Source organism: Manihot esculenta, chromosome 6 (genome assembly GCF_001659605.2).
Source record: "Manihot esculenta cultivar AM560-2 chromosome 6, M.esculenta_v8, whole genome shotgun sequence".
NCBI lineage: Eukaryota > Viridiplantae > Streptophyta > Magnoliopsida > Malpighiales > Euphorbiaceae > Manihot > Manihot esculenta.
In genome coordinates, this window is record NC_035166.2 from 23,288,905 (window position 1) to 23,427,209 (window position 138,305).

Sequence of the window (138,305 nt, forward strand, 5' to 3'; positions counted from 1 at the left end):
AGTTTTGGTCTAGGCATGTGGGGCAGGTCGGGTCATTTGTGAGTCGAGGTCCGATGAGAAGAAACCCAGCCCGGTGATGTGATGTGATGAAGGATAGCTGGCTCAGTCATCTTCAGCTCTGTCTGCATGTGCGTCGGGGGAATTAAATGGTCGCTTGGCGTTGAGAGGGGTTTTAACACTTCTGTATGTACGGACCTGCGTGATAGAGACAGATGACACTGTAGTAGAAAAGTCGTTAGACGTCACTAGCAGACAAAAGAAAAGGAATAAAAGGAGCGGAACACATTCCTCTCTATCTAAGTTTACACGCTGTAAAATTCTATTCTCTGGATCTTAGAACATCAATTGGTGCCGTCTGTGGGAAATGAAAAAGATTTTTTCGTCGTCGGAATTTCTTTCTTGTAAAACCCACTGAGATCTACAATGGCAAACCACAATGAAAACTATACTGTTAACACCTCAAATGATATGAGCTTTGCTTAAGAAGGGTAGCAGTTCTATTTTTCTAGTCCTACAACACCCACCAGCCAACCTCTAATGTTGTTTAACCCTTTGCCGAGCTCGGCAGGGAACATACCCAGAATCATAATTTCCAATCAAGAACTCCAAACCATGGCCCTCCAGCTGCAAAACACCGCCCACTTGCTGGGGCAAATAATGCAGCAAAGGGGTCTCAATACCCCATTGAATGTATTCCCTGTAGCCGAAGGGCTCTAACCACAGAACCTCAACCCACCTTTAACCACTCAATCCCTAAGCAAAGTAGCCATAGAACTGGAGAAGAGAGTAGAGGAACCGATAAGGAGGAGTCAGCAGTCAGGGCTTGTGGAAGAAGAGTGAGGGAACTCATTGAGAATGATGAGGTAGAAAGCTATTCTGCAGGAACGGCCAGGAGGACAGAAAGTGAAGAGTGGAAGGATGGGTACCGCCTAGAGAAGAGGCCTAGACAGGAGGAGGAAGACGTAGATAAAAAACTGCAGAAGATGAAGGAGCAGCTCCTGGCCGAGCTGGGGGCAAAGGACCATAGCTAGACCCTTTTGCCCACATCCTCACCTTTTTCAAGGTGGATCCAATAGGAGACCATCCCCAAGAAGTTCATGATGCCTCCCATGGCGACATATGATAGAATGGGGAACCCGAGGGAGCATATCCTTAACTACAAAACTTTCATAGAGCTGCAAACTCTGTCGGATGCCTTGATGTGCAAGGTATTCCCTGCAACACTCACCGGGCTAGTGAGGGCCTGGTTTAACAGTTTGGAGGCTGAAGCATCAGAAGCTTTGGTGGCCTCGCCAACATCTTCATTAGCTGGTTCATAGCAGGGGTCCCGGCTGAAAGAAAAACAGTTACCTGGAGACAGTTAGGCAGAGGAAGAACGAGTCCTTGAGGGAATATGTAGCCCGTTTCAACACGGAAGCCCTACAGATCCCGGAGCTGGATGAAAGCCGGGCTGTAGAGGCCATGCAGAAGGGGACCATCTCCCCTGAGTTCTTTGACTCGTTATGCAGAAAGCCACCCACCTCCCTGGTAGAACTAATGAAGAGAGCGGAGAAGTATATAGGGCAAGACGACGCCTTGATAACCAGTAGGTTTGCCAGGGAGGCTGCAGATAGAGGGAAAGCTCCAGAAGAGAGGAGGTCGGAGAGACCTGAGAGAAGGTAGAATAAAGGACCCGAGGCATACAGGCAGCCCTGCGACAGGAGGGAACAGAGGCCGTACCCACCTCGGGTCCCTGAAACAATAACACCCCTCAACGCTTCTAGAGCTGAAGTGCTCATGGCGGTTCAAGACAAGGTGTTCCTTTAGTGGCCCAAGCCCATGAAAGTAGATGCAAGTCGGAGGGACCCTGACAAGTACTGCCAATACCACCGCACCCACGACCATGACACCAATAACTGCTACCAGCTGATCAGTGAGATCGAAAGGCTGATAAAGAGGGGATACCTTCGGAACTTCGTGAAGAAATCTAAGGGAGAAAGACCCAACAGAACCCCACCGCAGAAAGGCCCCGTAGACAGGGGGTAGGGCCAGTGAATGACGGCTCCAGTGGGACCATTAACATGATTGTCGGAGGGACTGGAGGCCGGATGAGCAGGAGGGGAAGGAAACGAAGTTGGGATGGGGAGGGGAGCAGCAGCGAAGTCTTGCAGGTGGTAGAACACTCCCCAGGGGTCATCTCTTTCTCTCCTGAGGATGCCCATGACATTCAGATGCCCTTGTCATTGAAGCCGTCATCCACAACTACTAAGTCTGGAAGATCCTGGTCGATGATGGAAACAAAGTGAACTTATTGCCATACAGGGTCTTCTAGCAGATGGGGATACCAGAGGAGCAGCTGGTGCGGGATCAAGCCCCGGTGAAGGGGATCGGAGGAACCCCATTGGCCGTGGAGGGGAAGGTGAAGGTGGCCTTGACCCTGGGAGAGCCACCCCTATCTCGGACTCACTACACCGTGCTCTTGGTAGTGAAGCTCCCATTAAGCTACAACGCGATATTGGAAAGGCTTGTGCTGTATGACTTCGAGGTGGTAACCAGCATTAGGTACCTGACTATGAAATTCCCGATAGAGGCAGGGGTGGGAGTAGTCCGAGGGCGTTAGGAGGAAGCAAGGGCAGTATACATGGCCACGGTGGCAGAACCGAGTTTAGTATATGAGGGAATCAACTCAGAGGTCATGGAGGTCAGGGATGAGAAGAAAGATGCAAGGACAGAACCTGTGGGGGAGCTGGAAACCTTCCCACTATCATAGGAAGAGACAGATAAGGTTTTTAGCCTCAACGCCAGCCTGACCGAAGAGCAGAAAACTGCAGCAATGGCCTTAATCTGAAGCTATGCCTCTAGCTTCGCCTGGAAGCCATTCGACATGCCAGGAATAGACCTTGAGGTGATGACCCACAGGCTAAATGTTCTCCTCGGGGCAAAACCGATAAAGCAGAAGAAGAGGGTGGTGGGGAAGGAGAAGCAGCAGGCTATCAGGGAGGAAGTGCAAAAATTAGAAGAGGCAGGGTTCATTAGGGAAGTTATGTACTCACAGTGGTTAGCAAACCCTATGTTAATTAAAAAAGTTAATGAAAAGTATAGAATGTGTATAGATTTTACCGACCTAAACCAAGCCTGTCCCAAAGATTGTTACCCCTCTCTGGTCGATTCTACAGTCGGTTTTGATTATATCTCGTCTCTGGATGCAATATCTGGTTATCACCAAATTCCAATGGACAGGTCAGATGAGGAGAAGAACGCGTTCATAACTGAGGACGGGACTTACTGTTATAGGGCCATGCCCTTCGGGCTGAAAAACGCGGGGGCGACATATCAAAGACTGATGAACAAAATTTTCAAAGGGCAGATAGGAAGAAATGTGGAGGTGTATGTAGACGACATAGTGGTGAAGAGTCAGACCTTCCAGCACTTGGCAGATTTGAAAGAAGTATTTGGGTGGTGGAGCAGTGCAGAATGAGGCTGAATCCGGCGAAGTGTGCTTTCTTCATCAGGGGTAGAAAATTTATGGGCTACATGGTCAGTGGAAAGGGCATTGAGCCAAATTTAGAGAAAGTGGAAGCCATACTGAAGATGTCTGAGCCGACCTGCGTAAGAGATGTGCAGAGACTCACGGGGAGGGTGGTAGCACTTAACCGCTTCATGTCAAAGTTGTTAGAAAGGCTACTGATGACCGCCGAGCCTCACCATTCCTGGGCAAGACCAGACCCAAGAAAACAGCGTTGACCCAAAGCCCATGGAGTCTTCTTTAGTTGATCGGTCCGGTATCTTAAGCCTTGGCCCAGGTGCGCGGGGCAGACCGGGTCGTTCGTGAGCCCAAGTCCGATGAGAAGAAACCCAGCCCGGTGATGTGATGTGATGAAGAATAGCAGACCCAGTCACCTTGCAACCTTGCTCGCATTCGCCGGAGGAATTAAATGACCGCCTAGCGTGGAGAGGGACTCTGACACTTCCGTACGTACGGATTTGCGTGATAGAGACAGGTTGCACTATAGCAGAGAGACCATTAGACGTCGTTAACAGACAAAAGAAAATAAATAAAAGGAGGGAAACATCTTCCTCTCTATATAAACTCACCGTAAATTTTACATTTTCTCTCTCAAAATATTAAATAGTATTAAATGTTTTACTGCAGGTTACATTATTCTTCAATTCAAATATTTACAATCGAGTCGTGAATAATACTATTATTAATAAATTAGTTTTCACATTTATAAAAACTCATTAGAAGGTTATTATAGTTTTTAACTGGTGATTAAAATGGAAGGATCATTTTCTACTTTTTTTTTTTTTCTCCTTTGGCTGTTAGATAAATGGAAAAAAGACTATTACACCTCTGTATTTAGATAATAACGATGGAAAAAAACTTTTCCATTTTTCAAACCTTTTACAGACATCCCTAATACTCTCCGGTAAAAATCCCTGCAACCTGGACTGTGTCATCTGCCACAGCCTTCAACAAAACGTATCAAAGTCCTGAGTGGTTCAAAATTCTAGGTTCAATTAATCACCATACGAGCAATGAAAAATCCCACCAGTTAAGAATCATCAATTTGATTGCAACGGTGAAATCGAGAATGGAGTCATCATCGAGGGGAGGAGCAGTAAACTTAGAAAAAGAAGTGGTTGAAGGTCTGATCGGAGAGAAAACCTGGTCATAATTAAGGATCCAAAGGAGACTAAAAACAGAGAGAAGCAAACAAAAGAAATATAAGGAATGCAGAGCTTGCATAAAAAAGCATAGCAATCGAAGCTTCGTTCTCAGACATCATCTAGCCTTATTCTAAATTTTTTTCTCCTTAAGCTTTGCATCCTTAATTTTGTTGATGTTCTCATCATCGTAAGCTATATTCCAAGACCATCTTCAATTTTTACTTTTCAGTTATTATTTTTATATGCATAGTGAAACTTACTATCTTTTGTTATAAATTAATCATGAAATTTAGTTTTCTCGTCTTGAATCTGTCCAAATTCAGCTTAATTTTTTTTTAATAATAGATAAAATTAAAAGATTAAACTAAAATCTCATAAAATTCACTCTAATGCACTTGTGGGTCGTACCCCTGAGTGCCTTAACTTAGATTTAAAGTAATAAAAAAATATTAATCTTAACATGGTAATTAAAAACTATATTTTATTAAATATATTAGAGGTTGACAAAAATTAATTAAACATTATATATTAGCAATTAGTATACTTTAATTATAAAATTAAAATAATAAAATAATTTTTAATAATACTTAAAATGATTGTTTTATAAAAAAGTGTTTTATTAATTGTAAACTTCATTAACAATGTACATATAAGAAGTAACTGTTTATTTACCAAAAAAGAAAAAAACAATGTAATTATAAAATGGACGACTCGCGAGTGAACCAACGAGCACTAAGGGCGCGTAGTCCATTTATGGCAGACTTCTTCGCTCATAGTTCTCTTCAATAATGCACTAATTATTGGGAAATTCTTATCCTCTCTCTCTCTTGCTATTCTCTCTCTTTTCTCTAGTAATGGTGTTTCCTTCACTTTCTCTTCATTTTCTCCCCTAATGGTTTAACTGTTTAAAGAGTTCTCTTCCTTTTTCTCTTATTTTTCGGTAATAGTTTAACTATGTAATCTCAGCGCTCATAGCCCGCCTTGGCCTTGATCCAAAAATTAAATTCTTGGCTGGCTCTTCTTCCTCTTTATTTTCTATGCTCTGCTCTGTATGAATTGGAATTGGATTGAAAATGGTTTCCAATTCTCAGAAGAAAAATCTTCACTCTGTATTATCCTGCAACCTCAAAAAGCTCACAATAACGCCTCCCAACCCCACCTCTGACTTCGACTTCTCTGAAGTATTTGGCCCGCTGACCCCACACCCTAACCAATCACAATCTCCTTCAACATCCACCTCGTCTTCTTCCTCCTCGGCTTTTCTCGGGGACCCACTTGTTATCCACAACCGTTCCCACTCTTTCGTGGGTCCCTCCCCTCGCTACACCCTCTCCTCTTCTCTCCCTTTCCAAATCCCAGAAGAGGATCTTGAAAATGAAAATGAGGTTATTGTTGAGGAGGATGACAAGAAGGAGAGGAGTGAGCAAGTGGGTTGTAAGATTGGGCCTGGTGATTTTGAGATCCTGAGAGTTGTTGGGCAGGGAGCCTTTGGTAAGGTGTTTCAGGTGAGAAAGAAAGGGAGTGATTGTGGAGATGGGGATGGGATTTATGCAATGAAAGTGATGAGAAAAGATACTATTATAAAAAAGAATCATGTCGATTACATGAAGGCTGAGAGGGATATTCTTACCAAGGTCGTGCATCCCTTTGTTGTTCAGCTTCGATACTCTTTCCAGGTTCTTCTCTCTCCTCTTCTGTTTCCTTTGTTTGTGGATTTTGTATTCCGTTTCTTCTTCTTCCTATTTTCTCTCTTTCTATCTATTTTGTGGTGTAAAATTTGCCTTTCTCTAATCCAGCGATGTAGATATATTTCGGAATTAGATCCTCTTGTAGTTGAATTAACATAAAAGTTTGCTCTATTTAGAAGATCGCTTTTTAGGTGGCATTACTTTGATGAGCATTAATCTCATTACCAATAGCACGTTATGCTTGTTTAAAAGTTGTTTAGCCTTTCCAACAAAATTTTGTTTAAAATTGAGTTCTACTTGATATGCTTGTTAAATTTATTGCACTTCTTTATTTTGGCTTATGTCTCCTTTTGGGTTAAGGTTGCTTATAAGATGACTATAGTTCTCTTCTGTTTTTAAACATGGCTTTTTTATTGCTATAGAAATGATATTCTAGCTTACTTTTTGTATTGTTCAATTTAAGTAGCAATTTGAGTGGCCATATTATCCAACTGTAGTAGAAGCAGGATGAACGTTATCGCTGTAATCAAATTTCTAGTATGCATAAGCAAGTTAATGAAACAAAGGTTTATGGATGACTTTAGATAGTCCTTAGTTCTCACAGCCATCAACGCATATGGCCTAGACACTTTTTTATTATGTTACTGATTTGAGTATGTGTATACTGCATTGTTTATTTCCCTGTGGAATGGAAGTGATTTCAGCACGAATTGTTAAAATTAGATTGTCCTCTTACCTTTTCAGACGAAGGCTAAGCTTTATCTGATCCTGGATTTTATAAATGGAGGTCATCTCTTCTTTCATCTTTATCGGCAGGGGATCTTCAGGTACTACCTTATGTTTTAAATTTTAGACTTATTACAAGATGTATATTAACCTGTTTTACTTTTCGCTTTATATGTCTTGAGTAGTGAGGATCAGGCAAGGGTTTATACTGCCGAGATAGTATCTGCTGTTTCACATCTTCACAAGTGCGGGATTGTGCACCGGGATCTCAAACCTGAAAATATTCTCGTGGATTGTGATGGACATGTAATAGCCTTGCCATATATTTCATTTGTAGCGTTATTTATGAAACTCATTACATTTTGTCATGCAGGTTATGCTAACTGATTTTGGACTGGCAAAGGAAATTGATGAATCAAGTAGATCCAATTCAATGTGTGGGACCACAGAATACATGGCTCCAGAAATTTTACTGTCGAAAGGCCACAACAAAGACGCAGATTGGTGGAGTGTTGGAATACTCTTATATGAAATGCTAACTGGGCAGGTAAAACATTTCATTACTCTTAACTATTAAAGTCTGGTTAGAGGGAATTTGGTTTGCTTCAAGGAGTTCATGATGAGGGTTTTTCTTTGGCCAACTCCCTTCCCTTCCCTTCTCTTTTGTGCTTAGTGAGAACTGCTACTTTAGGTGCCAATATTTTGAAATTGGTTCTAAAAAGATCATATGTAAATATCTGCAGCCTCCATTTACACACAAAGATAGAAAGAAGCTTCAGGAGAGAATTATAAAAGAGAAAGTCAAGCTTCCACCATACCTGAGCTCTGAAGCTCACTCTTTGCTCAAAGGGGTAAGTATAAAATTCTGTTGACCCTTTCAAACATTTTACTTCTCTCCTTCCTTTTTAAAACAGTGACAAACAAGTGAAAATTCCTTCCATTGTTCAGTTGCTGCAGAAGGAACCATCAAGAAGGTTAGGAAGTGGTCCTGGTGGAGGGGATGAGATCAAAAGTCATAAATGGTTTCGGTCAATCAACTGGAAGAAGTTAGAGGCAAGGGAATTGCAGCCAAAGTTCAAGCCAGATGTGAGTGGAAAAGATTGTACAGCAAATTTTGATAAGTGTTGGACGACAATGCCTCCTGATGACTCACCAGCTGCCACACCAACAGCTGGTGAACATTTCCAAGGATACACGTACATTGCACCAAACCCTTGGCTTTCATCTGCATGAAATAAGGGTATTGTGTGAAGGCAGCCTGTCCATGTTTTGTAAGTTAATCTTTCATAAACTTTTTTCTCAAGAAAAAAGTAGAAAATGAAAAATAAATACATGCTGATATTTCACATGTCTTGTACGTTGTTCTTGAATAAAATATTAAAGCTGCTTGTTGATTACTTGGTTTAGCATTTTTTAGGTTAAATGGGAGGTGAAAGTTTTTCTCTTTTCATTTTACTGTGCAACTCAAAGAGCTTATAAATAGAGAAAACTGTTTGACTTCAAATAATATGGGATAAGCAGATATGACCTTGCCTCATGCCTCTTTTTTTTTTCTGGTTCAGTGCACTTCAATTGTTCTGTTGGCTATTGAATACCTTAGCGAACTTCAGAAGTTTCAGAACATCATATGAATGTATATTCAAAAATCAAAACTACAAATCATTGTTATGTAACTTTTATCAGCTGGAGGATCAAATTCTTGCAATTTGAGATACTTCTAAATCAGTTTTTACATTATTGAAATATTAATGTCTCTTATGGGGAAATGCTTGACGTCAATTAAGCATAATAAATGGTAGCAGCGCAGGAGGCTTCTTAAGCAAAATTGCAATTTTCTATATTAAACCAAAAACTCAGCTTCAAAACCTCCAGTGAAGATACATCTACACACAACCTCCCAAGAGTCAATGTCAACAAAACATAGTCTGCCTTTGTGTTAAAGCGTAAGGCAGAAAACTATGCCCCCTTAAACAGCAAAGCTGACACTTCCACCAACAGAGATAGATGACTGAAAAGAAGTGGGAACTTTGGTTTTGTCGGTATGTAAATAGAAATTTCCTTAACAACCAATCTTTTTTATTTAACGAAGTAAATGGTTAAGACTATATTCAAATCCCTGTTTACAAATATTGTCATCGGAGATTCCTTCTTATTTTGGCATGACAGAACTCAATATTGAGATCTATTTAGTTGGTCAGGTACAAGATTACTATGGTAACTCTTGTATGATTCCCTTATTTGCTGCATAGCTTTTGTATGGAACGTTAAGGAGTGGCAAATAAGAATCTTACACTTTTAATTGGCCAAATATATACTTGCACTCTTATACTATTTTGTATTAGTCCATTAAACACTTGAACTAAAATTATAACCTATTGAACGCTTAAATTTACAGAACTATAATAATTAGACACAAATTAACTATATTATTGATAATTTTAAAAAGAAGTCAGAAATAATTCGATTTATTACTTACAATACTCGAAATTTTGCTAATTGGACTCTAATTTTCATAAAATGTTAAAAATTATATTCGTCTAACTTTGTCAATTTATAAAAATTTATCATGCAATTTTTACTTTTTTTGGATAAATTATCAATAATATAACTAATTTATATTTAATTGTCATATTTTTTACACGTTTAGGTGTTAAATAGGTTACAATTTTAGTTTAGGTGTTTAATAAGTTAATATAAATTAGTATAGGGTGCAAGTATATATTCAACCTTTTTATTTTATTGTTCAACATGGTCTTGAATATGCAAAAAAAGGATTGTGCTTAGGGAGGCTCAGTCAATCCTATAAATCTAGTTAAGGAGAGGAAAAACAATGAGAATTCTTTTTTTCCTCGAAGGAAGAGAATTTGGAAGAACCATGCACTAAAAATATGCTCCTTATGCTTGAGAAGCAAAGAAGGCAAAGATTTTGTTTATTGATAGCCTCCAACAATGTTATTGTAGTGAATGGAAGTGACATTGAATTGGTGCCTCTTACTGCATGTCATTGAGCAAGACTTTTATGGGGTTTGAATGAATTAGTCATGAAGTTACTCTAATTGCAGTGGTCTAAATTAGATTAATGGTTCAGTGTTTAGTATGCGACTGTACGAACTGTGGACTAAGCAGCTGGGTTAAAGATGAATTTGGGATAAGCTTCTCACTTGTGACAGTTTGTTGTGAGTGAAAAGTGGAGAAAAGTGAAAGTTGATTTTTGATGATTGTAGTTCATAGCAGTATAAGTCTGAGTCTGACGTGGATACTTGACCCCTTCTCTGAAATGCATTGAGCTCATGATGCATTAGTGTTGCTGAACACACGGCAGGATCCTTGTTAGTTCTATGTGGCAGTTGACAAAAAAAAAATAATGTCTAGGATCTTTATCAATTCTATATGTCTAATCGGCAAACTAGGTTTAGTGCGTTAAGTATATTTAGTATATATACTCATCACTTTTTGTGTGTGTGAGATAGAGGTCCTAATCTGATAGGAAGTTTGTGTTTTCCTGTTCCTTACCTTTCATTTTTCCCTTAATTTTTACACAATCGTTGATGTGACTTGTGACACAGCAAAGTTGGATTTCTTGTGAGGGATGCACAGTGGTTCTTGCACCAGTTGCAGGGTGGTCTCTTGTATTCTGCGTATGCAAGTTAGAGAGAGTAAGAACTTGAGACGGTTTGCACTTTGCAGTGTAGTTGATAACTGAAAGCATCTCAGAATATCCAATCCAGAGCACTGAAGTACCTTTTACCTGTCTGTCTACAAATTATTGAGTAAGAAAAAGAGAGGGAGCTGAGATTCTGTGTAGAACTTCCTCGTGCGGGTAAGACAAAAGTGATGATGTATAGTAAAGAGAAGCTTTTCAGAAAGTACAAAGAGGAAAGCAATGTAAGAATCTTGTTCCTCACTTGACTTGGTTTCAGCAGAATATCTGAAAGCTAGCATCAACCAATCCTTTTTTAAAGCACATGTTGAATGGATTGGCATGAACTCATTACACAATAATAATAATTCTGCCTGCCTGTGTGGAAACCACATTAATCCATCCACATTGAAAATAAAACATTGCTGGGTCACTCATGGGAACTGATCAGTTGAATATTTCACTAGATGCACCCTTGTCATGCATAGGCTAGTAGGGAGTATTTGATTCTTTGGAGTTACACTGATTAATTTATCATCCTTTAAGAAAACAAATGATCTAAAGAATTGAGAAAGGAATCTCCACAAGCCAAAGGAACTCGATATTTATATGCCTAGCCATAACTGAGAGTATTACCTCATCTGTCTCCCTGGAGCTAGGTTTGTGTCTAGAACAGGATTGACGAGTCTCTTTTTTGGGTTAACTCTGCAGTCATCTTTTTTGTTCCTAGGAGAAGTTGAAACTAGAAACTCTTTAGAGCACCCATGAACAGTAAAGCCAAAAGCAATGGTTCTGTGTGTGAAAAGTCGATGAAGATGGTGGTTAACATCATTAAATTGTCTTCTTTTTCTATTTGCTAAGATGAGTCTTGGAGCCGCTGGGCCTGCAGTTGTTGCCAGAAACATTGCACATGCCATGGATGCTAATGAATCGCTACTGCCTCAAATCCATAGAAGCCAAAAGCCACAACAGTTGAGGGGCAGATCAAAGCCTTTCTCATTTGTGATGCAGCCTGATGAAGGGAAGAGTTCCTCTTCGTGTATGATTCATGGGGAGAAGAGTGTGATAGATGGAATGGCTTCTGCCTATATCAGGAAGTTCCATGAGAAGAATATCTATGATGCACATCTCCATTAGACATCAGATATTTCTCCATGGAGGCCACCTCCTCCATCACGTGATGTGAATTAGCCCATCTTCAACTGGTTCTGTATTTCAGTACATACCTCTATCTGCTATCGATCTAATAAGATTTTACAGTTTGCTTTGCTTGGGCTTGTTGCTTATTACTAATTTTTCTGGGTAATTTATACTCGTAATCTCTCTATTTTGAAATCTGTTGTACTTTAGTATCTCATTTTTAGTTTGTTATCATGAAATATCTTATCTTTAAAAAGTTTCGCATCTTCACAAACCTTTCGTAAAAATTGCTAAGATAATTTTGCGTAAAAATAAAAAATTAATGTGAAGAGAGAATAATAATAACATTATATATCGTATTTTTTATTTTATTTTATTTTTATACTATAACAATATCACAAAATAATAGTCTATTTTGAGAAAAAAGCGGCATAATGGTTAATTCTATTCTGATTCTGATAATGGTTTAGTTTAATTAATTTTTATTTTTTATTTTTTCAATAATTTGACACTCGTTCTTTGAAGATATAATTACATGGAGAGCATATCTTATCCTCAAAATTAAATAGTCACCTCATTAATCATCTGATTAACAAAAGTGCCATGAAAGCTAACTCTTTTATCTCTTATTCCTTGTTAAGGCTATAATTTCGATGGAATTAGCGGCTCCCAAAATCAATCTACACGTTGCTAATCAATAATCATCTCGAAATAGTGTCTTGTTGACATCTTAAGGAAACTTTAACATCTTTTTAAATATATATATTTTAAATTTTAATATGTATAAAAAATTAGTTTCGACTGAAATTTAATTTGAGATTTAATCATTCTAAATACAATTTTCGTATTAATAAATTAAATTCAACAAATTGAAAATATATATATATATATATATATATATTTAATAAGTTTTGTTTTATGTTTACGCGGTATATGGTGAGAAGCAATTCTTTATTTTTATTCTAAAATTTATACTGTCTACACTTTAATGTATACAGTTATCTAAATTTTGACAATGCACGCAATATGTATTATTTCATTTATAAATTGAGAATTTGAGTGCTTGAAAATAGCAGTGCGCCTAAATATAAGCAAAAGCTATAAACACAAATATAAGAATAGAGATGTTTTGTGACCTATGAAATCACTCTATAAAATTTATATTATAATCTCCCAATAGAAATGAAATGCTACCAACAATAAAGATATACATCACAGAAGGAAAACCAGCTCATTCCATTGCTTAAAAAGCCAGAATCATTAACTAATAAGTGGTTGCATGATGCGGTCATCTAGACTTTTTTTTTTAATAAAAAAATTAATTAATAAAATTTTCAAAACGTTGTAAGTATTTTAATTAATTTTTTAAAATTAAAAAACTAGCTATTTAATCGTATTAATATAAATTTTACAAACAATTAGCATACATTAATAGCATTCAATAGGTAAATCAGATAATGATAATATATGCTCACAAGCTTAATATGAAAGTAAATGCATTATAGTTGAACAGATAATATGAATCATACTTTAGATATTCATGAATATTATATTCTAAGATCCTCCTAACCACCATGCCCATTCCTTCTATAAAGTATTCATTTATCATCAACTCGGACAGCACCCTCAATCAAAAATCATGTGGCCCAGGCCCACCATTGTTGTTGTTTGTTCCTTCATATTTTTTTTCTTTCTATACTGAGATGAGATCCATAAGCATTCCTAATTACAACTACTATTTGGGAAATTCCCCTTTCTTACCATGTGGATTCTAGTGGGAGGAGGACTATAAGAAAAACAGCCAGTCATGACTGATAGCGTCCCCAGAATGATAATGCCCACTCGACAGGGGCAAACAAACTTACAAAATGAAGAGTAATTGTCTAATTTAACATATAATCAGTCTAATTATATGCCTACCTACCAAGCAAATGACTTCTCCCTTCAATATAAAATCACCATCACATAACAAGTGGTCCATATCATAACACCATTAAAATACCTAAGCAACCACCCTCATCCATATTCATGAATTGATGCCCACAATTAATCAAAAATCCCTGTGAATTTTTGTCCACTCATTAATGAAAAATGCCTCTGCCACAACAACCCATCTGATATTTTAAACCCATTTCAAGAAAGGACAAAATCCAGTACTGATGAACAGAATACTTGGGTCTTATTCTTCCACTCATAACAAACTACAAACAAAAGAACAAGAACCTAACTTAATACCATAAACCAACAATAAATGAGATGACAGTTCTTTTCTGGTCTGTACATCAAAGGATTACTTATCCAGTCATCTAATTTACTTTTTATCTTCTCTAATCCATACCGCCATCTAATTATGCACCCTCCACCTTTCAACCTTATTATCCTTCCTCAAGCAACACTGATCATGCTATCTCCGTTGTTCAAGCCAGACATCACCTGAAACACTGATTGCATTGATGATGATTCCCTCTCATCACATGGCAGAGAGAGCTTGAGTGACAACGATGATGGGTCCTCAGATGACTTCAAGTTTAAGTAAAGGTCAGATATTCCAGAAGCATGAGGGCTTGGGAGGGCAGGAATCGGTCGGATAAGATTTGCGGCCAAGTTAGTGGCTCCTTTACTTTGTCCCAGTGACAAGTTCTTCGTTGGACTCTCAATTGGGACAGGCAATACAACAGGACTGGTGGTCATAGGGAAAGCCGGCATCACATGGAAGTTGCCGATATTGTTGGTTTCAGGTAATGGAGGTGGCACTGGATGCGACTGAACCGTGATGTTCTTGTTGTCTTGGCAATGAGCTTGCTCTTCCTCCATTGGAAATGCCGAGACCTGATTAAGAACAAGGTCAACGCCAAATGCTCAACAACTTTCATGAATAGAAATAACAGAATACAAACAAAATATTTTAGTAGCTGCGAAATCCAGTATTCATCGTTTAAAATACAGAAAAGTAGATAGTGCCGTAAGCATACAACTAATCTTGATATGATTTTTGGCATGACCAAGTCAAAAAAATTTCACTGCCAAGAAATCAGAACTCTGTGATGTTGGCTTTCCTATTTATTTCAACAACCGAGAAAGAGGATCCTAAAACATGAAAAATCTCAATCTTAATCCATAAACGATATCAACAATCCAACTTTGAAACCTTTTAGAAGTTATAATTGTTTACAGCTGAATAAGAACAAATAATCAAGTAAGCCGATCCATATCAAACTATCACCAGTTTTCAATCAATTTCCTCACATTTAATAAATCAACAAACAACTGTTCACAAAAAAAAAAAAAAAAAAAAAAAACGATAAAGGGTCATAAAAGAAGATAAACAGACAGGAGATCAGATTTTAAGAAAAATGAAAAGAAGTATAAGCGATCAATACCGTATCAGTGGTAATATCAAAAAGGCTAGAACGGCGTCGGCGGCGATTGAGATTACTCCGGCGAAGAAAATACTTTTGGGCGTGGCTTGCTACCTGCGTTGGAGTTCGGGTCTTGACAAAATTACGAGAGATTCCCCTCCAATCTCCCTTCCCAACTTTCTGCAATCCTATAAGGAATAGCTTGTGCTCGTCCTCTGTCCACGGAACTCCTGTTCGCCATCCATGTCATCATCAGCCACAAATTTTTCACTCATATGTCATCTAATTGAAAAAACTTCCATACCAAAAACTTCAAAACTAAAAACTAGATTTTAAAAAAAAAACCCACGATTCGGTGCATGGAAAATAGCGATTTATAGATTTGATTAATCATACAAATATAACACATATTAAACAAATCGATGAGTTCCACAAAGCAAATTAGAGACGACAAAAAAATTCCTCCTTTTTGGATTGAATAATGGGAGATCGGAATCGCACCTCGCTTGCGCTCGCCGCGACTATTGGATGAATGAGGAACGGCGTCATCTGCAGATGCATAACCAGCAGCAGTAGCAGCAGCCACATCCTCCTTGCTATTATTATTGGTTCCATCCTTATGAATGTCAGATTTATTGCACTCTTGAGGCTGCTCATACTGCGACAAGTTGTTCAAACTGACGCTCTTCCTCATGGAATCAACCACCACTCTAACACCAAACAGCATGATCTCCCTGGCTCCTCCACCAGCACCACCTCCGCCGCCGCCAGTGGTGCACGTGCCAGCCATTTCTCAACGCTTAAGAGAGAAATCGCGATATCGATATACGGTCGTCGGTTTTTAAGATGGATATTTTTGGTTGAGGAATCTCCAATATAAGGCAGCCCAGCCCCAATTGTAAAAGAAATTAAAAAATAGAAAAAAAAATGGAGTTGGGAAATGATAATGAGGGAAGGAGTTATATATATAGTAGAAAAGATAAGCTATGATGCATCATGCCCATGTGGCTAAAAATATGCAGTGCTCTGTCTCTATTTCTGATACGTGGCATTTTCCTGTTCGTTTATCTCCTTTACTGTATCTCCTGAATGGCTCAGTTTTGTTCCGCTGCTTCTCACCTGTTGATCTGATGATCAGCATCATCATCATGTTGACCAAGATAATGATGCCTGAGCTTATGATTTGTTGTTAATATCAAAATAATAATTATTATAATTATTATTACTGTAATGACGAAAATAATCTGTAATTTTGAAAACGACATTTGAAATAAATAAGTTTTGTTTTTTTGCTTGTAATTAAAGATTAATGTAAACTAAAACTCAAAGCAAAAGATGGATTTCTCTTTTTTTTAAGAAATTATGTTGGAGATGATAATATTTTCTAATGAGTGTTAAAGCCCAAGTTCACGTGGATATCACTTGAGATAAGTAAAAATAATAATAATAGATAAATATAAAAAACTTTAAAAAAAAGAAATTGAGAGAGGGACAAGTGCACATGAAAGTGGGGGATGAAAATCGAGGCAACAATGTCCTATCCAAGCCCTTTAGCCTTTGTATCAAGTCGAGAAAAATGAATCTAGTCAATTTGCAATTTCATTTACCATTAATTATATATAAATTTTATTAAATATTTTTAGATTAAAAAGAGCCGAATTTAAATATAATAATTAAAATATATAAATAATTTCATGACATTTTTCACAATCTGTCAGAGATTCGAATTCTAAACACTGTGAAATCAATCGTGATTTCATTGATTGTGTATTTCAGTCGCTCCTTCTTTAATAAACTATTCCCTACTCCACATCACCATTACCAAGAACCCGATCTTGGACAGCCTTGCCCATGATTAATTTTCTAACTCAAAGGATTTCATCATCCACGTCATCCTGTTAAGAAAACTTTGAAATTATTTATAGTTATGATCAATTATTTCAAAGAGATTATGCCTTACAATAAATAATTAGAACAAATTGAAAAGGATTTGGTAAAGTTGCCATTTCTTTAATCCAAATCAGATCTTCATTATTTTGTGGGTATTTTTTTTATAACAATTTAACTATATTTAATTATTAGTAAAAATTATAATATTTCGAAAATTGGGTTTCAAACTATCAGATTGATTAACCAATAAATCTAACAAATAAATTTCTTAAATCTAGTTGGATCTAATTACTTGAAAATGACATTTCACTAAAATTGCTTAGAGAACCAATCGGATTGAAGGTGATAATTTTTTTTTGGTTAATTTGAAATATTAATTGGCATCCAATATTTTATGAAAGATGAGCATATTCTGCTATGAGCTATGGAGAAAGAAGAAGAAGAAAAGATAGTTTAGTTTAGTAATTAAGATGGGGGAAAGGGAAGGAGGTTCTCTTTGTATGCTCACCTTCCATGGTGGGCTATTTGTGGAGGATAAGGCAAGATAAGGTTTTGTGGGTCTCCACTATATGTCTGCCTCACCCATTTTGACACCAACAAAATAACCACATTGTCCCATTTGAATAAAGGGAAATGCATAATTTGACCCTTTAAACAAAAACTTAGTTGATATTATGATTTGTTTAATTAATTTTCTAACATTACTTTTAATTAAAAATATATATAATTATTACAACTCAAAATAAGTGTGACTCATGCCCGCGAATCAAGTAGTTATATTTTTATAAAAGATTGAATATGCTCCATTTATTTCAAAAATATTTTTAAAATTTATTTTAATAAAATTATTTATTTTTTATTGTTTAGTTACAATATTAAAAAATAAATAATATTAAAAGTTTATGTATGTGATAAATCTGATTTTCCTCTGACTCTATGATGGATATAATTTTTTTCTTGCTCAATCACATGGATTTATCATATGGGTCTTTCAATATTCTATTTGATGAAAGAACCTGCAAAATAAAGAAAAATGGTCAAAAATCCTTCGACGTTCAAGTCATGTTCATAAATTAATATAGTATAGATAAACAAGAGTTGCAAAGAAAAATAAAGTAAACAAAAATATGAAATCGAGGAAGAAGCCGGAAGAAGGAAAAGGAAATAGAAGACCTCCCTTTTTATCTGCCCCTCATGTTTCTACTATTGTGTTATCTGTCTATGTCACTCAGACCGTACGTACGGACGTGTCGGATATCTCCTTACGCCAGGCGGCCATTTAATTCTCTTTGTGCGCGTGTGGGCAGGGCTGCAAAGTGATTGGACCAGCTCCTCTCCCTCACATCACGTTACCGAACTGGACTTCTTCCTGCTGGGTCTGAGCTCATGGGTAACCTATCCGGCCCGGCGTGTCTGGATCGAGGCCTGAGAAGCTGAGTTGATCAGTATAAGGAGGGCTTATGGGCTTTGGACCATTATTTTCCTCTTAGGCCCGACCTCACCCAAAACAGAGGAAGTCTAGCGGTGAAATCATAAAAATGATTTCCATGGAATTAGCGGAGACGATATTTAATATCTTATAAATGTTCTTATTATTGCATATATCTTATGTCTTAGATACCCAATATCCATTTTTATAGAAGAATTGGAATACAATTCTTTTTTTGTGCGTGTGATTAAACTGCCAGAAAAGTAACTGTGGGACAAAGAAAGAATTTACTAAATAAATCTCATTGATCAATTTAATTAATACATTTCTTCTTCTTTTTTTTTTTTTCTTCTGATACCAACATGTTTAGACTTATCCAAAAGAGAAAAAAGTGAAAGATTCAGTTAAGTGTGTACTTCTTATGAACTGGGTGAATTCTTGGCATGGCTATTGGCTAGTAGCTCTTTTTTGCCTTTTTTTCACCCAATATTCTTAATTTCTCTCTTTGCAGCTTTGCATTTTGAGCATATATTATGCTATAATTGCTTTCTGCTATTTATGAATCAAAGCTGAATCTTTGTCCCCATAGGGTTTTCTTAGTACCAAAGGAAATTAATGTCCCTCAGCTCACCTTCCATGCAATAAGACAATTTCATTGGAGATTTGAAGATCTTACTTTAAAAGTTGTTTCAGAAGATGGACATTAATTTAAAAAGAATTACAGAGAAATAACCCAACTATTGATGAATTTTATTCTACTCGCAATGGATCTAAATTTAAATTTTACTTAAAATTATAATTTTTGATTACGAGACATATCTCGAGACTAATAATTTATTTAATTATTTTCATGGTATAAATATATTATCGGATAAACTTTATCACATAGAAACTAAGTTTTCTTATCACATGATTTTATAAATACTCTTTCAAATTTAAAAGATATCACTTTAAAGTACCCTTCATCAAAATAATTTAATGGAGCTCTTAACCTTAATCATTAAAATAAATAAATAGTAGTGATTGAGGTACAATAGAAATGGATAAAAATCAAGAACAATTACGGTGATAGCTTTCACATCACATGAGTAGAAAATATTTATAAAAAGAAATGGAGATGATTCCTCATTCCTCAAACAACAATCATCAAAATAATTTAATGGAGCTCTTAACCTTAATCATTAAAATAAATAAATAGTAGTGATTGAGGTACAATAGAAATGGATAAAAATCAAGAACAATTACGGTGATAGCTTTCACATCACATGAGTAGAAAATATTTATAAAAAGAAATGGAGATGATTCCTCATTCCTCAAACAACACTTCACCTTTCAAGATTGCTTTTTCTTCTTTCTCATCATGTTTTGTGAATAATGAGGATGAAACCTGAAAGGCTGTAAAGTGTGGCCAAAGCAACCTATGCTCATTTTATATATATACACACACAGAGCACATATTTTTCAAAGATTCTTCCGTATTGAACCCTTTATTTTTTCATTATAGCCTTTCAATAATTGTATCCGTTTGAGTAGGGCTAGAGCTCCACGATTATTCTATAGCTCGTACTGATAGGCACTCATACCTCTTTAAGTCTTGAATTGAGAAATACTTCTGTATGTAACTCCACTATGCGCATTTACTTTTCTTTTTTTTTTTCTTCTGTAGCAGGAATCCATTCCATCCACTATACTAATTCTATTTCTGTGATTGCCAAAATGGTTATTAATATATACCATCAAACTGGAGTTAAAAATGACTACTGAAGAGACTTGTCTTTTCGGAAATTGAGAACTCACCATCAATAAACAAGCGAGTCCTTCTTCCACCTTAGAAAGATTCTTTCATCACGTACCACTCTGAACCTGTACCTGACCAGACAAACAGCCATTTGACAGGACATCAATTTCTTGGAAGTGTTATAGCAGCATAGCTGTTGGATCAGAACTAAATTTACAGTATAATTTTATTTGGTGTCAACAAGAACATAATCCCGTTTAGAATGATTCATCAAAGAAGACTGCCTTTTCTGCTAGCAACCTGAAGAAAACTTCCTGTTAAGTTTGAATCAGTACCTGATTTCCATCAATTAGTTTTTACGCTGGTAAGGTGAATGGATTTTTCAAGTTTTTGCAAAACCTGAACTCTTTTTAACTTTTTTTCCCCAAATAATAGAATAACCAAAATCCATTTACATGTAAAGAATAATAAACTACTGCTAAAAATCCTTTTCATCAGCTGACCTCTTCTCACCGTTAAATCTAGACTTGCCTAGTGTATTTAAATCAAAGTGGTAAGCAACAGAGACTGCCTCGCGAACACTGATTCATTCTGCAATTTGGTGAACTACGGAGCTGATATCCACCTTTAGAAACGACCTTATCTTCCACCAGTGGAAACATCAGAAGATACAACAGTAGAAGATCATTTCTTGGTGTGCATCTTTTTAATTGAAATTGGGAGAAAGATTTTCCGAGCATGAAATGCGGATGGTTAATTTAGTATATAAAATTTAAACTCTGCTCGTCACAAGCTCCGTTCTTGTTTCAGAATTGGGATTCTCATGTTGACTATTGACATTGCTTGTTGATGTTCTTGTGCTAGGGAGAGAAAGAGGGGAGTTACTTAAAGCAATAAATTCATCTTTTCTGTTTTCATCTGAAGTTGAATCTGTGCCAGAAAGAATGCGCTTGAGATGGGACCGCTGGCAGGTAATGCGACCCTTATTCCATACAGGGAAAGAAAATAACGATGACACATTATCCTGAAGAAAGGAGTAAACTGCCTTCACAAGGGGAAATTCTTGTGAAACAGAGCTTTTCTCCATCCGCCCCCGTCTGCTCAGAAGGAAAGGAAATGTTGCCATTACTTAGAGAATAGAGGTTTAAACAATATAATTGACAATGCACAAAACACAAAATGAAAATCAAACCCAAATGACATAACACAGGTCAATCTCCCAACAACTTTTCCCTCTCTCACGCAGTTACAGTGTGCAGCTTGTACCTAAAGAATATCCTCTTCTAACAGTATTTTTAATACTCGTAACACCACCACTAATACCTCCAACATGCACAACAGCATTTTGACTAAATTGATCAATTCACATCACGTTAGCCATAAACAAATTCACTAGGGACTCAATCTCAAATTATTCTCGAGTCAGCCATTTTGTATCCACAGAGATACAAACTAATTATTACCAACCGAGTTCATTTATTAACCTTCTCCAATTTCCATAACACAAACATAGAGCAACGGATATTGATTCAAGTGGCTTCATAGCCCAACAGCCAAACATGCCGAAGCACATGAATGTGTATTAAGAGAGTTCTGTCATGAGAGACTAGGTCCCTAAATGCACCATTAAGGAGAATGATTTTATCAAAGTTCAAGGTGCTATAAGAAGAAGAGAAGGGTGATAAGAATCATAGGTTGACATTATTTGTTACTTACAGCATCAAACAAAATAGTTTAAACTAATAGGTAGACGTTTCTCTATGCCATATAAAACCATATTGAACCAAATGAACACAGCTACCCCACAGGGTCACTTGAGTTGGACACTCCGAGACAAAATTGACATACTTGAGAAAGAACAGCAACACACATTATAGTGTGGCTTTCTCTACTACCACTTAAAGGCACCCAACTCATAAGCTTAAAATAGCAGATGAAAGGCTATAACACCATGCAGGGCCATCCCACACTTTACAATTGACCAACATGGGAGCTGAAGAACTCAAGATACTCTATGATGATCCATATAAAGCTAAAAGGTAAGAAAAGTCACATAGCTGATAGTAATTTGGAATGAGAGCTTTAATGAGCTGACTTCAAATTGATGTCTTGCTATGCTAGTCAAGTCTTCCCATCTCTTAAAGAATTAGAAAATGAAATGTACTGAGGAGAATCGACTTACACTGCAACAACTGATGCTAGCTGAGGAAGATCTACCCCTGCCAAGAACATCTTGTACATATCATTGAGCCAAACAGATATTGCTGTGCATGCACCACCTTCCCACATCCTAAAAAAGTCATCCATAACATTACAAAGTTTGCGCAGAAAAATGTAAGGAAGAAGATAATTTGGAAAAGAGATCAATCTTATAATACCTGTGCACATCCACAGCCCATACAAGTTTGCTTTTACGAAAGAGTTCAGGGAAAAGACCTCGCCTGGTTGCTTCACTGAGCACTCTTGCAGCCCGTTTTTTCTGACCCAACCACCAAAGTGCTTCCAAAAGAGTGTTATAAAACCTCATCCCCAGACCACATCCTTCAGAGTTGAGTTTGTCAAAGACATACTCGACCATTTGCCAATTAGAGTCATCATCATAATCTCCTTTGATCATCTGCCCAATCACTTGATGAATGTTTGATACCCTATTTGTTGCCATCTCATCAAGCACCTCATAGGCATCACTCCATCTGTTAGGAGGTTACTGTGTTAGAATTAATTTTTTCATGAACTAATACCCACAGCTCACTGAAGTTTTTATTTTGGCATGCCACAACATCTGCATCAACGTTTCACTTATGAACAGCTACAAAATTGCACTTGCACAGGGGCTATGGATTATGCATATAAAACAAAAAGGAAAGATGCAAGAACCACCAAGGTTTTTTTTCCCCTTCCAATCCTCATGATCTAGCGACAAAATGCAGATACAGAAACATGTATCTCGCTCTGTTTGACATGAAAAAGGGATATAGCACCAATCTAAACTAATCCTGTGTATCTCTGATCTTCTTTTCTTCAAAGAAATTTCAAGGCCAGTAAGACAAATCTTTTATTTTATCACAGCAAATTTTTTCAGATTATTTTCTTCCTTCATGAAGTAACTGTACATGAATGGACATTTACACATCAATAGAGCTCATAACATTTGAAATCTGAACTAGGACAACTGATTTTCCAGCAGTCCCAAAGAGTGCACAGTTTGTTCAAGATATCTTTCCAAGCTTTGAATTAATAATAGCCTCGAAAGAAAATGTCAAGACAGCTTATGAAATGCAACTTTAGGGATTGAAGAAATGAAATATGAAGAGAATGATGGCACTGATTGGATAGGCATGGAAAATATAAAACAGAACAGATACTGGGATCACAGTTAAGATCACAGAAACCATCTCATGCATTTTCACCTCCATCATAAAGTTTTGGAATGCAAACTGGAAGCATAAATTATTCTAGACATCATTAAGCATATTCCTTGCACAATGTGTAAATATTAAAAAATATAGACTTAACTATAGTTTCCCTCATAAGGTGCCACTTTTACAGTCTAGCAACCTAGCTAAGATAGACTCTAACAACTTATGTTTTCTCTCAGTTTTGGTATATCCCTAATGCTAAGTTCACAGGTGACAATCAATATAAGACTAACATAGCCAGAACTTTAAACAAATTTCAATAAGAATAAAACAACTGCTAGAAGGATGAGTAACCCATACCTATTATTCTTAGCATAAACAGCCAGCATCATGCAGTAGCACATAACACTGGGCAATATTCCAGAAGCTCTAATTTCCCGGAATTGCTCCTCACTCTCATCAACAAGACCTGCAGTGCAGTAAACACTCAAACCGGCCTCAAGGGTCCGCTCATCAGGTTGAAATCTTGCTTTTTCCATATCAACATAAGCCTTGATAGCTTCTTCAAACTGGCCTCCTTGTCTATAACCTTCAATCGCACCATTGAAAGAATCCCTATCCTGTGCAAACCCAGATTCACCCATTTTCCACAACATAGCCTCAGATTCCTTGTAAAGTCCGCCACTTGCAAACATATAAATTAACGAATTATAAGTCTCAACAGTCGGCTTGCTTCCCATTTCATTCATTGTATTAAACATAACAAGAGCCTCGTCATACAATGCAGCCTGTCCATACGCTTCAATAACACCGGTGTATACCTTGGAGCTTGGCACTATTCCTTTCCCATCCATATGAAGTAAAATCTTCTTAGCATCTTCGTGTAGCCCTCCCTTACCACAAGCATATATCAACCCCTCATAAGTCCCCATATTTGGCTCCACATTCTCCTCCACCATATCATGAAACAATGTCACTACCTCCTTAAAATACCCGCCCTCACCAAACACCTCTATAAGTATATTATATGTTGCCACATCAGGTTCTGTGTTACTAACTTTCATCTCCAAGAAAAGCTCCCTAACATCATCGTATCTCCCATGTCTCCCATACAAATTTAACAGCATAGTATAGGTTACAGCATTTGGAACACAACCAGCCTCTTGCATCTGCCTAAACACCCCCATAGCATCCTTAATGTTCCCTTTGCTTGCATATGCCTCTAGCAACACATTATATGATGAAATTTCAGGTAAATTGCCACTGGATTCCATTTCCTTAAATAATTCACTAACCTTCTCTAACTTATTCAATTTGCCAAATGTTTCAACAAGATTACGATAAGTTGTTATATCAGGCACCATTCCTCCTTCATTCATTGTTCGAAAAACCATCTCAGCCTCATCCCCTAAACCCCTATTAGCACAAGCACTAAGCAAAGTATTATAAGTAACAATATCAGGCTGTACGCCTTCATGCCTCATTTCAGCAAATAAACTTAACAGACCCTCCCAATCTAACCCACCTCTAGCGCAAGAATTTATCACCGTATTATAAGTAAGTATACTGGGGGGAACCTTTTCTTTTTTCATTCTCTCTAGAAGCTCAAGTGAGACCTCGTACTGGCCGTGACGCCCGTAAGAGTTTATCAAAGCCGTGTAGGAGAAGACACTACGCGGTACGCCGTGTGTCGGCATTTCTTCGAAAATCTCGGCGCATTTTTCAAGGAGGCCTTCTCGGCCTAATAGACTAATCATGATTGTGTATATGTGCTCGTTGGGCTTGCACCAGATCTGGCGCTGCATATACTTGAAAAGGCGAAGCGATCTCTGCCAGTCCCCACGCTGGGCGAATTCCTTGAAGACCAAAGCAAAGTCGTTTAGGGAGAGCTTGTTCTTAAAGACTTCAAGGCAACGCGCGATGCTGCCACGCGGAGGGAGGCTGCTGAGCTTGTTGATTAGGGTTTCAACGTCGTAGCTGTACTTGCCTTTCTCAACGACGACTGACGGATTGCCGAGGACAAGTTCTTTAGTTTTGGCCCGAGCTTTTCCAGCGCCAGAATAGGTTCTCCGCTCGCCAGATACTGAAATGAGCCGTCGGTGGACCGGGAAACTAGAGAAAGAGAAGCAAGGAGGTTTAGACTTGGGTTTAACGAGTTCTGTGGAGATGGGCGAAGGATTCAGAATCCATAGATGGGACAAGATGGCCATTTTGGTAATTTGGATAGCATGAGACCGTCAGAGCCAATTGTGGATTGCTGGGGAGCTTGCTAAGGTAGGAAAGCAATTTTCTGAGGAAAACTAAGATTCTATAATAGAAATTTGAGCAGAATTTTCTCGGGAAATTGAGCTTATGAGCTCGGAGGAGGAGAGAAGTAAGAGCTTTCAAGTTTGAACTAGCTTGAAGAAAGACACGTAGAGCTTTTTGTGGATAAACAGGTAAGGGAGCCGGTTAGGCGGGTTAAGCATCGTCATGGACTTGACCCGAATGTTTAACAGATTATGAATGTAAGCGAGAACCTCTTTGGCGGTAAACAGAATTTAGAACTTCCGTTATAAAAAAAAAGCCCCATTTGTGCACCTGAAATATTACCTATTTAGAATTAATATAGTTATAAAAAAAATAATTATATTGACTTTTTATTAATTACCATATTTAAAATAAAAAATAATTAAAAATTAATATTTTTTATAAAAAAATATATAATAATTTAATTAAATTCTTTTATTACATATATACAATATTTGAAAAAAAATACATATATACAATATGTTGTACTGGAGTTTTAATTTTATCTCAATTACTGTAATAATTTTTTTTAAAAAATCCACTTTTAGTTTTTTTTATTATTTACAATCTAAAAGCAAGAATAATAATTTTATGCCATATACGATTTTCTAGTTTTATTTTTATGATAAATTATATTCCACTAAAAAGATTTATACTTGTTAAATTATTTTTCACCTATTAAAATTGAAACATCTTATATACTCAATCTTTGTAGAATATGAGTTGGAAAAATATTAGAAAAATGTAGAATTTATAATAGTTGATTTTATTGAAAATATTAGAAAAAGATAATGCCCATGAATATAGACTTATATAATTTAAAAAAAAAGCATAAAAATAAATAATTAATGAATTTTAACTCATGCAGTGAGTCTTATATTTACTGATATTGAAGTTAATGGAATTTGTTATTATAAGTATATAAACTCATGATTATTGCTATAATTAGCTTAAACATTTATTAATAAAAAACTTGAAAAATATATCATAAAATTAGCGATTCAAAAGCGAGAGAAAAAGTCAATATATATTTGTACACCAAATCAAACGGTCTACTTTCTAAATTTAAATATAATTTACAACACAATATATTGCAGGTTTTGAGAAGTTTTTAAGGTAAACTTAGAGTTAACTTACCTGTATTTTAAATCCATGAGAATTTAGATTGAGACAAATTTTTACCACAAATCTAAAACAGTGGCATGTTAAAAACCATATATCTTTCAGAAAATTTAGTTCTTACTTTTTTTTCAAAGGAGAAGGAGAAAAGTTTAATATAGAAAAAAATTTACATATATAATATCTGAAACTCAATTGGAGATTTGCAATTCACAGTTGTTGGTGATTTTAAATCTCTGCTTGAGATCACTTTGCCATTTATTTCTTGGATTATATAAATAATACTCATGGCAAAATCCTCATCAAGTGTAGAGATGAAAAATAAATTAGTTGCATATTTCATAGTGTGCGTTTTAGTTTTGCAGATGGCTCAATTGCAAGTAAATGCTGATGCTGACTGTTTCTTGGCCTGTTTAACCAGATGTCGAAAAGGGAGCCTTCCTCATCTATGTGATTTTACATGCTCAAATGAATGCCATATCTTTGTACACGACGGTACGTTCATATACATTGATTTTTAAGTTTTATTTAATTTAATTTAATAATTATTTATTGATATAAAAAAATTATATAATTTTAATAACAACGGCATATTATTAATATAAAAAAATATATATTTAACATTAAAATTACAAATTTTATATTAATGTTAAATAAATTTTGATTCTGGTTATTGATGTGCTTTTGATTTATTACAGAGAAACAAGAGGATATGACACAAATTGATGTTGACAATGATCTCAAATTCGACATGCAACCTTAATTTTTGGGTTGATTATAATTTCTAAGATAAGGAGCATAAAATAAGAAAGCAATTTCAATTTTTATAATCATTTACTTGTCAATTGCTCAATTGTGATTTCTTTCATTCTGATGTAAGAATTGATTAATTCTAAATTTGTATTTTGTATTCCAGGAAAAAAAAAAAAGCTACTATATTGAATTCATAATTAACAAATAAATTACATTAGATAAAATACATTAAGTAATTTCTGGTTAGTGAGCTATTTGAGCACTATACACAGGCATGGAGGGAAGGGGATAGTTGTTATAAATATTTTATTTGTAAATATTTTTACTATTTTATTAATAATTTTTTTTAAAAATAAGAAAATTTCATTAATTCAAAAAGAACAGATAAATTAATTCAAAGAGAATAGAGAAACAATATGAGTAGGAGGGACATCAACCCAAACTTCTTGACCCGATTCAGAATGAGCCGATATTGTTAGAATATGAGCGACATCATTTGCAGATCTATGAACAAAAACACACATTGTTTCCTCATAACTACATAGAAATAGTTTACAATCTTAAACCAAGAGGCCACAAAATGATAAATCATTCAACAAAACATAATATTTAAATAATTAGGTAACGTAAAATATTAAAATTTTTTATTTGTTATAGATTTAATAAGTTTTCTAATATTGATTTTTTAATTATACTTAATTTATGAGCAATGAGTATAATTAATTTTTAAAATTAATTTTATCTATGACATTAATCTTAAAAATTTATTACGAGACTATTTTTTTTTTTGGAAATGGAACGAGACTATTTATTTAGATAGTTAAATTAACTATATATTTATTTTTTATATTTTAATTATAAATAAAATTTGAAGTAAAAATTAATTTCAAAAATTAATAAATATAGGAAAATTGCAAAAAAATAAATTAAAAAACATAGAAATATTAAAAAATATAATATATTTTTAAGTAAGTTTTTATAATTTAATTTGTGAGATAAAATATTTTATAGTTTTATATAATTAATAAAATGAGACTTTTTCCTTTAACACTATTAATAAATATTGATATGATATTTAAAATTTAAGTGAAAATAATTTTTAATTTTATTTTTAATTTTTAAAATTTAATAAAATATATATTTTAGTTTCTATATTTTTTAATTCATTTATAAAATTTTTATTAATAAAATAATTACTTTAGTTATAATTTAATCTTATACTTTTATAAATTAATTTCTAAATATTATAAAAGACTAATTTTCTGTTTATTTATTAAAATTTACCTTATATTAAAAAAAGTAATAAAATAAAAATTAAATTAATAATTTTAACACAATATGCATCCACATCTAAGTCTAAATAATCATTTATTGCCTAATTTTTTCATGCTCAATTATTTTTTTATTTAATTATAAAAAATAATATCTTTTTTATTTAATTTAATTTTATTATTTTTTACATATAAAATATTAAAATTTAATAAACACTGAGATTATATAAATATATAGATTCAGTATTGTGATTATAATATTTAGCGATTAGGTTAAAAATATGTTGGAATTAATTTTAATTATAAAATATAAATTTTAAATTAGGAGGCATTTTATTCAGCAAACAAAATTTTAAAAATTAAATTTAAAAATATAGGAACTGTTCTAAAAGTTTAATAAGTATTAAGAATTAAATTATAATTTATTAATAATATTTCATAATAATAGAATGAAAAGTTTCTATTTGATCATAAATAATCTGTAAAAGCACGAATGAGGTAGTTAGTATCTTGTTGACTATCACTTTAATATTTTTTTTTCTTAATCAATTTTATAATTTTTTTTTATTTTTTAATTATGAATATTTTTTATTTGAGTTTCGAAAAGTAGTTATATATAAATATCAATTATTTTATTTTTTTCTTTTGTAGATTTAATATTTGATTAATCATTTATTTTTAGTTTGACATGAATTATTTTTAAAATAATAATAATTTAAATAAATTCTTATAAAATTATATAAAAATTCAATTTTTTTAAAAATAAGAAAATTTTAAATTAAAAAGTATTAAATTCTTTTATTTAAAATAAAAAATTTTAAAAAATTAAATTAAATTTTTATAAAATTTTTAATTCTAAACGAAGATTTAAAGAATTTTACTGACAACATCAGTTAAAAAGAAAATATTATCAACACATTTTTTCAGGAATGCCAAATAAAATTTAAGAATCAATTCTCATGTCAAAACAAAATATTAACAAATGAACAATTGACAAGTAAATTACTACAAAAATCGCTATACTCAACCGTACGTCTAATAGTATAGCGATATTGCACTGGCTTGAGCATGTAAAATCGTATAGGAAAGAAAGACTTTCTTTTCGGCATTTGGTTAAATAGGCAGAGTAACGATCAGCAGCAGCATGCATTTACTTGCAATTGAGCCATCTTAAACAAAACTAAAACGCACACCATCAAATATGCAACTGATTTGTTTTTCATCTCTCCGCTTGAGTCTCGAAGAAATAAATGGCAAAGTGATCTCAAGCAGAGATTTACAATTAGCAACAGCTGTGAATTGCAAATCTCCAATTGAGTTTCAGACTATATAGGCAAGTCTTTTCTGCATTAAGCTCTTCTCCAATTGAGTTTCAGACTATATAGGCAAGTCTTTTCTGCATTAAGCTCTTCTCTTTCTCCTTTTAACAAATAGTTGGCACGCAATCTGCGGGAAAACAGATGATCTTTAATATGCAACTATTTTAAATTTGTAATATATTTTGTTCCGGATTACATCTAAGTTTTGAAAAAAGAATGCTTTGCATGGTGTGCAATTACTTGACAATTTATTTTTTACTTTTTCTCTCGCCATTTTAGATTTTTTATCCTGAATTCTATGATAATTTAGCTTGGATTTTTTTTTAATTAATGCTTTGCATGATGAGCTGCTATGTTTTACTCTGTCAAAACTCTTATAATTGTTGTGAGATTATAACAGATTTCTTGAGATATATATCAGTTACAAATATTTTAGCAGTTGCATATACTAATTTTTCTAATAGCTCCTTTTTGCATCTAGGCTTCATTTTCACAAATTAAAGATACAATCATTTTCCTTATTCTCTCTTCATTTTCTCTTATCTATTGAGTTACATTAATTATTTTATTATTTTATTCTTAAATTTCTTAAAAAAATTATTTAATATTGTAGAATTATCAAATAAATTTTAAAAACAGTATGCATCGGTCAACTCCAACTTTATTTTTTATACATTAATTATTTGATAAAATGCAGAATAAAGAGTTATAATATTTGAATTTAAAAGTTATAATATTTATACTTACAGATTTAATTTGACAGTAATTATATCTGACTAAATTTGAAAAATCTCAATTCTACTCTCTCAATTTCCAAAACTATAATATATAAGGTCACAACATGTTTAAAACAAAAAACTCTTAAATGGGAGTAAAAAATAATCCATACAGTCTTAATTAAAGATAATTTTAATCATAATCGTGAGTTTAGCTTAACAGTAACTATATTAAAATTGAAATTGGAATTTTCTGAATTAAACTCTCTCAATTTCCTACTAAAAAAACTTAATATATTCTGATGGAAGGTCCGGAAAAACAACAGATATGTAGTATCCATTACGCATTAGTTTTGCCATCCTATATGCAAAACTATGATAGATTATTCATTTGTTTGGTTATTTTCAAGGCAAAAGGCTATAGTAGCCAAATGAAAACAAGCTTCCATTATCAATGATGGGTAAAATTTATATTTAAGTGTCAAATTATTTATTATTACAATATTTATGTATAAAAATTAAAAAAATATATTTAATAAGTTTAAATTCAATATAATTATATTTAATTAATATTAAATTTTTAGTAAAAATATAGTTCTAATTTATTAAATTTAAACTCATTAGATTTTTCTTTTATTTTTTGTTTTTAAGAATATGGAGGTTAAAAGTAAAATGCTATTAAAAACAACTAGACCACATCATATAAAGGAGAAATAAGACTATATTGTTTTCTCAATCAAGAGTCCTAATTTGATTAAAAATTTTGTGAGATGGAAAATTATGATGCATTAAAACTAGACTTACATAATTTTTTTTTATTATTTAGATAATAATTTTAATTTTTATTAGAGCTAATTTTATCTGATTATAAGTTATCTTTTTAATTTCCTCCTATATATTATAGATTATTGATTGTTTAACGCTTGATTGTACATCGCGTCGTTTTGTATTGTTCATCTGCTTTCCGTCGAGGCAAATGACGGAATGGCCCTTGAAATTTGTCTGCAATTATAAATTAATCCCTATAATTTGAAAGTCCATCAATTTAGCCATCCATGATCCAACTTTAATCATATCAACAGATTAATCCTTTCGTTTAAAGAGTCACACTTCCCTGCTTCACTGCTAACTGCCCCACCGTAGGCCCGCTATCAACACCGCAAAAACCACTGCACCCCCGCGCTTCCCAATTGCACACTTCCCCATCAAATCTCCACCAGACCACGACACGCGTTCAGCCACGTTTTGAAAAACAGGCGTACCCGGGACTACCCATCCACGTCATCACCGAGTAAAACTCTGTGGGCCCCGCCTTCCTGGCGCGCGCCCCCGTGAGGAAACGAGATCAATGCAATCAAAAAGCGGCACCGGAGCTACGGTTTTGTTGTTTGAGATGGTGGCAACATCGTAATTAAAAAAACTCCAGGGGCAATTGAGTAATAGCAAGATGTAGACAGGTCTTTCTGTTCCTAACAGACAGCAGCTTGCGAAATAACAACATAAAAAAAAAAGAAAGCCTCCCTCCGTTTTTCCCCCTTTAACAACTTTGTTCTTAACCAGAACTAACTAACACTTCTCTTCATTCTCGGTTCCCATGGCCGACTCCGAGGTAAAATTACCTCATTGCCCTCCCCATCTATCTCGCCCCCCAACTGTAACATCCTCCTCCCCACTTCCAACTGCTTTTTGCTTGAATTTGGAAGGGATCTCAATGGTTCCATGTTGAAATGGGGGTTGATACCGATTTTCTTTTTGCGTTTTCTTTTACTTATTTTTTACCGTTTCGTTTTTGTTTTGTTTTTGGGCAGAAATTGACGGCTTTGAAGAAGGCCTACGCCGATATAATACTGAATACGGCGAAAGAGGCGGCGGCGAGGATAATGGTGTCCGAGAGGAAAGCGCAGCGGTATCAGCGAGAGCTGTTTGCCGCAAAAGACGAGTCGCTTCGTATGCTTCTTAGGCTCAAACAGATGCTGGATTCTAAGGTAAAACCTTTTTCTTTTTCCCATTTTACCTTGTTGGTGGTGGTGGAGGGGGTGGTTTTAGTCTGGGTGATTGCTGGTGATTATGGTCTTGTGTGAATTACTGTTTGGTGGTTTGGGTTTGGACACTGATTTATTTTATTTAGTACTCTGTAATTACGATATCCGTGTGGATTGTTTGAGCACCTCTTGTGTTGATCACTCATTGTAATGTGAGAATCCTTCATATATTTATTGTCATTTCCTTTTCTCATATGGTTTCTTTGGTGTTAATGATTGATGTCTGGTGTACTCCTTCATATTACTCGTATTGGAATTGAAGGATTTTTTATTGATGAATCAAACAAACTAATACAATTAAGAACTAGGGTTGTAGTTGTGCTAAAATAAATGATTTGTGAACTCCACAATCTTTGTTATTGTTAATGGAGATATGCTTGTAAAGTTTCAGTGGTTTTGTTCTTTGAATTATTTATGATTGTTCCTTAATTTTCAATCACCGCATTGATACTTGTTGCTGTTAATTCAGATAAATGGTCTTGTGCCAGAATATTGTGTGTTGCGGCACTAAAAATGCTAGCCATTTTTTGAAGTACCAAGAGTTCTTATACTATGCAATGCCTATCTATGATTTTTATGATCTGTACTGATTTCCATGCTGTTGAATTTCAAAAGCATGGATTGTATTTTTCTTTTTCCTGAATGAGTCAAGATCATTGGACTTGATGTTTATGTAAGTAACTAAAGTTGTGATTTTCAAAATCAGTGCAAATGCGCAATGCTGGAAAATATGTGAAATCATTAAAATTTCTTCTTAATTATGTTTCTGAACTTTAATCTTATTGTTTATTTGATGGCATTTCACGAATGAAAGTTGGTTTTCTTTTCATTGCAAATGCTTAGTGGAGTTCATTTTTAGCTGTGTTCCAATTTTCCCTCAAGTGTTGTTCTTATTATTCACTCAAGTGCTAAAGAGTTGGGCAGGGTTAGGATTGAGATCCTAGCTTCCAGTCTCAACCTTGAAATTTCTTTTGTTTTGATTGGGTTCTATGTACTTGAACTCCTCCAACCAACTATGTTTATGATTTGATAGCTCTGGAAGAAATCATTATTGAAACGCAGGATCTTTTCTTGAGTCTTGATATCATATTGAGGTAGACATTCAGAATCAAACATAGAGAACAGCTAATATATGTAATTTAGAATTCACAGTGCTCAAAAAGCTTTAACCCTTTCAGATAGTTTGCAGTTTAATTTGTTGGCTTAGTTTTTAAATGTTGCTATTTTCACCTAAATATTAGTTATCTCACTAAAAATTGCTGGTGAACTTTGTTTAGCATCAGCTTAAAGTAGCTGGCATGAAGATTGGGATCAACTCTTATAGAGTTGGTTAAATATACCAAGTTTAGTTAGTTAAGTAAAGTAGGTCTTCTTTGATTTTTTCAACTTCAACCTGCTATGCTCACTCTACCTCAATCTACTTATTCTTTTGTTTATTTTATTTTTTGTGCAACTAGTTTAAAAAACTCCCTTATTAACCAGTTCTTTGTTTCTAGGTTAGTGAAGCAGAAATGACATCCTTGAGTCAACAGAGAAGGATTGAAGAGCTAGAGGCACAACTTGGGGAAGCTGAGGATATAGTAAAAGACCTTAGAGCAGAGTTGAGAGAACTACAGGATGAATTGGAAAAGGTGACAAACAGCCAGATGCAGCCTTTGGGTGAACAAAATTTAATGGGTGAAAACGGTACTCGGATAACTGCATTTGAGGATAATAGGCTTAGTACTTCTGGCTCGGCCATATCTGCTATACCTGCCTTACAATGTGATCCAGTCACAAGTATTGAGATGAAGAATTCAACTTTGAATGGGACATGTGATGAGAATAAGTGCTACAGTGAAAATGATTGTCATAAAGACAAGTGCTTTGTTTGCAATCCTGACTTTGCCTCTATAGTGATGAGAAGCAAAGTGCCTGAGCTGTACAGAAATGGATGCACACAGAGGATTCGAGCTTTTGAAAGGCACCTTTTAGGTGGGAATCTGCCACTCTCTGGGCAAGCTGATGATGTGAAGAATCAGATATTTATCAAGGCAGATGAAGAAGATAAGGATATGTGTAAACAACTCACAGCCAAGGTTGACAATATTTGTGATTTAGAAAAAGGTCCAGATGTAGCCAAGGATATTGAAGCGGGTAATAGGATTAGGAGAAGACGAAGAAAAAGAAATCTGTCTCGTTTTGGGCAAGCTGAAAATGTAAGGAATCAGATATTTATCAGGGAAGAAGATAATCATACATATAAAAACCTCACTGCCATGGCTAACATTGGTTGTGATGTAGAGAAAAGTCAAGATGTAGCCAAGGATGATGGAGGTGGTATTCCTAGAAGATTAAGAATAAAAAGATATAGGAAACGTAGAGATTATAAGATTTATCCTCATCAGGCTGTAGATGACATTGTTCAAACTAAGGAAGATTCTAAGCCAATCGATAATTTATCTCAGAAGGATCCTATGCCCCTTGTGGCCCCAAAATCACCTTCAAGTACAAATGAAATGCTCACACAGTCAGAATCTGTAGAAACCAAAAGTGAATCAGAGTTTGACAGGACTTGTTCATTCCAGACAACAAACAGCAATAAGTTGTCAACAGACGAACTGGAGTTGGCTGGACAAGATATTGGATCTGCAGAGAATTTAGAGTTTCCACCTAGCAAAACAGATTTTGATGTTCCCGGTGTATTGCTGTCAAACCCAATTCCAAAAGAGCCTGATGTGACTGAAGCTGTTCCTACACAATCATCGAATAATAAGTTTCTCAAATACACCTTCCAAAGGAAAAGGAAAAGGGAATTACCAAGCAGCCCAGATGGTGATTCCTCTCCCAACATTAGCAGTTTGAAGAAAAAGATGGGGGAGAAAACAAGTGGTTCTACAGAGTCACTCAAGTCAGGCATGATAGCTGAATCATCTAGAGATAATAGGAGGATGGCTCAGGTCGCTCGTCAGGTTGGTAATGTTTAAGTTTTCCTGTCCGAGTGTGTACAATTTCTATTGTTTCTTGCCTTTGCTTCTTTATTTACCATTTGCTTATTTTATAATTTTGTATGGACATTGTATCTAAAAGTAATGCAGTTTTAGCTTCAATTCAATAGATATCACTGCATCTTAGGGTTCAAGTGGAAACAATAACATAAAGCCCTGGTTTGAATGGGATAAGTATGCTTGTGCTGCAGCCCAGGATGATCTGTTATGTAGTTGCTTGCTTAGTCAATTAGTAGTGTCATATGTGTGTTCAACAGTTAACTAGTCATGGAAGACTTTTATACAGTCTCCACTATCCCCATAGCATGCTCCCCCCCCCCCCCCCTCTCTTTCCCTTTCTTCACTCAGAAGCAAGCTGGTAGTTGGGAGATTTCAGAGATCTTAGAAGATCTACAATTTTCTGAGAACAGGAGGCTTACACTATCAAATATCATAGAATCTCCACAATGTAGAATTTCTAATGTTTTATTCTTTAAATTTAGGTAGGTAAAAGCTATGCTTACAGGCATCATCATGGGTCCTTGCACTTCTGAAGGACTTTTACAAATACAGAATTAGTGAGAACTTGATTTAATTAGAGCACTACAATGCTTTTGCAACATACAACTGGAAATAGTTGGTTGCATATGATGTAAACCATATGAAACAAAAAATATCACAATAATGTAGATTGGATCTTTCCCATTAAATATTTATTCATATTGCTATAAATTAACTGTTGTTTTATAGAGTGCTGCTGATATTGTTAAGATTGATCTCTTTGTTTAAGACTCCTGCCATGACAAACATCAGGACATGTAAGCCCATCGTCTTTATGGGTTTGCACATGTTCCACCAACCTCCACACCTAGTACTGTCAAAATATTCTCCAAAAACCGTTTGCTTTAATATTTCAGTTGTAAAATATCCTTATGTCTTTATTGACAGAAGATTCTGTGGCGAGTATTTCTTTTATTCTTAGTCTTTTGTCACCCAATTATAATTAGAGTAATATGGCCGATAATTGTGGGTGTAATGGTAGATGCCTGGGACCATGACATTGCTCTAATAATATGTACCTTGTTAATCATTGTTTCTGCAATATTAAGGCTGAAATTTTAAGGTTTTTGTTGAAGTCTAAAGTGGGCAGAAGTTATGTTGAGAAGTTCAAATTTATAAGGGTATAGGTTTTTTGGGGTTTTTGAAGGGTGAAGGCGGAAGGGTTGGGTTTAGCACGGGAAGCAAGGTTTTAAGGCTGTGTTGCAGAAATGCAGTAGGCAAAATAAACAACTGAATTGTTTAGGCTTCTTAGATAAACATCTTTACAGATCATACCAAGAGCATTGTATCACACAACTCAAGAAGCAAAAATGCAGGACTCCTTATTGATAAAAAACTGAGCAAAAGCATTATAAACATGGGTATTTTTAGACTCAAAAGGTTTCCTTATCCTTTCAAGTTTGGACTCCAACCAGTAAACCTTAACCTGTAAGTAATTTAATAAGTAATCTGAAAAAGTGTTCTTAACCTTTCTTAAAAAAAAAAAAGGTATTCTTAACCAACAGGGACTCTAAATACTCCTATGTAAATCTACAGCTTCCATGGCATTCTGGAAAGTCAAAATCCTGCAAATTTCCAATGCATGGAACATTAAAACAAGACTATTCAAATTAGTTTGGCACGCCATTTGTACATACACTACCCTTACTCCATCATTTCTCCCCAGCTCAGAAAGGCTCACTCAACCTTGTCGAGTTAAAAGCAATCTTATGAAAAAGCAACCCAACTCACAGAGTGATGATTCAACTTCTTTTGAGAATTGATGCATTTGATAGCCTCATGGTCAGATACAAGATAATTTGCTGAGAAATCAAGTCGTAGCTCCAATGTCAAAGTGGTTGAATTACTACGTTGATTTCCTTGTTATAGTTGAGTATTTCTACCCAGCCTAATTTATTTTTTCACTAAAATAGGCTATACATGGTATTTGTGACTTAGAAGTCCACTAATACCTACATGGGATTCCTCAAAAACTACTTCATATACCTTAGAAAAATCTAGTAATTGTAAAGTATAAGCTTAAGTCATTCTTTTCTTAATTTCTTCAAAAGCTTTAGAAGTTGTTTTGGTCTAAATAAAATAACCCTTCTTTATGCAATTGGTGATAGGCACAACTATAGTGCTGAAATTTTTAATAGAACACTTGTGAAAACATTGAAGTTCGAACTGCATGCAAGATAATTGGAGTTGAGCAATTCTCAAGTAACTTTCACTTTCTCCAAATCAACTTCCACACCCTGAAAACCCAAAAACACTACACTTGAACTCATAAAAGAACATTTCTCAAATTAACAGAGCTTCTCTTGGTGGAGATCTGTTGTAAACAGGAGATATGTTCTTCTATGGTTTTACAATATATGAGAATATATCAAAGTACACAACAAGAGAATGACCAAAAAGGGTTGAAAAACATGATTCATAAACTGTGTAAAGGTGCCAACTGCTAAGAGCATTAGAAAGTCCAAATGGCATAACCAACCATTCATAAAGATGATCTTTGCTCTTGAAAGCAGTCTCAATCCCTTCATCTCTGGGTCTAATTTGTATCTGGTGGTATCCACTCTGCATATCTATATTTGAAAAGATAGTAGAACCAGCCATTCCATCTAACATATCATCAAGATGAGGAATAGGAAACCTGCACTAACTATCTTTCTTTGGTGTAATCAAACTGGGACAACATATGGACTTCATTTTCAGATATAATGCCTTTGGAAGTAGCTCATTTACTTGTCCCCTAAGCTCTGCATGCTCATTAAGATTCATGCGATAAGTTGGCAGTGATGTGCAATTGCGACCCCATTGTGAGATCAATTGCATGTTGTACAGTGCATAAAGGAGAGAGCTTAGGCAATTAATGGGGCAACATCAGAATAAGCTGGAAGATTTGGCAATTGATACTCTGGTATGAGATCAATTACATGTTATATGGTGTGTAAGGGAGGGAGCTAATTAGGCAATTCATCTGGAGAAATGTCGGAATTAGCTGGCAGATTTTGGCAATTGAGACCCTGGTATGAGATCAATTGCATCTTGTATGGTGTGTAAAGTAGGGAGCTCATTAGGCAATTCATATGGAGCAACATTTGAAAAATTACACAACAATTCTACTACTTGAGAAGGTGTTCTGGAGGCCAGTACAATCAACTGCCCTTCTTTTGCAATTATGAAAGTTTAACCTTTGATTTGCTACTTTCAGCTTGAAATTGCTTCTTTATCAAAATATGAAGACCTTTTCTCTAGTTTTCATCCACATTTTCAGCTTTAAGTGGCCTTCTGCTATTATGTTTTCTTATATCAAGCAAAATCACGGACTTTAAGACAAAAGTCTCCTTATCAATAAAAAATGCATGTGTTTTCTTTTTCATTATGCATCATAGCTTGATCTCATTGTGTGTCAGTTACTTGCATAGAAACAATATCACATAGTATAGATTATAGAATCACTATATGCTCAACATTTAAAACTAACTAGCATATGGTTAGTTATCAGAATAGTGGAGTTGCTGAACCAAGCCACCTTATATGGATGCAAATGTGGTTTGGATGGAAGTTTAAGGTGTTCAACTGTGGATATAAATACCACATTCATACAACTTCCTCCAGCAATGACTAAGTTTCTTTATTTGATCCCCACAAGGAACCAAATTCTATAATATTGAAGTATGGCACTAATGTTGTTCTTCTATTTAGTGGCTGCTAGATGTGTCTTGCAACAGAGAGAAGGTTATTATCAACACCTTCATCTATGAGATTGTCTTCAGCATAATGTCCACAGTCACTTGAATTTCCCTCAAAATTGTCTTACAAGGAGATTTCATCCCACTTGCTTACTCATAACGTTCAATTTTTCTTTTGGACAATGATATTTTGTATGTTCAACTTCTCTGCACTTGCATACAACACCCTTACCCTTGGAATCAGAACTACTGGATAAATTTAAGGTTTTGCATTGTTGAATGGCTAAATTGCCACGAAGCATCTGATTTGGAGCTACGAGTTGCATTAGAACATCTTTCTGAAGCTATCAACCTGGAGAGGACCCCAGATTTTTTTAGTAATTAGTTGCTTAAAACATTCCTCCACATCAAGGGCCACTTGAAGTGCATATTTTACACTATACACAGGTTGCCTAAACATTTCTTTCCTAATATCAGCTCTTATACCAGCCTTGAATCTAGCTAATACCTTTGCAACATCTTCCACAACTTACATTATAGAAATTCCAATCATCACACTGATGCATTTATTCAGCCACAAACATGCTTCCCTGTTTCAAAGTATAAACCCTTCTTCATGTATTCTTTCCTAGTAATTATATTGTATATACTTTTCTTGTAGTTTAGCTTTTATCTCTTGCCATGTATTTGACGGTGGTTGCTTCAATCTTCCATGTATTGCTCAACAGTCAAATGGTACCACTGTATTTTAGCTAACTCAACAAGCTTCATCTTGACAGACCTCATTATAGGATCTTCTCCCTTGCTATGCCAATCAAAATAAGATTCAATAGAATGGACCAATCACAAAACAACATTGGCTCAACCCACCTTCAAAATTTGAAACTTCCACTTTCACTTTCTTGGTGATATCTCCGTTTCTGTGTTGCCGTCCACTAGGCACACAGCTTGAAGATTTTGTTCCTCTTGAGTACTTTTTTTTAGGGACAGTTTGACTATATTGGATGCTGCAATTGTTTCTTCGCTTATAGTAATATAGGGCATCATCCTAAGCGACTCATCCACCCTGCTTCCATTGTGGTCAGTCTTAAGCTTTTTTCTTCATGTTCTTCACGAAAGGAATTGTATTCCTGTTGAAAAGAATCAAACTTTGAATTTAATTCAGCATTTGTCACTATAGCTGAAAAGAAAAGGCATAAACTCGAAGGACCTTGGCACTCTGATATGATGAAATGCACGTCAGGAAATGGTCCAAATTTTTTATTATCCAAAAAAAAAGATGCAGGACAGCCTAAGAGTTTAAGGCTGAAATTTGATGTTCTATTGGAGTCTAAAGCGGGCAGGAATTCAGTGCGCCCATGTGACTGTCGACCTGCTTCAAATGTTTTGCTGATCATGCTGAACACTACTAATGTGACACCACAATTCTGATGAAACTTGATTGTTTTTTGGGAGTAAGCTTTCTTCACATGACACAAGTTATTGGAGAGAAATAGAGGGTAGGGTTAGATTTTATGATTTTCGGGACCAAGTTGTGTCGTTGTCTCAAAGCATGCATGTGTGACTAGAGGGATCTTTTGTAATGAGATCAAAGACCATGCCACAAATATAGCAGTTAGCAGTTCTGTTGAAAAATCAAAAGGGAGTTCTGATAACATGTTCTTTTTAAAATAAAAAATAGATGTTTAAAATTAAAATTAGATATACAAAAGAAATATCTCAAACCAAATAGAAAGAATTCAGAAAAACAAAGCAATATGATTTTATATAAAAATACCAAATGTCCAGCAACAAAATAAAAAATCAAAAGCTGGAACTTCGACTTTAACAAACACATGACAAAAGATGAAAAGAAAATAAATCTCAAACTTTAATAAAGAAAAACAGAGTAATACAAAGAAAATTTTTCTTCATCATCTTTTCAGAATGCTTTTACAAAAAATTACACTCTCTTTCTTACTCTTTTACATCACAATATCTTCCTTTTTATAGGCAAAGGAGAAGCCTTACAAAGCTTAACAATCCATACTTAGGTATGATCGCATTACTTGCCTTACTCAAAAATTTGTTTTGTCTAAATTTTCATCGAATACATCCTCAAAAATTTGTTTTGTCTAAATTCTCATCGAACACCTCCAATCAAAGAAACTTGTAGCAAAATAGCTCAGTTGCCAACAAGTTTTATTATGTTATAAGTACCATCATAGTTAGCATATGGTGCTTGCAGCCTCATGGTAATGTTTTTGTAGTTAATTTCTTGTATATTTTCTCTTGTGCAGCTTATATCTTTGTCTGAACAGAAATGGGTATAGAGGTGCATTCAAGCCATGCTTATGTTAGACTTGGACTATGAATCCAAACCTTGTCATCTGCAATGTAGTTCCAAAGATGGCGTTTCATCAGGAACTCCGATGAAAATGGCGGCTACATTTTCTAGAAAGAGCAATGAATTCTCTAGCTTTATTAATATTTGGTCACTGTTGTAGTTCTATAATCTTTATATATTGAAGTTTCCAAGACTTGTTTAACCATTGGGATCTTTTTTCTTAAATAAACAAGTGAAATTTTTTACTGATTATGAAAGGATACCAATTATAAATTTATGATGCATCATTCTTTGGTAGGTGGTCTTAAATAAGACATCAAAGTATTTACGTTGAGCAGGTTGTTGTTATAAAGTACATGTAATAGGTATGATGAGATGCTCAAGTTACTGGGCAGTAACTTGAACTTGATCACTTCACTCCATTTGAAGCATTGATTACTTGGGAAGCCCTTACTAGGTTTGAACTTTGAAGGTGATGCAATGATTCATCCCTGTCCATTGTAAGAAGGTTGAGCTTTTCTTTGTTCTTCACACCTTTCTTTATTTAGTATCATCTTGGGCTGACGACTTTTTTCTAGGTGAAGTTATTCAAGAAATAGAAGGGAACTGTGAAATATTAACATAGAAATATTACATCATGTGATAATAATTAAAGTTATATTCTTTCAAAAAAATAAATAAATGTTGCCTATTAACTAGTGATAATTATAAAATAGGGGTAAAGTGGACAAATAAAAAAAATAATAGTGTTATATATGACTTCTAGCTAAATCGTTGGTGTTCCTTCTATCCTCAGAGTTTCAATGAGTTTTCCTATGGCTGTTGAATCGAGTCTACTGTAGGAGTTACGGTTTTTGCCGCTATGGCCACCGGTGGCTTGTTTGTTTTTTGTATCTGCATTGGCCTTGGGCCTTATTCTTATTGATCCATATTTACCTTCGAAAAAAAAAAAAAAAAAAGACGATATGGATAGAAATTTGGTAAGAGATGAGGAGATAATTGCTGATTATAATAGCGTAACATGATGAATAAATAGCACAAATGATCTGGCAACTTGCCTGTGATGAAAACATGGATAAAAGAATCGCTGAATTCATTGGGAACTCTATTCCCCTCGTGAACACTATAAAGATTTTAGAATAGGATATCTGATTTTTATATGTAATTCGAAAGTGCATCCCACGAATGATGATCTGTGTGAGCAAAGCATGCCCAGCAGCGGATGGACTCTTGGAGAAGCAAGAGGTGTCTTTAGACCTCAGCTTCTCGATTTTCATAATTCATTCTCATGATGGTCGCGGTAAATAGGAAGTGTTATGCTCCATAATAATATTTCCCTTCTATGTGAAGGATAGATTACATGCAGGTGTAGCACTGCCCTTAATGGGTCCGTGGATAGATCTTGCCATCTTCAACAGTGAATATTTATTTAAAAAAAAAATGTCAAAACTCTAGAAATCGACTGCTTGAGCAGCAACCATCTGCAGATCATAAAGGGAAATCTGTAGACGTGAGAGCTATTGTCAATTATTGCCCCACGGCTATGGTAGGAGGCTTTTGCTTCATAAGGGGTATGAATTTGGCAATTGCAAATCCAGTTACGAGATAAAAAGACCTAGCAGCCCAATGGCAGATATTCGGAGAAGTCGTGATGCCCTCAGGACCTAGGCCTTTGTAATACAATCTATTTGCAATTCCTTCCAGAAATTACTAATAGTTTTGCATTAAAACAAATTGCGATCGTCCATTGCCATCCCTTCCTTGATCATCAGATTCACATCTACCAAGAGATCTCAAAACCATGATAGATATAGCAGAATCACACCCTCTATTCTTATCTAATAATTTTGATTCATCGGAATATACACCGTCATTATCATTGAAAACCGGGCCAAAGAAAGATAGAAGGGGAAAAGAAAAACAGGTGACAAGTAGTACTCTATACAGATTCAATACTCTATACCCAGCTGGAGATACAGTTGTGCCAACTTCTCTTCCAGTCTTCAATACTCGCGAGGAAACAAATGAGCAAAAGAATTTGATATAAAATGAAGAATTACTGAATGAATTGGCTTCCCTTCATTGAATTTTACTGCTGCAAAAGAGCAAGATGTGCGATTACTTCTGCAGGCAGCCTATAAGGAATTGCATCCATCATATCATTTGCATTAGGCAAACTCTAAAATTTGGATTCGTTAGATGCATCCCATATGCTAATATTCTTCACCATCCCCAAATACCTATATCAGTTTGTAGTTTTTTGTAACAATTCATCAAACACTTGAAGAGGTCCAACTAAATTGTACCATTTATAAACCATACCTGCATAATCAGAGAAGATCACATCAGGTTCAACAATGGGATTGGGATAACAGAATTTAATCACTTGACTATCTTTTTTCCATGCTGGAAAAGGAATACACAAAATGCAAAGCAGATAAAAGGCAAATGCATTCTCCAATGATCATCATAGATTGATCACATGTTGTCCAATGCCCATGGCCTAGAATCTCTATTGATTTTTATCCGAGCGACACATATGACAATTCAGCACATTGGCAATTGAATCCTAGTCGGTTCTGTCAGAAGTTTGCATAATTCCCTTGCAAGAAACATCCTGAATGTGGTTAAGATGGTAAATCCGTAAATGGCATCCAAGTTGAACAAGCATACAGGACAGCACATAGAATTTTTGGCAGGGGAAGTTTTTTATCCTTGATGAAAGCTTCAAGGAAATATTTACTTATAGCTTCTAGAGTATTTTAGAGAACACCAATTTTTTTTTATTTTTACGCAAAGAACATGAAGATTAGATGGCTTATCCTACGTTCTACATTGCTTATCAGGGCGAGCATTTAAAATTAATCTAGGGAAGCGTGAACCTACTAATTCATGTTACAACACATACCTTTCCAGCCTACATAAGATAAAAAATTGAAGAATACTTGAAAGGCTAAAATGGAAATCCATTATCAAATACCTGCCAAGTCCTTGGCTATAGTTGTGCCCCCTCTGAGACCTCCCTTGATTCATGAATCTCAGCCAAGGGGTTCACTATCAACCCACCACCACCATGAAGCCGTAACCTGTAACTTTCCAAGTTACGTGTTCCCACATTGCCATTTTTATCAGCTCTATGGCGAATGGCTGCCAATGAAGGAGTGCCAGTGGAAGAGAACCTTGAGGTTGAATAGCGGCTTTCAGTTTTCCTCCAGAACTTTAAAAAATCAGCACCAGGTAGCATGCAACATGTGGTTCTTTGGGAGTTGGTCATCCTTCCACTTGATACAGCCAAGTCATGTGAGATCTCATCCAGTGCCAACTCTAAGCCATGAACACGGGTCTCAAGAGTGCACATTCCATTTTGCGAAGTCCCAATGAATCTCTAAATATAAGAAGCCAAGGATAGAAGATTGAGCAAAACCATATTCAAAATACACTAGAAAATTATAATTGAGTGCAATTCATGAGCAATGACTAAATTATTTGATGAACAATATTTTACAAAATTGGCTAAGAAATTTATTACTTTGTCACTTGCTGTACACATCCTGCACTGAATTTGCTAATAATATTTTGGTGAGAAAGATTATTGAAAATTAAAGTTGTGCAAAGTATGTTCAAAATTAAATGTCTTAAAATGCAAATCAACATATCCTGATGCATATTGATAGACGAACAAATTCATAGCCAAATCAGTAATCAGTATATTCATCCATATGCATTTTTAAACAAGAAGTTATGTTAGAATAGGATTAACTGGAATTGGCTCGAGCAAAACCTACGGAATAACACGTAGCAGGAAAAGACAACGCATTTCTCTCGAGCATGAGATTTATTCTAATTCCATATTGAGAGAAGTCCACAATGAACAGTTATGATTATTGAGGATGACAACCATCTTGGGGATAGTTTTACAGAAGAATCCCTATCTTATTATTTCACGAGGTAGAATAAACAATGAGATAAGTGGTTCACTAAGCATCATTCTACTAAAAGAGGAATGAAAAAGAGATGTAAAATAGAAAAAGAAAAAAAAAAACATTTTAAAGCAATTCAAACAAACCTGTAGGAGGTCTAGTAGGCTAGATTGCTGCCTTTCAATCTGAACAAGCTGGTTGCGGATCAAAGATAAATCTTCACACTCTTTGTGGTTAGTATGGTGATTCTCAATATTATTACTGGCTACAACAGTTGACACTGGACTCTCCTCTTGGCAAGGAACCACACGAGATCCAGACTTGCAACCACCAAATTTGAGAATCTTGTCATCAGAATTCTTACTCAAAAGGGTCCGTTTTGTTCCTGGCTTTGTCATCTTTGCTTCAGCATCATCATTACCACTGATCCCAGTTGAAGAATTGCTGTTAGGAATAGCAACTCCAACTTTCCAGTCCAAAGGCCTATTGCAGTCCGCTTTTCTGAACAAGGATGGACCCGTTTTCTTTTCAGCAATCTTTAAAGAATCTCTCCTTCTAGCCGTAGTCACTGCTGAATGATCAGGTAGAGTCGTCCTGCTCGAACTGGTCTTTTTCCTCATCTGAGGGGCTTCAGAACCAGCAGCACAAGAACTTGTGGAACAAGGTGGGTAGCGTCCATCGCTTGCATCCCCTGTATCCATAAAACCAAAAGTTAGAAATTGTACTTGTGAAACCTAGAAAAATACCATAAAGCTTATGACTTTTCAGTAATTAGACATACAAGGATCATAGTAATCCCTAGTAGATGATTAAATCTTAAGTGTAAACGTGAGTCTAAAACATTATAAATGATCTATAACGGGGTGGACCATTAAAAAATACAATAATTGTAAATAAACAATCCAAAAAAGTCAGAAATTCAGACAATAGCTTTCAATCAGCCGGAAATTTCCAATTCAAAAGCATCCTTTTACCATAACAAATCAAGCGGCATCCATTATCCAGAGATTATCGTATTAAACCCAAAAACAAAAAAGCAACACCAATTCCTTATACCTTTTGAAGAAACCTGAGATCGAGGAGGTGGCGATACATCCTCTGGAACATCTGGAACCTGCTTCCATGCTTCTATCATCTGATTCATCACTTCCCTTGCAGCCTTCACCTGCACAAGGCAATGATTCACATTAACGCTGCACAAGCACACCTAAAGTAGATCATGAGATAAACGAAAATTTAACCTTATCGAATTTCCGATTCTCAAAAACTTTCATGCACCCACTCTTGAACTCCGCCATGGCATCTCTCTCCACAACCGCCAACCTCCCGAGCGCCTCCGCTGCTGCCTTCCTCGTTGCCCAGTCCTCGCTGCTCAAAAACCCGACTAAAGACTTTACCAAACCGCCCATCCCCGCATATCCCCGTACTCCTCCCACACCAATTATACTTCCCATAACAACCAATGCGGCACTTTTAGCCTTATAACGGTCGCTTTTCAACAGCCTCTCCAGCTTTGGCAGGAGCGCCCTTCCCAACTTCCCCGGTTCTGGATCTGGCGCCGAATCGATCGCTGCGGCTAAACACAAAGCAGATCCAATTTGCGCATTCAATTCCTGTTCCGTGAAAAATAATTCACTCAATGGCTTCAAAAAGGAGGACGAAAACGGTTGTTTGTTAAATTTAGAAGCGAGCGAAGACACAGTGGCGACGCATTGCGAGCGGATGGAAGAGTCAGGGTCCCGGAGGCGACGCGCGATGTAGGAAAGGATTCTGGAGAGGAAAGGAGATAAAGAGTTGGGATGGAGAGCAGAGAGTATGGAGAGGAGATGAAGACACTGCTTGCGCACCAGAGGCTTGTCGGTGGAATCGGTGGAGAGTAAACATGAGATAAAAGTAGGAAGACTCGAATTATCCAGCGTTCCAGCAATGGACTCTAGCTCGGTGGCCGCAAGCTTGTAGGTGTCCCGGTCTGATAGTTTGGTGATCAAAGTTAGCACTTTCAGCTTGAAGCTTTGGGCCATAATCCTCCTTTTTGCGTAAGTGATGCGGTGAGTTTAACTGTGGCTGGACGGTGGCGCTCGCGGTGGCAGGTTTAGTGGCGACATTGCCGGTGATAATTTGGTTCGGTGGTGTCTGACTGTCAGTGCAGCATTTTAAAGGATGAAGATGAGTGTCGATTACATGAAACAAACGATGTCGTTTAAATGGGATTAGCACATCAGACGAGGACGTTCAAGGATAATTTTGATAAGAGTATGAAAAAGGAAAATGGAGGTTTCCGTAATTTTCCACTGCACTCAGAGGCCAAACAGGGGCTTACGAGGGAATAAACATAGCTGGAAGCTCCTAATCATGGACGTTAATCTAGTGCTTAACTAATTAAGAGCGGCGATTAGATGAGATGGAGTCCATCCATGCGAGGACGTGTGGGTTCCCTATTGGACCAACTAACAGTTGCAGCTTGACGAATTAATCTAAGCTAAAATATTTTGTAACCAGTGCAGCAAAAAAGTTCTCTTACTCGTAATTTGATGACTTTATGCACCGACAAACCAGAGGCTGAATGAAAAGCGGCAACGAAACTGGCGTTTTGTGGGCGTACGGTACACCCGAGTGGGAAAAATAAGATGGGGACAGGTCCACAGTGATCATGAAGATTGAAGGATGGGATTATGGGAGACAGTTATTGCTGGTAAAATTAGCGCCAAACTTAAGGAGGCGCGTGAGATTACCGTGCGTGGAATCAGGATGTTTGGTTATGCTTGTTCTGTAATCAAGTTTATTAAGGGGGGTGGTTGGACCCATGTTTGGTTAGTCAGTGGTTGAACGGTTCCTTTTGTTTGATTATTGTTTTCTTTTTATTTGGAAGTAAGAATGTAGAATGGATTTTAAAAAAATTAACATTTTAAAATCAAATTAAATAATTTGTATTAAAATAAAATAAAAATATTGAAAAATAATTCAAATTCTCCAATATCATTGATTTTTAGAGAAAATTAAGTAAAAATATGATATATAATTAATTATGATAAATGAAAAAGAGTCGTTGTGAATCATAAATCAAGGACATATATCAATTGGGCCATCCTTTACGGTAATGAAAAGTAAACAAAGCTTCCTTGTAAAGATGTCCAAATAGGATATCATATCATCTTCGGCCGCCAAAAGTATAATCTAGCAGCAACGGTGGAGGCCCCAATTTCCTACCTTGCATGCCCACAAAGCTTGATGGTAAATTAAAATTTTCAATTATTTCTGTAAATAGAATATTTGTAAACAGAAAAATAATCAAATGTAATTCAAAGTTAATCAAGGTTTATGTTGATTAATTAGTTGAAACCAACTTAATATAGATGCAGGTCTCAATCACAACCGACTTATTATGTATAATTTCACATCTATGCATATAGACTAGCTACGATTAAAGTTTTATTAAAATTATTCCTCAATAATCGGGATTACAAGCATCAGCCCATGTTCATTTTTCTTGTATTTATTGTGAGATATAACATGACTATATTGTGCAAAATAATTGTCCTAAGCGAAATACATGTTGCCGTGTGAATGCCTTTTGAAAGCATAATCCCCACACATATGTTTCTCTCCTTTTTGTTTTCGCTTCATGTTCACAACAATCTAGAGTAATTTATATTTCTTCATAAATGGTTAAAACGGTTAAATTTGTTTCTAAATAAAAAATATTAAGTTTTATTTCTCCTTTAAATTCACTCTTAGATTATTATTTTAAAAAAATTAAATAAAGTCACCATTTGTTATAATTTTAGTTTATTTTATTTAAAAAATTAGTAATTAATCCATATAATATGAAAAAATTCACTAATTAATCTATTAATTTTTAAAAAATATATTAAAATTCATATATTTAAAAAAAATTACTAATTATATTTTACGTTAATTATTTCGTTAATTTTTTACTATTTAATCTCTATAATTTTAAAAATTTATTTATTGATTCCTAAAACTTTTAAAAAATTTATTAACTAGTCCATTTGTATTATGAGCATTTTAAATTTTTTTATAATATTTAACGGTTAAAATTAATTGATAAACTAATTAGTATATCTTTTAAAACATCAAAAGCATTTTAATATATTTTTTAAAATTGATAGATTAACTAATTAATTTAATTATACTATAAGAATTAAATAATAAATTTATCTTTATTTTATTTAGATTTGGTTAACTTTTTAACAATAATTTAAAAATAAATTTAAATTAAAAAAATTAATAATTTTAATTATTATTATATAATTCAGGACAACTTTAATATCATTATCGAAATATTTTATATCTTGAAATGATATATTTTTTTAATAAAAAATTATTTTTTAGTCTAATTGACAATAATAAAATTAACTAATTAGTTTATATGCTTTTAAATATACACTAAATAATTTTTTATGATTTTAAAATTGGTTTCTGCCGGTAAATTTTGACACTATTATTATTAGTCTACACAATAAAAGTGAGAGATAAATAAATAGTAGTAGTGTAACATCAATGGTAACTAATATTATGAGATACAGAAAATAGGATTTACTTATATCCCTCCCCTTTTATCATTTTTCCCTTTTGTCTACTACTGACGCCTAACAGCTTATTTACTGCAGTACCGCATGTCTCTATTGGACAGATCCATACGTACGAATGGTGTCAGACGTCTTTTTATGTCAGACAGCCATTTAATTTTTCCAGCGCATATACAGACAAGGCTGTGAGATGACTGAGCCTGTTGTCCTCCTTCATGTCACGTCATTGGTTTGAACTCAAGGTTGGGGCACCTAGGCTTGTGAGTAACCCGACTTGCTTTATGAGGCTATGTCTAGGTCAAAGGGGCTAGTCTAACCCAACAAGGAGAATTCTTGGATCTTGGGTTAGGACAATCTTTGTGAGTTTGACCTCTTTTTGAACGCTCGAAACCCGACGGTCATCTGTGATATTGCTAAAACTTAATAGGAAGGGTCTTTTAGTTTAGTTTTCATAACTATAAGAACTATTTAGTATATGTCTTGAAAATAGGGAGACTAATTAGTTAATGGACTAAATAGTAATTTTTTAATTTTTTATTATATAAAAAATGAACATGAAGTAATAAACTATATAATAAACTGAGATAAATATGAAGTAACACTTCATAAACCCCACTTATCACAGTGATATATTCTTTTTTTTTTAATTTTTTATCATGTTATGTATATAAAACTTTACAAATATAATAGGCGGTTTAAATTTATATAAAAAAATACCCAATTTTGTAATCAAGATTAATTAAAATATTAAAATGGATTACATAATTTAATTTTAATTATAAATATTGAAATAATAAAACTTTTAAATTACTTTTCAAATAACATTTAAAATATTTTTAATAAAATAAAGTATTATCCAAAAATTCAATAACAAACTAACATCGATATTCATAACAATTTCGTTTTCTTTGTTCTCAATCCCTCTTTATCACTTCAGAATTTACTAGAAGAATAGTTAATTTAATATGTAAAACAATGTACATACTAAAACTCTCAAATAGATTAGGCTAAGAAAAAATATATACATTTAGGCTCTCATTGTAGTATTCAGGAAATTTAATTAATAAAAAATATTTTTTAATTAAAAAAAATCATTTTAACTTTTATTTTTTTAAAAAATAAATTTTCATTGATTAAATCTTTATATATAAATATTATTTTTTAAATTAAAATTAAACAATAAAAAATATTATTATTATTGAAATTTTTCAATATTAACAGATTCCAAAAAGGAAATATTGATTAATCTCTAAAAATTGATTAAATCAATTAATGGTCACTCAATTATAAAATTATAATTTTTCCATTGATAAATTATGATTATGAGTTAGAATAAAATATTTCATTTATTTTAAATTAATCTCAATTTTAATCTGAGGGTAATTCTAATTTCATTTATTTTTAATTCTATTTAAATTGAGAGAATCGAATTATTATAATTTGTTATTATTTTTACAAGTAAATCGGCGGGTCTAAGGCTCCTGGACCCAAGCCCAGAGATTAATACAAGTATTTCTAAAAGCAGATAAATTCTGAAACCCACATGTAAATGGGCCATAGTCATGATTTTTAAGAAAAATCGGTTATTTTTTATTCTATTTCATAATTTTCATTCACTTTATTTATTTATATATATTAAAAAATATTTTTTATTAATTTTTTTTAATTATAATTTCATTAATTATTAAAATATATTTTTTAAAAAATTTAAAAATAAAATAAAATAAATTAAAATTATAATAATCGATTTATATATTAGTATATTGTAAAAACATGAGAACAGTTTTAAAATAATTAAAAAAATTATAATAATTATAATTATAGAATTATTTGAGTTTAATCTCTCATGGAGTGATCTGGCAAGTGGGTGAGCAAACCAGCCAAGATTAATCTTCTTTCACTTTAGTTTTTTTTACAGTGATATCTATAGCCCAATTCCGCTACGTTTTTCTCAATTTTCCGTGGAGTTAAATTCTCATGTGACTGGTATAGTTCCCGACCTCTGATTTTCATATAAAGGATACGCCGAGATTCAATGTAGATTCAATTTTCTATTCACTCGTGAGATTCGGGTGATCCGAGAGACCACCGCGGCTCCGTCCTTCATTGGTTGTCCGCGGATTCCATTATCTGAAAATATCCATTTTTCGAAAGAGACAGATAAAATATTCTGACACAGTGATCGAATTTGTAACCTTCATTAGCAGATTTATTTTCTATGATATCTCATAATTTTTATTAATTTAAATTTGAGTGTTATTAAAATATCTATTCTTATCGATTTATATAATCATAATTTATAATTTATTATAAAATTTTAAAAAAATTCTAAGAGAAATAAGCTGAATAAAAATTTAAATTTTTCTAAAATGTAACTTAAAATTGAGGAATAATTGTGCAAAAATTATCATGATAAATGAAATTTAAATTTAATTAGGTCATAATAAATTATAAAGATGTTAATAATATTCAAATTGAATCGTATAATTTTATAATACAAATTAAAATTTAGAGATATTATTGAAACACCTATATGTATAGAAGGTATTTTTGATACGTATAAATTATTTTATATAAAATAAATTAAGCCGTAATTTCTATTTATTTCATATGTTTCAAAAAATTACTTTTTTTTATTATTTAATGGTAATATTTAAAAACAAATGGTGTTAATTAAATCCATATATAGAAATGTTATGATATTTTTTGAAGAAAAAATCTAATGGTATTGGAAAAAATGATTTACTATTTTTAAAATTAAAAAACAAAATTTTAAAATTTCTCTTAATTGTGAAAAATATTTTTATTAACTAATTTTATTTAATATCTTAAGTGCAAAGACAGAAACGGGACTAGGAGTAGCATTGGCCAAAATGAACTAAAACTTTATTTTTCGTTGATTGGTACCCTCAGATTTTCTGTTAGCCTCTAATAATTTATACTTTATATAATATGTTTTATTTTTAAAATTTAAAATTATTTGTAAGTTATTAGATAAATATAAAATTTAATCTAAAATTAATCATTCAAATATTCTACTTATAAATAAAATTATTTCTATTTTTATTATCTCTTTTTTTTCTCTGTGTAAATAAATTTAAAATCAGATTAATTAAGTAATTTTAGTTTATAAATCGGACTGAAATTTAAATAAGAGACCGATTATAATAGCCTTCTCATGAACCTAACTCAGAAATGAAATCCGTCGATTCAAACTAACAATTTGATTTAATTTCAATGTCAATTTTTTATTTTTAAAATAAATTATTTTATAAAATTCTATTCACTCAAATTTAATGCATGAATAAATTAAATTATTAAATTATTAAAAAAAATTATTATTTAATTTTTATAGTAGGTAAAAACTCATCAATTTTAATGTAGGAAAGCTTTTGTCCATTTTTTTTTTTAAGAAAAAAAGAAAGAAATAGAACTTTATGGATCGGAAAGCTTTTGTGCTTATCCAAATCAATATGTTGCAACCCTTATATGCCCGTTTCATAATGTCACCTTAATTAATGAAAACTGTAGTTTCTTTCCATATTTTATTTTTTTATAGTTTTTAATATAATATTAATTTTTAATAAAATAATCCATTTTTTTAAGAAAAATTTAATGGACCTTCAAGTAAAAATGTTCCATAACCATTATATCACTTTTTTTTTTTATTTTTTGAAATGAAAATCAAAAAATTTTTTAAAATAAAAATTAAAAATTAAGAAAGTATAATACCAGATATCTCAAATTTATTCAGATATATTTATTATCAGACTAAATCTATAAGTGTAACTATTATACGATTTAACAATAAATTAAGTATTTCAATTCAAAAATTTTAAGTTCATGTAAAAATTATATTTATTTGATGGAAATTTTCTAAATCTTGGTCAGGACAGAAATTGAGTTTTTTAAATGATTATTTTTATAAATACTTTCACAATGTTGTAGATATAGTAAAAAAAAATTATTAAAAATATTTTTTGCAGAAACATCTTTCATATAAATTATTTTTTTAAATATAATTTTTGGTAAATAAACAATAGTTAAACTAAGTAGGATTAATATTAATTGCAGATTGCAAATTTTGTATTAAATTTTAAGTTTAATATGGTAATATAGTAAATCATTACTGTATCAAACATTTTTTAATAATCAAATATTATTTTTATTATTTTAAATATTAAATATATTTTTTTAATTGAAACAATATTAAAACGAAAAAGAAAACTTAAGGAATAAAAAATAATTTTAATATTTAAAATTATAATAAACTTTTCTTATTAAAATAATGTTTTATTTAATCAGGATTTATCCAAATTTAAATATAAATTTTGTGAAATTATTTGATGAAAAGTATAAACTGAGTTCATTTAAACACATAAAAAATGAAGTAACTTATTTAAAATTTTTTCCAAAATAAGTTTGAACATAACAATGAATTGTATTAGGTGAAAAATAAAATAAAAATTTATATTAATAAATTTATAAGTATAACTTATAATAATTTTATATTTTCTAAATAATTAAATTTTTATTTAAATATTAAAAAATAGATTATAAAAAAATATTTATTTTAATTTTTAATTAACCACTACTAAAATAATTATTAGCTATTAAATATAATCTATAAGTATTATTTTATCATTTAAATAAATTAATCTTTTGAAAATATCATTTTTTGGTAGTATCATTTTAATGTAGGAAGACGTTATCTATATTTGTATCATTAATAAAAATATTTTAGGAAATTTTTGTTTTTTTTTCTTAAATAAAAAGAAGTTTTATTGCATGTTTGGCATGTTAATACTGATTTATGTCCTTTTGTAATTATTTGTAATTCTCAATATTTTTATATTATTAATAAATTTATATATTTTTTTTTACAAAAATAGACTTAATTTTAATTGAATATGATGTAATAAAAATATAATTAATATAAATTGAATATATAATTAGATTTGACAAAAATTTAAATTTAACTATTAATATTATAATGGTTGAGTTGGAATTTATATTTTATATATAAAATATAATTATTTAAATTTTATTTATATAAATAATTAATTTAATATAAAATATATAATTTATAACAATATTCATAAACATTTTATATGGCGTTATTTATTTTTTAAAATAAAACTATTGATTATATTAATAAAATTTTATCAAATAAAGATTGATATCATCTCAAACAAAGAGACAAAGTATGAGCCGTTATAATAGCATTACGACGAATCATCTAACAGAAATATCAGTTTTATAGTCTAACAAAAATTTACAATTATTTAAAATCAAATTTCTGCATAAAATAATTTAGCAAAAATTATTATTCAAGTGTCTGTTTAAACTCCTATATAAGATAATTTAGCAAAAATATTTCTCATTATTTTTCATCTCTCTAGTATAAATTATTAAAATCTCCTGAATAAAACTACGAAATAGAGCTTGTACGAAATAAATTTCGAATAAGGTTTCAAAATTGACGTCGTCGTTGCGATTCCAGAAACCAATAATAACTAACTAGTAAATCTCCATTCAACATTACCTTCTGAAACAACCGAATTAATAAAATTTGAAAAAAAGTCAATCACAGAAACAGACCCATGACTCTTCCACATTAACGAAAGGTCTCATCTCAATCATTGTCTATTGACTGAAAAACAACCATCAAAATATAAAAAACTACTAAAAAATTCCATATGAGAACTAAAAATTTTTATTTTCATGAAAAATAAAATGTTCGGCTTGTAATTAGAAACTAAATCCTTTAATACAATAACTGTCCGATGATTGCCGCCATAAATTTGTCAAAAAAGTTTACATATTTTGAAAATCGATTAGATTATATGTGAGAAATATATCCACTATACAGAAATTATAAGTGATGATCGAAATATCTCTACAATTTTTAATAGGGACAATAATATCGTATTTTTTATAAATAGTCAATTCACTTTAGTTTTTTTTACAGTGATATTGATAGCCCAATTCCGCTACGTATTGCTTAATTTCTCGTGGAGTCAAATTCTCATCAGTAGTACCAGTCAAAGAAATAGTTCCCGACCTCTGATTTTCATATAAAGGATACGCCGAGATTCAATGTAGATTCAACTTTTTATTCACTCATGAGATTCGGGTGATCCGAGAGACCACCGCGGCTCCGTCCTTCATTGGTTATCCGCGGATTCCATTATCTGGAGATATCCATTTTTCGGAAGAGACAGATAAAATATTCTGACACAGTGATCGAATTTGTAACCTTCATTAGCAGATTTATTTTCTGTGATATCTCATAATTTTTATTAATTTAAATTTGAGTGTTATTAAAATATCTATTCTTATCGATTTATATAATCATAATTTATAATTTATTATAAAATTTTAAAAAAATTCAAAGAGAAATAAGCTGAATAAAAATTTAAATTTTTCTAAAATGTAACTTAAAATTGAGGAATAATTGTGCAAAAATTATCATGATAAATGAAATTTAAATTTAATTAGATCATAATAAATTATAAAAATTTTAATAATATTCAAATTGAATCGTATAATTTTATAATACAAATTAAAATTTAGAGATATTATTGAAATACCTATCTGTATAGAAGGAATGTTTGACACGTATAAATTATTTTATATAAAATAAATTAAGTCATAATTCCCATTTGTTTCATATAAAAAAATTTATATGTGAAAAATATTTTTCAAAAAATTACTTATTTTTTATTATTTAATGGTAATATTTAAAAACAAATGGTGTTAATTAAATCCATATATAGAAATTTTATGATATTTTTTGAAGAAAAAATCTAATGGTATTAGTAAGAGGCTAAGACCGCTGAAGTCCGAAAGTGACTATGGTAAAAAAGTTAAAAAATGATTTACTATTTTTAAAATTAAAAAACAAAATTTTTAAATTTCTCTTAATTGTGAAAAATATTTTTATTAACTAATTTTATTTAATATCTTAAGCGCAAAGACATAAACGGGACTAGGAGTAGCATTGGCCAAAATGAACTGAAACTTTATTTTTCGTTGATTGGTACCCTCAGATTTTCTGTTAGCCTCTAATAATTTATACTTTATATAATATATTTTATTTTTAAAATTTAAAATTATTTGTAAGTTATTAGATAAATATAAAATTTAATCTAAAATTAATCATTCAAATATTCTACTTACAAATAAAATTATTTCTATTTTTATTATCTTTTTTTTTCTGTGTAAATAAATTTAAAATCAGATTAATTAAGTAATTTTAGTTTCTAAATCGGACTGAACTTTGAATAAGAGACCGATTATAATATCCTTCTTATGAACCTAACTCAGAAATGAAATCTTGATTTTTTATTTTTAAAATAAATTATTTTATAAAATTACATTCACTCAAATTTAATGCATGAATAAATTAAATTATTAAATTATTAAAAAAATTATTATTTAATTGTTATAGTCCGTAAAAACTCATCAATTTTAATGTAGGAAAGCTTTTGTCCATATTTTTTTTTAAGAAAAAAGAAAAAAATAGAACTTTATGGATCGGAAAGCTTTTGTCCTTATCCAAATCAGTATGTTGCAACCCTTATATGCCCGTTTCATAATGTCACCTTAATTCATGAAAACTGTAGTTTCTTTCCATATTTTATTTTTTTTATAGTTTTTAATATAATATTAATTTTTAATAAAATAATCCATTTTTTTAAGAAAAATTTAATGGACCTTCGAGTAAAAATGTTCCATAACCATTATATGACTTTTTTTTATTTTCTGAAATGAAAATCAAAAAATTTTTTAAAATAAAAATTAAAAATTAAAAAAGTATAATATGAGATATCTCAAATTTATTCAGATATATTTATTATCAGACTAAATTTGTAAGTGTAACTATTATACGATTTAACAATAAATTAAGTATTTCAATTCAAAAATTTTAAGTTCATGTAAAAATTATATTTATTTGATGGAAATTTTCTAAATCTTGGTCAGGATAGAAATTGAGTTTTTTAAAATTCTTTTTTTAAATGATTATTTTTATAAATACTTTCACAATGTTGTAGATATAGTAAAAAAAATTATTAAAACTATTTTTTACAGAAACATCTTTCATATAAATTATTTTTTTAAATATAATTTTTTGTAAATAAACAATAGTTAAACTAAGTAGGATTAATATTAATTGCAGATTACAAATTTTGTATTAAATTTTAAGTTTAATATGGTAATATAGTAAATCATTACTGTATCAAACATTTTTTAATAATCAAATATTATTTTTATTATTTTAAATATTAAATATATTTTTTTAATTGAAACAATATTAAAACGAAAAATAAAACTTAAGGAATAAAAAATAATTTTAATATTTAAAATTATAATAAACTTTATTAAAATAATGTTTTATTTAATCAGGATTTATCCAAATTTAAATATAAATTTTGTGAAATTATTTGATGAAAAGTATAAACTGAGTTCATTTAAACACATAAAAAATGAAGTAACTTATTTAAAAAATTTTCCAAAATAAGTTTGAACATAACAATGAATTGTATTAGGTGAAAAATAAAATAAAAATTTATATTAATAAATTTATAAGTATAACTTATAATAATTTTATATTTTCTAAATAATTAAATTTTTATTTAAATATTAAAAAATAGATTATACAAAAATATTTATTTTAATTTTTAATTAACCACTACTAAAATAATTATTAACTGTTAAATATAATCTATAGGTATTATTTTATCATTTAAATAAATTAATCTTTTGATAATATCATTTTTTGGCAGTATCATTTTAATGTAGGAAGACGTTATCTATATTTGTATCATTAATAAAAATAATTTAGGAAATTTTTGTTTTTTTTTTTGCTTAAATAAAAGGAAGTTTTATTGCATTTTTGGCATGTTAATACTGATTTATGTCCTTTTGTAATTATTTGTAATTCTCAATATTTTTATATTATTAATAAATTTATATATTTTTTTTACAAAAATAGACTTAATTTTAATTGAATATGATGTAATAAAAATATAATTAATATAAATTGAATATATAATTAGATTTGACAAAAATTTAAATTTAACGATTAATATTATAATGGTTGAGTTGGAATTTATATTTTATATATAAAATATAATTATTTAAATTTTATTTATATAAATAATTAATTTAATATATAATTTATAATTTATAACAATATTCATAAACTTTTTATATCGCGTTATTTATTTTTTAAAATAAAACTATTGATTATATTAATAAAATTTCATCAAATAAAAATTGATATCATCTCAAACAAAAAGACAATTATGCTGATAAATTATCTAGCCAAAGTATAAGCAGTTAGAATAGCATTACGACGAATTATCTAACAGAAATATCAGTTACAGAATCTAACAAAAATTTACAATTATTCAAAATCAAATTTCTACGTAAGATAATTTAGCAAAAATTGTTATTCAAGTGTCTGTCTAAACTCATATATAAGATAATTTAGCAAAAATATTTCTCATTTTTTTTCATCTCTCTAGTATAAATCATTAAAATCTCCTGAATAAAACTATAAAATAGAGTTTGTACGAAATAAATCTCGAATAATGTTTCAAAACTGACGTCGTCGTTGCGATTCCGGAAACCAATAATAACTAGTAAATTTCCATTAAACATTATCTTCCGAAACAACCGAATTAATAAAATTTGAAAAAAAGTCAATCACAGAAACAGACTCATGACTCTTCCACATTAACAAAATGTCTCATCTCAATCATTGTCTATTGACTGAGAAACAACCATCAAAATATAAAAAACTACTAAAAAATTCCATATGAAAACTAAAAATTTTTGTTTTCATGAAAAATAAAATGTCTTGCTTGTAATTAGAAACTAAATCCTTTAACACAATAACTGTCCGATGATTGCCGTCATAAATTTGTCAAAAAAGTTTACATATTTTGAAAATCGATTAGATTATATGTGAGAAATATCTCCACTATACAGAAATTATAAGTGATGATCGAAATATCTCTACAATTTTTAATAGAGACAATAATATCGTCTTTTTTATAAATAGTCAATTGACACATATCGTTTTTTATGGAGAATAAAAAAAAATTAAATTTAAAAAATAAAAAAATACGAGAGTATCAAGTTACAAAGTACTATAGAGGAAAATTTGCTATATGATGTGATTTAAAAATAGAATTTAAATATTTATTGTAAAATAAAAATTATTAATATATATAAATTATTAATTAGAAATATAAAATTAAATGAATTTAAGAATAATAATAAACATTTAAGTAATTTAAAATAAATTTTAATAGAATTTAACATAGATGAGATATTAATAATATTAATAATTAAAATAAAATTATTTTCACAAATATTCTACCATTTTCATCCATAATTATATCTAGAAATCCAAATTACTGTTTTCTATAAGATTACAAAAATACAGTCTTTCTCAAAAAAAAAAAAAAAAGTATAGTCACATTTCCTTGTCCTTCATATGGGTATTAGATTTTTTTTTTGCATTAAATTAAGGAAATAAAAAAATAAAATAATAATAGAAAATACCTTAATTTAAAATATAAATGAGCTTTTGTTATTATTTTGATTTTTGAAATACATTTTATTTTATCAACAATTATCTTTAAATATTAAAAATAATTTAATATTATAAAGTAAAATTAATATATAATAATGAAAATAAATAAAGCATAATATTATTACATCTTCCTAGTTTAATATTTAAGATACTTTCTATAATGGTGATAAAATCATTTTTCGAGAGAGAAAATGAATTATTTATTTATTATTATTTTTGTTTCTATATGAAAATTAGTCCTTAAACGGCGCGTTGCATTGATAAAAATTTCACATCACTTAGAGTATGGCATTGCAAATTAAGTAAAGAGAAGGGGCATTTTTGTACAAAATGCACTATATAAATGAAACTGGGGGCCTCAATTTGAAGTCTGTGAAAACAAGGGCGAGCGGAGCAGAGGAGTTTCCGTTATCCATTATCTTTCTCTCTCTACCATTAGTTCTGTCTCATCTATCTAGAAATTTTCAGATAATTTTGTATCTTTCAAAATCAATTAAATTAGGGTTTTTGGATCTCTTCGTTTGAATTTCAATCACTTTGCAGCGATGGTATCCGATTCAATCAAAGTTTCAATTCCATCTGCCCCTAAGGATTTTGGCAAGAAGAAGAGGGTGCGTCAATCTAATTTCTCTCCTTCTCTCACTAAATTGTCTCTTTATTTTATTTCTCATTGTTATTTTTGTGCAAAAATGTATTACTGTTTTCTTGGCCTTTGCTTATTGATTTTTTGATTTTTTTTCCCTATTTGTGTTTGGGAATTTTAGGCGAACCGTTCTGCCAAACTGAAGCAGTGCAAACTTGATGTTCGTAGAGAGCAATGGCTTTCCCAAGGTTTGATCTCATTATCTTTGATGATTTTTTCTCCCGTATTTGTTATTATTATTGGGATTTTGATATTAACATGATAGATGGTGGCGCGATTATATTATTTGCAGTGAAGAACAAGGGAAGCAAGGAGAAGCCGAATGGCCTAGGAGTGTCCCCATGCGAAAACGAGAGGAAGAATGACATGGAAAATCTGGAGACTAGGAGAATAGGGAGAGGAAATGAAGAAGAGAAGGAAAACGGGTCGATCTACCACGAATTCGATTCTGATTCCCCTTCCCACAGTCCCACCGGAAGTAGCGTTCTTAGCTGCACCGATGTTGGTACCAATTTCACGGGCTCCTCCAGCAGCAGCAGCAGTAGCAGTGGTGGCTGTTGCTCTGGCAGCATTACAGAGGAGGAAGAAGAAGCAGACGATGATTGCTTGGACGATTGGGAGGCTATTGCTGATGCTTTAGCTGCTAATGATGATAGCAAGGAAGGAAGTCAAAACAATAATTCGTGTCCGGTGTCAGAGTCCTCCCCCAAATTTGAACCTAGTGTTCGATCAGATTCTATTTCGCCTGAACTTGAACCTAGTGTTCGATCAGATTCTATTTCGAATAATTTGGATTCTAGTCTCGAGGATTTGAAGCAAGAGTGCCCCAAAACGGCACCACCTAGAGTGGCTCATGGGAATAGCCGGGCATGGAGGCCCGATGATGCATTTCGCCCACAGAGTCTGCCTAACTTGTCAAAGCAGCGGAGCTTTCCAAATACACAGAGGCATTATGGACAAGGTGGACTCCCGTGGCATTGTTCAAATCCGGTTAACGTGCCTTCTTGCTGTCCTATATGTTGCGAGGAATTGGATGTCACTGATTCGAGTTTCTTGCCCTGTACATGTGGATTTCGGCTTTGCCTCTTCTGCTACAATAGAATCTTACACGTTGAGGATGGGCGCTGTCCAGGTTGTAGGAAGAACTATGAGGGCAACGCTGAGGAGGCCGAGTTGAGTGTGAGTGGAGGTAGCCTGACTTTCAGGCTGTCTCGTTCTTATAGCATGATTGCTAGGTAGGAGGGTGAATCTCTGTTTTGGTGCATTACATATGTGGGTTCTATCTGTCCTTCAGCATGTCTTGCTTGTTCTGTTTTAGTCTTAGACATTCTCGTAGATTTTCTAGTTGTGGGTAATAGCCGGTAATGCCTTTTGCCACCTGGTGTTGAACTGCTTCTCTTATGAGCTCTGTTTTTATCTTTATGGTGCATATGTTGATGTAGGAAACTCAGTGTTTTGATCTGTGAATAGATAAAGGCGGTATAGAAATACATAAAAAAAATTATTACAATATGTTATTCTCTTTCATTTTAATGCTTTATGAAGTTACTTATCTTTAATACCTTCCAATAAATTTGACCTTGTTGATAATTGATTTTGCAGGGGATATGATTTTTATGGTTGATTTCTAGTTATTTGCTTGTATAACAATGCATGTCTTAGAGGTCTTTTGATCCTCCCCAATTATGATGTTGGATGCTGCAACTCTGCTATGGTTTATGATGCCTTCTTGTAGGTGGTTTTACTGCACTTTCTCTTTTTTTTTTTCCTGAAAAAAAATTTGGGTTTCAATAGGGAAATTTTCATCAAGGGAACCTGTTAGGCCAAAAGGGTAGTATTGATGTTTGTGTGGTAGGCGTTGATTTGATAACTTGGAGCCTCATTTCTTGATACTGCATTACATTTTATGTTTATGCTTAGTGTTCTCACTGACAATTTCTTGTAACTAGACATTTGTTGGCCCACTGTGCATGAAGGAGAGAAAAGATCATACGCATTCAGGCAGTTTTCTTTGTGTATTTTTCATCATCATAAATATTTTAGATGCTTCAACTTTATACCGATGAAAAGGAACATTCAGATGAAGTAAGCCCACCTCGTCTAAATTAATGGCTCCCTGTAACTGTAAGGGATGTTTACCATTAGGTAATTATTCTGTTTTTCCCATTCCTGTGCTGCGTTCATGATGATTATGTGATTGATGACAGCTTGGATGATGCATATTGCATATAAAACAAATACAACACCATGAAAAACGAAATGTTTTTATTTTCTTTGGTATTTTTTGGAGTCTGTCAACGTGCACGGAACTGAAACGTGTTGGCCTGTTCGAGTTTGATGGGAGTTTGGTTTAACAGCAAGCGCAAATCTGGTAGACTCCGTCATTCTGGCAGTGGTTAAGGGGTCATTGCTGGCTTGGTTCCCTTCCATGCATACCGAAGTTTGAGGATCAGAAAATAATTGTGCATCTGTTCCTTCGAGTGATGTTCGGGACATTGTTGAATCAGTTAGAAGTTTCCGAGTCATGTGATGGGGTTCATATTATAGCTTTTAATATATAGGTTAAAAGGGAGATCAGCAACCCTTATGGTGACCTAATAGCTCATTGGTGTCATCTGCATATAAACAATGATGACGGTTCTGAGAACAAATAAATGCTTAATGCTACCAGAACAAGGACTTGTGCCTTTCGGAAATGAAATAGTAAAACTGCATTACACTGATAGCAGATTTGAGCAAAATAGTAAGCTAAAAAGTGTTACAGGCTATGATTTTTTCGGTTGCGGGCGTAGAATACTTGTAGCAGCAAGAAAGAAAGCAATGGGTAAGCACATGGTGAACACGTTCAGGCAGAAGCATGTGGCTATGGCTAAAATTTCTTTTAACTAAAACGATGTTACGATTCATTGGATAACGTTAGTGGAACCAAGTACAACACGCCAAACTCTCATGCTACAGTAACAAAAGGCTCGCACGTGATTGTATCTCTTATTGCACATGCAAAGTCTCCCTTTGTGATCAACTCCATGATCCCTGAAATATAACATTTTGATCCGAGTTCGTTAAAGAGTACTCTTTCAACAATTTGTCAAAGGTGGAACCCTTTAAGAACACATCATCATCTAGATACCCGTTTCGAATCCACTCTTCAACTCTTCTCTTAAGCTGCAAAATTGCTTCTCTGATGCTTGGGTTTCCAGATTTAATGCAGAGTTCCTCTACCTCAGCCCAAAAACATGATTCCGAGGATTCTTTTGACATCCTCTCGACATGCTCTCGCCATCTTTGGGTGCATTTATACCTCTTAGGTCTGCCCGTTTCAATATAAGGTCCTGTGTCTTCATTCTTCAGGTGTCCATAGTAATTAGCAATATCCAGGGGCTCAACAATGCGCCTGTACCTGGTTCCTATCTCTATCCAAGCCTTTCGACTCTCAAATTCGTCAGGGAGTTCATTTCTTTTCAGCATTTCGATTATCTCATCCCATATACCTGCCAACTCCAGCCTCTTCACATTAGCATCAAAGTCTTCCTTGTCTTTTGGAAGCTTGAATGCATCATAGTAACCCATTTTATGTTGACATCTCTTCTTGTATCCTTGTAGTTTTCCTAGTCCACTCTCAATATCTTCCAACTTCTTGTCAATTGCTTTCTGGTTATTTTTTTTCTGCTTCTCCAACTCTCCAGCAGCACGGAGACACAATCTAGCTTTAGCGCTCTGTAATACCAACACAATGAATCAGTATAACCGAGAATTTTCATACAATTTTTAGTATTCCCACATTATATAATTTCCTTAAATGAAAGTTATTCTAAATGATTGGTGAAATCAGCAGCAAGTGAAAGAAGGTAAACATACCAGGCCTAGGTCATTCAAGGCCATGTTAATCTCCATTGTTACATTATCCGACAATGGAAGTGCTTCCAGATGATGATCATCTAAAAATGTTACACTTTGCATTTGTAAACATTCTTGCAGTTCATCTTTGTAGCTCAAATGATCTTTTAGCCTACTGTCGGCAACTGCTACAGAGCTCAACTGAAACGTATAGAACAGTAGCTGCAGAATGGCATCTGGGTTCCTTACGACTACAAGTTTCCCATTTCCCGCGCAGAAGACAAAGGTACCCAAGGGTCTATAAGGACTTAGCTCAACAAAGTTGGATACTGTCTCCAACAACAGATTTGTACTTCCCATCATCTTACAGGCAGCATGGCTCACAACAGAGAATGCATTCCTCATCACATTTACATAGAAACCTGAGGCTTCACCCACATTTCCTTGCATGTAAAGTGGGGATTTTGGATTGAAGCAATTGAGAACTTGCTGCAATTGGTGCTCAACAGATGAGAGAGGGGCAAGTGAGACCCTTGGGACAATGTCGTATCTCATGACAAAATTCACGAAGTAGCGAGACCAGTTTTCACGCCTAAGCGCATGGCTCACAATGCGATCTCCAACAAGAGGAGATCCAAATGTCAAACAAAGAGGTGCTAATGTCTTAGGGTCTTGTCTTATGTACTCTTCCAAGAACCAGATAGTTGCAAGTATAGCTATAGGTCCACCAAGAGAATGCCCTGTAAACACAACTTGTTTCCTTTCTGTCACAGCTGTTCGCACCTGAGAAAATTAGAAAGCAAAGCAGACCACAATCAACTTGATTACGATATTACCCTTTTCAACCTTGTTTTATGCCCTAACTTCCATTTCCAGAACTCAAAAGGGTTCATACACACTCTCCGATCAGTCCATAATTATATATTCAAACAGAATGATATTGGTTGAAAAGAACAAACTGAACATAAATGTAGGCTCAATACTCTAATTGCTAAGCGTACCTCCTTCTTGAACTGAGTAGTACCCAAAATTGCCTTGAATCTATTAAAAAAGGCTCCATTGACGGTAGCAATTTCGTTGAGACCTATACATCTGAGAGAAGGGAACAGCTCAAGATCCACCGTCACCTCTCCAAAAGGACTTCCGACGAACAGATCACTTACAGACCAAGATCCAGGGAAGCTAAAAACAAGTTCAGATGAGTTGCGAATCTTTTCACAAACATATAACTGCTTCTCTGCAAAATTGTGAGCCTTCATGTACATGGAGCATGCTTTTTTTATTATCTCTTCTCTGATCCCTATGCTCTCTCGAAGACTAACACTAGCCATCTGTTGATGCAAAGTTTGGCTTCCTCCTTCGAGATATGATGATCATCTCTGCCATTGACCGACTTCGACCAAGTCAAATTAAGAAGTTGGAAGCTTTCAAGCTTTTAAAAAAGGGTCAATTTCGTGTCCCACACATAATAAACAATGACATACTTAATTTTCTTTTACTTTTAAAATAAAAATTAAAATTATTAGAGAAATTTACCATCCAATTAAATATATTATTTATATCCTAAACTCTTTACTCATCTACAAAAATTTTATTGTATTTACGGACTTCTAGATAGATAAATCAAGTATATACCATAATCTGTTAATATATATGTTGATCTATATCAATTAATTTAATTAATTTATAGAATAAATATTTATACACAATAGAATACATATTTATACATAATGTCAGTAATTAAATTTAAACTAAAGACACGAGAATTTTCAGTAGTCCTCTACTCTATCAACTGAGCTATTCCGACTATTTTCGACACGTCATTTTTTTCATTTTACTAAATTGACTTGAGTCTATATCAATTAAAAAAACAAAATTTAAAAAGTATTTTAAAAGCTTTTATCCAAACTTAGAAATATTTTATATCTTTAAAATAAAAACAATAAAAAGACGACTTTCCAATTAAATCTATAGGCGTAATGAAATTCTTGACTTCTTCACCTCGTGATCATGATTCTCTTTTAATGAAATGTTGCTAATCTAAAGCTTATTACCTCTTCTTTGGCAAAATTAAGTTCTTTTTATAATTTTCATTTAAAACCATTTTATTTGCAGAACATTATACATATATAATTTTTTTTTCAGTGTCATTGTCAAAATTCAGAGAAAAAAAAACCCAATATCTTGTTTGATTACATGTCTGAAATTGCAAATCAAAAATTGAAAACCTATTTAGTTTTTCTGCCAAAATTAAGTTTTTATTTAGTAGTTTATTTATAGCTGTACTAATCTTTTGTTTGGAATAAAGAATTTATGAAAATTTAATATTTATAGAGGAACATTTTCAAATAATTTTTTATGTATAATTTAAATTCAAAGAAAATTGTTAATGCAGTAATGCATAATTAACGATTATATCATACGGGGTACTGTTTTTTACCAATTTCAAAAGTAGCTTCTCAAGATAAAATGCAGTGATAGAAATGAATTTGTGTATAAGTACAAGATAAAAAGAAAAATAAAAAATCCCTATAATCTTAAGCCCAAGGCTTAAAAAGACTAGCGGCACAAAGAGCCCATGAAACACAAACCTAAGAGAAACCTTAGCACTAGCTGCAGCTGGTCACTGCAAGGAGGTTCCACTGCCATCAATCAGCTACTAACGTTAGGCATCGTCTGAAGCACAATTTCACCCAAAAAGACAACTCAAAATCGGCAACAATCGGAAGGCAACCCATAATAGAAAAATAGACATAAAAAAACCATTATTCTCGTTTCTAGCGGTTTTAGGAGATATCAAGAGATGAAAAAGAATTAGAGACCAGACAAATAGCGGGTAGTACGATTCACATCGTCTCGAACGAATAGAATTATATCTAATATGTTATGACAATAATTTACTCACTAAATTTAAAACAGAATGAGATTCTAACTATTTTGAGTTTTCGTAATAAAAGCATAAAAATGAAAGAAAATGGTCTAAACAAATCAAAAAGTAATCTAACATTGAGTTACACTTGAAAAACTACAAAAAATACAAAACAAACCAATAACTAAAGAAAAAGCAACGAAGAAAGTATACAAATTGACTAGAAATTGAAAACTATAGAAATTTTAAAAAAATATTCTATCAAATCAGTCTCCATTGGTACAAATAAATGAAAGAATAAAAATATTTATAATTTTCTCTTATAGTGAATAGGAAAATCCAAAACCTAATGGGAAAGAGAGTAATGGGAAAGAGAATTGTTAGACATTGATCGGTAGCTGAAAACTATAGAATCTTGTTATTTGGAGATTATAAACTAATAGTTTTTATACAAACTAATGGTTTTTATACAGTTTTAGTATCAATCAAATTCAGGATAAGCTTTAGTAACAGGATTATAATGTTCTTATACTTGTAATTGGGGAATGAGTAGAAGGGTTGTAGCTAGACAAGCTGCAACAAGTGGTCCTCTTGGCTAAACTAAACCCAACATGGCCACCCTGCTATTCCTCTTAAATCACAATCAAATATGTTTGTGGTGGGAGTTGATGTTGGCATGCCAACACACTACCTATCAAAATTTGACAACCTATTGAAAATTTAACTACCAAGCCAAGCCCATTGTTTTGTAGAATATGCTATTACAACAGTAGAAAACAAACTCCATTTGGATTTTGGGGACCATCTTCATTGCTCAAGATATTGGGACCCATGATCTTTTGGTTTTATCATTCTAGAGATAGACATTGAACATGTATAGAATCTATGCAATATCTTATTTGGTCCCTTATACTCCTAGCATTCATTATTTACATATCACAACCCAGGAATTCCTAGCTTTTTTGCTAACTATTCAAATTCTTCCACCACAACTTCTTTAATGGAGTGGTTATCAGTTAGGCAATAATGTAGTTCCAATCAATGGAATTTTACACCATTAGCTATTTCTCACATCCACATTACTGTTTTGGTAGCAATATTTTAATTGCAAGTATGAATTTTTAAATTTTTACTGAATATATAATAATATGTTTTAATAAATAACTTAGTTAAATTATAATTTTTAGCAGTTATTTTTAATTGCTTTAAAAAAGTAACCCACTGCTGGAACACAACAGTGCAATCAAATATAGCAATCCCAAATTGTTGCTTTTGGCTTATGTATACATCACCACAATTTCTGATGATCTGAAATTCAAAAAATAGGGTTTTACAATGGATTCTGTAAAACTGGAAAAAAAACTTAGATCTAGAGGAGAATATTTCTCATTTTATATGTTTTCTTTTGTCTGCTAGTAACGTGTAATAGAATGTACATCATTGGGCCACCTGTTCCTGTCATGTTGATATGGACGTACGAGGAAATCAGATCGCTGCCCCATGCGTAACGGCCTCTAATTCTCCCCGGGCACGCATGCGGATGGTCCCACAAGGCGAATGGGCTGAATTTCTTCCTGGTTCCGAGCTGGGCCGGAAGATAAGGTTAAGACTAGGCCCAGAGGGGATCTGTTCATTGGGCCGAAAGAGCTGGGCCGGTCTGATTGAGGAATCTGACTGGAGCCCAGTCTTTGAGCGGAGCGGGCTGGACCTGGCTCTTGGAGGAGACTTAGAAGCCTTCAGATTATGGGCTGTCCTAATGGGCCTGGCCTTAGACCGGGGCGAAGAAATCCAACGGTCATCAATTGCCCCTTTACCTCCTCGTCAGTTATTGCCCGACTGAAGAGGGGGTAAATACCGAGAGTCATCATGACCGCGCCGCCCAAGGACAAAACTGTTCAAAACATCTTTTCGGCTCTTTATTGTTTCAAATTTCACTTCCCGTCAGTCTCCCCAGAACATTGGCTCTTCTCTGTTCTACTGCTCTCTTTGCTTTCCTCTGCTCATTTGCCCTAATCACTTTTCAGGTACGCCTCTTCTTTTACCATGGATAGTTCTAGTCTCCCCGATGTCGTCAACCAGGAGTCTAGCATCACCCCGTCTAACATTAGGAATTTCATTTCTAGGGAATACCTGGATACCCCTCTTTATCACATCCGGGCTCCTTACTGAAATGAGAGGATCGTTCTTCCTGATCCTTCTCCCCCTGGCCTAATCGACCCTCAAAGGGACGTTAGTCTAGTCTTCTTCATCAAACAGAGGGAGTACGGTCTGTCCTTCCCCTTTTCTCCTTTCTTCAAAGAGGTCTTCCAATATTTCGAGATTACCCCTCGAATGCTAACTCCTAACTCCGTTCTTTTCATGTCTTGCTTTGAATCTGTGTGTCTAAGCTGGGGGTTTACACCCACGGTTCACCTGTTCGTCAGCTTCTTCAGGCTAGTCAAAGTGAGCCAGAAATTTTATTACTTTGCCCCTCGCGGAGGGTTGTCCATTTTCACGGGTTATAAAGACTCCATCAAGGGCTGGGTAGAGGGGTTTCTGGTGGTGGAGTTGAAGAAGAATACGGGGTTGGCTTGGGAGCTCGGTCTTGACTGGGAGGATGTCTCTCTGAGTTGCAATGACCTGCCCCAGTTGGGCCTCACCGAGCAGGTCGGATTCCTTCGACTGACTTCTGTAGATAGGAAGTATGACGTCCAGTGGCGGAGTCAGGAGCTTCCCTTTGGTAGGGCACCACTGGCTTAGCGCGACATTAATAATTTACTGAAATTTTAGCAAAACATCCCTAAAATATGGATATTTTCCAAATGATTTAACATGTTTATCCAACACAATAGATCCAATATAATTTTATAGATAAAGCTCTACCTGATATTGTACGCTGCAACTGCACTGCTGCGGGGAAGAAGGGAGAAAGAGCGGGGGGAAGAAAGAAAAGGTGAGTTATCTAACAGGCAGTGAAACTGACCGATAGGGAGAGAAGGAAGGAAGGAGAGTTGAGTGGAGAAGAGAAAAGGAGATGGTGAAAGAGGTGGGTCGGGATGATTTCGAAATAAGCACGGCCCGCCTTTTGCTTCGCTGCTATCCCTTTCTTTTTCATATATATATATATTTCTTTTCCCCTTCTCCCTCGACCGCTCTCACTCACAAGTAGTGTAACTGGTGGGCTTGGGCTTAAATATTAAGCCTTTCATGCTTGCCACGTTAGATGAGCATCTAATATAAACTTAATTTATATATAAAAAAATAAATTTATTCCACATATTATCATATAAAAAGCTAGAAGAGAGAATCTCGGGTTCTCCTCTCCCGATCTCCTATCCCTATTTAAGAAAAAAAAAAGAAAGAAAAGAGTCAGCATCCATTTCAAAATTCAGCAAGAACTAAGATCTCCTGTCAAGCAACCCATCATCAAATTTATTTACTATACACAATACACATTCCTTGCAAGAGAGTAGCCTTCAAGTGAGCTCGTCTACATGCATGGATGAGTTCTTGAAGGAAGAACCCGTATTGTCTGAAAAAAAAAAGAAAGAAGAAGGAACGCCATTGTTAAAGTACTAAAGCACTGTGTACATGAAGGTTCTGGCAGATGAAAAAGCTCTACCTGATTTTGCACGCTGCAACTGCACTGCTGTGGCACCACCGGCTGCGCCGCTGCAGCACCTTCATCCTCCTTCAAAGCATTTTTCGGTCGCCGGTACGACACGTGCCCCCCCTTGCCGTACCGTCCCTCCGCCCCTGATGACGTCGAAAAGTGCTTGTACGCGTCCAACCTTAGGGATATTAAGGACGCGGGTATCTTATTCTATATGCTTGTGTTAGTTTTTGCTTACGCGACCTTTGCTCAAAACTATTCTGATTTGCTTTGATTTTTAATTTTGTAGCCTCCGAGGTGAAGATGGATCAGATTAAGCCTCCCAAGAATCTTATAATGTCTCGGGAGAGCATGGACATTGCTCTGGATGCCCTCATGGCTGGGCAATCTGTAAGGGAGGCTACTCAGAGGGTGGCCGAGTTTATTTCTTCCAGATCGGTTACCCGACCTCCTCCTCCTCCGGTCTCCTCACAAGCTCCTAGACCAAGCTCTCGACGTAGTAAGTCGTCTCGGCCCTCTAGTCGCAGCAGATCGAGCTCGGCTCACCAGTCCTCTCAAGCCCCCCGGCCTCGACGCTCTTCTACTGAGGGGGTGGAAGAGACTCCAAGAATTATTTCGGAAGTGGCTGAGGACGCCGGGCTGGCGAGGACGGATCCCGCCCTTCCTCCTGTGGGCGCTTCTGATGTGGGGCTTGAAGTTCCCGCTATTGCTGAGGAGGAGGTCCCCAAGGTGGGGTTTGAGGCTCCCATTACTGAAGAGGAAGCTCCAGGAAAAAGTAGGGAGGTTATTCTTGTAGACGAAGATGTCCAGGAGGCCCCTATCGGAGATGTTGGATCCGACCCTGCTAGTGAAGGAGGAGTCACAGAGAAGGCTTGGGACAAGCGCCCTGCCTCCCCCGAAATGTCTGCCCCAGCTCCCGCTCGGAAGAAATCCAGGGCTTCCAAGGGATCAACTCCAGCTCTCCCCCCTATTGGAAAGAAAAAGGAAGCTTCCAAGGGATTAGCTCCAGCTCTCCCCCCCTCTTGAAAAGAAGAAGGATGTTCCTGTGATACCCCTGTTGTCTGCTCCTGACAACGACATTTTGAACGCTGAGGACATCACTCATCAAACTTCGGCGAGCGTTGTAGCGGAGATCTTGAGGGAGCGGATGTTCGGGGGAATGACGGAGGCTTCGGACTCTCGTCTGCTTGCTTTGACCGGCCATTTGGCTGGCTTCACACGAGAGCAGGCAGCCTTCCGGTCTCTACCTCGAGGAGAGCTCGGAGCTAGGATTAGGGAGATGCTCCTGATGGTAAGTTGTTCGTTCCGATTTCTTCTCGTATTATGATTTCGAAATAAGCACGGCCCGCCTTTTGCTTCGCTGCGATCCCTTTCTTTTTCATATATATATATATATTTCTTTTCCCCTTCTCCCTCGACCGCTCTCACTCACAAGTAGTGTAACTGGTGGGCTTGGGCTTAAATATTAAGCCTTTCATGCTTGCCACATTAGATGAGCATCTAATATAAACTTAATTTATATATAAAAAAATAAATTTATTCCACATATTATCATATAAAAAGCTAGAAGAGAGAATCTCGGGTTCTCCTCTCCCGATCTCCTATCCCTATTTAAGAAAAAAAAAAAAGAAAAGAGTCAGCATCCATTTCAAAATTCAGCAAGAACTAAGATCTCCTGTCAAGCAACCCATCATCAAATTTATTTACTATACACAATACACATTCCTTGCAAGAGAGTAGCCTTCAAGTGAGCTCGTCTACATGCATGGATGAGTTCTTGAAGGAAGAACCCGTATTGTCTGAAAAAAAAAGAAAGAAGAAGGAATGCCATTGTTAAAGTACTAAAGCACTGTGTACATGAAGGTTCTGGCAGATGAAAAAGCTCTACCTGATTTTGCACGCTGCAACTGCACTGCTGCGGCACCACCGGCTGCGCCGCTGCAGCACCTTCATCCTCCTTCAAAGCATTTTCCGGTCGCCGGTACGACACATGCCCCCCCTTGCCGTACCGTCCCTCCGCCCCTGATGACGTCGAAAAGTGCTTGTACGCGTCCAACCTTAGGGATATTAAGGACGCGGGTATCTTATTCTATATGCCTGTGTTAGTTTTTGCTTACGCGACCTTTGCTCAGAACTATTCTGATTTGCTTTGATTTTTAATTTTGTAGCCTCCGAGGTGAAGATGGATCAGATTAAGCCTCCCAAGAATCTTATAATGTCTCGGGAGAGCATGGACATTGCTCTGGATGCCCTCATGGCTGGGCAATCTGTAAGGGAGGCTACTCAGAGGGTGGCTGAGGTTATTTCTTCCAGATCGGTTACCCGACCTCCTGTAATACTCGGCTAGACTCCGGTATCGGAATTCCTACCGTCCGGTGAAATCTCGGATGTCGGAAGCCTCTAGTAGGGTAAAACCATGTTTTTATAAAATGTTTTAATGTGTTTTATGTTTTAAGCATGAAAGAAAATGTGTTTTTGCATGAAAATAGCATTGGAGGAAAACTCAGGTTCGGCCGCCGAACCTCAAGTTCGGCCGCCGAACATGCATGCGTTGCGGGTGTGCTTTAGGCCCCCGAAAGCATAAGTGAGGGAAGTCCAGGTTCGGCCGCCGAACATGGCATGCATGCGGAGGCACATTCGGCCCCCGAACGTGGTCTGGCCAGCCACTATAAAAGGGTCCCTTAGCCGAAAGCGGGCGAGCTTTTTCCCCATTTTCGGCCAAGGTGAGTCTCCGTCGCCCCTCACCCATCTTTGGCGTCTTTCCTCTAGATCTTTCAAGATTTTCATTTGTTTTAACTTTATTTTGAAGATTTGAGCATTTGAGCAAAGTTTTGGAGCTTGGAGGTTCAAGAACTCAAGCTCTCCCAACTTCGAGTTTAGGTCGTCTCTCTCTCGATCTTCAAGAGGTAAGAGCTGATCTTAAGCTCATTGCATGTTTAAAGTAAGTTTTAAGTAGATCTATGGGGTAGAATGCATGTTTAGGTTATGGTTATGTTTATGGGTATAAATGTATATTCATGAACAATGTGGATGCTTGATGTGTTGTAGATGGGGTTTATGATGGTTTGAAGCCCCTAGGGACATGTATGCTTGTGTTTGTGTGTTGTAGAATAGGTTTGATGCATGTTGGAAAGGTTTGGAGGCGAAATGTGCAAAGGGAGCCAAGTTTCTGCCCTTTGGCAGAAACCAGGTTCGGCAGCCGAAGGACTTTCGGCCGCCGAACATGGCTGGGGAGGCAGCCTTTCGGCTGCCGAAGCTTGCCCCCGAAAGGAGACTTTCGTCTCTGTCTGGCAGTTTCGACCGCCGAAGGTGCCGCCGAACATGCATGAGTTTCGTCTCTGTCTGGGAGTTTCGGCCGCCGAAGGTGCCGCCGAACCTGCCTGACTTTCGGCTCTGGAGGGACTTTCAGCCGCCGAACCTGCCGCTGAAAGTGCCCTGTCCAGGCCTCCTTTGCATGTTTTTCTATGGTTGTTTCATGATGTTTTAGGGGGTTTTTGGGGAGTAGTTTATAGTTATGTTCAGCTATGTTTGGTCCCTCATTTGAGTCCACCTGTGTAGGTTCGGACCCGAGGAACCGAGGACCCCAGCAGTGAGTTCAGCTGCTTCGGTGTTGTCAGAGTCTGCCAGAGGTGAGTGGAACAAAACTTAATCTTTTAAATTGAGAAATTTAATGTTTTATCATGTTTCATGCATCATGATTACGCAATAGGATGATTGCATTAGTTTTCACGAATATGCCGCATTGCATCGATTGTTGTTGATGTGGGTGAATGTTGGATGACCCAATTAGTCCATGACAGGAAGACCAGGACCCCATTCTACGGCCTGGCACAGAGTAAGGAAAGACCAGGACCCCATTCTACGGCCTGGCACGGTTATGGGACTCGAAGACCAGGAGCCCAGAGGAGGCTCTGGAACAATGGTAAGTAATGTATGTATGACAGGAAGACCAGGACCCCATGCTACGGCCTGGCACAGAGTTAGCTTGGACTAATTGGTGACAAGTTCACCCAACCCTTATGTGAATTGTCTGTGTTATGATGCATTTCATTGGAGCATAGTGTTAATATGTTTTATAGTTCTACTCACTGGGCTTTTAGCTCACCCCTCTCCCTTTTACCCCCAGGCTTGCAGGTACAGGATAGAAGAGGAGGTCGGTTAGAGTAAAGCTTGTGTATGTAATAGATAGAATGTGGACATGACAAATCGTAGAACGATGTAATGTAAAAGTACAGTATAGTTATGTAATGATGTTTATGGATATTAGAGGTGTGCTTGACCATAGAGTGTTGTTATCCCTTCTAATTCATGATCTTGGATCTTTTATGTCATTTATGCAATCAACTCAACATATGTTATGTCACCCTTTGGGGGGGCACTGATGAGATCCCACAGAGGGATCAATGTTTATGATTTATGTTATTTTCAGTGCATGCACAGGTTGAGTATGGTTGATGTGCATGGAAAGAAAAGTTTTAATTTTTATGTATGTTGTTGATCATGTATGGGATTAAGCAGGATGCATGTTAGGCTTGCTACGGGTCCCGGCGGCCTTAAGTCGACCCGGATCCTAGCGCCGGTAGCTGTCCGATTTTCGGGTCGTTACAGAATAGTATCAGAGCCCTAGGTTTATATGGTCGGACCTAGAGTGTCGGGCTCATAGGTGTTATAGAAGGTCAAGCACAATAGGAAGATCATGTCCACTAGGATAGGATGTGGAGTCCTGTCTTGTATGATAATGTGAAATGCCATGATAATATGCATGTGCATTAATGATATGCTAGGATATGTGATGTATGTGATGCGGGTTCATGTGTACCCACATGAACCATATGATATTAATGTTTGCTTGTGAAGTGTACTGTTTTTCAGAAAACAGGATGAGGGAAACTCGTCGATCAGCAAGATTGACTGGAGTACCACCTGAGGATGAGGGCATGAGCGCCCGTCCTCCAGCATTGCCTAGGGCAATGTCTAGTAGGTCTAACCGCAATAGAGCAGCAAGAGAGCCTAGAAGGTCTCTGGATCTGGGTAGGAGCAGATCAGTCAGAGGAACAGTTCAGGGAGGAGCGTCAGAGGACATGGGGGATGATATGGATGTAAAGCAGAGGAGGGATGGCAGTCTGGGAATTAGCATGTCAGAAGAGGGAATGGGAGAGTCCCAAGGAGGCACTCAGGCCTCGGGATTTGTTCAGCCACCCCACTACCCACACTTCTCGCAAAATCTCGGGTATTCGATGGGAGGTACATCGGATTACCCTAGTTTCACCCCTTATCCCACACAGATGCCATACCCACCATACTACCCACCATATTCGCAATACCCAATGTATCCATGTAATACCCGGCTAGACTCCGGTATCGGAATTCCTACCGTCCGGTGGGATCTCGGATGCCGGAGACCTCTAGAAGGGTAAAATCATGTTTTTGTAAAATGTTTTCATGTTTTTAATGGTTTTAAGTATGAAATTAAATGAGTTTTTGCATGAGAAGTCTTAGGAGGAAAACCCAGGTTCGGCCGCCGAAAATCAAGTTCGGCCGCCGAACATGCATGCGTTTTGGAGGCACGTTAGGCCCCCGAAAGCATGAGTTAGGGAAGTCCAGGTTCGGCCGCCGAAAGTCAAGTTCGGCCGCCGAACATTGCATGGATGCGGAAGCGCATTCGGCCCCCGAACGTGGCCTGGCCAGCCACCTATAAAAGGGGCACTTAGCCGAAAAGGGCGAGTTTTCTCCCATTTTCGGCCACAGCAAGCTTCCGACCTTCCCTTTGCAACTCTCGTGTTCTTCCTCCAAATCTCTTCCATTTTTCTTGAGTTTTAAACTCACATTTGCAAGTTTTGAGCATTTAAACCAAGTTTTGGAGCTTTGGGAACTCAGGAGCTCATTTTCGTGGATCTCCAAGTTTAGGTCGTCTCCCTCTCGATCTTCAAGAGGTAAGGGCCGATCTTAAGCTCCTTATGTGTTTTAAGTAAGTTTTATGCAAGATCTATGGGTAGAAATGCATGTTAGGTTATATGTTGAGTTATGGGTTAATATTGATGTTTTGAACAATGTGTGTTGATTGTGTGTGTTTGAAGTGTTGTAGTTGGGGTATATGACTGCTTGAGACCCCTAGGAACTTGTATGCATGTTTTAGTTGAGATTTATGCATGATTTGAGGTTTTGGGAGGCAAGGGGTTCATGTGAACCAAGTTTCTGCCCTTCTGGCAGAAACCAGGTTCGGCCGCTGAAGGGAGTTTCGGCCGCCGAACCCCCTTGTGGAGGCAGCATTCGGCTGCCGAAGCTTGCCCCCGAAAGAAGACTTTCGGATCTGTCTGGGAGGTTCGGCCGCCGAAGGTGCCGCCGAACCTGCCTGACTTTCGGCTCTGGAGGGACTTTCGGCCGCCGAACCTGCCGCCGAAAGTGCCCTGTTCAGCCATTTCTTGCATGTTTTTATGTGATGTTTTCAGGATGTTTTAGGGGGTTTTTGGGGAGTATTTTATAGTTATGTTCATGTATGTTTGGTCCCTCATTTGAGTCCACCTGTGTAGGTTCGGACCCGAGGAACCGAGGACCCCAGCAGTGAGTTCAGCTGCTTCGGTGTCGTCAGAGTCAGCCAGAGGTGAGTGGAACTAAACTTAATCTTTTAATTTAAATGTTTTATCATGTTTCATGCATCGTGAATATGCAATAGGATGATTGCATTAGTATTCACGAATATGCCGCATTGCATCGATTGTTGTTGATGTGGGTGAATGTTGGATGACCCAATTAGTCCATGACAGGAAGACCAGGACCCCATTCTACGGCCTGGCACGGAAATGAAAGACCAGGACCCCATTCTACGGCCTGGCACGAATGTGGGACTCGAAGACCAGGAGCCCAGAGGAGGCCCTAGGATAATGGTAAGTAATGTATGTATGACAGGAAGACCAGGACCCCATGCTACGGCCTGACACGATGTTAGCTTGGACTAATTGGTGACAAGTTCACCCAACCCTTATGTGAATTGTCTGTGTTATGATGCATTTCATTAAAGCATAGTGTTAATATGTTTTATAGTTCAGCTCACTGGGCTTTTAGCTCACCCCTCTCCCTTTACCCCCAGGCTTGCAGGTACAATATAGTGCGGGAGTCTGGATAGAGTAAAGAAGTCATGCTTATGTAATAGCTAGCAATGGACATGATCAAATTGTAATGTAAAAGTACAATATAGTTATGTAATGAGGTTCATGGATGACTAGTGTGTGCTTGACCATAGAATGTTGTATCCCTTTTAATACATGATCTTAGAGATTTTGATGATGTGTATGTAAACCAACTCAACAGATGTATGTCACCCATTGAGGGTACAGATGAGATCCCACAGAGGGATCAATGTTATGTTAATGTTTATGCACAGGTTGAGTTTGATTGATGTTCATGTAAAGAAAAGTTTTAATTTTTATGCATGTTGTTGATCATGTATGGGATTATACAGGTTTACAGGTTATATGTCAGGCTTGCTACGGGTCCCGGCGGCCTTAAGCCGATCTGGATCCTAGCGCCGGTAGCGGTCCGATTTTCGGGTCGTTACAGAATGGTATCAGAGCCCTAGGTTCATATGGTCGGACCTAGAGTGTCGGGCTCATAGATGTTATAGAAGGTCAAGCACAATAGGAAAAGATCATGTCCACTAGGATAGGATGTGGAGTCCTGTCTTGCATGATGATGTGAAATGCCATGATAATATGCATGTGCATCTATGATATGCTGATATGTGATGTATGTGATGCGGGTTCATGTGTGCCCACATGAACCATATGATGCTAATGTTTATGTGCTGTGCACTGTTTTTCAGAAAACAGGATGAGAGGAACTCGTCGATCAACAAGATTGACTGGAGTACCACCTGAGGATGAGGGCATGAGCGCCCGTCCTCCAGCATTGCCTAGGGCAATGTCTAGTAGGTCTAACCGAGAAAGAGCAGCAAGAGACCCTAGAAGGTCTTTGGATCTAGGTAGAAGCAGATCAGTCAGAGGAACAGTTCAGGGAGGAATGTCTGAGAGCATGGGGGATGAGATGGATGTAGAGCAGAGGAGGGATGGCAGTCTGGGAGTTGGCATGTCAGAGGAAGGTATGGGAGAGTCCCAAGGAGGCACTCAGGCCTCGGGATTTGTTCAGCCACCTCACTACCCACATTTCTCACAACATCCCGGGTATTCGATGGGAGGTACATCGGATTACCCTAGTTTCACCCCTTATCCCACACAGATGCCATACCCACCATACTACCCACCATACTCTCAGTACCCAATGTATCCACCTCCACCCTACTATCCAAGTCCAGCAAACCCTACCTCAGAAAATGTTGCACCACCTCCACCACCTGCAGAACCAGCAGCCCCAGTTGTTCAGCCACCTAGACCTAGCTCAGCCAGTGGGAGCAAGGTTAAGATGACCGACTACATGAAATTGGGTGCTCCTCAGTATGAAACAGGGGATGACCCATTTGTGTACCTTGAAAGGGTTAAAGTAATTACTAATGAGATTGGGGCTGATGACAGTAGAGCCATTCAGATGGCCGGGTTCACGCTTAAGTGCAAGAAGGCACGGGAGTGGTTCAAGAATTATGTGAAACCGAGAGTGGACAGCATGACTTGGGAAGAGTTTGCAAACGAGTTTGCAGGATGGGCTTTTCCCGATAGTTCAAGGGAGCTGAAGATGATAGAGTTTGAACAGTTGAGGCAGACGGATGAAATGGGTGTGGAGGAGTTCACCGACCGATTTTTGGAGCTGTTGCCTTTTTCTGGGCAGAGTCTGGACACAGATTCGAAGAGGTCAAGGAGGTATGTTATGAAACTCCATTCCAGGTATTCCTCCTTGATCCAGTCAGTGGACAGGGAGAGCTTCCATGCCATAGTAGATATGGCCAGGAAAATGGAGGCCAGTGCCATCGTTCAGGGGACAGTCAAGCAGTTAGTGGCACAGTCTTCCGGTTCTAAAACTCCGGGTGGGGGAAGATTAGATCCCTCTACCCTGAGTGCAGCAGCTTCAGGCAGTAAGAGATGGGGTAAGCCCAAGGGTAAGAAGAATAAGTTCTGGAATAAAGTCAAGTCCAGTCTGGGATTTGGGAGTGGCTCAAGCTCTGGTGCGGATAATGCAGTTTGTGCGAGGTGTGGTAAGCCACACAGGGGAGTATGTCGGTTTGGGACGAACGCCTGTTTCAGATGTGGTCAGGAGGGGCATATGGCTCGAGATTGTCCAAGAGCAGTCCCGATGGCTCCGTCCCAGCAGACAGCTTCAGGCAGTGTAGTGCAGCCAGCAGCTCCAGCCATGACTCAGGCCAGTGGCAGAGGCAGAGGGAGAGGGGCAGCCTCTTCTTCAACGGGTTTCAGAGGTGAAGGTCCATCAGCTCCAGCACGGATCTTCACAATGACTCAGCAGGAGGCAGATGCATCTAACACCGTGGTGGCAGGTAACTTAATCATTGGTTGTTCAGATGTGTATGCCTTGATGGACCCTGGTGCATCTCATTCTTTTATCGCTCCGAGAGCCGTGGGGAGGTTGGGTCTGATGACTTCTGGGTTAGAGTGTCCTCTCTGGGTCAGTGGACCCAAGTGTGATCCATCTGTGGCAGAGTCAGTCTGCCAGTGTAGTCCTGTATTTGTTGAGGGAAGATGCTTGTCCGCCGACCTAGTGGTTCTAGATTTGACAGATTTTGACGTCATTCTAGGGATGGACTGGCTATCTACCCATGGCGCTACCTTGGACTGCAGAGACAAGGTAGTCAGGTTCAGAGGTCAGGATGGGTCTGAGGTTGTCTTTAGAGGAGATAGGAGGGGTACACCTAGAGGTCTGATATCAGCCCTTCAGGCTCGTAGGTTGCTCAGTAGGGGATGTCAGGGGTATTTGGCTCATGTGAGAGAGCTTAGCAGTCAGGTTAGAGAGCCCGCCTCGGTGCCAGTGGTGAGAGAGTTCTTAGATGTGTTCCCAGACGAACTGCCAGGTTTACCACCTGCTAGGGAAATAGAGTTCGAGATAGAACTGATGCCTGGAACCCGACCGATCTCTATCCCTCCCTACAGGATGGCGCCAGCAGAATTGAAAGAGTTGAAGGAGCAGTTGCAGGAGCTGGTAGACAAGGGCTTCATCCGACTGAGTACCTCACCCTGGGGTGCCCCAGTTTTGTTCGTGAGAAAGAAGGATGGATCCCTTAGACTTTGTATCGACTATAGGCAGTTGAACAAAGTCACTACCAAGAACAAGTACCCATTGCCAAGGATCGACGATCTATTCGACCAGCTAGCAGGAGCGGGTTGTTTCTCCAAAATAGATCTGAGGTCCGGGTATCATCAGTTGAGGATCAGGGAAGAGGATGTACCGAAGACAGCTTTCAGGACCAGATATGGGCATTTTGAGTTCCTTGTGATGCCGTTCGGGTTAACTAACGCCCCTGCAGCATTCATGGACCTCATGAACAGAGTGTTTAGCCAGTACCTGGATCACTTCGTTATTGTCTTCATAGACGATATCTTGGTGTATTCCAGGAATGCAGAGGAGCATGCCCATCATCTGAGGTTGGTTCTACAGACCTTGAGGGAACATGGCTTGTATGCCAAGTTCTCCAAGTGTGAGTTCTGGCTAAGGAGCATTTCGTTCTTGGGGCATGTAGTGTCAGAGAATGGGATTGAGGTGGACCCCAAGAAGACAGAAACTGTGGCTAACTGGCCTAGACCCACTTCAGTAACAGAGATCAGGAGTTTCTTGGGTTTGGCAGGTTACTACAGGAGGTTCGTTCAGGACTTCTCAAAAATTGCAGCTCCTCTGACCAGACTAACCAGGAAGAATCAGAAGTTTCTGTGGACCGACCAGTGCGAGGAGAGTTTGGAAGAGCTCAAGAAGAGGTTGACTTCAGCACCAGTTTTAGCTCTGCCCTCTAGTGATGAGGACTTTACAGTCTTTTGTGATGCGTCCCGTGTGGGACTGAGTTGTGTGCTTATGCAGAATGAGAGGGTGATTGCTTATGCTTCTAGGCAGCTGAAGAAGCATGAGTTGAATTATCCCACACATGACCTTGAGATGGCAGCAGTAATCTTTGCACTCAAGATGTGGAGGCACTACCTCTATGGGGTTAAATGTGAGATCTTTACGGATCATAAGAGCCTGCAATACATCTTGAGTCAAAGAGATTTGAATTTGAGACAGAGGAGGTGGGTAGAGCTGCTGAGTGACTATGATTGCAAGATTCAGTATCATCCGGGTAAGGCGAATGTCGTGGCAGACGCTCTAAGCCGGAAGTCACTAGGCAGTCTATCCCACATCACGGCAGAGAGGAGACCAGTGGTGAAGGAGTTTTACAAGCTCATTGAGGAAGGTCTACAGTTGGAGTTGTCTGGTACAGGTGCCTTGGTCGCTCAGATGAAAGTGACACCCGTGTTTCTGGAGCAGGTGGCTCAGAAACAGCATGAGGACCCAGAGTTAGTGAAGATTGCCAGGACTGTTCAGTCAGGCAAGGACAGTGAGTTCAGATTTGACAATAGGGGGATCCTCCGCTATGGGAGTCGATTGTGTGTACCAGATGACATTGGGCTAAAAGGAGACATTATGAGAGAGGCTCATAATGCAAGATACAACATTCACCCCGGAGCCACCAAGATGTATCAAGATATGAAGAAAGTTTACTGGTGGCCAGCTATGAAGAAAGAAGTGGCACAGTTTGTGTCAGCCTGCGATGTATGTCAGAGGGTGAAGCTGGAACATCAGAAGCCGGCTGGAATGCTTAACCCGCTACCTATTCCAGAGTGAAAATGGGAGAATATAGCTATGGACTTCGTAGTGGGGTTACCGGCAGCGTCCAACAGATTGGACTCCATATGGGTGATTGTGGACAGACTCACCAAATCTGCTCACTTCATCCCTATCAGGAGTGGCTACTCTGTGGACAAGTTGGCGCAGGTGTATGTAGATGAGATAGTCAGACTGCATGGGGTTCCTGTTTCTATAGTGTCAGATAGAGGGCCCCAGTTCACCTCCAGGTTTTGGTGGAGTCTGCAGAATGCTATGGGTACTAGGTTGGATTTCAGCACTGCCTTCCATCCACAGATAGACGGACAGTCAGAGAGGACCATCCAGACCATAGAAGATATGCTGAGAATGTGTGTGCTGGACTTTGGCGGTTCTTGGAGGCAACATCTACCTTTGGTGGAGTTTGCCTACAATAACAGCCATCATGCTAGCATCGGGATGGCTCCATATGAAGCTTTATATGGAAGGAAGTGCAGGTCACCTGTTTGCTGGGAAGAAGTTGGAGAAAAGGCCTTGGCAGGGCCTGAGCTAGTAGAGATCACCAGCAGGGTAGTACCCTTAATCAGAGAGAGAATCAAGACTGCTGCAAGCAGACAGAAGAGTTATGCAGACATCCGCAGAAGGCTAGTAGAGTTTCAAGAGGGGGATCTGGTATTGCTTAAGGTGTCTCCAATGAAAGGAGTGGTTCGGTTCGGGAAGAAAGGTAAGCTGGCTCCGCGGTACATCGGACCCTTTGAAGTCTTGCAAAGGATTGGGAATGTATCGTACAAGCTGGATTTACCTGCTTCAATGGAGAGAATCCATCCGGTTTTCCATGTTTCTATGTTGAGAAAGTTCGTGGTAGATCCGGGCAAGGTTCTTAGTGAGCCTGATGTGGAGATCCAAGAGGATCTCACCTATGTTGAGCAGCCAGTACGGATCCTAGACACCCAGATCAGGAAGCTGAGAAACAAAGAAATCCCGATGGTGAAAGTCCTGTGGAACCACCACAATATGGAAGAATGCACTTGGGAGACACGGGAGTCTATGCTCCGGCAATATCCTCATCTCTTTTAAGGTTGGTCTCTATGTGTTTTATGTGTATGATATGTTGTACGCCTTGCATGTGTTAGTTGAGGAACATTCGGGGACGAATGTTCTTAAGGGGGGGAGAATGTAATACCCGGCTAGACTCCGGTATCGGAATTCCTACCGTCCGGTGGGATCTCGGATGCCGGAGACCTCTAGAAGGGTAAAATCATGTTTTTGTAAAATGTTTTCATGTTTTTAATGGTTTTAAGTATGAAATTAAATGAGTTTTTGCATGAGAAGTCTTAGGAGGAAAACCCAGGTTCGGCCGCCGAAAATCAAGTTCGGCCGCCGAACATGCATGCGTTTTGGAGGCACGTTAGGCCCCCGAAAGCATGAGTTAGGGAAGTCCAGGTTCGGCCGCCGAACATTGCATGGATGCGGAAGCGCATTCGGCCCCCGAACGTGGCCTGGCCAGCCACCTATAAAAGGGGCACTTAGCCGAAAAGGGCGAGTTTTCTCCCATTTTCGGCCACAGCAAGCTTCCGACCTTCCCTTTGCAACTCTCGTGTTCTTCCTCCAAATCTCTTCCATTTTTCTTGAGTTTTAAACTCACATTTGCAAGTTTTGAGCATTTAAACCAAGTTTTGGAGCTTTGGGAACTCAGGAGCTCATTTTCGTGGATCTCCAAGTTTAGGTCGTCTCCCTCTCGATCTTCAAGAGGTAAGGGCCGATCTTAAGCTCCTTATGTGTTTTAAGTAAGTTTTATGCAAGATCTATGGGTAGAAATGCATGTTAGGTTATATGTTGAGTTATGGGTTAATATTGATGTTTTGAACAATGTGTGTTGATTGTGTGTGTTTGAAGTGTTGTAGTTGGGGTATATGACTGCTTGAGACCCCTAGGAACTTGTATGCATGTTTTAGTTGAGATTTATGCATGATTTGAGGTTTTGGGAGGCAAGGGGTTCATGTGAACCAAGTTTCTGCCCTTCTGGCAGAAACCAGGTTCGGCCGCCGAACCCCCTTGTGGAGGCAGCATTCGGCTGCCGAAGCTTGCCCCCGAAAGAAGACTTTCGGATCTGTCTGGAAGGTTCGGCCGCCGAAGGTGCCGCCGAACCTGCCTGACTTTCAGCTCTGGAGGGACTTTCGGCCGCCGAACCTGCCGCCGAAAGTGCCCTGTTCAGCCATTTCTTGCATGTTTTTATGTGATGTTTTCAGGATGTTTTAGGGGGTTTTTGGGGAGTATTTTATAGTTATGTTCAGGTATGTTTGGTCCCTCATTTGAGTCCACCTGTGTAGGTTCGGACCCGAGGAACCGAGGACCCCAGCAGTGAGTTCAGCTGCTTCGGTGTCGTCAGAGTCAGCCAGAGGTGAGTGGAACTAAACTTAATCTTTTAAATTAAATGTTTTATCATGTTTCATGCATCATGAATATGCAATAGGATGATTGCATTACTATTCACGAATATGCCGCATTGCATCGATTGTTGTTGATGTGGGTGAATGTTGGATGACCCAATTAGTCCATGACAGGAAGACCAGGACCCCATTCTACGGCCTGGCACGGAAATGAAAGACCAGGACCCCATTCTACGGCCTGGCACGAATGTGGGACTCGAAGACCAGGAGCCCAGAGGAGGCCCTGGGATAATGGTAAGTAATGTATGTATGACAGGAAGACCAGGACCCCATGCTACGGCCTGGCACGATGTTAGCTTGGACTAATTGGTGACAAGTTCACCCAACCCTTATGTGAATTGTCTGTGTTATGATGCATTTCATTAAAGCATAGTGTTAATATGTTTTATAGTTCAGCTCACTGGGCTTTTAGCTCACCCCTCTCCCTTTACCCCCAGGCTTGCAGATACAATATAGTGCGGGAGTCCGGATAGAGTAAAGAAGTCATGCTTATGTAATAGCTAGCAATGGACATGATCAAATTGTAATGTAAAAGTACAGTATAGTTATGTAATGAGGTTCATGGATGACTAGTGTGTGCTTGACCATAGAATGTTGTATCCCTTTTAATACATGATCTTAGAGATTTTGATGATGTGTATGTAAACCAACTCAACAGATGTATGTCACCCATTGAGGGTACAGATGAGATCCCATAGAGGGATCAATGTTATGTTAATATTTATGCGCAGGTTGAGTTTGGTTGATGTTCATGTAAAGAAAAGTTTTAATTTTTATGCATGTTGTTGATCATGTATGGGATTATACAGGTTTACAGGTTATATGTCAGGCTTGCTACGGGTCCCGGCGGCCTTAAGCCGATCTGGATCCTAGCGCCGGTAGCGGTCCGATTTTCGGGTCGTTACAATCCACCCCCACCTTACTATCCAAATCCAGCAAACCCTATCTCAGAAAATGTTGCACCACCTCCACCACCTACAGAACCAGCAGCCTCAGTTACTCAACCTTCTAGACCTAGCTCAGCCAGTGGGAGCAAGGTCAGGATGACCGATTACATGAAACTGGGTGCTCCTCAGTATGAAAAAGGGGATGACCCATTTGTGTATCTTGAAAGGGTTAAAGTGATCACAGAGGAGATTGGGGCTGATGACAGCAGAGCCATTCAGATGGCCGGGTTCACGCTTAAGTGCAAGAAGGCACGAGAGTGGTTCAAGAATTATGTGAACCCGAGAGTGGACAGCATGACTTGGGAAGAGTTTGCGAACGAGTTTGCAGGATGGGCTTTTCCCGATAGTTTAAGAGAGCTGAAGATGATAGAGTTCGAGCAGTTGAGGCAGACGGATGAAATGAGTGTAGAGGAGTACACCGACAGATTCTTGGAGCTGTTGCCTTTTGCTGGGCAGAGTCTGGATACAGATTCGAAGAGGTCAAGGAGGTATGTCATGAAACTTCATTCCAGGTATTCCTCCTTGATTCAGTCCGTGGACAGGGAGAGCTTCCATGCCATAGTAGATATGGCCAGGAAAATGGAGGCCAGTGCCATCATTCAGGGGACAGTTAAGCAGACAGTGGCACAATCTTCTGGTTCAAAAACTCCGGGTGGGGGAAGGTTAGATCCCTCTACCTTGAGTGCAGCAGCTTCAGGCAGTAAGAGATGGGGTAAACCCAAGAGTAAGAAGAATAAGTTCTGGAACAAGGTTAAGTCTAGTCTGGGATTTGGGAATGGCTCAAGCTCTGGTGCGGATAATGCAGTTTGTGCGAAGTGTGGTAGGCCACACAAGGGAGTATGTCGGTTTGGGACGAACGCCTGCTTCAGATGTGGTCAGGAGGGGCATATGGCTCGAGAATGTCCAAGAGCAGTCCCGATGGCTCAGTCCCAGCAGACTGCTTCAGGCAGTGTAGCGCAGCCAGCGGCTCCAGCCATGACTCAGGCCAGTGGCAGAGGTAGAGGGAGAGGGGTAGCCTCTTCTTCAGCGGGTTTCCGAGGTGAAGGTCCATCAGCTCCAGCACGGATCTTCACAATGACACAGCAGGAGGCAGATGCATCTAACACCGTGGTGGCAGGTAACTTAATTATTGGTTGTTCAGATGTGTATGCCTTGATGGACCCTGGTGCATCTCATTCTTTTATCGCTCCGAGAGCCGTGGGGAGGTTGGGTCTGATGACTTCTGGGTTAGAGTGTCCTCTCTGGGTCAGTGGACCCAAGTGTGATCCATCAGTGGCAGAGTCAGTCTACCAGTGTAGTCCTGTGTTTGTTGAGGGAAGATGCTTGTCCGCCGACCTAGTGGTTCTAGATTTGACAGATTTTGACGTCATTCTAGGGATGGACTGGTTATCTACCCATGGTGCTACCTTGGACTGCAGGGACAAGGTAGTCAGGTTCAGAGGTCAGGATGGGTCTGAGGTTGTCTTCAAAGGAGACAGGAGGGGTACACCTAGAGGTCTGATATCAGCTCTTCAGGCTCGTAGGTTGCTCAGGAGGGGATGTCAGGGGTATTTGGCTCATGTGAGAGAGCTTAGCAGTCAGGTTAGAGAGCCCGCCTCGGTGCCAGTGGTTAGAGAGTTCTTAGATGTGTTCCCAGACGAGCTGCCAGGTTTACCACCTGCTAGGGAGATAGAGTTCGAGATAGAACTAATGCCTGGAACCCGACCGATCTCTATCCCTCCCTACAGGATGGCGCCAGCAGAATTGAAAGAGTTGAAGGAGCAATTACAGGAGTTGGTAGACAAGGGCTTCATCCGACCGAGTACCTCACCCTGGGGTGCTCCAGTTTTGTTTGTGAGAAAGAAGGATGGATCCCTTAGGCTTTGTATCGACTACAGGCAGTTGAACAAAGTCACTACCAAGAACAAGTACCCATTGCCAAGGATCGACGATCTATTCGACCAGCTAGCAGGAGCGGGTTGTTTCTCCAAAATAGATCTGAGGTCCGGGTATCATCAGTTGAGGATCAGGGAAGAGGACGTGCCAAAGACAGCTTTTAGGACCAGATATGGGCATTTTGAGTTCCTTGTGATGCCGTTCGGGTTAACCAACGCCCCTGCAGCATTCATGGATCTCATGAATAGGGTGTTTAGTCAATACCTGGATCACTTTGTTATTGTCTTCATAGATGATATCCTAGTGTATTCCAGGAATGCAGAGGAGCATGGCCATCATCTGAGGTTAGTTCTACAGACCTTGAGGGAACATGGCTTGTATGCCAAGTTCTCTAAGTGTGAGTTCTGGCTGAGGAGCATTTCGTTCTTGGGGCATGTAGTGTCAGAGAATGGGATAGAGGTGGACCCCAAGAAGACAGAAACTGTGGCTAACTGGCCTAGACCCACTTCAGTGACTGAAATCAGGAGTTTCTTGGGTTTGGCAGGTTACTACAGGAGGTTCGTTCAGGACTTCTCGAAAATAGCAGCTCCTCTGACCAGGCTAACCAGGAAGAATCAGAAGTTTCTGTGGACTGACCAGTGCGAAGAGAGTTTTGAAGAGCTTAAGAAGAGGTTGACTTCAGCACCAGTTTTAGCTCTGCCATCTAGTGATGAGGACTTTACAGTCTTTTGTGATGCGTCCCGTGTGGGACTGGGTTGTGTACTGATACAAAATGAGAGGGTGATTGCTTATGCTTCGAGGCAGCTAAAGAAGCATGAGTTGAATTACCCCACACATGACCTTGAGATGGCAGCAGTAATCTTTGCACTCAAGATGTGGAGGCACTACCTCTATGGGGTAAAATGTGAGATCTTTACAGATCATAAGAGCCTGCAGTACATCCTGAGTCAAAGAGATTTGAACTTGAGACAGAGGAGATGGGTGGAGCTGCTGAGTGACTATGATTGCAAGATTCAGTATCATCCGGGTAAGGCGAATGTTGTGGCAGATGCCCTAAGCCGGAAGTCACTAGGCAGTCTATCCCATATCACGGCAGAGAGGAGACCAGTGGTGAAGGAGTTTTACAAGCTCATTGATGAAGGTCTACAGTTGGAGTTGTCTGGTATAGGTGCCTTGGTTGCTCAGATGAAAGTGACACCCGTGTTTCTGGAGCAGGTGGCTCAGAAACAGCATGAGGACCCAGAGTTGGTGAAGATTGCCAGGACTGTTCAGTCAGGCAAGGACAGTGAGTTCAGATTCGACAATAAGGGGATCCTCCGCTATAGGAGTCGATTGTGTGTACCAGATGACATAGGGCTAAAAGGAGACATTATGAGAGAGGCTCATAATGTAAGATACAGCATTCACCCCGGGGCCACCAAGATGTATCAGGATCTAAAAAGGGTTTATTGGTGGCCAGCTATGAAGAGAGAAGTGGCACAGTTTGTGTCAGCCTGCGAAGTGTGTCAGAGGGTGAAGTTGGAACATCAGAAGCCGGCTGGAATGCTTAACCCGCTACCTATTCCAGAGTGGAAATAGGAGAATATAGCTATGGACTTCGTAGTGGGGTTACCGGCGACGTCCAACAGATTGGACTCCATATGGGTGATTGTGGACAGACTCACCAAATCTGCTCACTTCATCCCTATCAGGAGTGGCTATTCTGTGGACAAGTTGGCGCAGGTGTATGTTGATGAAATAGTCAGACTGCATGGGGTTCCTGTTTCTATTGTGTCAGATAGAGGACCCCAGTTCACCTCCAAGTTTTGGCGGAGTCTACAGGATGCCATGGGTACTAGATTGGATTTCAGCACTGCCTTCCATCCACAGACAGATGGACAGTCAGAGAGGACCATCCAGACCATAGAAGATATGCTGAGAATGTGTGTGCTGGACTTCGGCGGTTCTTGGAGGCAGCATCTACCTTTGGTGGAGTTTGCCTACAATAACAGCCATCATGCTAGCGTTGGGATGGCTCCATATGAAGCTTTATATGGAAGGAAGTGCAAGTCACCTGTTTGCTGGGAAGAAGTTGGAGAAAAGGCCTTGGCAGGGCCTGAGCTAGTAGAGATCACCAGCAGGGTGGTACCCTTAATCAGAGAAAGAATCAAGACTGCTGCAAGCAGACAGAAGAGTTATGCAGACATCCGCAGAAGACTAGTTGAGTTTCAGGAGGGGGATCTGGTATTGCTCAAGGTGTCTCCAATGAAAGGAGTGGTTCGGTTCGGGAAGAAAGGTAAGCTGGCTCCGCGGTACATCGGACCCTTTGAAGTCTTGCAAAAGATTGGGAATGTATCGTACAAGCTGGATTTACCTGCTTCAATGGAGAGAATCCATCCGGTTTTCCATGTTTTTATGTTGAGAAAGTTCGTGTCAGATCCGGGCAAGGTTCTTAGTGAGCCTGATGTGAAGATCCAAGAGGATCTCACCTATGTTGAGCAGCCGGTACGGATTCTGGACACTCAAATCAGGAAGCTGAGAAACAAGGAAATCCCGATGGTGAAAGTCCTTTGGAACCACCACAATCTGGAAGAATGCACTTGGGAGACACGGGAGTCTATGCTCCGGCAATATCCTCATCTCTTTTAAGGTTGGTCCCTATGTGTTTTATGTGTATGTTGTGATGACTCTATGTGTAATACCCGGCTCGAGTCCGGCATCAGAATTCCTGTAGTCCAGTGGAATCTCGGGTGTCGGAACCCTCGAGAAGGGTAATGCATATGTTTTCCAAGGTATTTTCACTTGTTTTCATGTTTTGAAGTGTGAGAAGCATTGAGTGTTTAAAGCAAAGCAATAAGGGAGAAATGCAAAGGTTCGACCGCCGAAGGGCACTTTCGGCCGCCGAACATTGCATGGTTGCGGCTTCACGTTCGGCTGCCGAAGGTGGTCTGGCCAGCCACCTATAAAAGGGCCAAGGGTCGGTGGAAGGAGGTTATTTCTCCTCCACTTGCAGCCAGAGGTGAGTTTCAACCTCTCCCCACGTTGACTTTCATGTTTTCCATGATTTTCATCAAATCTTTCAAGAGTTTTAAGAGTTTTGGTGAGTTATGAAGGTTTTGAGCAAAAGAAGCAAGTTTGGAAGCTTGGAGCTTTGGAAGAGCTTTTCTTCATATCTCCACGAGTAGGATCCTTCATCCTCAAGTTGTGTAAGAGGTAAGTGAAGATCCTGAGCTTCTTTGCTGATTTTGAAAGGTTTTATGAAGTTTGTATGGGTAGTTGGCATGTTTAGGTTTAGGTGTGGTTTTTGGTGATTTGTGGTGCTCCAGCATGTTTAAGTGTTATGTGCTATGTTTGTTTGGGGTTTTAGGATAGTTTTAGACCCCTTTGTGCATATATATGTGTATATGCTAGTTGGGAGTAGTTGAAATGCATGTTTGTAGGTTTTTGGGCAAAGTTTGCATGAAACAGAGCAGGGTTCTGTCCTTCGGGCAAAACCAGGTTCGGCCGCCGAAGGAAGGTTCGGCCGCCGAACCCTTTGTGGAGGCAGTTCGGCTGCCAAAGGTTGCCCCCGAAAGCTAGGCTGTCGGTTTAGAAAGGGACTTTCGGCCGCCGAAAGAGGGAGTTCGGCCGCCGAAAGTGTGTGAGTTTCGTCTCTGGACGAGACCTTCGGCCGCCGAAGGTGCCGCCGAACATGCTTGAGTTTCGTCTCTGGAGTAGGGTTTCGGCCGCCGAACCTGCCGCCGAAAGTGCCCTGTCCAGCTTTCTTTTGCATGTTTTATATGATGGTTTGAGGATTGTTTAGAGGGGTTTTGGGGAGTTTCGTAGAAATGTTCTTGAGTGAGTTTAGTCCCTCATTTGAGTCCACCTGTGTAGGTACGGACCAGAGGAATCAGGGACATCAGCAGTGAGTCCAGAGTCAGAACCTGCAGAGTCAGTTCAGAGAGAACTACAGGTGAGTGGAATTTAACTTAATGTTTTAATATGAGAACTGAATATTTTATCATGCTTCATGCATCATGAATATGCTTAGGGTGAGTGCATTAGTGTACACAAAGGTGATGCATTGCATTTATCCTTGTACTTGGCATTGCTCCTTGTACATTGCTTATGTGAGACGGCACGGACTTCGTGAGGATTCATTAGCCCTCAGAGGAAAGACCTGGAACAGCCTTACGAGGACCAGGCATAAAGACCTGGAACAGCCCTACGGGGACCAGGCACATGGTACTTAGGTACCCCAGATGAGATAGAGGGAGTTTTGATCCGTCCGGCCGAGGTTATGTGATTATGTGTTGCATTCCATGAGAGCATGTTTTATCACCTGTTATTTGACTATTCTACTCACTGGGCTATCGTAGCTCATCCCTCTCCCCTAACTTCAGTTGTGCAGGTTCAGAGATCAGAGAGAACTCAGCAGGGTACAGGAAGAGTACAGAGTGGTGTAATAGCTAGTGTGGACATGTAAATGTAAAGAGATAAGGTTTATGTATAGTGTATAGAATGGTGCTTGATTTATAAGACTTGTAATCCCTTGGAGTCACATGATCAGTTTATGTATGTTTCTTTCTTGTTGTATGTTTATGAGCAAAACCAGGCTTAACATTATGAGATTGATCCGCCTAAAGCTATGAGGAGCTCTAGTAGGGATTGGTAGAGCACAGAGAGAGTGCATGCACAGGTTAAGCCTTGGAATGAAGAAACGTTTTATGTTTTTACAGCAAATGTATGATCATGTATGGGATTTTACAGGTAGACAGATAGGATAGCAGGCTTACTACGGGTCCCGGCGACCTTAAGTCGATCTGGATCCTAGTGCCGGTGGCAGTTCGGTTTCCGGGCTGTTACAGATTGGTATCAGAGCCCTAGGTTCATATGGTCGGACCTATAGAGAGAGTTGGGCTCATAGAGAGGTTTAGTAGGTCAAGCACCATAGGAAAACATGTCCACTAGGATAGGATGTCAGTCCTGTCTATATGCTGATGTGCAATGCCATGAGTTATGTATGTACATTTTTTTGATGTGTTGCTTATGTTTTATGTGTTTGTTGTTTCCCAGAGAGTGAAGATGCGAGGAACTCGTCGATCCGCGAGATTGACTGGAGTCCCACCCGTAAGTGAGGGTACAGCTGCTCGTCCACCTGCCTTGCCAAGGGCAAGATCTCACAGGTCAAGCAGGGAAGGAACGTCACGAGACCCTAGAAGGTCTTCTGACGAGAGCAGGAGAGGAGTAAGTAGAGGGGGAAGGTCAGTAGAAGAAAGAGGTGTGAGGGAAGAGGATCAGAGTAGAGATGCAAGCATGGGTGTAGGAAGGTCAGAAGAAGGTATGGGGGAGTCCCAGGGAGGCGTTCAGGCCTCGGGGTTTGGCTATCCACCCTTTCCACAGGGCCCAGAGTATCCGATGGGAGGCACGTCGGATTACTCCAGTTTTGCCCCATATCCACCCTACATGCCTTATATGCCCTATCCTTCCTTTTATCCACCATAGCATATGTATCCACCCCCACCTGTTCATCCAAGTCCAGTACAACCTGAAGTGAGGGAATCAGTTCCTCCGCCACCACCTCCTGAACCAGTAGCCCCTGTTGTGGAAGCACAGCAACCCAGTTCGTCAGGGGGAAGTAAGGTGAAGATGACCGAGTACTTAAAGTTGGATGCTCCGAAATTCAACACAGGAGATGATCCCTTTGAGTATCTCAGTGCAGTCAGAATGATAACAAGTGAGTTGGGAGCTGATGATGGTAGAGCCATTGAGATGGCAGGGTTCACGTTAAAGTGTAAGAAAGCTAGAGAATGGTTCAAGAACTATGTGGACCCGAGACGTGAGAGTATGTCATGGGAAGAGTTTGCCAACGAATTTGCTGGATGGGCTTTTCCTGACAGTTCGAGGGAACTAAAGGTTGTGGAGTTTGAGCAGTTGCGACAGACGGAGGAGATGAGCGTTGATGAATATACAGATAAGTTCCTGGAATTGTTGCCATATGTCGGTCAGGCATATGATACAGATCAGAAGAAGGCAAAGAGATATGCCACAAGGCTTCATCCCAGGTATTTCTCTTTAATTCTTCATGCGGAGAAGGAAAGTTTCCACTCTATTGTGGATGCTGCTAGAAAGATGGAGGCCAGTGCCATAAGTCAAGGTGTAGTTAAGGCACAGTCTTCTGGTGTTAAACCAGGTTCCTCCTCACAGGGTACAGCAAGTGCCAGTAAGAGGAGATGGGAAAAATTCAGAGGAAAGAGAGGCAAGTTCTGGAACAGGCTTAAGTCAGGTCTGGGAATGAGTAGTGGCTCTAGTTCTGGCGCAGATTTTCCAGTGTGCAAGAGGTGTGGCAAACAGCATAGAGGAGCTTGTCAGTTGGGATCCACAGCCTGCTATAGATGTGGGCAGGAGGGACATTATGCACGAGAATGTCCTCAGGCGACTTTGGTTGCACCATCCCAGCAGATGAGTACGGGCAGTGTAGTTCAGCCCGTAGCTTCAGCCGTACCACCAAGCAGTGGCAGAGGAAGAGGAAGAGGGGTAGCCTCTTCATCAGGGATGGGTTCCCGAGGTGCAGGGCCGTCAGCCCCAGCACGGATTTTCACCCTGACTCAGCAGGAGGCAGACACGTCGAACACGGTGGTGTCAGGTACTCTCATCATTGGGTGTTCAGAGGTGTATGCTTTAATGGACCCCGGTGCTTCTCACTCTTTCATTTCTTCTAGAGCTGCAGATAGGTTGGGTCTGATAGTGTCTGAGTTAGAGTGTCCTCTATGGGTCAGTGGACCCAAATGTGATCCATCTTTGGCAGAGTCAGTCTGTCGGTTCAGTCCAGTGTGCATAGAGGGTAGATACCTTCCAGCTGACCTGGTGGTTCTAGAGTTGACAGATTTTGATGTCATTCTAGGGATGGACTGGTTATCTACGTATGATGCTACCCTGAACTGTAGAGACAAAGTAGTCAGTGTCAGAGACCAGGATGGGTCAGAGTGTGTCTTCAGAGGAGACAGGAGAGGGACACCTAGGGGTTTGATATAAGCCCTCCAGGCTCGTAGAATGTTAAGGAAGGGGTGTCAGGGGTTCCTAGCTTATGTGAGAGAGCTAGACAGTCAGGTTAGGGAACCATCCTCAGTACCAGTTGTTCGAGACTTCCCAGATTTGTTTCCTGAAGAGCTTCCAGGACTACCACCGGATAGGGAAATAGAGTTCGAGATTGAGTTGATGCCCAATGCCAGACCGATCTCTATTCCTCCCTACAGGATGGCACTAGTAGAGTTGCGAGAGTTGAAAGAGCAGTTACAGGATTTGGTAGCTAAGGGTTTCATCCGCCCGAGTACCTCACCCTGGGGTGCTCCAGTATTGTTTGTCAGAAAGAAGGATGGACCCCTTAGACTTTGTGTCGACTACAGACAGTTGAACAAAGTCACTATCAAAAACAAGTATCCTTTACCCAGGATCGACGATCTATTCGACCAGCTGGCAGGAGCAGGTTGTTTTTCTAAAATAGATCTGAGATCCGGATACCACCAGTTGAAGATCAGGGAAGGAGATGTATCCAAGACTGCGTTCAGAACCAGATATGGGCATTATGAGTTCCTTGTGATGCCGTTCGGGTTGACTAACGCCCCTGCAGCATTCATGGATCTCATGAACAGGGTTTTCAGGGAGTACTTGGATCGTTTTGTAATCGTCTTTATTGATGATATCTTGGTGTACTCCAGGAATGCAGAGGACCATGCCCAGCATCTTCGGATAGTGCTGCAAACCTTGAGAGAGCATGGCTTGTATGCCAAGTTCTCCAAGTGCGAGTTCTGGCTAAGGAGCATTTCCTTTTTGGGCCATGTTGTATCAGAGGAAGGTATAGCAGTTGATCCCAAAAAGGTAGAGGCAGTAGCCAACTGGCCTACACCCACTACAGTGACAGAAATCAAGAGTTTTCTGGGTTTGGCAGGCTACTATCGGAGGTTTGTTCAGGACTTCTCGAAGATAGCTGCTCCTATGACCAGACTGACCAGAAAGAATCAGAAGTTTGTGTGGTCAGAGGAATGTGAGGAGAGTTTTGCAGAGTTGAAGAGACGATTAACTTCAGCACCGGTGTTAGCTCTGCCGATTAGTGATGAAGATTTCACAGTGTTCTGTGATGCATCCCGAGTGGGATTAGGTTGTGTGTTGATGCAGAAGGACAGAGTGATAGCTTATGCTTCTAGACAGCTGAAGAAGCACGAGCTGAATTACCCGACACACGATCTTGAGATGGCAGCTGTTATCTTTGCACTTAAGATGTGGAGGCATTACCTCTATGGGGTAAAATGTGAGATCTATACGGATCATAAGAGCCTGCAGCACATCTTAAGTCAGAGAGAGTTAAACTTGAGGCAGAGACGGTGGGTAGAATTGCTCAGTGATTATGATTGCAAGATTCAGTATCATCCAGGCAAGGCGAATGTTGTAGCTGATGCCTTAAGCCGAAAGTCACTTGGCAGTTTATCCCACATTTCAGTAGAGAGAAGACCGGTGGTGAAGGATTTCTACAAGCTTGTGGAAGAAGGGTTACAGTTGCAATTATCTGGTACCGGTGTTTTGCTCGCACAGATGAGAGGGACCCCAGTGTTTCTAGAGCAAGTGGCTCTGAAACAGCACGAAGACCCCGAGTTAGTGAAGATTGCCAGGACTGTTCAGTCGGGCAACAGTGCAGAGTTCAGATTTGATAGTGAGGGGATTCTTCGGCACGGTAAGAGGTTATGTGTACCAGATGATAGCAGTTTGAAGGCAGACATTATGAGGGAAGCTCATAATACGCGGTATAGCATTCACCCGGGAGCCACCAAGATGTATCAAGATCTGAGACAGGTGTATTGGTGGCCAGCAATGAAGAGAGAAGTGGCACAGTTCGTGTCAGCCTGCGAGACATGTCAAAGGGTGAAGCTAGAGCACCAGAAGCCGGCTGGAACGCTTAACCCACTGCCGATTCCAGAATGGAAATGGGAGAACATAGCGATGGATTTTGTAGTGGGCTTACCGGCGACGTCTAACAGACTAGACTCCATCTGGGTGATTGTGGATAGACTCACGAAATCTGCTCACTTCATTCCAGTCAGGAGTAACTACTCTGTGGACAAGTTGGCACAGGTGTATGTAGACGAGATAGTAAGGTTGCATGGAGTTCCAGTGTCGATAGTATCAGATCGAGGACCTCAGTTCACCTTCAGGTTTTGGCGGAGTCTGCAAAAGGAAATGGGCACAAGGTTGGATTTCAGCACTGCTTTCCATCCACAGACAGACGGTCAGTCAGAGAGGACCATCCAGACCATTGAAGATATGCTGAGAATGTGTGTGTTAGACTTTGGCGGTTCTTGGAGGCAGCATCTACCTCTGGTGGAGTTTGCCTACAACAACAGCCATCATGCTAGCATAGGGATGGCCCCTTATGAAGCTTTGTATGGGAGGAAGTGCCGAACACCTGTTTGCTGGGAAGAGGTAGGAGAGAAAACTCTTGCAGGGCCAGAGTTAGTTGAGATAACCAGCAAGTTAGTGCCTATCATCAGAGAGAGGATCAGAACAGCTGTAAGCAGACAGAAAAGTTATGCAGACATCCGTAGGAAGCAGATAGAGTTCCAGGAGGGGGATATGGTATTGCTTAAGGTGTCTCCGATGAAGGGAGTGGTTCGGTTTGGAAAGAAGGGTAAACTGGCCCCACGGTACATTGGTCCCTTTGAGATCTTGCAGAAGATCGGACCTGTATCGTATAAGCTAGATTTACCGGCTTCTATGGAACGAATTCACCCGGTATTCCATGTTTCTATGTTGAGAAAGTTTGTGTCAGAGCCAGAGAAGGTTCTGAGTGAACCTGAGGTGGAAATCTTAAGTGATCTCACCTATATAGAGCAGCCAGTGCGGATTCTGGACACCCAGATCAGAAAGCTGAGATACAAGGAGATACCAATGGTGAAAGTGCTGTGGAACCACCACACCCTAGAAGAGTGCACGTGGGAGACTCGGGAGTCCATGCTCCAGCAATACCCATATCTGTTTTGAGGTTAGTTTTCCCTTTTTCTATGTGTTTATGTTGTGTTAGGGACATTCGGGGACGAATGTTCTTAAGGGGGGGAGAATGTAATACCCGGCTCGAGTCCGGCATCAGAATTCCTGTAGTCCAGTGGAATCTCGGGTGTCGGAACCCTCGAGAAGGGTAATGCATATGTTTTCCAAGGTATTTTCACTTGTTTTCCTGTTTTGAAGTGTGAGAAGCATTGAGTGTTTAAAGCAAAGCAATAAGGGAGAAATGCAAAGGTTCGGCCGCTGAAGGGCACTTTCGGCCGCCGAACATTGCATGGTTGCGGCTTCACGTTCGGCTGCCGAAGGTGGTCTGGCCAGCCACCTATAAAAGGGCCAAGGGTCGGTGGAAGGAGGTTATTTCTCCTCCACTTGCAGCCAGAGGTGAGTTTCAGCCTCTCCCCACGTTGACTTTCATGTTTTCCATGATTTTCATCAAATCTTTCAAGAGTTTTAAGAGTTTTGGTGAGTTATGAAGGTTTTGAGCAAAAGAAGCAAGTTTGGAAGCTTGGAGCTTTGGAAGAGCTTTTCTTCATATCTCCACGAGTAGGATCCTTCATCCTCAAGTTGTGTAAGAGGTAAGTGAAGATCCTGAGCTTCTTTGCTGATTTTGAAAGGTTTTATGAAGTTTGTATGGGTAGTTGGCATGTTTAGGTTTAGGTGTGGTTTTTGGTGATTTGTGGTGCTCCAGCATGTTTAAGTGTTATGTGCTATGTTTGTTTGGGGTTTTAGGATAGTTTTAGACCCCTTTGTGCATATATATGTGTATATGCTAGTTGGGAGTAGTTGAAATGCATGTTTGTAGGTTTTTGGGCAAAGTTTGCATGAAACAGAGCAGGGTTCTGTCCTTCGGGCAAAACCAGGTTCGGCCGCCGAAGGAAGGTTCGGCCGCCGAACCCTTTGTGGAGGCAGTTCGGCTGCCAAAGGTTGCCCCCGAAAGCTAGGCTGTCGGTTTAGAAAGGGACTTTCGGCCGCCGAAAGAGGGAGTTCGGCCGCCGAAAGTGTGTGAGTTTCGTCTCTGGACGAGACCTTCGGCCGCCGAAGGTGCCGCCGAACATGCTTGAGTTTCGTCTCTGGAGTAGGGTTTCGGCCGCCGAACCTGCCGCCGAAAGTGCCCTGTCCAGCTTTCTTTTGCATGTTTTATATGATGGTTTGAGGATTGTTTAGAGGGGTTTTGGGGAGTTTCGTAGAAATGTTCTTGAGTGAGTTTAGTCCCTCATTTGAGTCCACCTGTGTAGGTACGGACCAGAGGAATCAGGGACATCAGCAGTGAGTCCAGAGTCAGAACCTGCAGAGTCAGTTCAGAGAGAACTACAGGTGAGTGGAATTTAACTTAATGTTTTAATATGAGAACTGAATATTTTATCATGCTTCATGCATCATGAATATGCTTAGGGTGAGTGCATTAGTGTACACAAAGGTGATGCATTGCATTTATCCTTGTACTTGGCATTGCTCCTTGTACATTGCTTATGTGAGACGGCACGGACTTCGTGAGGATTCATTAGCCCTCAGAGGAAAGACCTGGAACAGCCTTACGAGGACCAGGCATAAAGACCTGGAACAGCCCTACGGGGACCAGGCACATGGTACTTAGGTACCCCAGATGAGATAGAGGGAGTTTTGATCCGTCCGGCCGAGGTTATGTGATTATGTGTTGCATTCCATGAGAGCATGTTTTATCACCTGTTATTTGACTATTCTACTCACTGGGCTATCGTAGCTCATCCCTCTCCCCTAACTTCAGTTGTGCAGGTTCAGAGATCAGAGAGAACTCAGCAGGGTACAGGAAGAGTACAGAGTGGTGTAATAGCTAGTGTGGACATGTAAATGTAAAGAGATAAGGTTTATGTATAGTGTATAGAATGGTGCTTGATTTATAAGACTTGTAATCCCTTGGAGTCACATGATCAGTTTATGTATGTTTCTTTCTTGTTGTATGTTTATGAGCAAAACCAGGCTTAACATTATGAGATTGATCCGCCTAAAGCTATGAGGAGCTCTAGTAGGGATTGGTAGAGCACAGAGAGAGTGCATGCACAGGTTAAGCCTTGGAATGAAGAAACGTTTTATGTTTTTACAGCAAATGTATGATCATGTATGGGATTTTACAGGTAGACAGATAGGATAGCAGGCTTACTACGGGTCCCGGCGACCTTAAGTCGATCTGGATCCTAGTGCCGGTGGCAGTTCGGTTTCCGGGCTGTTACACTATGCATGTGCTAGTTGAGGAACATTCGGGGACGAATGTTCTTAAGGGGGGGAGAATGTAATACCCGGCTAGACTCCGGTATCGGAATTCCTACCGTCCGGTGGAATCTCGGATGTCGGAAGCCTCTAGTAGGGTAAAACCATGTTTTTATAAAATGTTTTAATGTGTTTTATGCTTTAAGCATGAAAGAAAATGAGTTTTTGCATGAAAATAGCATTGGAGGAAAACTCAGGTTCGGCCGCCGAACGTGGTCTGGCCAGCCACTATAAAAGGGTCCCTTAGCCGAAAACGGGCGAGCTTTTTCCCCATTTTCGGCCAAGGTGAGTCTCCGCCGCCCCTCACCCATCTTTGGCGTCTTTCCTCTAGATCTTTCAAGATTTTCATTTGTTTTAACTTTATTTTGAAGATTTGAGCATTTGAGCAAAGTTTTGGAGCTTGGAGGTTCAAGAACTCAAGCTCTCCCAACTTCGAGTTTAGGTCGTCTCTCTCTCGATCTTCAAGAGGTAAGAGCCGATCTTAAGCTCATTGCATGTTTAAAGTAAGTTTTAAGTAGATCTATGGGGTAGAATGCATGTTTAGGTTATGGTTATGTTTATGGGTATAAATGTATATTCATGAACAATGTGGATGCTTTATGTGTTGTAGATGGGGTTTATGATGGTTTGAAGCCCCTAGGGACATGTATGCTTGTGTTTGTGTGTTGTAGAATAGGTTTGATGCATGTTGGAAAGGTTTGGAGGCGAAATGTGCAAAGGGAGCCAAGTTTCTGCCCTTTGGCAGAAACCAGGTTCGGCAGCCGAAGGACTTTCGGCCGCCGAACATGGCTGGGGAGGCAGCCTTTCGGCTGCCGAAGCTTGCCCCCGAAAGGAGACTTTCATCTCTGTCTGGCAGTTTCGGCCGCTGAAGGTGCCGCCGAACATGCATGAGTTTCATCTCTGTCTGGGAGTTTCGGCCGCCGAAGGTGCCGCCGAACCTGCCTGACTTTCGGCTCTGGAGGGACTTTCGGCCGCCGAACCTGCCGCCGAAAGTGCCCTGTCCAGGCCTCCTTTGCATGTTTTTCTATGGTTGTTTCATGATGTTTTAGGGGGTTTTTGGGGAGTAGTTTATAGTTATGTTCAGCTATGTTTGGTCCCTCATTTGAGTCCACCTGTGTAGGTTCGGACCCGAGGAACCGAGGACCCCAGCAGTGAGTTCAGCTGCTTCGGTGTTGTCAGAGTCTGCCAGAGGTGAGTGGAACAAAACTTAATCTTTTAAATTGAGAAATTTAATGTTTTATCATGTTTCATGCATCATGATTACGCAATAGGATGATTGCATTAGTTTTCACGAATATGCCGCATTGCATCGATTGTTGTTGATGTGGGTGAATGTTGGATGACCCAATTAGTCCATGACAGGAAGACCAGGACCCCATTCTACGGCCTGGCACAGAGTAAGGAAAGACCAGGACCCCATTCTACGGCCTGGCACGGTTATGGGACTCGAAGACCAGGAGCCCAGAGGAGGCTCTGGGACAATGGTAAGTAATGTATGTATGACAGGAAGACCAGGACCCCATGCTACGGCCTGGCACAGAGTTAGCTTGGACTAATTGGTGACAAGTTCACCCAACCCTTATGTAAATTGTCTGTGTTATGATGCATTTCATTGGAGCATAGTGTTAATATGTTTTATAGTTCTACTCACTGGGCTTTTAGCTCACCCCTCTCCCTTTTACCCCCAGGCTTGCAGGTACAGGATAGAAGAGGAGGTCGGTTAGAGTAAAGCTTGTGTATGTAATAGATAGAATGTGGACATGAAAAATCGTAGAACGATGTAATGTAAAAGTACAGTATAGTTATGTAATGATGTTTATGGATATTAGAGGTGTGCTTGACCATAGAGTGTTGTTATCCCTTCTAATTCATGATCTTGGATCTTTTATATCATTTATGCAATCAACTCAACATATGTTATGTCACCCTTTGGGGGGGCACTGATGAGATCCCACAGAGGGATCAATGTTTATGATTTATGTTATTTTCAGTGCATGCACAGGTTGAGTATGGTTGATGTGCATGGAAAGAAAAGTTTTAATTTTTATGTATGTTGTTGATCATGTATGGGATTAAGCAGGATGCATGTTAGGCTTGCTACGGGTCCCGGCGGCCTTAAGTCGACCCGGATCCTAGCGCCGGTAGCGGTCCGATTTTCGGGTCGTTACATCCTCCTCCGGTCTCCTCACAAGCTCCTAGACCAAGCTCCCGACGTAGTAAGTCGTCTCGGCCCTCTAGTCGCAGCAGATCGAGCTCGGCTCACCAGTCCTCTCAAGCCCCCCGGCCTCGACGCTCTTCTACTGAGGGGGCGGAAGAGACTCCAAGAATTATTTCGGAAGTGGCTGAGGACGCCGGGCTAGCGAGGACGGATCCCGCCCTTCCTCCTGTGGGCGCTTCTGATGTGGGGTTTGAAGTTCCCGCTATTGCTGAGGAGGAGGTCCCCAAGGTGGGGTTTGAGGCTCCCATTATTGAAGAGGAAGCTCCAGGAAAAAGTAGGGAGGTTATTCTTGTAGACGAAGATGTCCAGGAGGCCCCTATCGGAGATGTTGGATCCGACCCTGCTAGTGAAGGAGGAGTCACAGAGAAGGCTTGGGACAAGCGCCCTGCCTCCCCCGAAATGTCTGCCCCAGCTCCCGCTCGGAAGAAATCCAGGGCTTCCAAGGGATCAACTCCAGCTCTCCCCCCTATTGGAAAGAAAAAGGAAGCTTCCAAGGGATTAGCTCCAGCTCTCCCCCCTCTTGAAAAGAAGAAGGATGTTCCTGTGATACCCCTGTTGTCTGCTCCTGACAACGACATTTTGAACGCTGAGGACATCACTCATCAAACTCCGGCGAGCGTTGTAGCGGAGATCTTGCGGGAGCGGATGTTCGGGGGAATGACGGAGGCTTCGGACTCTCGTCTGCTTGCTTTGACCGGCCATTTGGCTGGCTTCACACGAGAGCAGGCAGCCTTCCGGTCTCTACCTCGAGGAGAGCTCGGAGCTAGGATTAGGGAGATGCTCCTGATGGTAAGTTGTTCGTTCCGATTTCTTCTCGTATTCCAATTTTCTTTGTTTCTTTGTTCTGACAGTTTTCTCTTTTTGTACTAGGTGATGGGCCTCTTCATGGAGGTGGACGCTCGTGACCTCTCTCTTCGAGAATCTGTCCGGATCGAGGAGGCGCGTCTGGAGGAGATCCTGTCTGCGACCAGTGATGCCAGGAGCAACCTTGCGGCAGCTCGAGAGCATTCTAGGTCCCTAGCGGTGGAGTTGTCTCACACTCGGAGGGTTCTTAAAGAGTCTAATGAGAGGGCAGCGGCTGCTGAAGTCCGCTGTGAAGAAGTCTTAAAGCAGCTGTCCTCCACGGTAGATGCCCTTCATGAAAAGGACGAGGCTATAAACCAGAGGGACGAGGCCCAGCGTCAGTATGAGGCCTTAAAGGCTGATTTCGAGGGAGTCCGGGCTCGTCTTAACAAGGTGGAGGTCCAGAAGGAGGAGGCACGAGCTCGAGTCGAGGTTCTCGAGCAGGAGTTGAGTAAAAGTTCGGATCGTATCAGAGACCTGGCTTCAGCGGCAGAGGAGTCTAAACTTCATAATCAAAAGCTCTGCCATGAGGTCAGGACTTTGGAGCATAAATGCTCAGCCCTGCTCGAGGATGCCAGACTCGCTGAAGACAAGGTCCAGCTGGAGTGTGAGAAGCGTCTGATGGAGTATAAAGAGTCTCTCGAGTTGAAGAAAGAGATCGAGCAGGCCTGTGAAGCTCGCCTCCAGAATTTCAAGAGTTCTTCTGATTATAAAGTCGAGGTTGCTGAGGCCTGCGAGAGGCGACTTGCGGAGTTTAAAGCTTCTGATGAGATGAAGACGGTCGTATGGAACAAGGGCTTTTGCATGTTCGTCTCTGGATACAACCGGGGCCTAAGGACAGCCAGATACGTTCCCTCTACCCCGTTGGCTGAACTCCGAGCTATAGAAGAAGACTCTGATGGCGAGGAGGTGCTTTACGGGGAGGACGACAGGACTTTGCCCAAAGGGGCTCCTCGTACTGCCACCGGACCTTCTGAGGCGCGCTCCGAGTCAGGGGATGAAGACGTTGGGCCTCCAGGGCAAGAGATTGTGCCCTTCACAGGGGCTGAGGGGTCTGTGCAGGAGGGTGCCAGACCTCTCCCAAATGATAATGTAAATAGTGCCAGTGTAGATAAAGATAGTGTAGATGATAACGTACCTAGGAGTATTAGTCCTTTAAGGACTGTTTTTCCTCCAGCCCGTGCGGATAATCAGGATAGGCTGTAATGTAGTTTGTAATTACTTTTTCTTTTTAATTTAATTTTCAAATTATGTTGGTATTTTGAGTTATTTTGATGGTTGTTTATTTCTCTGGCTTTATTCATACTTGAGATGTTCCTACCTCTACTTGTTCTTCCCTCCTTATCGGGCTACTTACTCTGTTTAGACAGTCTGACTTGTTTAATTTTAAAGATTTGAGAATGAGACACTTAAACTGTGCCTAATAAACTTGGTAAGGAATCGACTAGATCGTCTTTCTGTAACGACCCGGAAACCGGACCGCTACCAGCACTAGGATCCAGATCGGTTTAAGGCCGCCGAGACCCGTAGCAAGCCAAACATACATCCTATATACCTGCTAGATCCCATACATGATCAAACATATACATAAAACACTAAACTCTTTCATTTCATTTACCAAGCTTAACCTGTTGATCAAGCACAATTTAGCCACATTTTTATTATCTCTTTTATTGCTTATTTACACATTTTCTAGCTTAATTTATGGTTTTTATCTTGTTTTTACAGAAAAGGAAGAATCTGGAAAATGGGAGAAAAAGTGCAGAAAATTTGCAAAAGGATGATTTGCCCAGTGATTTTCCCAAAAATCTGCTCCAATCACTGCCCAGATCAAGCTAAAACAGATACCCAGAGGCAACAGACAGCAGTGACATGGGCAAGCGATTTGACCAAGACAATCGAGGATCACTGGCCAAATCACCCGCAGAGGCATAGAGGACTGACTCACAGAGAAGCGATTTGCCCAGTGATTTGCCCAAGAAACTGGTCAAATCGCCGGGCAAATCACTTTGATAGCAGAAAATTACAGCAGAGCGGGAAAATGGACAGCAAACAGAAATCCGAATTTTCAGAAGTCCAAATCCAATCCAATCACTTCCAACACAAATCCAAGAGCCACGAAAGAGTCTCTCATCCAAGGAATTCCAATTGCAATTAAAATCAACATCAAAAGAGGAGTCAAACACCAAATCAAAGAGGGATTTCAAAACCCTAGATGGAGAGAAATTCTGCAGCTATAAAAGGAGAGCCTCCAAACCAGCAAAATCATCCTCTGATCAGCAACTCAACTCGCCAGAAATTCTGCAGCTCTTCTATTTTCTTTTCCTTTCATCTCTTTGTGTATTTAGTCCACTATGAGTGGCTAAACTCTTTTCTTTTCTAGTTGAAGTTGGTGAATTTCAGATTTTGTGATGAATTGGGAGATTTAAATCTCCATTGTTAAACTTCTATTTATTTTCAATATTTATGCAATTTGAGCTTTCCATAAATATTACTTTGCTTTTAGAATCAATAAGGGCCCATTGCTTTTAAATTGCTTAAGTAATATTGTTTGAATGATTTAGGTCCGTAATTGCTTAGGTTGTTCAAATACACATTTAATCAAATTGCATAATCTAAACTTGACCACGCGGTTGGCAAGGATAGAATTGGGTTTCTCTAAGTCTTAATGCAGTCAACAGTTGTTCGATGCTACAATGCCCCAAGGACGTTCCTTGGCAACTTGTTGATTAGTGTTTGATTAGCGAACGTTTCCTAATCAAACTAGAACTAAGGAGGAATTTGGATTGTGAGAAGCGTCTTCCACATCCAAAACTAATTTATTGGAATAAATAGGAGAGTTAAAGAATCAATGATCAATTCTAAACAATCTGAAATAAGATCCATACTTCAACTAGAAGCTTTTCTCTTATTGATTTACTCATCTTTAAATTATTGCTTTCTTTTGCTATTTAGTTTTAATTCATCAACTCAAACCCCCCTCTTTTAATTATTTGTTATTTACTCATCTTGGTTATTATTAGGAAGATCTTTAGTGTCAATTCCCTGTGGTTCGACCCTATTGCCACTATCTACAAGTTTATTGTTGATTGTTAATAGGTTTATTTTTGACGGCTTCGACAACCGCCTATCACCTGTGCATGCACAAACTCATAAACATACGGCGCCACTTAATGATCTGAGATCCAGAAAATAGGGTTTTACAATGGGTTCTGTAAAACTGAAAAAAAAAAAGCTTAGACCTAGATGAGAGTATTTCTCCTTTTATATGTTTTCTTTTGTCTGCTAGTGACGTGTAACAGAATGTACGTCATTGGGCTACTTGTCCCTGTCACGTTGATATGAACGTACGAGGAAATCAGATCGCTGCCCCATGCGTAACGACCTCTGATTTTTCCCGGACACGCATGCGGATGGTTCCACAAGGCGAATGGACTGAATTCCTTCCTGGTTCCGAACTGGGCCGGAAGATAAGATTAAAACTAGATCCAAAGGGAATCTGTTCATTAGGCCGAAAGAGTTAGACCAGCCTGATTGAGAAATCTGACTGGAGCCCGATCTTTGAGCAGAGCGGGCTGGACCTAACTTTTAGAAGAGACTTAGAAGCTTTTCAAATTATGGACTGTCCTAATTGGCCTGACCTTAGACCGAGACGAAAAATTCCAGCTGCCATCAATTTCGGTTGCATATTTTATCTAATATATTCCTTATTTTATTGATCCAGCAGAGACGTGGGTTCTTTCAGCTAAAAGAAATGCACTATTTCCTATGCAATTTTCCTATTCTTACACTTTTTCATCTAAAAAATAACTAAAATTATAAAATTATTTTTCCATATTCATCATTATTAACAAAAATTGTCACCCAATACGAATGACTACAAACTAGGCTGTGTTCAGAAACTTAGGCCTTTTAGGCATGTACATGTTGGATGATGGTGATGAAGACTGTAGTTCCGATGACACTAAATCAGAATCAGAATCAGGCAACTCAGAACATAATGAAAATATTTCATCTTGCAATTTTCTCTTCAGAATCCTTCTCTTTCCCTTTTCCTCTCCCTCCCCTCTCATTATGAAATCCTTCAGCCTTTTCACATCTGATAGTTTTACTGGTTTCACTAGGTATTCCTCCGCTCCTTCTTCCAAACACCTGCAACAAATTTTACATCTACATCATCAATGGCTGCCTAAGTGTAATCAGTGAACATCTGACAAATCCACAATCCTCGGTGCTAAAAACCAGAATAAGCCAAGAAGGATACCTATCAATTCGAGCCAAGATGTTTTCAGATGACATGATCACTACTGGAATCTCTCTGAAAGCTGATGATTCCTGCACATAAATCAACCCCATTAACCTTAAAATTTTGAAAACCATGTATAGAGAAGACTTGAATGCAAAGGGACTCACTCTCACCTTGATCTTCTTGAGCAGTTCATATCCCGTCATCCCCGGCATGGAGTAATCCGTCATTATAAGATTCACTTTTAAGTCCTATAATCACAAATTTCGCAACCATGTTAGAACAATCAAATATCGACGGCCGAACAGATATCCATGGAAATGGAATTAAAAATAAAAAAATTCTGAACCAAGGCAATTTCGCTTACACTGAAACCAACAGAGCTCTTATCTCCATCCAATCCAAGAAACTGCAGAGCTCTAGTCCCACTCTCAACAGCCGTAACTGAAAAATACCCATTTCCGATTAGCTCCCATACCTCAAACCAAGATCACAAGTTTGGACCCAAGGAAAAGAAAAAAGACATCACCTTTACATGATGAGATTTTAAGCAACCGCTCAATAACCTTCCGGTCGACAAGGCTATCATCCACAGCAAGAACATGAAGTTCTTCAGAATCAGAAGATGACCCATTAGAAACTCCAACCTCCTCCGGCAAACTCCGCCTCAAGACCTCACCGATGATCGCCATCAAAGCAGAGAATATATGAGTTTCTTGCTCTCTAGGTGGTATTCGTGTAATGTGGCTATAAACGAAGGGGAAAGAGAGAGAGAGAGGGTGTAGTCGTAGACAAGATTTGATATATCCGAGCAGAGAACCTCAGGTGGGGCTTTTATACAATCAAAGGAACGAAATGGTAAAGCGAAAGATTTGCTTTTGGTTTAAATAACGGGGAAAGAGAAAGGAAGATAAAGGCGAGATTCCGAGGATCTAATATTATTGAGATCTTTGCAAATCTTTCAGGCAGCCCCACTTTTGTCTCTTGTCGTGTCAACTGCCAGTGCAGGACTTGAAGCTTTGAGGATTCCCAGTCGCCAGAAGACAAAACGGGTCTCCACTCTTGCGTTTTGATTTAGTCATCCCTTCTTTGTATATTTTCTTGCTTTTTACCTCAAATATTATGTATAATTAATCAATTTTTTACTTAAATGACTGATTTATAGACATAAAATTATTTACTCAAATATTTAAAATACAAAAAAAAAAACTATTAATTTTATCAATTTTCATTTCAAATTTTATACTTTATTTTAAAATATATATTTTAATTTTATATCAAATTAATATCTTATAATATCATATTATTAATAAATAATAATAATTTTAAATTTCATATAAATATGAATTACTAATTTGATAAAAAAAATGACGGATCCTAAAGCGAACTATACATTGAAGTAATTTTTTTTACACCTTTTCCTTAAAAATATCCAAATTCGAAACCCTTGTGCTTTTGACCATAAAGAAGAAATCTGCAGTCTAGCAATTTCTCTCTGTGGTCATCAGCCACTCGAGCACATAGCAAACAACCTGCAAGTTGCTGAAGCACTTTGATTTTTCTGAATAAAGGCAGCCTTTTTCTATGTACTTTCAGTTGAGCATGTGAATATGCTTTGTAAAAGCTAATTAATATAAAAATTGGGTAAGCTAGATTTTACGTGTTAGTTTATTTTTCATGTTGATATTGCCTCTTTGCAACGTCTCATATTGATGTAAGATTCGCTTTCATACTTTGATTGATTTGAGTTATTAGCATATTTAGGATTTATTTGATTGTTGGAATAAAATAAACAAAATATTTTTGTTTTATTTGATTGTCGGAATAAAGTATAAATAAAATCTATTTATTTTTATTTTATTGCATAATGCTTATGTATACTATTATATGTTATATTTAAGTTAAAAACTAAAAGTTGAAAGAATTAGTTAAACATTAATTGATTATTTGTATTGGTTGTAATTAATTTTTTTTATATTTTAATCATTTTTCATGTGGATTTTCTGTTGTTTGTCCTTATTTTGAATTTTTTTTAAAACTTTTTTATATATACATGTTGCCATCGTTTCATATGCAATTTTCTTTTTCTTTTTCTTTTATATATAGAGCCTTTTAATGTAAGTTTAATTACATGTTAAAAAAACAGAATTGCAGTTTCTGAAAATTTAAATTTCTATGATTTAATAAAGAAAGATATCGTCTAAAGTAATAACAATGTTCATTTACAATATTAAATTTCATTGTTTTAAAAATTGAAATAAATAATAATGTAGAAATGAGATCACACTAAAAAGCAATTTTATAAAAAAAAAAGAGTGACGGTTGAGTTTCCAGTTTCCAAGAAAAAAAAATCGCTTTGACTACAAGTCAACTTCGTTACATCAAAAATATTTTATTAGTATAAAAAAAGATAAAATTTTGGAAAAAGAGGAGCTGACTTGGGGGTGGAGGTGGTGGTGGAAGGGAGCTGCGACAGTGAAAGCTGCCAATTGGCAAACAAAAGCCAGAACCGGCGGCGTCGAACTTGGAAAGCCACCACCCTTGGGCTGGCCGTGAGTAGTTGTGCGTCACGTCCGTAAAAAAAAAAAAAAAAGAAAATGTTAAGTGGGGTCACAAAATCTTACATTTGATACTATGAATGGATGGATCAGGTGGGAGTGGGAGGACTATCTCTCTCCTGATATCCTCCTCCATTTGCGTGCAAGTCTGCTGTAATCTGGATCAAATTTCATTAATGATCCTCGATTTCACAGATTATTTCACTTTAGTATTTAATTTAATTTATTACAATAATACTCCATCAATCTCTCCGGAAAAATTTATTCCTTAAATACATATTCATACATTTAAATTTTATTCAAAAAAATTCCTATACCCGTTTGAATTTTAAAATATTTCATTCTTTTAACATCTCTCTCCAACGCCTATTCAATAAAAATTATTTAATTTTATTAATATTTTTTTTAAATTTTTGGTAATAAATAATAAGTTTCTACTGATTATTTTTATGAATTATGTTATTCCACGTGGAAAAGGTGAAAGGTGTCCGCAAAAAAAAAAGTGCACAAACGTGGGTGTACTCGAGTGGAATATTTCAAAGTAAAAAATGTTTTTATTCTGAGTTTGTAAATTTTAATTTTAATTTCTTTTTTAAATATACTAAAAGAAAGGGTCAAACGATCATTGGAAAATGCTTTTCCCTCCGGGAAGCCCAAGGGTAAAAACTAAAAAGTGGCCCATGGGCCATAATGTCAAGTCCATCTCACACGACACCGTTTTGCTGATAGCATCAAGTCACCATGCTCGGCAGAGAACGGTCATCCCTCTCAAGCTCTCAGATTTGGAACTTGGATCGCCAAAATCAAAACCTCCATCACAATCGAAAATGGAGGAAGAGAAAGCGGTTGCCTACTACGACGAGCTCACACGCAAAGGAGAAGGCGCCGCCAGGTTCAAGCAAGGCCTCGGCTTCTCTAGCAACAATGAACCTGCTCCTTCTAAAGGCTCAGCTCTCCCTTCTTATTCTTCATTTCTTAGCAGTTTTGTCAAATCATCCAGCCCCTCTCAGACCTCAAAATTCGAAAAGCAAGCTCAGCTCGAATCCATTCAAAACAAGCTTAAGAAGAAACCGAAAGATGACTCATCTTCTAGGGTTTCCGAACGAAGCAGCAGAGAATCGAGCGGTCGGCATCGCTCCAGAAGTAGAGAGAGGGATAAAGACAGGGACAGGGGGAGGCATCATAGGAGACGAAGTACGAGCAGAAGCAGGGAGAGATATAGAGGAAGGGATAGAGATAGGAGAAGGAGTAGAAGCAGGAGCAAGAGTCGGAGCTTGTCCCCACGGCGGGACCGGAAATCGGAAAGAAGAAATCGCAGCAGGAGTTTATCACCTCGAGGACGGAGGAGATCGGAGAAGAGCAGGAGTAACGATGTAGAGCGTGAGAGAGGAGGAAAGGAGAGGAATGAGAGCGTTGATTATTCACAGTTGATTCCAGGCTTTGAAAAAATGGCAAGTTTGCTTTTAATTTTTTCCTCTTCTTTTTATTTAACTATGAACACATTTACTCACAATTGAATATCATTTGAGTACCTTCTATTCACTTATGGATTATTGTACTTTCGTTGCCCATAATGTTGTGTTTGGTTATGGACTTAGAACTCGTGACAGCAATCAGATGGTTCAAGGCAGTCCATGGTAGGTCACGGGTCTTGGACAGTTAGACCTCTCCTTTTTCATATAGATACCATTATCGATTAATTTATTTAGAATGGTGAACGTGAAGAGAGCTAAATTACCTGTTTAAATTTTATTGTTGAGAATGCTAGACTATGATTTATTACTACTGGAAGACCAACTAGACATGAGCACTGCTGTGTTGCAATATTTTGAATTCTAACTGGCAGAAGCTTGTATTGAATTGCCACGAGAAATGAGGTGGAATGTTGGGACTGTTGAATGCATCAGGTCCGCCTGCCTTTTTCTCCGTATGACAAAAAAAGCACATTGTTGGACCCGTAACAAAGGCACCCATGTATTTTGTGTCTCTTTCTCCTATTCATGTTGTGGAGTTAAATCATGAGAGTTGACCCACTTCCGGGCTGTGAATGCGTTCATCATTTTTTAGCATAAAAAGGGAAAGAAAAAACCAACAACAACTGAGAGTTTTGAGCCTGGGAAGGAATTTGATGATAAGTTTTTGAAAGGATCCAGCATGCTGATTCTCAATGGTAACAAGTGTCTTGCACATCATGGGTGAAGATACATAAAAGCTGTTGAGCATATCTGAAATAATATGAACACTGCTTCTTTGCTGTGCATTAAAACGGAACTGAATTTTGTATTCCATTGCTTTGTCAGTTCACTTAAAATGTCAACATAAGGTATATTGTGCATCTCCTAAATATGACTTAAGAATGAGTATGTAAAAAAAGAAGCCCAATCTCTCTCTTGCTGTGTGGTTGCTTTGAGTTATGGAGCATTGATAAACTGGTTTTATTGTTGAGCAGACACCCGCTGAAAGAGTCAAAGCCAGGATGAAACTTCAGCTTGATGAAACTGGTAGGAAATTGGCATCCTCGAGAATAAAGTTAGCTACTTGCTATTTTCCCTCCTTATTTGAAGGGATACTGAGACTTGTTGTTTTAGTTAGGAGTTGTTGGCGGTGTAATCTCACATGGATTTATGCTAAAGAGCTTTTTGCTTGAAATTATAAATAAAGAATAACATAAGATGGCACATTTTTGTTAGGCAACCTTGTACTTTCAAATCAAGTTAGTGCAAAATGCTGAACTACTGAATGTTTAAGCAGTTATTTGAAACTTAGTCTTGGGGCATCATAATTCACAAGTAACATACCAAAATTAAACAAAAAAGCATTTTGTATTTATAGTAATAAACTAAATTTATACACCATGTCACACTATATTAATTGGAGGGATTTCCCCACTTTATTTATTAATCATTCTTTTTTTTTACCACTTTAATTCACATGAAAACATTTGGTTTTGCTGGTCTAGTTTGGCTTCTAGCTTCAAATAATATATGAATGTAAATATATTACAATAGAAATTACTTTAGAGATAGGAATTATCTTTTCTATTTTATTCTTCACATTAGATGCTAATGTTATTATATTGAAGTTATGTTGCAAGTTACAAACATGCTGATGGTGTGTATGTAGGATGACAGTTGGTTGGGTATTTTCAGGTATCCAATTGGATTAGATCCTAACAACACTAATTCATGTAGTATGTAACCTAGTTATTATTGTGTTACAATTTCCTTATGTGGCTTGCAATGGACCCTGATTGATGAACCTAACAACTTTCTAGTTGGTCACTGATGGGTTTCCCATAACTGGGACATATGGTGATTATTGCAAATGGTTGCCTGCATGTGTTGTGAGTCACTCATGGTATTGTTTTTTAGTGTTTTGCATATAAATTTGAGGGACACGGTACAACATTTAGGTGCACTTGTCATTTTTGTTTCTTGAGGTTGTTCTGGATTTTGATAAACAACAACCGTAATACCTAGTTAAATAACATTCAGCTAGAGTTCTTATTCTTCCTCAGTTGCTCTTGCTAGAATTTTATTTAAGAAAGGAATCTGTTTGGCATTTGACTTTTTAGCATTTTGTCCTGCGAATAAAATTTATCTGTTGCATTTGACATGTAGCTGAAAAAGATACTGCAAAGGGTATGGGCTCTGGTTGGGAGCGATTTGAGTTCAACAAGGATGCCCCACTTGATGATGAGGAACTTGAAGGTTAGATCTGATTCTCCAAATTGCATTTATGATTATATCCTACAAAGTAACAATTTGATTTCTCCGTTGTTTGTATCATTCTGCTTGTGGCTGATGAATAAAAAAATGCAGATCCTAAAGTGTTTTGGTGTCCATATATACTATGCTGTTACTGCTTCTATCTTCTGTTCCTCTAGCTGATCCTTTTTTAGTTAGACATGTGCTGAAACTCATTATGGAAATTAAAATCACATCTAGTTGATTATATCAATCTTTTGATTGCTTCTACCTGCCTACCTTCCTCTATCCCTTGGTGCAACACACGCTATAACACACTTGCACATCTGAACAAATATTTTGTAATGAGAAGAAAAAATTAGCACTTTTGCTGCTGGTCTTCTGCCTCCTGCTCTCCCTTAAGAAAACTGCTCTAATGAAGGAACAAAATATGGGATTTTACAAGGTTTTATATGCATGAATGCTGCATAATGGGAATATAAAAATGTAGACACCAAAACTTCATGGCTATGCATTGGAAATTAACTTAATATTTTATTCTGGCAGTGGATGAAATAATTTACCTCATGTAGAGTTTTTCCTGAACTTGTTATGTCACCTTGTAATATCATTCAAAACTGCATGCCTGTAACTATTAACATGGAGATCTTTTTGGTAAATCGTTAAAGCAGCGTGGACAAGTCATATGACCCCTTAATAGCCTGTATTTTGTACATTTAATAAAATTAACTGGATGTTTGGGAGCTGTCACTTGTACCATTGAGTATATTTGGTGTTGAGAAATTATTTATTGGGCAAAGTAGAGTTGAAAATACACCTGTGCCTTGTCTGCAGCTGCAGAAGATGATGCACGACTAGTCAAACACATTGGCCAGAGTTTCAGATTTTCTGCTGTCGAGGTACATGCATTGTCTTTGTTTTTGGCTCAATTCTCATTCAACAATCTTAAACATTGGTCCTTGGAATTGGATTCTTCTTGAGACAGATTTCTATACTTTATGTAATTTATACACCATGTGAATATGAAGGCACGAAAGGAGGAGGCAATTAAAGCTGCTCATGATGAGGCCATGTTTGGAGCACCAGTACTTCCAGGATCCATGATTTCAGACAGCGAGCCGGAGGCATCCAACAATGAAAAGGAGAGCAACAGGGCAGAAGTCACCAAAGGCCTTTTAAGTGAGAAGGTAAGTGATTTCATGAGAATTGAGAAGAGAAAAGGAGCAGAGTGAGTTGAAGTTTTTGTATGGTTTCAGGTTCTCGCAAAGCAACAAGGTTCTTGGCGTGACCGTGCTCGTAAAGCATAGTTAGATCAAGAGGTTTGATAGGGTCGTACTGATCAAGAAGCTGATTGCTGATGACAGTCTGGATGTAGGAAAAGGAATTGTCAATGGTCGTTGCAAGTAAAATTTTGATCGCATTTGATAGTTGAAAGTATGTTTCCCAGAATTCAATTGGACCAACAATTTCCGCATCCTGCTTCTTAATATCTGTGAAATGCTGCAAAGGGAGGATTAGGAAAGTGTATTAAATTATTTTTTTTTCTCTTTTTAACTTCATTTTGATACTGAATGCTAAAATGGGTTAGGGCTTGGAGTGCAGAACATTAGTTTTTAATGTATATATGGAGAAAAAAGAAGCAACAGCTCTAATCTATTGGGCGATTATTCTTGTGCTTGCTCATTTTTGTACAAACCTATCAAATAATGATTGAACTATATGCTGAATCGAGAGTAGTGGTACATGCTGTCTTACCTATCAAATAATGGATACAACTATGCCTTTCGGATTTTCTAGCATGTATATTTTGGAACAAAAGCCATATTCAAATTTTCTCAGCGACCAAGCCAGGTTTGTCATTTCTATTACGAAAACGTTAACCCTTGTTAACCCTAAATTTCTTTCTCCTCCAATGATGCTAACTTTTCTTTAGCATATTCCCAAAAATAACAAATTTGGGCATGAGGGTGAAAAAAGAGTCGAGACAACAATGTAATTTCGGCCTTTAGTGGTCGACGTGTCAATAGGTAATTGGACAACTTATTTTTCTCTCAGAAAACTGTCCATTGGGCTTCAACCAGGGCCCATTTTAAAAATAGAAAAAGATAGAAATAGCACAATTCCCAAGTCAAGTTGAAGTCGCTTTGGTTTTACCTGTTTCAATTGCCCTCATTTTCTCCCTATTTCGCCCGCTGCTAAAGCTCAAGGCCTCTGTCCCTCTCGCTTCGATCCCGTCCGTCCGGTGAGTGCAAATGGCAGGAGGTCGATGGATCAGACCTGAGGTGTGTTGAGATCCTTTTATTTTTGCCTGATCGCTTCCTTTGTGTTATCGATTCTTGTTTGACTCTGCTGCTTGTATTTCTGTGGGTATAAGAGTATAGATATTTGAATAGATAGATGTTGGTGGTGCTTTATGTGTTTGCATGTGTGTTTCCACATGTAGGTGTATCCTCTGTTCGCCGCTGTCGGAGTTGCCGTAGGGATCTGCGGGATGCAGCTGGTCCGCAATATATGCATCAACCCTGAAGTCAGGTCTCTCTCTCTCTCTCTCTCTCTCTCTCTCTCTCTCTCTCTCTTTTTCTAATATTATAAATCTGTATAAGGTGTTTGGACTTTGGATGATAAAGATTAGGAGCTGCTTTCTATAGGAGGTTGAGGATGGCGCCCTATTTTTTGCTGCTAAATGGGTTTTCACCTCCTTTTCCATATATGTACATTGAGCCTTTCAATTGTTGAAATATATGTAATTTGACATAAATGAAGCTTCACGCTGATTCTGATTTGGGAAGTTCATGTGGGATGTTGCAAGGGATGGTGAAACAAGCTTGTATTGTGGGGTTCCTTTTGTTTTCGTTATTTTACAGTGCTTAGAAAGCCAAGGGGATGGGTACTAGGTGTTAATACTTGCCAGTCCAATAAAGCTTTTACTTTGAGACCTGAATTTGTAATTTAAAAAAAAAAAATCTAATATGGATTGGAAGGTTTATTTTCAATTTATAACCTTAGTAAAAGTAAATTGTTTGAGTGGGCCTTGCTTCCACCATTTTCACGTTGTTTCTTGTTTAATTCTATGAAGAGTTGGATGTCTCAGTTGTTCTGCCTGCCTTAAATAATATTTTGGAAGTTGGAAATATATCAAATGATTGGACTTCAATTTTTCTGCTTGCCCTTATTATGCCTTAATTTGATTGATTGAATCACTATTTTTGTCTTTGGTTTGGTTTCCATGAACAGGGTTAACAAGCAGGGGAGGGCTGCCGGAGTTTTGGAGAACTTCGCAGAGGGAGAAAAGTATGCTGAACATACTCTAAGGAAATTTGTCCGCAACAGGGCTCCCGAAATCATGCCATCCCTCAACAGCTTCTTCACAGATCCAGAGTGAAGTAATAGGTGCTTGATGTTTTAAGTTCTATAGAAAACTTTGGATCGAATTTCCATTTGTTATTGTTGTTTTATCATCTTAGATATACTGGTATGTTTGGAGTTTGAACTAAAATAAAGTTGGGATGGGTTATAATACGCTCAAGCTTGTTTTACCTGGAGTGAAGTGTGACTGCATCATATGCATTTTATACATAATTGATAACCTCATCTGGTTTACTGTTCTTCTGAACTCCTAGGACTTCAAATTCTTTCCTAAGCCATTAAAGGGTTTCACTGGATTCTGCTGTTCCCATTCCTGGAAGCATATTCTTTGCTGTTTCCTTCTCCTGAAACCAAGACAAAGAAGCCAAAAAGAATCAACCTAAATTACACATATTCGTGGAACTCATAAGTGATTCTCAAATTCTCAATTGAGCTCATGGATGAAATTGTCATAGAACTCACTGGGCCTGTGTCACCAGAAGATAGGTACAATACATCTCTGCTTTCTCAATTCTCTCTGCAGCGTTGGGCGACAAACAACAGAGCTTCAACCATTGGTCCTTCTCTCTCTTCAGCTTCCATCCTCTCCAAGTCCTTTTAATAAAGTGCTGCCCCTTCAGAACGCCCAAGCTCAGTATGGAGATTTGCTAACTGGTGCAGAGTAGCTGCCTTTCTGTCATTACTATCTCCAGCCCTCCTGTAGCACTTGATCGCCTCTTCCAGCATTTCAAGGTGTCAAAATATTCACTAGCGCACTATTTACATAGTTACATAGTAGGAGCAAAATAAACATTTAATAAGTTTATATAAATTTAATATAATTAGCAAGTGTAAATAAATAATATATAACAAGACATATACTAATTTAAAATTGAAAAAAAATATTTGAAAAGGTTAGTATAATTATTATAAATTTAAAAAATTGGATATAAAATTATAAATTTTATTTATAATTGTGGTTAAATATTAAATTTTAGATTGTTTATATTCAATTAAATAAAAAATTTTGAAAATTAACTATAATTATAACAAATTTTAAAATTGAAATTTTATCGCACAAGCTCATATCTTACTTCCTATCCAAAGGGCATAAATTTATACCTTCATTCAATTCCGCTTAATGTCAAATTTCACTATAAACTCTAGAATTCTAATCAAAACATTTTTTTTTAACAAAATACATAATATTTTATCTGTACTATTATAGTAAACATTACTTATATTTGAAGATGGATTAAAAAATATAATTAATATAATTAAAACAACAAATTTTATTTAGTGTTCTCCAAATATACATTGACTAAAAATGAAAAAACTATTGAAATTAAATTACTATTTGAAATAATAAATTTTCCTTCTTAAATGGAGCATCTTAATAAGTAAAGTCATGAAAATAATAAATTAAATACATTTGTATAGAACAAATGAAATATCATTAACTAAATGTGCAAAAATATATAAGTTAACCTCTAATTTATCCCTTTAATATTTATTCGTGGTGGCAGGTCTGCCATGCGCTTTCTTTTAAGATAAATTAATAGACATGCCATAAAGTCACAAACTGCAAATGGGTCATAAAATCACAAATTTCATAGAACAACGAGTTTTTATAAGTTAAAATGCAAATAGGACAAAGGCATGTCATAAATAAAAAAAAAAAAACATCTCAAGTTAATTAATCAGTGAATATGGATTTTTATATATAAAAAAAAGTTTCACAAGAAATATATAAGGAAAGCGTTATCTATAATAAGGATATTATAGATTATGAATTTATTTGGGCTTATAGATTTACATTCGTGAATGAATTTAATAATGGGATAATAGGAGGAGAAATTGTTTATTTTGTTTTAAAGTTTTTATGTTTTATAGGCTAATTGGCAAGGGCAAAACGGTGATTTGAGAGTGTGGAGTGGGAAAGGCGGGTTTCAGCCAAACCGCCTGTTAATTCAAATTCCCGCTAAGTTATCTAATAATTCAAAGTTTTAAAACACAAATCCCTCCAAATCCAAACACACACACTCCCTCTCTTTCAAAATTCCTGCCCCGCCATTAATTGTCAAACCCTCTCCCTCTCCTTTCTCCTTTCTCCTTCTTTTTCTAACGGTCCTTCGCCGCTGCTCAATCAATACTCTCTCTCTCCATACATTTCCCTTCACCATCTCAGATCCCTTTACAAGATCATGCCTTTATCATCAAGCGAAGCGCCGGAATCCTCTTGTCGGCACCTTACCTACAGCAGGAAACAGAAATCTCTCGGTCTCCTTTGCACTAAGTACCATTTTCTTCTTCTTCGCTTTTCTTTCCTTTTTTTTTTTTCATAGAAAAGATATGATTTCCACTGCTGCATCGTCTTTAACTGCTGACCTGCTCCTCGCAGTTTCCTGAGCTTGTATGATAAAGACGGTATTGAAGTTATTGGGCTGGATGATGCTGCCTCGAAATTAGGTCTTTTTAATGCATCTCTTTTGTTTGTTATGTTTACGATCTGATTTGGGTGGTCCCGTAACTTCATTGCTTCTTGAGATCTGCAGGTGTTGAGAGGCGGCGGATCTATGATATTGTTAACGTTTTAGAAAGCGTTGGAGTGAGTTTCTTACGTGTTTTCGTTTCTCAATGTTAGTTTTGTGTCTTTTTCCTTAATCGGGATTTCGTTGATTTTAGGTTCTTGCAAGAAAAGCAAAGAATAAGTATACATGGAAAGGGTTTGGGGCAATCCCCAAAGCTTTGCAAGAGTTGAAGGTATTATACTTTTTCTTTCTCCAGCAATTGAGGTTGATTTATTATTGTTTGCAATGCTCCTGTATTTGAAGATAGAACTGATTTGGCTCGTTTATGGTGCAACAGGAAGAGGGTCTAAGAGAAAATTTAAGCAGTTTTGATAAGCAGCAGAGCAGCAATTTTGAGAAAGTAAGTTAGGGTTTATACTAAAGTACGTGTGCGTGAAGCTTACAGTAATTTTAGTTGTTTTTTTTTTTTATTTTGGTGGGTTCAACGTGATCCTATTTAATGGCATAATTAATATTTTTCTTCTTTATAGTTATCAGACGATGACAACGACGATGAAGATGACTGTGATTCCAACCCTAACACAGGAAGCCAGAATGATAATGCGATTCCCAGTGGCATTGTCAAATCAACGGCCGCATCGAGATTCGGTAAGTGACTTTCTACAAGCACGATGATTGATATGGTTTTTTATTCCGTCACCTGAACATGTATTTTATTGATCTTTCTATGATTTAGGCATACTAGTTAATCAATTTCGTTATACTATTTTTTTCCTGGAAAAAAAATCCGTTTAGCATGAGACACAATTGCACATTTTAATGCGTGTTGTTTTGTTCACTAAATTGGAGCGAATTCTTTACTGGATCATTAAAGAAATGGATAGCTGGTATTCATGTCATGTCAGTTTATGACCAGCCTCCATTTTTCATCTTACAGATAACAGAAAAGAAAAATCCTTGGGACTTCTCACACAGAACTTTGTCAAGCTATTTGTTTGCTCTAAAGTGAGTAAAGATTTGACAGTGTTATTTCTTTGTAGATCTGAGAAAAAATCTGTTATTTTTAGTACTTAGCTGTAATTTATTTTCAGGCTGATCTAATCTCCCTTGATGAAGCTGCAAAACTATTGCTTGGGGATGCCCACAATTTGTCAATAATGAGAAGTAATTGTTCTTAGTCTTGATTTTCATTTTTTTAAATGTAAAATCTGAAGTGGTTTCTACTGATCCGCTTTTCTTGACATGGTTGCAGCAAAAGTAAGACGGCTTTATGACATTGCAAACGTGTTATCTTCCTTGAAACTTATTGAAAAGGTATTGCGAAGTGCTTGCCCAAAAGATTTGATTGAATGAATCACCATTACAATTGTTTCAGTCTCTGAATTTCGATAATGTTATGCAGACTCATACAGCAGAGGCCAGGAAACCAGCCTTCAGGTGGTTGGGTTTGAAAGGGAAACCTGAGAGTGGACCGGTTGATGCTTTGGCTGAGGGTAGGAAAAGAACATTCGGAGCTGATGTTACTAACATCTGTTTCAAAAGAAATAAATTGGATTCTTTAGCTGATGGAGAAAAAAGCAACAATCTAAAATTGCCGAATCAAATAAAATTCGAGAATGTAGTAACAATTGCAGATGCAAGCACGTCGGGTCAGGATTTCTCTAAGAGTTACCAGTTTGGCCCTTTTGCTCCTGCTACAGTGGCCAAAGCTGGTGGCGATGATAACAAATCGACTCAATCTCATGATTGGGAAAGTCTTGCGTCTACGTATCGTCCTCAATATCACAACCAAGGTACAACTTGATGCATAATCCATGCAATTGAAAGAAATATTTAGACTACTGCACAATTTTCATGATCCACTTGCGTGAAGTTGGGCCTCGGAAAAATGGTGTTATTTTCAAGTGTACGCTAATAACTCCATAATGGAGCATGCTTCTCAAATTTGTCTATTGTTTTGATATTTCATGGTAAGGTTATAAAAACAAGAAAAACATGACCACGGATGGAGTTGTTTCCTCCCCATGACTATTCTATTTTATATTGGAAGTATATGGTTCTATTCCCATTAGTCCACAGATGAGGGGCGTTAGGTAACACACATATATGAACGATTTTATTGCTAATCTATGTGATTCGGTTGCATCTTCATCCGCATTTTTTAACCTTTAGCTCTTTCATCCACATTTTTTTTACCTCTAGCAATGCCCTTCTCATTTGAAGTGATGCTCTTATCATTTGGTTTTATTTTCTTGTCAATGTTTTGCAGTATGCTAAATCAAAATAGGAAACTGATATTTACTGGTGATTTTTACAGCTTTGAGAGAACTATTTGCTCATTATATGGAAGCATGGCAATCTTGGTACACTGAAGTCGCTGGGAAGAAACCAATACAACAAATATCCTGATGCCTCACTTTCTTAATTTCCTAATGATCAAATAATTTGGATGTAGTTATACTTCCCCTCGGCTTTTTCATAATTTTGAGGGGAGAAGAAAAGAAGAGATGTGGCCTTACGTTGGATGCAAATACGCTATGCTTCAACTGATTATGCCCATCCTCTGGATATTTTATTTCATTCATCGTATGTTCAGATTTGTACACATTTTCTCAATGTGTAGCATTTTATAATTTTAAAATTATGTTAAAAGGACTTTCGTAAAATTAAATCTATTTTTTTTATTAATTTAAATAAAAAAATTAAAATACCCTAAATTAAACTTTTTTTGTCCGTGAAGAAAAAATAAGAGAAAGCTGATTGCTTGTTCATTTTAATTTTTCGTTTTCTATGCTCTGCTCCGAAGCTAGGTTCCTTCCCCTTGTTCATAGCAAGGAATCAATAAAGGTCCCAGACAGGGAAAGATTTTTCAACTCTTTGGTTGTCATCTTTTTTTATAAGAGGAAAAAATGGTTGAGGCTTTTGTTTCCTCTGCCATTAAAAGAATTGTTGATGTACTTGTTGGTGAAGCAAGTTTACTTTATGGCGTGCGGGATGAAGTTCAGCAGTTGCAGACTGAATTGAACAGGAATAATTACTCCATGCCCCTGTATTTCCAAAACATAAGCCTGTAGGTTCTCATTTGCCATGATCATCATACGATAAAAAGTTCAAAACCATTTTCTTATAATTTGCATCACTAGAATAGGGATATGTCTTAACAGTTCATAGCTCAATTCCCACTGTTGAAAACAGCAAATAATCAAATATCCTTATTACAATTTGCGAATGTCAATTTACAGGTTGGCAACAAGTCCAAAAGTGTTGGCTTTCTACATCAAGAAAGTAAATACATAAAGATTATGCTACTGCACATCAAGTGTAAGGGGGAGAGAGACAGAGACACCGAAAATGGATGTGGGATATCTATATCCAGGTCCATTACAAGATTATTTCCTCCTGAACACTCACATTGAGTGTCTTGTTTGGAAGAACAATGCTATTGACCACCACAACTTCATCTTCAACACTAACAGCTTCGCCTGAGGCAAGGAAATTAACATGAGATTCTGCAAAGCTGGAACTTATCTCTCTTGGAAGGAAAAGCAGCAATAATATAAAAGAGGATTCAGGGTTGACGCATCAAGAATATACCAAGAATTGTAACCCCAAGTTTGGCATTGAAATCTCCTGCAGCCTGTAACCAGAGTTGATTGAACTTAACAAACTAAAAAAGGCTACTGTGTATCATAGCTAAAACCAACTGAGAATAGAACAAACAATAGGACCATTAGAAGGAAAAAAAAAAAAAAGAAAAAAAAGAAAGAAAGAAAATGATGATTGTATATGTTCACCAATAATAGGCAAGCATAAAATAAGACATCAAACAAGTCAATAAAAATAGGAAAATCAACTAGATTTTAACCCCCACTGGTAATCCAAAACACATTACAGCTGGAATGCTAATATTCAACATTACATTTTTCATGTGACTTATTCTTGCCAATCCCATGCCTTTGTTACATGCTTGCATGGTCACAAGTAAGAAATTTGGGAAGTTATATTATATATGATGGTCAACCGTTAAATACTTGGAAATTTTGGGTAGCATACATGATGCTCAACAGTCAATCACTTAGTGGTATCACAAGAAAGCTAACTTGCCTGGACCCTGGACCATCTCCCAATGGAAGATTTCCACCCAACAATTGCATGAATAACAACTGCATTTTCCTGAGAAATGAGAAAAAAAAAAAATGCAGTCAAGTCTGAGATGAGCTTTAATGTGTTCCACCTGAATTCCCATGTTTGCATTTACATATAAAATCCAACTCTTAAACAGTTTTTAAACCCCTTAATTCAGTTCCTACCATGACTTCAACATCATCGAGGATGATACAACTGATGAGCCTTGCACCTGGTCCTATTCGGGCATTAGCAGATATTGAGACATTTGGACCAATCTGTTTCATGAAATTCCAGAAAGTCAATATCATAGTTGAAGTAGAAAGGGGAAAAGAAAAAATGAAAATTATTTAATGTTTCCACATCACATGCATTTGAGCTTATTACTTTCACAAGGATGAAAAAGAAAAACTGAACCAAAACATTCTAAATTTACAAGGTGTACTACAGATATGGACACTTGATTCTCATCTCCTAACTGCCCATTCAAAAAGTTTTTGATAGCAAGAGACCATAAGACTAAGTCCAACTAAGAAAAGTAACAAGATTGCAACAACCAACAATAATCATTACGCATCTCTAAATCTGACATCAGAAAACAGTTAGACAAGTTACCTTTGCAGTTGGATGTACTTTTGCTGATGGGTGAATAAAAACATCGCCAATTATGGTAGCACTCTTTGAGCCATCTCCACTAGCCAAAAGATGTGGGGAGTTGTATCGGAATTGAGCAAGATACAAAGCAGAACATTTTAGAGACATTCTGCAAGTATTGATTTCAGAAACGGTCATAACTACTATAAAGGCAAAATACCAAAAAAACTACCACATTAAATTGTTTGGCATACCCAGGAGTTTTAATTTGCTCCCAGAAATCCATGGTTTCATATGTATAGAGCTTCTTTTTGCCTGCAAGCGGTGACAGGATATCTTGATCCAGTCTCACAAAATCTGTGGGAATGCTTCTGTTGAAGAAATTTGTATGAGACCAAGAAGTTGAACTGTAAGTTCAATTAGTTCCATAATGGAAAAATAGCAGTACTATTAGTCTCCATCTGAGTAAATGAAAATTTTAAATGATAAGACATCTAAATTTGACATTATGTTGATACTTCACGATTTTTACTTGATACAGAAATCCAAATCCACCTTCGTGTCAAATGTGCACCTCTTCAAATGCACTCTAACAAAACTTCTAATAAAATAAAGAAAAAATCTGAGAATTCCAATGAATTTCTATATCAAGGGAAGCCTTAGGAAATGAAATTTTCCAAGCCAAAAGGAGAATTTACTAGTGTATGTGCACTATGGATTAAGCACTAAAATTAATACAAGCCCAAGCCCAATCAAAACCCATGCCCCAGTTGGATTTACAGTATAATAACACATTAATAGTGAGGATTAGAGATACAATCACATATATGTATTCCAATAATCTCTATTTGATAGAGCTTCCTGTACATATGAATTCCAATGAAACCAGTAATGATGCATTGGATAATCACATATATAATTCAGCTGCTTCAAACATTACCCCACTTGATGTAAATATTAACATTCTCTCACATTACTAGCAAAGTGAATTAACCACAAAACTGAGACTAGAGATATAAATACAAGCAAAATGAATAAAATGTCCCATAAGTTGCACCTACAGTTCTTGATATTTTCAAGATTATATTTATATACTAACAATGTATTAATTAGCTCATTGACATCAATTCCACAAGGACAAAAAAGTCGAATAGGAATGGGCATACCTTGTGGCTGATTGAAGTGCTTCAAAGCTGGAAAGACGTCTAAGATTAGCTGCAAAATAGTTGAACAGAATAAAGATTATGCATAAGCGGATTCTAATAATATGCATAGTTTGCACGAACACAGTAAATTAAAAAGAAAATCAATAAAACAAGAAGAATATTGAAATTTTCAGTTGATGCATATTTCAGAATGAAAAATCAAACCTTCGTTTAAGAACCAAAACTAATACTTAATTATTGAACAAGCTATGCTTGTGTGTTACAGTATTCTGGAAACTTTTTAACTTAATTCCTCATCTTTGTCATATCAACATAGCTAGTATCTCTAACCTCTATCTTTCCGTTGAGAAGAAACACCCTGGATGGCTGTAAAAATATCTGGTGTAAACACATATACACCGCAATTTATCAGGTCACTTACCTGCATAGCAACATAACAAGAAGAAGGTTAGGAGATAGAGAAAGAAAAGAAGGGAAGAACTAAAGAGAACTGCAGGTAGTGAAATTAAAAATGCTATTGCTGCTTCCTTTTTCTCCCCTGAGAAAGAAAATCAAAGTAAATGTTATATGTTAACTCAATTCCTTCTTAAATAACAGAAAACGTGGACAGAAAATTTTACATTTTTGATGCACAATGATTCAATGTGTTGATTGCTTTTACTTTATAGCAGAAATAAAAAGAAAATTCCATAAATCATCACTTCAAAAGCAAATGTAAAAAAATTGAATCAAATAGACATTCTAAGTATCAAAAGGTTGACATTGTGTTAAAAATCAAACGAATCTCCAAAGCTTGTACGTACAAATGTTTCTGGTTTCTCTGTGTAATGCAACAATTCTTTGGTGTCAGGATCAGCTACCAATTCACCAAACTGGCTGGCTGACTCAGCAGAAACCTGCAGAAGAAAAGAATAATGAAGCCAAAACATACAGATACAAATTCTGACACTGTAAGATCATACCTCAAACCCTATATCAAACATTTTGCATTCAACTAACCTTGATTACTAGAATTGTTCCCATCCCACCATATCTTCTATGAGCCTCTGAAGAAGTAAGAAACAAACCAGAAAATTAAGACTTCAGCTAGACAAATCAACTAGAAAGTATTGACCTTTTGAACATTTCTAACTTAAACTATGTACACTATAAAATTATCACAACCTCAAAAATGATTGCCTTGAAGTTGATTGTATATGATACTTTGATGAAGAATTAAACATTATATGCAAATCAATTGTAGATGAAGGATATTTCATTGAGGAAAGGAGATAAATACCAAGCATTTCTCTGAGAGGAAAACTGCAGCAAACATCACAATTCAACAAGAAGATATGAGACTGCGAAAAGATAATCAAGCATCACAGTGAATGTTCAAATTTAAAAAAAGTCTACTTCTAATTTCCAGCATCTAGACACTAGAGATGAAGATTCAAAAGGGAAAATAAAAATACAAAATTCAGGGGTAAGATGAGAACCGGACTGTCTTCCATGATTAGATCTCTGAAGTTATAAAGCCCACCAGCTGAACCATGTGGCTTGTCTTCCCTCAAATATCTACAAGCAAAGATTTCATAATCAACAAAACAGCAAAACTTGGGAAATAAAGCGAAGGTCAGAGTACATCATTAAGTTAGTTACCTCACAGGGACTTTAAGCTCATTTGAGATTGATGAAACATACAATGCAAATTCTCGTTCCTCATAAAAACCGACAAGATAGATATGTGCTAGGTTTGGAATCTGAAACAGAAAATGCAATCTCAAATTGTATTGGCAGAAAGAAAAATTCGATATAAGAACCAAGTTGGAATGTATACAAGACGTTAACAAACTGAGAACTGGATTTCCTAAAAATTTTACATCTGCGATTTAATGACAGCTTTTCGAGTAATACCCTTTTGCAAGCAGAAATTGGATGGTGAACCATTGGTTGTCCTGCTAAAGGAAAAAGAGGCTTGGCGACATTCAATGACAATGGCCGGAATCGAGTCCCTGGATAGGTAACCCATCGAATTTCTCAAATGAATTAAACAAGTATAGACAAATTACATAAAAAAGGATCACATTGTTTGGAACTTTTAAAAGGGAAAAGAGAAAGGAAAATGTAATGCGCATAAACAAAATTGATATAAGCCAAACAACGTTTCATTGCAAAACAACACAAAAGACGAAACGGATATGCAGAGTTCAGAATTTATAAACTCCAATAGGACATTCAGGAAATAAACTGGATTAAGTATGTACCTTTAGTTGGTCCACCGACCATAATCACAGCCACAACCTTCTCACCAGAGCTACCCATCTCTAATCAATACAAAACCCAGATCTTCAATTCCCCAAATTCCGATAAAGACTCGTTATTTACGAACAATAGAGATTCAAATCTTCAAAGGACTACAGAGGCAACAGCAGAATTGGAAAAAAATAATGTCGCTCGCACCATGCAATCCACTGTCCTCTGGAAGACAAAATATCAGTACTTTTTGGCCAGTAGTTCACTCTGTTTACAAGAGAGAGAGAGAGATAATATAATAGAAGGATGCTGAATCTCTAGCTATTGTAGGAAGCAAGGTGAATAGCAGAGACGAAGATAGACGTTTTAATTTATTTTATTATTTTTATTTATTTTTGTACTTTGGAGAAAAGAAATTTCCATGTGTTTTCCATTGGAACCTTACTCTTGTGGCTGTTTTCGCTGGTTGGAATTATGGGAGAGAAGAGAGAGAAGAGAGAGAAGAGAGTAAAGGAGCTTTCAGAAATCAAAATTAGTTGGACGTTTTGGCGGGACCCGGCAACTCATAGGGCCCCACCATCGACCATGCCGCCTTAACCACACACGAATATTCTTTACTCCTAACCTAATTCCTAACAAATCTTCAATAAAAACATTTTCTCTTTACATTTTCAATGAAAGGAAAATTACATTAAAACTATTAATATTACTTAAAATGTGTAATATTAACTTTTATGTAAAAAAATATTTTTTTATATTATCAATATTAAATAGTAAAATACAAAATTATATTTAATAAATTATAACAAATATAATGTTTCTCATATTTTATCTATTAAGTACATTTGAATTAAAAATTTTGAATGAAAATGATGTCATATAATTTGGTTTTTTGCTATGGAACATTTAATTTTAATTTAATTAAGCTACTATTATATCTCTTAATTGAAATTATTTTTTAATTCATTTTTGTTGTATCAGAATTTGAAAAAACATTGTCACAAGAGAGAAAATAAACAAAATTATGATTGATTTTTTTTGAATTAAATAATTATGGGTATATATACAATAAATGGAATATTCTCAATAAGGATTTGAGAGTAACATATGTTGACTTATGAATGTGCCAAATCATTTTACATAATCAGCAAGCATAATTGCACTTACCAACCTCTTATGAAATTATATTATTTTATGATTTTTCATTTCCTTTGAAAAATAATTGTAAATGACCAAAGGATTTTTTTAAAAAGAAAATTCATATATTGTTTAACAAATTTATTCTTGAAACTTGGACACCATGAGTAATGAGATGGGCTTCACACAATTGAGCTTCAGACTACTTGGTTATCTTAATATCAATGGTTAACAAATTAACTCCCTCCGTCTTTAAAACGAAAGTTATTTTTTTTAAATTTGATTTAATTTTTTTTAATAAAAATTATTTTCTATTGATGAATTTTTAAATGTTTCAAAAATAATTAAAAGTAATTCATAATCCGCTGCCATTAACATACCACCGATTTGACAAGCAATTATTTGTGTTGGGAGTTGGGGCTAGTGACTGAAAAATAGAAGATGGCCACAAACCCACCACATCGATTTGGCCATCAAGTTAGCCTCACACATGGCCAATTGGCAGGCCTAATATTTTATGAACGTGGTTGCTTCCTGACAAAGAAGGCAAAATAGAAGATCTCTCTGTTCCCCCATGTTGACTCAGCCTTAGCTGTAACTCCCTCTTGGGAACAGTCTTGAAGCTCACGACCACTCCAGCTCTTAATCAAATTCAGACTAGTCAAACAATTTTGAGCGAATCTATGTCTTCAGATCCAGGACTATTGATCTATGCCGGGATGGATGAATCATGCACTTACCAAGATTTTCAGGAATTTCAGGTTACTTAACGTTCACTGTTCCATTTACCCAGATGTAAGGTTGCTGAAAATGCAACTCTTTGGGAGATTCATTGTGAAGACTACCTGCCCAAAAGAGACCACATGTGTGAACTGATATCTGTATGCTGAGTGGCCACTCTGCTGTTTGTATGCGTATGCACTAGATCATTTTCCAAATTGAATAAGGGGTTTCCCTTATTGTCTCAGCAAAGGATAAGTGTTACCTTCTTATTTTTGAGCTCCCGCAAGTCCAAAGAAGCCATCTTTGGAAGGACGTGACATAAGGCATGTGGAAGGGGCTGCCAAGTTGTCATTATCACATGCCCAACTCGTACTTTGTTAAAACCAACTTGCCACAATTGGTTAACATTTGCAGCCCAGATAAGAAAACCTCCTGGTTGTGGCCCATAAATATTTTATCTGGCATTGATGCACATCCACTGTTCACCAATAGTAAGGCACAAAATAATTTTACCCTTGGACAAGATCCTTTTGGTTGATCGAGTTAAGACAATGGAGTGGGCAATGAAAGAAGAATTAACACTGGGTACTGAACTGAGCGGCAAACATGATAAAACAAGGATTATGAAAGTTTTGAATTCTTTCTAAAAATTTATTCCAGTACATGTAGAGTTTAGCACACAGTATCCATTTATTCCGATTGTTCAAGCACATACGCAGTTATTTTCAGTTCTCACAAGGATCTCTTATAGCTTTGAAGGAGACTGGTACCAACCCCATGGTTCATCAGATATGTATTTAGTCACCTGCTTCACGCTCAAGTAGTTCTCAAGTCCCCTGTAAAATTTTTTCTAAAAAGATTAGGGGAAAAAAAAGAGCTCATTTGAATGCTCATCTGAGATGTTACACCAGCCTAGAATAAAGCTGTAAATATGTGGAGAGATAGTCTCCGTATAACAACTCAGTTCCTCCTTATTTTACTCCAAAAATAGAGGAAGTCATTGCATACGTTTGGATTATTTGAGAAAATAGTTTTTAAATGTCTGATTAGGGTAATTTAAGGCCATACCATTCTCCTAATTCACGACCAAAACCACTACGCTTGAGTCCTCCCCATGGAGCTTGACAGAAGCATGGCTGTGAGCAATTGATCCATACGATACCTGCCCGGAAAGCCTGAACAACAGGGACACAGAAAAAGGTCAAGCTCACTAGTAACTGACCTCTTTTAACTGTTGCATTATGATCACCTTCAAACGACAGATTGCTACTTTGCCTTACCTTGCTTACACGATCACACCTTTCCAGATCTTTTGATATCACAGCAGCACCTAAACCATAACTGCAAAGCATCCAATGTTAGAATGGACCAAAATCATCAAGAGATAGGGCGACGCCAGGCAGGCAGGCAAGCAAGGGAAGGAAGGTGAAGAACTTCCAAGAAACAAAGGAAAACATCCAGATACAAGAATCAACTCACTGGGTGTCATTTGCCAGTTCAATGGCTTCATCTTCTGTACTAAATGTTTTAACACAGAGAACAGGTCCAAACACTTCCTCTCTCCAAATTTGCATGGAGGTATTTACATCAGTGATGATGGTTGGCTCAATGAAGAATCCCTTGTTCAAATGCTGCAATTCATTTGAAAGTAATTCAAACAACCTCACTATTTGATCCAGAACAGCTCTAGTGATGGAAAAGCAGGAATTATACATACCTTTGGTCTAGCCCCACCAAACAAAATGCTTGCACCTTCACTCTTAGCAGTTGAGATACATTTCAATATTTTCTCATACTGCAGCAATGAAGTAATAAGTTAAGTAGCATCTATGATTAACAAGACTCGGTTAAAAAGTTTGAATACATAGATATCATGACTCTGAAAATGCAACTGAACCACCAAATTATGGATTTTTCAAAGCTACACTTTCCCAGCCAGTGCAATCACAAGGAAGATGTAATCCCAGAATTTAAATTGCAGCCCCCCCCCAAAAAAAAAAAAATAAAAATAAAATAATAATAATAAAATAAAAAATAAAAAAAAATTCAGGAATCTTATCAAAATTCTTACCTGCCCTCCACTGACAACTGGGCCAAGTCTGCAACCTTCCTCTAAGGGATCTGATATTTTAATCTTTTTGCACCATTTAACAAGCCTGTCTACAAATTCAGTTGCAATGCTTTCCTGAAACATTAAGTTGGACATATATTATCTCGAGTTATGGCACCAAAAAATTTTAAAAACAAATTCATGGCCTCAGATGCTCTTTATACTTTTGTCCACTTTTTGTGAACCCATAAACTTTTAGTTGGCTCTGCTGCTGCGTAGTAAATTCCATGTCATCATACACCAAACTAGAGACTTGTGTTTATTGCTATGTTTTAGAAGTACAAGTTTTGGAAGATAAAAAGGAGTTTGTAATAAAACTTTGAAGATAAAATGTATGTTCTGATAACTCATTTGTTGCCATTCAGTGCAGGAAAGTTAGCAGTGAGGATTTCTTTGCCCTTCTCTTCATATATTATTCTAAAATTTTATTTCCGTTTGCTGAATTTGTTTCCACAGCTTGTTGGTAGCTCCCTGCGTTGAGTTGTAGAATGTGCAACATGTTGGCTTGGAGTTTGTGTGGGGTTAAATATGCTGGCTTCTATATTGCAGGGGCAGGGAACTGAATTTATTTGTTTAGGTCATATACGGGTGATTATGGATCAACTGATCAATGTTAATGGGAACTTTGATTAGTTGAGTTCTGCTCCAATAATGAAGAATAGAAAACAATCACCTAAATACTGAACAATACAAAAGCCTAAATGAAACTTCATGCATCTACTCTACGCAGATACCATAGCACACCCCAAGTGTTTCAATTTTCAAACCCTGCATTAACAAGGTAGGATTGACAGATTTAAATTCTTTTTTAATGAATAAATTACTTCTTTATTGTCTATGTTTCACCCCTTACTTGATTTGCTTTAAATGTTGGACCTAATTTTTCACTTTGTGGCTTTATTGTGATGTTCATTTTACATCAGGCAAGCAAGAGCATGATGCATCCAACAAAGCAGCAAATTTCTGTTTTAATGTTACACAGAAAAATTAAGGTCATTGCAATCACACTGAACCATATCGGTTATATTGATTTAGTTCTACAAAACTGTGATTTGGTTAGCCAACTATAATAAAACAATAAAAAAAATAAAGAAAACTACAAGTTATCACAGACACACACACACACACACACAGAGAGAGAGAGAGCAATTCTTAGATGGAAGTGTTATATAAAGAAGCGCAATGCCATATTCATACTTACATGCACAAGAAGACGGGATGTTGCACTGCATATCTGGCCATTTGTCCAAAAGCAACCAAAGATGGTCCATTCAGCAGCTGTTTAATTCAAGAATAAGTAAATTAATATAGCAGCATCACCATAATAAACATGAATTCTACGCAATGTTGGGGGTTTATCAGATTCCAATGTCCTGCTTGCACAATCTGTTTGCACCAAAGGAAAATTCAACCGTGCAAGAGACACAGGCACCCAGAGTTAAAAACTTGCTTCAGGAAGAACTAACCCTTGTCAAGATCAACATCCTCAAAGACAATAATTGGGCTTTTCCCACCAAGCTCCATAGAAACAGGCTGCCAGTAAATTTTATACAGCAACTTTAATCCACATAAAGAACATCAAGGAGAGGGAAAAAAAAGTTTAGCACACTGGTCTACCTTGACCATCTGAGCTGCAGATGCCATTATCCTGCTCCCTGTAGCTGTGCTTCCAGTAAATGCTATCTGTTAAGAATTTACTTACTAACGATTATTGCATGTATTACTCACAAATTGAAGAATATATTAATTGAAATTCAGCTTGAGTCACCAATAAAAAAAAAATGATTACAGAAAATCAAACCTTGTCAACATGGGGATGAGATGCCAAAGGAGCACCAGCTTCAGGACCCAATCCAGATAGAATATTGAGGACACCTGGAGGAAGACCAACCTCTCTACACACTTCAGCCAACTCTAAACAGGTCCTGAGAAATTGAATAACATTAAAGCTGGAACAGTGGATGAACGACCAACATCATATTTACGCCAGTTGAAATAAATTATGACATACACTGATGCCAGTTCAGATGGCTTCAGTATTGCCGTGCAACCTGCTGCCAAGGCTGGAGCCACTTTCCATGTAGCCATCAATAGTGGGTAATTCCTTCAAAACATAAATGTAAATGAATCTTAGATTGCTAAACTTCAAGTTTCTTCTAGATAAATAAATACCAGAGGCTTTGATACAAACTGGTTGCCAGAAAATATCAAAGATCAGAATTCATCACAAAATTTTAATCCGCTTGGGAATTCAACATTTCAAATCCTCCAGAATAAAAATGAGATTCACCATTTCAATAACATGAATAAACTAAAATTCAGTTGGCTCCCATGGGAATAAATTATAGATTTTACAAATTCCATAAAGATATTAAAGAAACAAGATATTCCTAAGTACTACTGAAGGCACAAATGGATAAAATTATGCAGAAATGAATAAAGTTATGGGTCATAGATGTCACTGCTAGTAAGGTGTCACTCAGATTAATGACAGTGAAACAACTGATAAAGAAATTCGGATTGTGTGATTAAAATCATCGAAAATCATGGAAAGGTTACAACATATAACTAGGAAACTTAAGGATCATGCACTTCTAAAAGAACTATTTTGTAAAAGAATAATTCTAAAGCTAAATCTCAATCTGCAGATATTTTAGTGATAAACATGAATAACCATTTCCACACAACTGATTCTTCCAAATTCCCATATGATGAGATTCAAGCACATTGTTACCATGGCCATTGATATCAATGCAACTGAAAATAGCAAAGCATATGGATGATAATTTTACAAGCATTCGACATCACTAACACAACAAATCTTGCAACAGATATGAACAAGAAAACAAAATAGGAAAGATGCAAAAATGAAAAAGAATTTAACAAAAAGTAGCAAGTACCATGGAGTGATCAATGCAACAACACCAATAGGTTCTTTAAGAACATAAGACTTGAATGTTTCCATAGGAAGAGAAACTGGAACGTTTTGCTTTGCATCTAAGCCTTCAGCAAGATCAGCATAGTACTCGAAGCATCCAGCAACATCATCCTAGACAACAAAAACCCACATGTAAAACAATATTACAGAATATCAAATGCAAAAATTCTGAAGCCACAGGCATACTATATCCCATGCTGCTTCATCCAGTGGTTTTCCGCAATCAAGTGCTTCTAGTTTTGCTAGTTCAGGTTTCCTTTCTGTTATCTGCATGCAAACAAATCGAGGATTGAGAACTGAAGATCTAAAAGGCAATTACCAATATTGTATATTCAGCAGAAACCTTATCTTATTTCTCCCTTACCATGCCTTGAAATCATTACTTAATAAAGAACAAAAACCTCTGCTACCCAATTCATCACATCGTTTACCCAAGATCCATGTGAGATGGCTTTAAAATGAAACTTAAACATTAATAAAGCTTAGATAAGCAAAACAAAAAAGCTACAGTAAAGAAAAATAAACGATTTGGGAGTAAGCCACTAACTAACTCAGTCTACAAGCAATTGCTATAACACTGCAGTAAAGCTCATGAATCTAGGGCAAAATTACACCCAGTGAACTAACAATCATTTTATCAGTTAAAAAAAAGTAGCACAAATTTATATTGGATGTGGCATAGATCACCGCCAAAGAGTAAAATCTAAAAGTATACCTTAGCAGCAATAGCACGCAAGTACTTGGCTCGAAATGCACCAGAAGTGAAAGCCCAATCTCGGCCTTTGTTCTGGGTAAATGCTTTCCGGGCTGCTTCCACCGCTAGCTCCACATCTTCTGCAGTAGCTGCAGGTATATCACCTGAAACATTTTTTTTTTGGAAAAAAATAAATTACGGATATTATATTATATTCTTTGAATTCTACTATCAGCTGAAAAACGAATAGAAATCATCAAGCAGTTGAAAATATAAAATTAAAGATAAAGAAAAAGAAAATGAAATTAGGCGACAGGAATGAACAAGTTAAAAGAGAAAAAGAAAAGAGCAAGCAGACCAATGATCTCCTCCGTAGAGGGGTTGATTATAGGGATCCGTTTCTTGAGAACAGGCTCCTTCCATTCACCGCCAATGAATAGCTGTCGATTGGGTAGTGGGATCGCCATTTTTTCACACTCAAGAGTTAAGTCTTCTACACTGCTCCGCTGCTGTGATTTCCTTTTATAATGGGAGTGAAATGAGCTATCCTGTCGTGTCCAGATTGATTACCGAAGTTAGCCTGCTAATGGATTAGTCACTCTCATTTTTTTCAGGTTTTTATTATCTCCTTTCATTTCTAATTTTTTTTACCCTTTCTAAAAACAAAAATTTCATAAAAATTTTAATTTAATTATTTTATTTTCAAATAATTAGCTAATTTGAAATAAAAAAAATTCAATTAATTTAAAAGTTTTTATTTTAAAAAACTTAAAATCTTAAATTATTTGGTAATAATTAATTTCAACTTTTAAAAATCATACTAAATGGAAAATAAATATTAATTTAAGATGATTTTTCTTTTTCTTTTACTTTCATCTTATTATCATTATTTACAAATATAATTATATATGTATATTTTAGCTGTAAATAAAAACAATAATAATAGAATCGTCTCAAAGAGTTAGGTATTCTCGAATTCATGCTATAATAATCAAAATCAATTACCCTAAAACAAAATAATTGAAGTAATATCCTACATGATTGTTAGACATTAACAAATAGAGATTTATTAAATTTTATTACTGCAATTTCATATGAAATGTTTGTAGTGTATATATATACATATACATATAAATAATTGAATAATGTTATACCAATTGGGTAATTGTCCTTGTGATGGCGAATTTGAATTTTAAATTAAAAATATTAAATTTCATCATTTAATTTTAAATTATCTTTAAATTATTATTAAAATCTTAAACAAACTCAAATAATATCAAATAAATTTTAAAAAAAATATAACTTACTTGAATTTTAAATAGGTAATAGATTTATTTAATTTTTTAATAATTTAAATACAAAGCTTTTAATCTCACTAAATAGTTTAAAGGTAAATTTGATATTTTTACTGATAGATGCGAAAATCTTCAGTTTCATCTTTTGTCTTCACTTGTAAAACCTGGCATTTATACAAGGGTTTGGATTTTGATAGTTTGAGATTTAGTGGGGGTTTCGGGACGTGGACACTTGAGCGGTGGCTCGATTCAATGGGTTGACAATTAATTCATAATTGATCCCGTTAGATCTTTCCATATTTTCTTTTTGAGAAAGGAACCTGTAAAATTGAAAAAATACAATAAAGGGTCTATCGGAGATGTCCCCAGTGGAAACTCTTTGATACTA

The 138,305-nt window shown here is 37.3% G+C and overlaps 13 protein-coding genes across 20 annotated transcripts; 6 read left to right on the top strand and 7 right to left on the bottom strand.

Moving 5' to 3' along the window:
* The first annotated feature begins 5,436 nt into the window (after positions 1-5,436).
* On the top strand, positions 5,437-11,975 carry LOC110617398 (serine/threonine-protein kinase AtPK2/AtPK19). Of its 5 annotated transcripts, XR_002488366.2 has the most exons (8): positions 5,437-6,326; positions 7,083-7,165; positions 7,250-7,370; positions 7,438-7,611; positions 7,808-7,915; positions 8,013-8,335; positions 10,631-10,949; positions 11,566-11,975. XR_002488366.2 is itself a non-coding variant. In XM_021760143.2 (7 exons), the coding sequence occupies exons 1-6, from the start codon at positions 5,724-5,726 to the stop codon at positions 8,295-8,297; spliced, it is 1,374 nt and encodes a 457-aa protein (XP_021615835.1). In that variant the 5' UTR covers positions 5,437-5,723; the 3' UTR covers positions 8,298-8,335; positions 10,631-11,975. The 5 variants fall into 5 exon arrangements, 4 of the variants coding, with proteins under 4 accessions (XP_021615835.1, XP_021615836.1, XP_021615834.1 ...); XM_021760143.2 differs by having other exon boundaries at positions 10,631-11,975; XM_021760144.2 differs by having other exon boundaries at positions 10,662-11,975.
* Positions 11,976-13,942: 1,967 nt separating this feature from the next.
* On the bottom strand, positions 13,943-16,139 carry LOC110617662 (transcription factor MYB1R1). The gene is made up of 3 exons (XM_021760606.2): positions 15,705-16,139; positions 15,225-15,433; positions 13,943-14,673 (listed from the first exon to the last, which is right to left on the bottom strand). Exons 1-3 carry the CDS (start codon positions 15,991-15,993, stop codon positions 14,230-14,232), a joined length of 942 nt encoding a protein of 313 aa, XP_021616298.1. The 5' UTR covers positions 15,994-16,139; the 3' UTR covers positions 13,943-14,229.
* Positions 16,140-20,665: 4,526 nt separating this feature from the next.
* On the bottom strand, positions 20,666-26,053 carry LOC110617311 (pentatricopeptide repeat-containing protein At1g74850, chloroplastic). Its single transcript, XM_021760028.2, has 4 exons — positions 23,980-26,053; positions 22,639-22,953; positions 22,443-22,550; positions 20,666-21,357 (listed from the first exon to the last, which is right to left on the bottom strand). The coding sequence occupies exons 1-4, from the start codon at positions 25,827-25,829 to the stop codon at positions 21,033-21,035; spliced, it is 2,598 nt and encodes an 865-aa protein (XP_021615720.1). The 5' UTR covers positions 25,830-26,053; the 3' UTR covers positions 20,666-21,032.
* A 6,494-nt stretch (positions 26,054-32,547) lies between these two features.
* On the top strand, positions 32,548-42,444 carry LOC110617629. Of its 2 annotated transcripts, XM_021760551.2 has the most exons (5): positions 32,548-32,695; positions 32,895-33,071; positions 34,625-36,079; positions 41,827-41,867; positions 42,114-42,444. In XM_021760551.2, exons 1-4 carry the CDS (start codon positions 32,681-32,683, stop codon positions 41,851-41,853), a joined length of 1,674 nt encoding a protein of 557 aa, XP_021616243.1. In that variant the 5' UTR covers positions 32,548-32,680; the 3' UTR covers positions 41,854-41,867; positions 42,114-42,444. The 2 variants fall into 2 exon arrangements, with proteins under 2 accessions (XP_021616243.1, XP_021616242.1); XM_021760550.2 differs by lacking the exon at positions 41,827-41,867.
* Positions 42,445-43,971: 1,527 nt separating this feature from the next.
* Positions 43,972-48,482, bottom strand: LOC110617797 (TORTIFOLIA1-like protein 3). The gene is made up of 5 exons (XM_021760793.2): positions 47,322-48,482; positions 47,137-47,245; positions 46,227-46,771; positions 45,141-45,545; positions 43,972-44,482 (listed from the first exon to the last, which is right to left on the bottom strand). The coding sequence occupies exons 1-4, from the start codon at positions 48,099-48,101 to the stop codon at positions 45,156-45,158; spliced, it is 1,824 nt and encodes a 607-aa protein (XP_021616485.1). The 5' UTR covers positions 48,102-48,482; the 3' UTR covers positions 43,972-44,482; positions 45,141-45,155.
* A 13,125-nt stretch (positions 48,483-61,607) lies between these two features.
* LOC110617214 lies at positions 61,608-63,394 on the top strand. The gene is made up of 4 exons (XM_021759858.2): positions 61,608-61,677; positions 61,783-61,850; positions 62,004-62,070; positions 62,175-63,394. The coding sequence occupies exons 2-4, from the start codon at positions 61,785-61,787 to the stop codon at positions 63,119-63,121; spliced, it is 1,080 nt and encodes a 359-aa protein (XP_021615550.1). The 5' UTR covers positions 61,608-61,677; positions 61,783-61,784; the 3' UTR covers positions 63,122-63,394.
* Positions 63,395-64,761: 1,367 nt separating this feature from the next.
* On the bottom strand, positions 64,762-67,142 carry LOC110617213 (protein EDS1B). Its single transcript, XM_021759857.2, has 3 exons — positions 66,721-67,142; positions 65,741-66,502; positions 64,762-65,599 (listed from the first exon to the last, which is right to left on the bottom strand). The coding sequence occupies exons 1-3, from the start codon at positions 67,048-67,050 to the stop codon at positions 64,901-64,903; spliced, it is 1,791 nt and encodes a 596-aa protein (XP_021615549.1). The 5' UTR covers positions 67,051-67,142; the 3' UTR covers positions 64,762-64,900.
* Positions 67,143-108,329: 41,187 nt separating this feature from the next.
* LOC110616948 (two-component response regulator ARR5) lies at positions 108,330-109,652 on the bottom strand. Of its 2 annotated transcripts, none has more exons than XM_021759484.2 (5): positions 109,289-109,652; positions 109,127-109,203; positions 108,927-109,010; positions 108,778-108,848; positions 108,330-108,665 (listed from the first exon to the last, which is right to left on the bottom strand). In XM_021759484.2, exons 1-5 carry the CDS (start codon positions 109,449-109,451, stop codon positions 108,398-108,400), a joined length of 663 nt encoding a protein of 220 aa, XP_021615176.1. In that variant the 5' UTR covers positions 109,452-109,652; the 3' UTR covers positions 108,330-108,397. The 2 variants fall into 2 exon arrangements, with proteins under 2 accessions (XP_021615176.1, XP_021615177.1); XM_021759485.2 differs by having other exon boundaries at positions 108,933-109,010; positions 109,289-109,638.
* Positions 109,653-112,069: 2,417 nt separating this feature from the next.
* Positions 112,070-116,695, top strand: LOC110617075 (serine/threonine-protein kinase fray2). Its single transcript, XM_021759678.2, has 6 exons — positions 112,070-112,768; positions 113,767-113,818; positions 114,938-115,027; positions 115,859-115,923; positions 116,053-116,211; positions 116,281-116,695. The coding sequence occupies exons 1-6, from the start codon at positions 112,145-112,147 to the stop codon at positions 116,329-116,331; spliced, it is 1,041 nt and encodes a 346-aa protein (XP_021615370.1). The 5' UTR covers positions 112,070-112,144; the 3' UTR covers positions 116,332-116,695.
* Positions 116,696-117,132: 437 nt separating this feature from the next.
* LOC110617076 lies at positions 117,133-118,543 on the top strand. The gene is made up of 3 exons (XM_021759680.2): positions 117,133-117,306; positions 117,468-117,556; positions 118,259-118,543. Exons 1-3 carry the CDS (start codon positions 117,277-117,279, stop codon positions 118,404-118,406), a joined length of 267 nt encoding a protein of 88 aa, XP_021615372.1. The 5' UTR covers positions 117,133-117,276; the 3' UTR covers positions 118,407-118,543.
* Positions 118,544-120,301: 1,758 nt separating this feature from the next.
* On the top strand, positions 120,302-123,561 carry LOC110617074 (E2F transcription factor-like E2FE). Its single transcript, XM_021759676.2, has 11 exons — positions 120,302-120,665; positions 120,771-120,838; positions 120,925-120,977; positions 121,055-121,132; positions 121,238-121,300; positions 121,431-121,548; positions 121,838-121,905; positions 121,992-122,064; positions 122,153-122,214; positions 122,303-122,693; positions 123,218-123,561. The coding sequence occupies exons 1-11, from the start codon at positions 120,574-120,576 to the stop codon at positions 123,307-123,309; spliced, it is 1,158 nt and encodes a 385-aa protein (XP_021615368.1). The 5' UTR covers positions 120,302-120,573; the 3' UTR covers positions 123,310-123,561.
* Positions 123,562-124,053: 492 nt separating this feature from the next.
* LOC110618320 (mannose-1-phosphate guanyltransferase alpha) lies at positions 124,054-129,523 on the bottom strand. 2 transcript variants are annotated; one of them, XM_043957189.1, is made up of 15 exons: positions 129,032-129,523; positions 128,682-128,779; positions 128,427-128,527; positions 128,264-128,342; positions 128,065-128,125; positions 127,785-127,831; positions 127,589-127,681; positions 127,116-127,206; positions 126,786-126,834; positions 125,874-125,990; positions 125,641-125,788; positions 125,211-125,303; positions 125,005-125,073; positions 124,495-124,537; positions 124,054-124,382 (listed from the first exon to the last, which is right to left on the bottom strand). In XM_043957189.1, the coding sequence occupies exons 1-15, from the start codon at positions 129,087-129,089 to the stop codon at positions 124,282-124,284; spliced, it is 1,248 nt and encodes a 415-aa protein (XP_043813124.1). In that variant the 5' UTR covers positions 129,090-129,523; the 3' UTR covers positions 124,054-124,281. The 2 variants fall into 2 exon arrangements, with proteins under 2 accessions (XP_043813124.1, XP_043813123.1); XM_043957188.1 differs by having other exon boundaries at positions 125,874-126,026.
* A 1,978-nt stretch (positions 129,524-131,501) lies between these two features.
* LOC110617997 (betaine aldehyde dehydrogenase 1, chloroplastic) lies at positions 131,502-137,177 on the bottom strand. The gene is made up of 15 exons (XM_021760987.2): positions 136,981-137,177; positions 136,644-136,786; positions 136,115-136,195; positions 135,891-136,039; positions 135,002-135,094; positions 134,792-134,915; positions 134,608-134,673; positions 134,457-134,523; positions 134,192-134,268; positions 132,952-133,065; positions 132,598-132,675; positions 132,360-132,511; positions 132,161-132,221; positions 131,949-132,055; positions 131,502-131,716 (listed from the first exon to the last, which is right to left on the bottom strand). Exons 1-15 carry the CDS (start codon positions 137,087-137,089, stop codon positions 131,626-131,628), a joined length of 1,512 nt encoding a protein of 503 aa, XP_021616679.1. The 5' UTR covers positions 137,090-137,177; the 3' UTR covers positions 131,502-131,625.
* Between the last annotated feature and the right edge of the window lie 1,128 nt (positions 137,178-138,305).

Excerpts from the sequence above, each read along its gene's own strand:
- LOC110616948 (XM_021759484.2), bottom strand. The coding sequence starts at position 109,451 with ATGGCGATCATCGGTGAGGTCTTGAGGCGGAGTTTGCCGGAGGAGGTT. Across the intron at positions 109,204-109,288 it reads TAAAATCTCATCATGTAAAG|TTACGGCTGTTGAGAGTGGG; the intron begins GTGATGTCTTTT and ends GGTATTTTTCAG. Across the intron at positions 108,849-108,926 it reads TCAAGAAGATCAAGGTGAGA|GAATCATCAGCTTTCAGAGA; the intron begins GTGAGTCCCTTT and ends ATTTATGTGCAG.
- LOC110617797 (XM_021760793.2), bottom strand. The coding sequence starts at position 48,101 with ATGGCCCAAAGCTTCAAGCTGAAAGTGCTAACTTTGATCACCAAACTA. Across the intron at positions 47,246-47,321 it reads AGAATCGGAAATTCGATAAG|GTGAAGGCTGCAAGGGAAGT; the intron begins GTTAAATTTTCG and ends TGCCTTGTGCAG. Across the intron at positions 46,772-47,136 it reads ATCTCAGGTTTCTTCAAAAG|GGGATGCAAGCGATGGACGC; the intron begins GTATAAGGAATT and ends TTATGGATACAG.
- LOC110617997 (XM_021760987.2), bottom strand. The coding sequence starts at position 137,089 with ATGGCGATCCCACTACCCAATCGACAGCTATTCATTGGCGGTGAATGG. Across the intron at positions 134,524-134,607 it reads CTGCAGCTCAGATGGTCAAG|CCTGTTTCTATGGAGCTTGG; the intron begins GTAGACCAGTGT and ends ATTTACTGGCAG. Across the intron at positions 132,056-132,160 it reads GGTGTGATCGTGTAAGCAAG|GCTTTCCGGGCAGGTATCGT; the intron begins GTAAGGCAAAGT and ends CCTGTTGTTCAG.
- LOC110618320 (XM_043957188.1), bottom strand. The coding sequence starts at position 129,089 with ATGGGTAGCTCTGGTGAGAAGGTTGTGGCTGTGATTATGGTCGGTGGA. Across the intron at positions 127,682-127,784 it reads GAACAATTCTAGTAATCAAG|GTTTCTGCTGAGTCAGCCAG; the intron begins GTTAGTTGAATG and ends TTTCTTCTGCAG. Across the intron at positions 126,027-126,785 it reads GCACTTCAATCAGCCACAAG|TTCAACTTCTTGGTCTCATA; the intron begins GTATGCCCATTC and ends TTGAACTTACAG.
- LOC110617311 (XM_021760028.2), bottom strand. The coding sequence starts at position 25,829 with ATGGCCATCTTGTCCCATCTATGGATTCTGAATCCTTCGCCCATCTCC. Across the intron at positions 22,954-23,979 it reads GTTTATGCTAAGAATAATAG|ATGGAGTGATGCCTATGAGG; the intron begins GTATGGGTTACT and ends ACCTCCTAACAG. Across the intron at positions 22,551-22,638 it reads TGGGCTGTGGATGTGCACAG|GATGTGGGAAGGTGGTGCAT; the intron begins GTATTATAAGAT and ends TGACTTTTTTAG.
- LOC110617629 (XM_021760550.2), top strand. Across the intron at positions 33,072-34,624 it reads AACAGATGCTGGATTCTAAG|GTTAGTGAAGCAGAAATGAC; the intron begins GTAAAACCTTTT and ends CTTTGTTTCTAG. Across the intron at positions 36,080-42,113 it reads TGGCTCAGGTCGCTCGTCAG|CTTATATCTTTGTCTGAACA; the intron begins GTTGGTAATGTT and ends TCTCTTGTGCAG.
- LOC110617074 (XM_021759676.2), top strand. The coding sequence starts at position 120,574 with ATGCCTTTATCATCAAGCGAAGCGCCGGAATCCTCTTGTCGGCACCTT. Across the intron at positions 121,549-121,837 it reads AACGGCCGCATCGAGATTCG|ATAACAGAAAAGAAAAATCC; the intron begins GTAAGTGACTTT and ends TTCATCTTACAG. Across the intron at positions 122,065-122,152 it reads CAATTTGTCAATAATGAGAA|CAAAAGTAAGACGGCTTTAT; the intron begins GTAATTGTTCTT and ends ACATGGTTGCAG.
- LOC110617075 (XM_021759678.2), top strand. The coding sequence starts at position 112,145 with ATGGAGGAAGAGAAAGCGGTTGCCTACTACGACGAGCTCACACGCAAA. Across the intron at positions 115,028-115,858 it reads TGATGATGAGGAACTTGAAG|CTGCAGAAGATGATGCACGA; the intron begins GTTAGATCTGAT and ends CCTTGTCTGCAG. Across the intron at positions 115,924-116,052 it reads TCAGATTTTCTGCTGTCGAG|GCACGAAAGGAGGAGGCAAT; the intron begins GTACATGCATTG and ends GTGAATATGAAG.
- LOC110617076 (XM_021759680.2), top strand. The coding sequence starts at position 117,277 with ATGGCAGGAGGTCGATGGATCAGACCTGAG. Across the intron at positions 117,307-117,467 it reads GTCGATGGATCAGACCTGAG|GTGTATCCTCTGTTCGCCGC; the intron begins GTGTGTTGAGAT and ends TTCCACATGTAG. Across the intron at positions 117,557-118,258 it reads TGCATCAACCCTGAAGTCAG|GGTTAACAAGCAGGGGAGGG; the intron begins GTCTCTCTCTCT and ends TTCCATGAACAG.
- LOC110617398 (XM_021760143.2), top strand. The coding sequence starts at position 5,724 with ATGGTTTCCAATTCTCAGAAGAAAAATCTTCACTCTGTATTATCCTGC. Across the intron at positions 6,327-7,082 it reads AGCTTCGATACTCTTTCCAG|ACGAAGGCTAAGCTTTATCT; the intron begins GTTCTTCTCTCT and ends TTACCTTTTCAG. Across the intron at positions 7,371-7,437 it reads TCGTGGATTGTGATGGACAT|GTTATGCTAACTGATTTTGG; the intron begins GTAATAGCCTTG and ends TTTGTCATGCAG.
- LOC110617214 (XM_021759858.2), top strand. The coding sequence starts at position 61,785 with ATGGTATCCGATTCAATCAAAGTTTCAATTCCATCTGCCCCTAAGGAT. Across the intron at positions 61,851-62,003 it reads ATTTTGGCAAGAAGAAGAGG|GCGAACCGTTCTGCCAAACT; the intron begins GTGCGTCAATCT and ends TGGGAATTTTAG. Across the intron at positions 62,071-62,174 it reads AGAGCAATGGCTTTCCCAAG|TGAAGAACAAGGGAAGCAAG; the intron begins GTTTGATCTCAT and ends TATTATTTGCAG.
- LOC110617662 (XM_021760606.2), bottom strand. The coding sequence starts at position 15,993 with ATGGCTGGCACGTGCACCACTGGCGGCGGCGGAGGTGGTGCTGGTGGA. Across the intron at positions 15,434-15,704 it reads TCGCGGCGAGCGCAAGCGAG|GAGTTCCGTGGACAGAGGAC; the intron begins GTGCGATTCCGA and ends GATGGCGAACAG. Across the intron at positions 14,674-15,224 it reads TTGATATTACCACTGATACG|GTCTCGGCATTTCCAATGGA; the intron begins GTATTGATCGCT and ends GTTCTTAATCAG.
- LOC110617213 (XM_021759857.2), bottom strand. The coding sequence starts at position 67,050 with ATGGCTAGTGTTAGTCTTCGAGAGAGCATAGGGATCAGAGAAGAGATA. Across the intron at positions 66,503-66,720 it reads CTACTCAGTTCAAGAAGGAG|GTGCGAACAGCTGTGACAGA; the intron begins GTACGCTTAGCA and ends TAATTTTCTCAG. Across the intron at positions 65,600-65,740 it reads CCTTGAATGACCTAGGCCTG|AGCGCTAAAGCTAGATTGTG; the intron begins GTATGTTTACCT and ends TTGGTATTACAG.